General features: G+C 34.6%; 1 non-coding gene across 1 annotated transcript; it reads right to left on the reverse strand.

Moving 5' to 3' along the window:
• Positions 1-33,561: 33,561 nt before the first annotated feature.
• Positions 33,562-33,668, reverse strand: LOC114226154 (U6 spliceosomal RNA). The gene has a single exon (XR_003612688.1). It is a non-coding gene; the product is annotated as a U6 spliceosomal RNA (small nuclear RNA).
• Between the last annotated feature and the right edge of the window lie 110,511 nt (positions 33,669-144,179).

A 144,179-nucleotide genomic window follows, 5' to 3' on the forward strand; every position in this document is an offset into this window, starting at 1 on the left:
AATTCATTAGTTCTATGTCGTATCTCTCCTTAAGCTTGAAATCCTTACCATTAAAGAGCATTCTTTTGTAAGGGATTTTTTATTTTCTCTAAAATTTCTTTCTAGTCCTAATTTCCAATTCTTTCTCTCTCAGATTGTAAATTTTTTGCAAAAATGAATTTTTTTACACAGCTTTTTTTTTAAGTTTTCCCTTTTCTTATTTTTCCCTTCTCTCCACTTCACTTACAACTCAAGACATTCCTTTTAAATAAGTTTTCATTCATTTCCTCTGTGTTCACTTTACCACTTCCAATTATTCTATAAAATACCTTACGCACTCTAGGGTAAAAATTATACATATAGATGAACACTAAAATTATGTAAAAACAGATGAATTCTCTGGTCTTCTTCCAATATATATCTGTGAGAAATATGGGGCTTTGTTATTTTTCGACAATTGTTTAGACGACAACCTGACTTTTCTACACGAAAGTTAAATAAGCCAAATAGAGATCAAGAGACGATAACTTTTTTGTGCATATTTTAATTCCATTTTCTGTTATCTCAATACAATTAACAAAGTACATAGAATCTGTGAATATTACTTTTTATATTGTTTTCAAACAGAAAAATGATAAATTACCCCACATTTTGCTTTATATTTCTTACACCATTTCTGCTTTTTTGTCATTTCCAGCACTCATCTTTGAATGTACTGAAATAAGGCCCACTGCTGCTTTAAGAAAGACAGGGTTTCAACAAGCTGAAACTTACTGCTACTTTACATGATATTCTGGCAAGTTGTCTTGTTCATTTTTATTTATAGATCTTAGAAAAATAACAACTGTGCCTTGAATTTGAGCATATAAAGTGCCAAGCTCTTATGTTATCCTTTTGAAGTTGCTAAATCTATTAGGTCCAAATAAATACTCTTTGAGGTCAATGTCATCAATTTTGGCATAAATTCAAGATGTTTCGTATTTGGACATATTTTAAACTTAAACACTGAATCATGGAACACTACATCAAAAACTAATGATGTAATGTATGGTGATTAACATAACAATAAAAAATTAAAAAAACACCTTTTCTTATTACAAGTATTTGGATAAATACAATATTTTTATTTTTTTATTTTTATTTATTTATTTTTAAAGATTTTATTTATTTATTAGAGACTGAGTGAGAGAGAAACAGCATGAGAGGGGAGAGAGTCAGAGGGAGAAGCAGGCTCTCCACTGAGCTGGGAGCCTGATGTGGGACTTGATCCCAGGACTCCGGGATCATGACCTGAGCCAAAGGCAGTCGCTTAACCAACTGAGCCACTCAGGCGCCTGATAAATATAATATTTTTAAAGAAAATTGACAAAAGATTATTTTTATCTAATTTAAATATATAAATGTCAGAGAGTGATGCAAACATGGGGTCCCTCAAATAAATTAGAATTGATGAGGTTTTTCTTCAGGATACAAAGAAAATGGATATGAAAGATGAACTATGGATGAGGCAACCAATTATATGATAGACTGGAGTGTTCATTTTTTATTTTAAGATTTTATTTATTTATTTGAGAGAGGTAACACAAACGGGGGGAGGGGCAGAGGGAGAGGGAGAAGCTTACCCCCTGCTGAGCAGGAAGCCCAATGCAGGGCTCAATCCCAGGACCCTGAGATCATCACCTGAGCTGAAGGCAGACACTTAACCAACTGAGCCAAACTGGTGCCCCTTCATGTGTTTTTAGGTACAAAAGGTAAAGTGTGGGTGATCCTAGAAAACAAATTCAAACACCAGGCACTCAAAGATGTTCCTTTTATTTTTGCCACAAGCAGTCCTCAAATCATATTCAATCCCAGTGACATTAGGATGCTATCATAATTGTTAGACCAGCTTAATATCACTTTTATTTGTAAGAATATCTCTTTCCAATTTATTGTAAATATTGAAAATTGCCAATTCGATTATTTGTTTTCTGAATGAAATTCAACAGAACAAAAAAGTTTTAAAATTTAATTTCTTGTTGCAATGAGGATCTAGGATTTGAGAGTTGATGCTGAATTGTTCAAACAGGTTACATGCAGGTTATATTTTTTTATTATTCACATATTACTTTTGCATCATATAGTATATAACATAAAAAAGGAAGGTAAAAAAATTGTGAATTAATCTGCTGTGGAAAATTTAGGATATTGGGGACTTCGTTTTTAATGGAGAGAGATGCAAAACTCAGAATGGTCTCTAAAGAGTTACTTTTCTAAAACTCCCACCAATTCAAAAGCGCTTTGACTCTCAACTTCATTTGCTACTCATCATAAATAAAACTTATCAAACATGATAAATGTAAGTTTTAAATGTCAACTCCTAAGGCCTAAAAAAATTAGTTTCATTCATCAGTCCGTGATATGCAAATAACCCCTCTATAAGAGTTTAAAAAATGAGTATGCCATTACAGATGGTCTCTGACTTGTGAGGGTTCAACATACAATTTTTGATTTTTAGGATGTAAAAGCAATATGCATTCAGTAGAAAATGTTCTTTGAGTTTTGAATTTTATCTTTTTCCAGGTCACTGATTTGGTGTGCTACCCTCTAATGATGCTGGTCAGCATCAGCACTGTGGCTCCTAGTTAGTCATATGATCACCAGTGTGAACAATACACCCACAACCATTTTGCTCCCCTACAACCATCCTGTTTTCCACTCTCAGTAGACTATTCAACACATTATATGATATATTCAACACTTTAATATGAAATAGTCTTTCTGTTAGAGGATTTTGTTCAACTGTAAGCTCATATAAGTGTTCTGAGTACTTTTAAGGTAGGTGAGACTAAGCTATGATGTTTGGCAGTTTAAGTATATTAAAAGTATTTTCAATTTTAGATGTTTTCAACTTATAATGGGTTCGTTGGAACACAGCCCCATCGTAAGTCAGGGAAGTCTATACTTTCAAAGGGGAATTTAATTCATTTGAAGTGGCACTTCTAAATACTAAGTCATAAAATATTATTTCTATATTATTAGATATAATTACTTAGAATAAATTATAATTATATAAAAAGTAAACACTTTCAGTGGATACATGTTTTCTTGAGTACTATTTATGAAATTAAAAGTGAAAGGGGGACAGTGTATACATGCCCAGAAGTGCCAGGTTACAAGATGAGAATGGAAAAGGCAGGATAAGACAATTTCCAGGTTGTTCCTATTCAAGAAAGTTAGAATTTGCACATGTGGTGCTGAAAAAACTCCACACTTCCATGGAATATAACTCTGAATTAGAGGCATTAAGAGAATTTTAAAGATACACATTTTTCCTAGGTAAGAAGCATTATAAGGTACATTAGCATAAAGCAAATTACTGTTTCTCAAACAAAAAAAATCTAATTTTTTGGACATGATGAAGCAATTTTATAGCATTTTCCTAGAGAAATTTGTACTACAAACACTAAAGTTCTTCCTGACAGTCACAACCAATTACAAAAATACTTGTTGAACAAAGAAATGATAATGATGTGACATGATAAAGGTGTTAACTATTGCTATAATGGCAATCACATTATAATATATAAATGTAGCAGATCAACAAGTTTGGCAACTTAAATTTACACAATGTTATCTGTCAAATATATTTCAACAAAAATCTAAAGCTAATAAATTATTAAAGCTTGTTGAATAAATGAAATAAACCACAAACATATCTTGTTTTATCTATCATTTTCTACCTAAGGAAACATTCACATGCAATGTTTCACAAAGAAGCCAAGGCTGGTCATTGGTGAGGCCAAGTTCTAACCTGATGCCCTCCTGTTTCTTTAATACTTTTGCCCAATATACTTGAAATAACCAATTTGTTACCCTATCATTGTTTTTATTGGCCATTGTTTATGACACCTACAGTGCTCCTGGTAGTTAAGAATATTTTAATAACATTGAATGAATTATAAAAATATCCAATTTGCATACATACTAAATCTTTTGAGAGTAGACAGAAATCTATCTCCTCTATGGATGTTTGTGCTTGGGAAAATCTTATTTCTCGTGATCCAGCACAGTCAAGAGTATGATCAAGTCTTGTTTCATCAGCACTTATCAATTCTTTATTAGAATGGAACTTAAAAGTAAGATAAACCATGGTGTCTTAGCTGGAGATTTAAATGCTGAAATACACCTTTTCTTCCTTAAGAAAGATCTCACCATGATGTATTATTATTCGGAAGGATAGAGCATTCTAAAAATGGGTCACTCCATTGTCAGCATGTTCCAGATTAGCTGAGAGTAGAGAAAAAAAATAATTTGGAATTTAGCCATGTTCATTTTAACTAATGGGACATATTTGAACAAGTCTTTGACATACAAAGAAAAATAATCTAATTCCCAAGTCAAGTCACTGTGCATTTTACATCTTGTTTAGCTAATGAAATTATCTGACTCTGGAATATATCTTCCTGATTTTTACATGCAAATAATAGTATTAAAATTTTTTGTCTGTGTCACAGCACACTGCTTAGACACTAACACTGAGAATAAGCAGGGAGGATGTTGAAAAAATTTAATGACTTATATTTAATAACTAGAGACTGTATGGGGCATTCCCTTATTAAATATTTACCATCTGCTAGAAAACCAGATGGCCAAATTGTTCTTTGATAATATAGTTCACAATAATGTATTAGTTTTGCTCTGGCATAAACAAAATTTTTTTAAAAAGTAAAGGAACAGAAAAACCATCAAATAAACAGTTTCTACATCAAGATTTTAACCATTAAATTTTAATCTTTTAAAAGTTAAAATTGTTATGGTCTGTTACCAGGATTTATTTTTTTCAAAAAGCTACAAAGTTTTGGAATAAGAATAATTGAGACAAAAATGCCAATGGTCGCAACATTTGGGTGCATTGGAATCATATAAGGATTTTGCTAAATGCCGAATACATAGATGTTATAAATTTGCCAAGAATATAGTAAGCATGAGTTACAAGCTTTAAATAGATTGCTATTCACTTTGCTTGCCTAGAGAGAATTCTTCTTTTGTGAATTTTAGGTAATAAAATATATATTATGCAATATTATGTCTAAGTAATTTTGAATTGTCTACTCAATGCTGAATTTAGGTGGGCCTATGTAAATCAAATACAAATGCAATGAAATTTAGCCAGGTCATAGCAGCATCTGTAATTTGTCGCTGGCATGGATCAATATAAACCTAGAGGGATACAAAAAACACATTTATTTACAGATATAAAATACGTTATAAGCATAGCACACACAAAAAAATGAAAAATAAGTGGTACATGAAAATCATGATTAATTTACAGTCTTGGAAGTAATTTGTTACCTTATGAATTCCTTCCCTTTGTTACACTTCTATAGTCCTTACTTTTCCACTGGTAATTATAGTGAAGTTGTGTAAAATAAATCTATAAAATTTGATGTTGTGCATAACTAATTCAACATATTTAAAATTTAAGTAAAATAAAAACAAAGTAAAATTGGTCTCAAGAGTATCCTTAAAATTTCATTAGGGCTATAGTCTTTTCAATTTTATTCTGGTCATTTTTTCTCTTTTGTGATTGCATTATTATTATTTTTTTAAAGATTTTATTTATTTATTTGACAGAGAGAGACAATGAGAGCAGGAACACAAGCAGGGGGAGTGGGAGAGGGAGAAGCAGGCTTCCCGCTGAGCAGGGAGCCCGATGTGGGACTCGATCCCAGGACCCTGGGATCATGACCTGAGCCAAAGGCAGACACTTAACGACTGAGCCACCCAGGCGCCCCTTGTGATTGCATTATTATAGTATTAGTATTTTACCTATCTTTTGGTAGGACTTAAATATTGTATTATATAAAAACAAGACAGAGACAAAATAATAGTTGGAGTAAATTGTATGTATCTTTTTCTAGGTCCACACAGAGGAGGAATAAGCTACTCACTACCTGGTGTGGCTTAAAGACAAATATTACCAAAAGTTATTTTCTCCTCCAGGACAATATTTTGCCTGAAATTCCCAGGATTTACCTAAGTGACTTTAAGTTAAGGTAAAAATATGCCATTAATTTTGGACAGAAGACCTTTTATGAAACTAACTATTTCTTGGTAAGATGTAGAAATAGAGGTACACAGTTTACTAATTTTGTGAGAGGAACTGGGACTAACATGGCAGTCTGGAAGAGGAGGAGGCTGTGATATTTGTGTTTTCAGCATTATGGGTGTCCCAGTAGATTTGTGGATTCCTTATGTTATGGACTGAATGTTTGTGTACCCCCAAAATTCATAGTTGAACCTTAATCCCCATTGTGGCTGTAAATGGAAATGGGACCTCAAAAGAAGTATTTAAGGTTAAAGGAAGTCATATCGGTGGGACCCTGATCCAATAGGATTAGTGTCCTTATAAAACAAATATTCCAGACAGAGCTCTGTCTCTGCAAGCATGCAGGGACCATGTGAGGAAGCATATAAAAGGTGGTCATCCACAGGCCATGAAGAGTCCTCACCAGAAACTAAATCCTGGGGCACAGGCTCACCAAAAGACTGAAACCGAATCTTACAATTGTAGAGTGTGTCCCTCTCCCCACACTTTACCACTACATTACTAAAGGCTTATTTACCACAGTTCCTCTTACTCAGTACCTCACGTCTACTTTTCAGCAAGAATATGCAGGATATACTAAAAAGCAAGAAACACAGTTTGAAGAGACTGAAGAAGTATCAAAACCACTAGAATTGAATATCATAGGGATGTTGGAATTATCAGACCAAGAATTTAAAAAAAAATTGAATAATACATTATGGGCTTTAATCGAAAAAAACATACAACATGCAAGAGTAGATGGATAATGAAAGCAGAGAGACAGAAATACTAAGAAAAGATTAAAAAAATGCTAGAGATCAAAAGCACTGAAACAGAATTAAAGAATGTCCTTTTTTCCGCCTAAGATTTTATTTATTTATTTGAGAGAGAAAGAGATAGCGGGAGATAGAGCACCAGCAGGGGCAGAAGCAGAAGGAGAAGCAGACTCCCCGCTGAGCAGGGAGCCCGATGCGGGGGCGGGGGGGGGATCCCAGGATCCTGGGATCATGAGCTGAGCTGAAGGCAGACACTTAACCAACTGAGCCATCCAGGCGCCCCTGAAGAATGTCCCTGATGCCTCATTAGTAAACAGTATGTGGCTGAGGAAAGAAATCCTGAACTTAAGAATATTATAGAACCTTCCACAATTGAACAGAAAAAAGAAAAAAAAAAAAAGACTGAAAATACAGAACAGAATATTCAAGAACTGTGAGACAACAATAAAAGTGTCAGTTGTTAGCCTTGAAAATTGTATATCCTAATATAAATAAAAATATAAAATTAAAAAATGGGTACAATAAAAAATATAGCATATACGTAGTGGGGATACCAAAAGGAGGAAAGAGAGAAAGGAACAGAAGTACTATTTAAAACAGTAATGACAGAGAATTCCTCCAAATTGATGTCAGACACCAAACCATAGGTCCAGAAAGCTCAGAGAACACTAAGCCAGATAAATACGTGTGCCCCCCAACAATTGTACCTAGACATGTCATATTTGCACTTCATAAAATTAAAGATAAAGAGAACATCTTTAAAGAGAAAAAAAAAAAACATCTACCACTGACGAGCAAAGATAGGAATTATATTTTACTTTTCTTTAGAACCCATGCAAGAGAATGGAATGAAGATTTTAAAGTACTGAGGAAAAAAAAAAAACCTACCGCCTAGAATTCTGAATCCCTGTAAATTTATCCTTCATAAGTGAAGAAAAAATGAAGACTTCCTCAGAAAATGGAAATTGAAGGAATTTGTTACCAGTAAATCTGCCTTGCAAGAAATGTTAAAAGAAATTCTTTAGCAAGAAGACAGATGCTATAGGTCAGAATTCTGCATAAAGAAAGGAAGAGTATCAGAAAAGGATTAAGTGAAGGTTAAAGGAAAACTTATTTTCTCTTTCTTAACTGATCTAACATAATAATTTGTTCAAGATACAATAATAACAATGTATTCACATATATATGTACACTTATGTATGCCTAAAAAGAAGTAAAATGAATGATAGCAATGATCTAAGTTAACGGGAAGGAAGAATTAGGAATATTTTGTCATTATAAGGCACTTGCACTCTTTCTCACCTAGTTTCCAAGGAAATCATATCTCTATGTAATTCAGAGCTGTAATATCTATCCTATCTCAATGTGTAATGATATTCGATGTCTTTAATTAAGAATTTCTAAGACTCTGTGTATAATTTTAGATACCAATGCACATAAATAACATACATTCATATCAACCATAGTCTACTAGAAGAGGCAGCTATTGCATAAATAACTATATAGTAGGATATAATCATTTTTCATTTAAAAATAGTCAAAATAGTGGCTTGGCATCACAGAAGGAAAACATACCTTCTAACTGAAAGTTTTGAAAAGAGATTGCTGAATTTTGTACCATTCTTATAACTTCAAAGGATACGTATAATTTTGACATTTTGGCTGATAGGTAAGGGAAATCCAGGTAATAGTAAAAGTGAGGATTGTTTGGTCCTTCTTCTTGAATGGACCAATGTTATAACATAAATAGGGTAAATGTTTTTATTTTTTTTACTATTAAATGTTTAACTTACATATTCATGCCTTTAATATGGATTGAATTTTGAAAACTATATCAATATATTTTTGCAAATAAACATGTTGATACATAAACATATGCAATATACTAATTGTTTTTGGAAGTTTAAAAAATGTGAGGAGGGTTCTATTTAATGATTTGAGAACGATTTTGGAAAAATAAATAAAAATAAATACAGTAATTACTTAGATAACTATTGGAAAAGATAGCATATTTCAGGTTCTTACTGAAATGTAGTGGAGAATGAATAGGGAAAAGAAAGTATATTCTACTGAGGTAAAATTTAAGTATTTTGGGAAACTAAAAAATAGTATAGAACTGATATAACAAACTAAAGTCACCAATGGGTTCTTTTTTGTGGTTCTTTTTCATAAAATTGAGGGTGGGAGAGAAACATACTCAGCTATGCTTGTTTATTCGGGTTTATTTGGGGACAATTTTTATCATAAGGTCTTTTATATCTTAGATATGTGTGATTTCATTATATTTTCTACCTTTATGAGCCCTGTTCCCCAAGTAAAGAATTAGACACTGGGTTAGTAAACCATAGTGAACTTTTTTTTTTTTACAAAAATTAACAATTATTTTTGAGGCATACAGTGGTTTAAAAAAAAGATTCATTTTCTGATCTTCTACCTATATGAGAAATATTTCCTAATTTGGGGTTAAACACAATATCACAGCTGTAATTCCATACCTGACTACTTATATCCTCCAGAATAGGTCTATATAGTATGACATGACAACAGTAAACCAACATCAAAGCACTTTTATGTTTTCTGCAGTGGTCATGTGTTCAAAAATCAATTCAGGAAAAGAAAGTAGATAAAAGTGTCCTCGATCATACTGCCTGGTTTCACATCCTAGTTTCACTTCTCATTACCTCTGTGTCCTTGGCAGGTTAATTAAAATCTATCTCAGTTCCTTTATGCACATATGAATGCTCAGAAGATGAAATTATAGAATGCGTATAAAGAAAGTTCTTGGAATAGTTCTCTTAGAACATAGTAACCCCATCAATAAATGTAAGTTAATGTATATTCTACAATTAATACTCTTTACTGTCCTTGTCATGTTCAAGTTTTAAAGGAAAAGGAAAAATGGGTAAAATCTGAATGTACCCTAGATGACATAAGATGATGATGATGATGATGTGACGATGATGATAAATGGAAAGTAATTAATTTCTTATTCTATTTATCTATCATTCATAGCCTACTTTCTATGGAAGGCAATTGAGATTGGGGAAGATTAACCTCATATGGGAGCAGGGTAGCAAAAGGAAGGTAGGTGAAATGTTAGCAGGATCAATGGAATTCCATTTTAACTTCTTTTCTATGATTATTGGGATGGAAAAAATTTGAAGCTTAGTATACTATATTCCCTCAACGTGTCATCTGGATTTACAGAAATTTCAATTGACAATATAGGTGAAAATAACTATTAATATTTATTAAGAGAATTACTTATGAAACAAAACCAAAACCTTCAAAAAACAAAATTCTTATATATGCCTTAAAGGCAGGTGTCCATAAATATACTCAGACCCTTTGTGGCAGAAAAGCAAATGGGCAGATGTGAATTCAATCTAGTCCAGGCAAATAATTGTAAAAATACTACTATATTATCTAATATTGTACTAGGCAAACACTTTTAAAAATACTACTATATTATCTAATATTGTGCTAAGCATGAGGGAAAATAAAAGATTGACCATATTTTAACTTAAAAATAGCATGTACTTTCATAGTTCTCATCATAAATATCTTCAATTCCTGTCTTTTTTGATGAAATATAAGCTACACAAGGAAAAAATATTGATCTGTTTTTTTACTGAAAAACAGGCACACTATACAATTTATGCACACAGCATATTCCAATAAATATTTATTGAATAATTGAAATGATTCATGTATGTATTAATTAATGAATAAAATACAAGATATATTAAGGCTGGAGAGAGATTTGGTTATCACACTTTTAATAAGTCTTAATTACAAATTTTTCTTCTTTGCAGTTAAAAAGCTCAGGATCTAAAAATATACTCATTTTACAAGACTATATAGTTATAGACACATTAAAAAAATTGGAAATGAAAATTTTGCTTTAACTTTGAGATATTTTAAAATTGTAGTTCCTCAAGGAAATCTTTTATCTTAAATTTATAAATTGTATTTCTCTTTTTGGCCACAAAAAATGTTAGATATTGGAATTATCCAATTTCCTCATTATAAACAACTGAAAAGTTGACAAATTATGTAAAGCAATAGTTTTCAGTGATTAGACAATTGACAATGTAGAGCTGTGATTCCTGAAAGGTATGTACATAAAGTAAGTTCCATATTCACCCACACTTTTCTTTATAAAGGCATTCTCCAAACTACAGCACAGAGGATTTGAACCCAGATATAAAGAAGTGGTCTTGCTGGGTGGAGGGAAAAAGATAACAGCTGCTAAAATGAGTTTAATTTGTGAGGCAAGTGAACAGAGAGCAGGTTGCCAGGTAGAGAAGAAGCCTGAGAAATATGCAAGAAGTCAAGTAGAACCTTTGATCAAATACTAATCTGTGCATGTGTCTGAGAGAATTTGCAGGGCCAGGCAGAAAAGATCTGTATGTAAACAAAGATTCTGCTGGTTTCATAAGACTAGGTGGTTTTGGAGTTACAGATCACCAGAATAGAAAGGTGTCATTGGATACCATAGGACTTCTGCTGAGAGACCAGAAGTGTCATCCCTTAAAAAATAAAGAACATATTCTAAAGTAAAGGCTACCCTAGATCCATAATAAAGAAGCCTAAATCCAAGCATAGGATAGATCAAGGTTAGGAGGCAAGTAAGGCCATGGTTTTATAGAAGAAAACTCAATAACACTCTTTAAAGAACAAAAACATATTTCAGACTCTACAATATAGCATCCACAGCATAAAGTTATGATTTAAAAATGTACTAGACTTAAGAAGGAACAGGACCTTAGAACTAATAGTGAGGAGAAAAATGAGTCAAAAGAAATTGAGAAATGAACACGGATATGGGAATAAGCAGAGATGAACTTTAAAATAGTTACTAAAAATCTATATATGCTAAAAATAATACAGTACCTTCAGTTGGATCCTGGAACACAAAAAGAACATTCATGGAGAAGAACTAGTATTCTCTGTATATTATCTGGTGTTTTAGTTGATAATAACATACCAGTGTTAATTTATTCATTTGATAAACATAACCTGGTTTTGTGAGATGTTAACCCTAGGAGAAACTGGGAAAAAGGACATGTGGAAACTATATGACCTTTGCAACTTTTCTAGAAGTCTTAAATCTTTCTAAATTAAAAAAAATATATTATATTTCTATGTGAATTTAAAGTAGAAGTAGTACATAGTGAGTAAACAGAAGATGGGTAATTTTAGTAGTTAAATGATTTTAAATTTAAAAATAACAAAATAAAAATAAAAAACAAAATAAAAATTTGAAAGAAAAAAGTGTGCAGAAACCCACACAAAAAGCCTAAAACAAAGAGACAATAACAGACTCAGTAATTAGTTTTCAGACACGAACCTTAAAATAATTATGATTAACATGTTTAAAACAACTGATAAACAGATGGAGAATAAAATTAAAATTTTGGGATAAATTACTCCATTTCTGGTCAGTATATACTAGTAAGGACTGGATTTGTGATCCTGCTTGAAAAAAAAGGAAAAAGTATGTGTGTGTGTATAATGATCTTCAAGACATTGCATATAAGGCAGTATATTTCTTTCTTAGCACTACTGTACCAAAGCACCACAAACTGAGAACCTAGATGGCTTTAAACAGAGAATTTTATTGTCTCATAGTTCCTGAGACTAAAAGTTCAAGATCAAGGTATCATCAAAGGATTTCCTTCAGAGGGTTTCAAGGTAAAGATTTATTCCCTCCCTCTCTCCTAGCTTCTTGTTGTGTCAGATGTTCCTTGCCTTAAAGACAACATGCTCTCTGTGTCTTCATGTGGCCCCTCTGTACATGTTTGTCTATGCCCATAGACATAGGGGCCTTTCTTCCTATTATATGGACACCAGTCATATTAGGGCCCATCCCAACGACCTCATCTTAACTTGATTCTTTGACACTATTGCCAAATAAGGTCACTTTCACAGGTACTGGAGGTTAGGACTTCCACATCTTCTATGGGAAGGGGACACAATTCAACCCATACAGGCAACTAAGGAGAGTAATCCTGAGAGACCAGAAACAAACACGAAAGCTGTGTGAATGCCACAGTTGTTTTACCATACAGCTTTGAGGTCATTTCCAAGAAAGTACACGAGGGGGTAACTCTGATGGAGTCCAGTGAACTCCTGAGTTAAGGTGATGGAACAGAAGAACCAAGATGAGTAGATTCACAGAACAGAGTATCAGTAGAGAGAACAGCACCAGAGCAAAAGCACTGGCCATTTGAAGGCCCTTTGGGTTTTCAGCAGAATGCTTATAAGCAGAAACATGACAGGAAACTAACTGAAACTGGGGGAAAAAAGCCACACAGAAGAATTAGTTATAATAGTACCGAACACTCCCACAGGGCCAGAGAGAGTTCCTATCCCACAAATCAGAGAGATTCAGAATTCCTGGATCCTTGCATAGAGTATGGTAGACAGAAGGTTCTTGTCTGAGGAATAAGGAAGAATTAGCCTTAGACTGAGCACTACTAAAGCCCCACTAAAAAGAAAAGAAAGGAAAAATTACTACTTGACATAAACTATTTCTAAGTAACAAGTAACTTAACTGTGGACAAGAAGAGAGATAAGAATATTTATAGGAATACAAAAATGTCCAGAGCCAAACAAGGTAAATTTGTTTACAATGTCTGGCATCTAATAAAAAAATAATCCAGGGGCACTTGGGTAGCTCAGTCATTAAGTGTCTGCCTTCGGCTCAAGTCATGATCCCAGGGTCCTGGGATCGAACCCCACATCAGGCTCCCTGCTCCGCGGGAAGCCTGCTTCTCCCTCTCCCACTCCCCTGCTTGTGTTCCCTCTCTTGCTGTGTCTCTATCTGTCAAATAAATAAATAAATAAAATCTTAAAAAAAAAATCCAGCATGCGAAGAAGGAAAATGTGACCCATAATGAGGATAAATATCAATCTTAAACCAACCCCAAACTGACACAGATGTTAGCATTCACAGAGAAAGACATGAAAACAGTTATTATAACTGTACTCCATATGTTAAAAAATTAAGTGGAGACATGGATATATAGAAAAGGCCTAAATCAAATACCTAGAAATAAAGATTGAACTGTATGAGATGAAGAATTTACTGCATGGGATTAATAGCAGATTTGTTATTGCAAAAGAAAGATTAGTGGATTTGGAAACATACCTTAGAAACTATCCAATATAAAACAGAGAATAAAAACTAAAAATGAAATGAACATGGCATTAGTGAGATGAGTGACAATATCAAACAGAACTTTTACAAATCAATGAGAAAAAAGACAACCGGACATAAAAATAGGAAATGACTTTAGCAGGTGCTATATAAAAGAAGATATTCAAATGCCATAAGGCATAAAATTTATGTTTATCAAATATCAGGAAAATGCAGACTAAAACCATAATGAAAAAGGAAGATTAGTGAGTTGACAAGGATTTGAACAACTCCCACCTCTTGGTGGGAGCGCAAATTGATACAATTATTTTGGCAAATTGCTTAGGAATGTCTAATAAAGCTGAATATATGCATACCTTGTAATCCAGCATTACTAATCCTAGGAAGACACTCAACAGAAAAAAACACATGGACTCATATACACACAAACTTCCCAAAAGACATTGTGCAAGGATTTTCATGGATACATTATTCTGAATAGCCCCAAAATTAAAACTAAATATTTTTCAACATTAGAATGGATGGATAGTTTATCATATATTCACACAATGTAATACTATATAACAATAATAATTAGTGAACTACTTACAACTTGCAACACTATCAATACAGTTCACAAAATAGACACAAAGTATTTGTACTATATGATTCCATTTATATAAAGCTTATTAAAAATATGACTTACGCGAGCACCTGGGTGGCTCAGTTGGTTAAGCGTTGAGCTCTTGATTTTTACTCAGGTCATGATCTCAAGGTGGTGAGATTGAGCCCTGAGATGGCCTCCATGCATGGAGCCTGCTTAAGATTCTCTCTCTCTCTCCCTCTCCCTCTGCCCCTCTTACCCCTGCATGCACTCTCTCTCTCTCTCAAAAAAAAAAAAAAAAAAAATATATATATATGGTTTATGATGTCAGAAGTGAATCTGGCTGGGAGATGACTGCCAGGGTACACATTTTTACCCTTTTACTTTGAGGAAAGTTCAACTCAATCAGTTCCAGAGATTGGAACACGCCCCATCCTAAGCCAATCATCTGTTCTTGCTCTCTAGCTTTGACCAGAAAAGGGCACATGACCCTATTTGGGCCAATAAGACTGAGCCTAGGATATATACTGAAACCTTTGGAAAGAGGGAATATCTCTTAGAAATAACCAAGTAGAGTCATCTAAGAAAGAAGGTGAAATAGGGTAATGCAGAACTGAGAGATGGAGGGAGATTGTCAATTGTTAAATAAAGTTTTTGAATCCAGCTTGCATAAAAGTTTGATTGACTCGGATATCTTGGTTATTGAATAAAGTAATTTCTTTTGTTTTCTTTTAAAAACAATACAAATAAAAACAGATACATCTATCAACATAAAGGGTTTTTTTTAAGATTTTATTTATTTATTTGAGAGAGAGAGAGAGAGAGAATGAGAGATAGAGAGCACGAGAGGGAAGGGGGTCAGAGGGAGAAGCAGACTCCCCATTGAGCGGGGAGCCCGATGCGGGACTCGATCCCGGGACTCCAGGATCATGACCTGAGCCGAAGGCAGTCGCTTAACCAACTGAGCCACCCAGGCGCCCATAAAGGGGTTTTTTAATATTTTAATAATATACAGTAATTGATAAAATAAAAACACACTAAGGACATAAAAAATTGAATTAAACTTGTTGGTTTAGACTTTAAGTTTTCAAATAAGCAAAAGGAAGGGAATTAGATTCCCTTATCAAAACATATACAAAATTAATTCCATGTAAATTAAATACCTAACATTGACAGGTAAAAGTAAAATACTTTAAATATACAATATGGGAGAATATCTTTATGAGCTAGAGATAGAGAAGCATATCATAAGCAAGAAACAGATCACAAAAGAAAAGATTGGTAAATTTTAATCCAATATTTAAGTTAAGAACTTATGTTCATCAAATCTGTGTAAAATATTGAAAAGGCAAACCACAGATGGGGTCATCTGTATATTGGCAATAATTATGTAATTATAACTGAAAATGGATTGCTATATGTATATATTAAAATTTTTAAATAAATAAGAACAAAGGCAAAAAAAAACCAGACAAAATAAAGCAAAATAACTTGAGTAAACACTTGGGGTCCCTGGGTGGCTCAGTCGGTTAAGAATCTGACTCCTGATTTTTGCTCAAGTAATTCCCTCAGAGGCAGGAGATCATGCCCTGCATTGGCTCTGAGCTAATTGGGATCTCTTTCTCTCCAACTGCCTCTGCGCCTTTTCTCTCTCTCTCTCTCTCTCTCTCTCTCTCTCAAATAAATAACTAAATTTTAAAGAACCGAGTAAGCACTTAATAAAAGGGAAAACCCTATAGCAAATACAAACCTAAAGGTTATTAGCCACACTGGTAATCAGAGAAATGCAAAATAACAAAAACAAAATGAGATCCTATTTTTAACCATTAAATGGTTACTAAATACACAAAAATAAAACTCTGATAAGATCAAGTCTTAACAATAATATGGAAAACTGGAAGCCTTACACACTGCTACGAGCACGAATGTAAATTACTACAACCACTTTGGGAAAGAAATTCACTTTATACAGTAAGTTTTATGGTGTTCATACTTAAAACTAGCAATCCACTTCTAGGTTTGTACCTTGGAGAAAATCTGGCACATATCCAGGAAAAGATACGTGTAAGACTATTTATAGCAGAACTTTTCATTACAGCAAAATACAGAAATTTATTCAAATGTCCATCAATACCTGAATAGATGAATAAACTGTTTATTCATGGAATACCAGCAGCAGAAATGTGTAAACTACAACCACATACAATAATATAAATATATACATAAATATACATAAATATATATCAGACACATGATACATATAAATATACACATGTAAATATACATATATACACATAAATATATCTCAGATACATGATGTTAAGTGCAAAAACCAAGATCTAAAATTATACATTTAGTGGGGTGTTTGGGTGTCACAGACACGGTTAAGCATCCCACTTGGTTTTGGCTCAGGTCGTGATCTCAAGGTTGTGAGATCAAGTCCCATGTCCGGCCCCACGCTCAGCGTGGAGTCTGCTTAAGACTCTTTCTGTCTGGGGCGCCTGGGTGGCTCAGTTGGTTGGGCCACTGCCTTCGGCTCAGGTCATGATCCCGGGGTCCCGGGATCGAGTCCCGCATCGGGCTCCCCCTTCTCTGTGGGGAGCCTGCTTCTCCCTCTGCCTCTGCCTGCCACTCCCCCTGCTTGTGCTCACTCTGTCTCTCTCTCTATGTCAAATAAATAAATAAAATATTAAAAAAAAAAAAAGACTCTTTCTGTCTCTCCCCACCATGGTCTCTCTCTCTCTCTCTCTAAAATAAGTAAATAAATGAAAATCTTTAAAAAATATACACATGTAGTATGGTTCAAAAAATTTACAGAGAACAAAATCCTAGAATATGTCTGCATATGAAATACATAATAGAAATATGAGGAAAATATTAAATATTAAGAATTCAGATATTGCTCATCTCTTAGGCAAGAGAGGAAATGAGATCAGGGAAGGGCTCACAAGAGCCAATAGATTTGAAGGGGATACTTAAAAAACCCTCATATATGTACTCAAATATATGTATCAAACTCAAATATATATCAAACAGATACTGCTTGTTTTTAATTCTTTTAACCTACACATATACACATCTTAAACATTCTACTGCAGCTAGTAAATATTTAATATAAAGAATTCTAAGTGTTATAGTACTGAAACAAAAGAATGTCTCATATTAAAATATGTACAGGGACTTCTAATTCTATTTTCTGTACATCTGTATTTCACAGGGGGAGCATCCAATATGCATTTACATAGCAAGTTACCACATTTTAATTAGTAAATATAGACAAACTGAAGCATTAATTTCAGGATATAATTATAGCAGGCAGAATTAGACTTTAGAGTCCATGTGCTAAGCTTGGATCCTGGCACACCATGAAGAGTTCTCTGTGATCCCACTCCACCTGATGATCCTCATGGGGTCATCTGTACAAGCCACAGGACCCCCATACCACACTTAAAGATGACTGGACATCAGGAAACCAGGTGACCCATGCTGCATTAGGGTGTTTAGACATTGTGATATTGTATTCTGTGGAAAAACAGCTGGAATATCATGGCTTTTCATTCTCAGGTAGATGCACTTGATCTTAGCCAAAATGCCGAGAAGCGATTATTCTCAGGTAGATGAATAGAGAAATACAAAGTTAATCAGGCATTAGCCAGAGTTGAAACTGAAAACACACACGAGCTTAGAAGATACCATCATGTGGGGATTTTAAGCTGAAGTTACGAAAAAGTAGAAACTGAGAGTAATATAATCAGCACCTATGAGAAATGAGAAGAAATAAAAGTAGAGAGAATAAATTACCTGCCAGGAAGATCAAAGGAAAGGACACGGAAAGAGTAAATCATTCATAGTAGTGATGGAAAACTAAAGCTTAAATCCGTGGACTCATTCTTCTGAAACCTTTAAAATGCTTTACATTCAGGTCATCTCTTCTGTTCTTAAAGCTCTGAGGTTCTCCGACCTTCCCTGCCTTCTTGTACCTAGGTGGATTTTTAATATCGATTGCTTTTCTTGTGTTAATATTCATTAAATTTGGCAGTGCTGAGAGCTTATGGTAAGACCACTAAGAATCGTGTTTGTAACATTTCTACCCAAACAATAATCTTAAATATGAGGCAAAAGGTATCAGTCATATAAATATATGTGGACACGTATGCCTGTGTGTGTGCACACACAGGCACCCACATACGTCTATATGCACACATGGATACATAAAATTAGCTTTAATCTGAAATTTGTGTATTAAATAATTAATCCTATCATTTGGGCTTGTTGCCAAATAAATAAAAGGACATCTACAGTGTGGTATATGCTGCTGATGGTACCTATCCATTTCTGGACTTTCAAATGGTGCAGCATAATGCAAAGGATAGTTCATTTTATACTATTCATCAAGAAGCTGTTGTCTAGAATGTAAGCCCTGAACCCCCTCTTCTTTCAACAAAAAAATCTACCTGTGCCAAGTCCTGCATTAAGAATATGAATTATGTGACAGCAGCTGTAGTTATGTTCGAGTGGATGCATATTCTGGCAAGCACTTTACATCAACCTGGATCTGCCTGACACAAGAGTAGGCATATTTATATTCTCTTTGTTGAATACTGATAATGTAATATTTATAGTAAAAGGCATGCCTTTATTCTGGTGCACATTACATTTATTAATTACATTTGCATGCATAGAAGGGTGAAAAGATTGATGAATGTGGTTGATCCCTGTCTGAACACACTGCTCCACACACTTCTCTTATTGCTTTATACCGTAAAACCTCATCTACATTTACTACTAACATCCTAAATCCTATCTAAAGCATTTTGAATTCTTGGAAAAAAACCCTCATTTTCAACTTGTGTATAATAAATTCTTCCCAGATTTAAACCCTGTAATACCAATACAAGGTGTATGTATTTTCTCTATTCTTTTTTTTTTTCAATAGATTTATTTGTTTGAGAGAGAGAGAGAGAGAGAGCACAAGTTGGAGGAGGAAAGGAGAGGGAGAGAAAATATCAAGCAGACTCCAAGCTGAGTGCAGAGCCCAATGTGGAGCCAAACCAAGCCCAAACCAAGAGTCCAGTGCTTAACCAACTGTGCCACCAGGGTGCCCCTCTCTATTCTTAGCACTATTTTTACCATACTTTTATTGTGGTTTTTTCTTTTTTTTTAAAGTTTTTATTTAAATTCCAGGTAGTTAACAGACAGTGTAATATTAGTTTCAGGTGTACAATACAGTGACTCAGCATTTCCATACAACATCCCGAGCTTGTCACAAGTGCCCTCTTTCATCCCCATCACCCATTTAGCCCATCGCCCCATCTGCCTCCCCTCTGGTAACCATCCGTTTGTTCTCTACAGTTGAGTCTGATTCTTGGTTTGCCTCTCTCTCTTTTTCCCCTCTGCTCATTTGTTTTGTTTCTTAAATTCCACATACAAGTGAAATCATATGGTATTAAACCAAAAAACCGAGGAATAGAATAAGAGCAACTACTTTAAATTAGGCTTTGAGAAAATATGTCCTCCATGCTATACTTGCTCAGTGTGTCAACTTACTCAAGGAAATCTTGGATGTTTTGAGCTTTTCGTTTTGTAAAGAGTGTTCTGAATAGTGTATGGCCCCTTTCAAATCATTACTTCAGTAACACATTTCATTTAGAGATGGTGTGTGTAATCCACAGTGATGTGGATGAATCTTACATGGACTATTATAACCCGTAGGTGCATACAGAAGGCATTTATTTATAGTTTAGCATTTCTAGAACTATGGTTCACAGTTGCTAGATCTTGGGGTATTTATTACTAGGTAAAATTAAGAACTGTGGTCAAAGGTTATGGGGAATGCTGAGTTATAAACAAAATTAAACATAAAAAATTACACATTCTTGGATTTTTCTTAAGTCATGATATCATAAATCATAATTTTTTTTCCATTGGAAAAGATTACCACTTTTTTTGTCTTTATATTCTCAAGGACACTTTACCCTATTATGTAATTTCAAATCCAAATGCAATAGGTATAAACAGGTTGTGAATAAAAATAGACTGGGATTTTTGGTAAACATACATTTCAGTTGGTAGGTGTACTTGTTGCTGCTGCTGCTGATGGTACCTATCCATTTCTGGACTTTTAAATGGTGCACCATAATGCGAGGGGTAGTTCATTTTATACTATTCATCAAAAAACTGTTGTCTAGAATGTAAGCCCTGACCCCCCTCTTCCTTCAACGAAAAATCTACCTGTGCCAAGTCCTGCCTTAGGAATATGAATTATAGACACAGTCTATAATGAGAATTTCCTTAACTTTCTATTTTCACCTGGTTTTAAATACATTCTTTAGACTGTACTTCTCCATCTCTTTTAACATTCAGTGATGATAAAACAAACTGAATACCACACTTAGGTGAAGCAGCAGAATTAGAAGGTGAAGTGGTTGCCTAGCAACATCACCTGTGAGTAATTAAGCATCTCTTGAGAATTGCTGAATTTGGCTTTAAATTCTTGGCCCTTTTACGAATAGCTACTCAGACTAGTTGGACTCTACCTAACGGTTGCATTAAAGATTATAATGCCCAAGATGGGCAACCAAGAAGGTGTTATCACCAAAGTTTGTTTTTTGACAAGACTCACGTCTCAAGTTTCCTCACAGTCACCTATGGCACAGACAGGTTAAGTGCAGATGACTGTGACCCTCAAAGTGGAAACCTACATCCCCTCTTAGTTATTCATGATACAACACTGTTTTCTGATTCATAGCCATATTTTGTCTTGTTCTACCTTAGGTCAGTGCTAAAAATATGTGGAAGTAGCCAGTTCATGTGCTCTGACCCTAGGGCCGGGCATCTACACGTGAATAAAGTAGGTTTGAATACCTAAAGCATACTGGAAGCTAAATCAGTTTTCATCGAAATTTGAAGACTTACAAATCATTTCAAGCATTTGATATGGAATGACATCACGTTTTATGATCCTTGAATCATCATGCGCTCAGGCAACTTCTTCGGAACACCTCTTCCCCCAAAAAGAATATTTTTATCAAAGAGCATGCTCTGAAACACATCCTGAGAACAAAGGCTTTAGAATGCTCTAGATTTTAATCCAGATACAGAGAATATCTTTACAGAATTATATATGACTTGTGAGACTTCATTTATATTAAAACACTCAGGACTGTGGTGTTTAAATGAGGTCAACATAAAAAGTAATAATAACAAACTTTGTTTCATTTATAATACCAGTAAGTTTATAGTTAATAATGACAAAAAGGTAAAATGATCCCACAGCTTAATGAAATAAAAAGCAAGAAAAGGTAAGGTAATGGTAGAGCTGCAAACCTAATAAGGAAGCTTGTAAGGTAGGAGTTTTAAATGTCTTTATTTTTAATTGAAAAAAAGATGCCATACCATCAATGATAAGGACATTTCAATCTACAATGAACAACTGCTCCATTATTAGTTTTTTAGAAAAGATAAAATACTTAAAAAAGAAATTTCCAATTTTAATAAATGAAAATACACTCCTTTATAAAGAGAAGCACAGTGATCTCATAGAGGGAAATCGATGGATAAGGTGAAGTGTATACTTCAGAGAGATGCAATAGTATGAATGTCAGTATCTCATAGGTCTTGGAAAGCTTTGCCACCAAGGGAGCCACAAAAGTTTTGAAAACGATGAAATATATCATCATTTTTAGAAGCAGCGGCCTGTCCTTAGGTTGTCAGTGTCAGCAATAGGTATGTTCCTAAGGAAATCAGTATAGCTTAATGGTAACTTGGTTATTTACAAGGGATTCTAGGTGGTTTGGTGAGAGGCATCTTTTGGCAAATCTGGAGAACTCACACATTTTAAATTTTGAACACAGTTAAGAAACATGGAATCAAGCACCGACAATATTGTGAAATACATTTTTGGATATGTTTGCTCAATTTTCTACTAATTTTGGCATAAATACAGTCCCATACATTTCCTTGAAAAGGAAAATTTTGGCTTCAGAGGATGACAGAAAAAGAGAAAAGACACAGAATTTGGAGTTCTTGGTTTCAACCTGTACCTAAACCTTCTTAATTTTATGATTTGGGGGTCATTTTTAAGATCTTAATCTGAATTTTACAATTTATAGATGCCACTAGAATAGATAATTCATAGAATTGTGGTCTTTATCTATATCTATCTGTATATTGGGCTGATTGTGTATTCCATATTAAGTAATCAGGAAATTACTGTTCTTAGCAATATGTTATTTAATACTTCTTGAACAAATCTTTATTGAACACTTACTCTATGGTGAGTACCATGTTAGGTTCTGGGATCAAAAGGGTAAGCAAAATAGATGCATCCTCAAGACACAAATATTTTAGTGTGGAATTACCAAGCTAAGCTAAGCATGGAGTTACCAGCTTTTTCTTTTTTTTTAATAAGTGAAAGACTGAACTAATGTTGATAACTTATGAATTTTATTAACACAGAAGATAGATGTTCATTATTTGCAGTGCTCACTCTAATATTCACCTAGCTAGCTATCTTGAGGGAAGAAATTTAGAGGTGGATTCAAGTACAGTTATCAACTAGTGGAACAAATACAGTATTTTTGGAACTAAGTCATTTCATCCGCAACATATTTTAGTAAGTGGCTAGGTTATGTGTGTCTTAAAGGTATAAATGCATTCCCTAGCCTTTAGTGTTACTTCCTATGTATATATGTAATACGCTTGGTTGTACTTCCTCCAGTGATAGATACTTCCAAGGCTTGCCACCCTCTGAGGAAGGGTCAGACAGCCTATCACTCTCTCCTAGCATCTCTGTGTGAGAATTATCAGTTACTTCAAGTCACAGCCTGTTCTATGGAGTTGGCAAACTTAATTGCGAGTGAAAGGCTACTGGAGGTTCCTGTTAGGCATTTTCGACTGAGCTATGAATTCCATCAAAATCTATTAAAGTGCTACCCAGCCATTAATAAAGTAACACTTCTTTCCGTTTGTTTTTTGTCCCCTGTGTTTATATTTTATTTCTAAACCTCAGAAGTGAAAAGAGCAGAGCGGTAAGATATTAGTACCCAATCCCAACCTCAAACCTAGCTTTCATGATTACAAATTACTTACAAGGGAACATTTTTCCTTTTTAGGCCCAAGAATTTATCCCTGTATTATAATAACATGGGAATAAAATAAAATCACTTCTATACTAAAAAAAAGAAAATTGGTAGTATGAAATGTTTTCATCATAGACAAATTAAGCCAGGGGTACATTACCATAATAATAATAATGAAGAATGACTTAGCCTGAAATAAGTAACTGGTAAGTAATTCTAAGGGATAAGAAATTATTTTGAAAGAAAAACGTTTTTATAATAGCAACATCAGAATACACATTGAATATTTCAAATTGTAATACACCATTGTATGAGTTAAATATTTTTGAAAAACACAACAGAAAGAAATATTAAAACAAAAATATTTCAAATACATTTGTTTTAATAAAACTCTTCTTTTATCATATTATTTTATAGTCTTCTATAAGGCTATTTGCCTAGTTATGCTAATAGAGTAACTTCATATTTTAGATGTTTTGGAGATTGTGTTTCCTTTCACAATGGGTGGTAATTGGTTAGCAGCTACACATGCTTTTTTTTAAGATTTTATTATTTATTTATTTATTTATTTATTTATTTATTTATTTATTTATATTTGAGAGAGAGAGAGAGAGCATGTAAGTGGGGAGAGGCAAAGGGGAAGGGGCATGGGGGAGGGAGAGGGACAAACAGACTCTGAGTGGAGCCTGATACAGGGTTCTTCGAGGGGCTCATTGAGGGGTTTGACCCCAGGACCCTGAGATCATGACCTGAACTGAAACCAAGACTGGATGCCTAACTGACTGAATTACCCAGGTGCCCCAGCAGCTACACATGTTAACAGATTTTCTTTTTGCTGGAAAACTCAGCAGTTGAAATAGATGACTCTCACACATCTAAAAAGGTTTTTTACATGTTTACATTGAAGGAGTAAATCTAAGGAATTTTTGTGTTCATTAATGTAAATATTCTTCTTTCAAATGGAATAGAATATGCATTTATTTTTATTCTGTTATGGATATTTTCAAAAATATACAGAAGTCAAACGAATAACACAGTGAACTCCCAGATACCTATCACCGAGCTTCAAAATATCAATATTTTGGTCAATATTGTTTCATGTATCTCTTCCCCATATATTCGTGTGTTTGTCATTCACTGGAGTACTACAAAGTGATACCCCCAAAATCATATCTTTTGACCATAAATAGCTCAGAATGTATCTCTAACACAGAAGGATTTATTTTTAAAAAATAATCATCATACCATTATCATACCTTACACCATTCATGAAATGTTTTTATCATGTAAGACACAGTTCATGCTAAAATTTGCCCAGTGTCCCCCAAGGTTCTTATAGAGAATTTATTTGATTCGAACTAATGTATTCCATTGTGTCATCTCACAAGGGAACTGCAGCAGAGGACTGCGCCGGATTCTCAGGCACTACCTCCAATCTTTAAAGATTAATTAGACTTGCATCTCACTTCTTGGGGAAGAAGTAAGATTACTTTGTTCTTATATGACATGTGGATATCATTACCAGGTACAACATCTTTGAGGCTATACTAGATTTGTTTAGGTATCACTCCACATTTCACAGCCATGTCTGTGATGACTTGACCTGCTTCCTAGCCTGTGTAGCTTCACTGAGAGTCCATACCATTCTAATGGTTCCACAGCTAGGTTGTTGCAACTGCCACAACCTTCTTTGCAGATCTAGAAGTCTCTCTAGAAGCCGAAGAGGCTCCAGGCTATCAGGAGCTCCCTAAAAAATGTCAGGACAAAATTCAGAAGAGCAAAGGAGGAAATATCCAATGGGACATTTTAAAAATAAACTTAGAGGACTTAGGCTACCAGATATAAAGATGAACTGAAACAAGTTTGGTGTAAACCTGTGCAGATTAAGGCAGAGATAGACAAGGAGATCCATAAAACATAATGAAAAGTCTAGAAGTAGTCCTACACATATATAGTCACTTAATTAGCCACAAAAATGATGGTGAAACTTGATAGGGAAAAAGCTTTTATCAAACTATTGGTTATCTACAGGTGAAACAACTATCCTTAACTTTGTGGCATACACAAAATTAATTAAAAAAATGAATAATGATGGTGAATTGGAAAGATAAAACAGTAAAGCTTCCAGGAGGAAAAAAAAAGGAATATGTCTTCATAACCTTAAGATAGGAACATATTTTTCTTTTTGCAAACAAGACACAGAATTCACAAACAGGAAAGGAAAAGATTGTTGAATTAGACTACACCAAGATTAGGAAATATTGTATACCACTTATAGAGTGAAAAATAAAGTCATAAATTGGGGGAAGATATTTAACAAAGTACTGATAAATAACTTACATCTAGAATTTATTAAGAACTTCTGAACATTAATAATAAAAAACAGCATATGAAAGAAAAATGTGTAAACAGACTTTAATAAGCATATCACAAAAGAGTATATTATACTGTCTAAAAATAAGGAAATATGTTCAGACTTATTATTCACCATGGAGATGCAAATTAGAACTACAATGTGATCCTTTTATGTCCACATAAGTGGGTAAATTTTTTAAAAATCCATAATACAAAGTGTTAACAAAGATTTGAAGTAGCTCAAATTCTCAGTCACTGCTAGTGAAATATAAATTAGTATATCCATTTTGGAAAACATTTTGGTGTCATCTATAAAAGGGAGATATATATATATAACCCAGAAATTTCACTCTTAGGTGTGTATCCAAAATATTCATAAATCTATATCTCTATCAGTTATCTTTTTATCTATCTACCTACCTACTACTAAAGATATGAAAACTTTCAAGGCAGCATTTTTTTTTTAAAGATTTTATTTATTTATTTGACAGAGAGAGACACAACGAGAGCAGGAACACAAGCAGGGGGAGTGGGAGAGGGAGAAGCAGGTTTCCTGCTGAGCAGGGAGCCCGATGCGGGGCTCGATGCGGGGCTCGATGCGGGGCTCGATCCCAGGACCCTGGGATCATGACCTGAGCCAAAGGCAGACGCTTAACAACTGAGCCACCCAGGCGCCCTAATGGCTTAACTTCTTTTTAGGGTCTGGTTATTCTTTGTTGGTCACAGGTGACTATCATAAAAAAGACACACACACACACCCTCCCCCCAACACACACAAGCCTAGGGCAGGATGGTCTGGTTTGTTCCCTTATCTCTGGTTTCCTTACACTTCAGCAATTTGGGATTTCTGTGAGCCTGATCACATAGTCCCCTATCTATTTCTCCCTACCTAGCCCCACCTGTCCCTTACTCAGAGGCTGAGAAGGCTATTTATACTTAACAAAATTAAGTCTCTGGTAAGAAACAAAACACATCTATGAATCCTCAAGTCACCAGTATTTATTTCAAAGGAATGTTTCTGGGAAAATCTGTAGTCATTTCCTTAAAGGTTATCTTTCAAAATTCTTCAGTCATTTGAAAATATCTTTTAAAAAGTTCAAATTTCCCATATATTCATATGATTTCTCTCGAAGGAGAAAGAACACTCGTTTTCCTGGAATGCTAATTCCACTCAAAGATTATTATGTAAGCAGAATTTAAAACAATTCAACTAGTAAATTCTAAAAAATGTTTTATAAACTTTTAACTGCTTTATAACATAAACATGAAACAGTTGAAAAGTCTTCAGTATAAATTTTATTTATGACCACAAAGTAAACACAACAGTATAACACCAACAGGCTTCATAAATAGAATAATATCAGAAAACCGCTTTATTTCTCGATCCCAATCACTAGCCTCCCCAAAGGTAACTGATATTCTTACTTCTAAAACCATTATTTAATTTTACCTGCTTTAAAGCTTTCTATATATAGATTGAAGCACTATGTATTATTTTGCGCCTATCATTTCACAATCAACATTTTGAGTTTTTATCCATTAGGTAGTAATTTTTTTTATTATAGTATAGAATTCCATTGTTTGAATAATCCACATATCATTCTACTGTTGATAGACATCTAGTTTCCTTGAAAGCTTTGGTTGCAAAAATATGTGGCCTTGATGCTTCTCCCTCTTCCACTCCCCCTGCTTGTGTTCCTGCTCTCGCTGTGTCTCTCTCTGTCAAATAAATAAATAAAATCTTAAAAAAAAAAAAAGAAGTTAAGCCATTAAAGATGTTATCACCAGTCCTTACTCAAGCCAAGACATCACAAGAATGATAAGGCCATAAGCTCCTTGGTCAGTTCTAAATAAAAGACTGTAGGTGAAGGCTCTCATTGGAAACCTCTCTCACTCCCAGAGAGCTTTTTCTGTATCCTTGCTTAATAAACTTCTGTCCTTTAACTCACTCTCCTTTGTCTGGGAGATTCATTCTTCGACTCCGTGAAAGAAGAATCTAGCTCCCCTCTTCACCTCTGTCATCTTAGTAATCTTCTCAGATGACATTCCAATCTTGTTGTGCCCTTTCTGGTTGGGGTATAATCACACTATTCCATTCCCCTGAACTTATCAACTGCCTCATCCAGTGATAAAACTGTGAGTTACACTGGGAACTATGTATATATTTTTCACAAAATTAGGCCTGATATATTTCCAGCCTTAGGATTTTTAATAATGAATCTACTTAGAAAAACCATCTCTGGTTTCAACATGTGACTATCAACTCAAATATTCCTACTCAGTTAAGGAAACCAATGACAGCTTTGGTTCCTCAAGTTAAGTATCAGCTCCGTAACTATTATTAGATGGTATAACTGAGTGGTGAAATTGGTTGTTAATTCCAAACCAGATTCACATACTTAAAAGCAAAATTTATTGGGGCGCCTGGGTGGCTCAGTCGTTAAGCATCTGCCTTCGGCTCAGGTCATGATCCCAGAGTCCTGGGATTGAGTCCTGCATCCCGTGCCCTGCTCTGCGGGAAGCCTGCTTTCCCTCTCTCACTCCCCCTGCTTGTGTTCCCTCTCTCGCTGTGTCTCTCTCTGTCAAATAAATAAAGCTTAAAAAAAAGCAAAATTTATTTATTCATTTATTCATTTATTTATTTTATTTAAATTCAATTAGCCACCATATAGTACATCATTAGTTCTTGATGCAGTGCTCAGTGATTCATTAGTTGCGTATAACACCAGTGCTCATCACATCAGCAAAGTTTATATAAAAATTTAATTTATAGTTGTCTAAAGATGTTTAAGGCAAAAAATGCCTATGTAAACAGATGTATATTTTCAATTAAATAGGTAATTCAAGTACTCATAGTGTCTTCACCAGGTTTTTGGAAAAGCATTCTTAATTGATTTCTCAGCTTTACCCTTCCCATATTGTAAAACTGTCCTAGAGTATAGATTTAACGTGATAAATTCTATCCATATTTGAAATATTCTTCTTTAAATGTGAAAAACTTATGTAATTATTGTAAGATATCAAACTCCTAAATCTATTACTTATTTCTCTAACATGAAAGGGAGTGCTAAAAAAAGATTTTATGTAAGTGTCAAATATGCTAGGTATGCTACTGAAGCATATAGCACATTTAAATTACATTAAATATACTAATTAAGTCCAAGAATATATATTAAAGGTATATAAAAATATATGAGCGGAGATAAACAGTATTCACTAGAACCAGAACATTTTTGCTTGTGAATGCAAAGACTACATGTCTTTAAGATGTTAAATATCCCCAAAGTACACTTTTTAACATGATTCCAATTAAAAGGCATAATTCCAATTAAAAGACTGGCTTGGCCCACATAGTTTGATTTGCTATGACACTGGAAATAAGCCATCCTTATTCTCTTGGGTTAGATCTAGATTCTTTAGTATTCAATGGGGAGCTCCTTGGGAATTATTGATTGCAATATAAACCACCATCAGAGAGTTATTTTTAATCATTTCTTCCTCTAACAATGTAGCATTTGCTTTATCATAGTTGAATATCATCGACGAATGACTTGTGAAGAGAATTTAAAATGTATAACAGAGACCTGTGGCATTTTAGTTGTTAGTAGTCCAAGTTTCTCTGACTTTAGCAATGCAGAATATTCTACTTCATTTGGCCATTAAAAAAAAATCGGTTGGGTTAGATATAATTCATAAGCCACAACTTTCTGGCCTTTGTCTTGTTTCTGTTTTTTTTCTTTTTTCTTTTCCTTCTTTCAATATCATTTCTGGATTATATTTGATAACATTCCCTGATTCTTACTTACGGCATAAGTTCTTTATAGAATGCTTGGAAATGCACTCAGCCAAATTCACACCCAAATTCCCCAGGAAAGCTCAAATTTGTGAAATTATTATAGTTTCAAGAAAAGTACAAAAGTTTCTAAAAGGTATATATTGATATCTATCTATAACTCAGCCCCCATTTAGGTAGACTTTAATTCATGTAAGTTATTGTGCTAGGCACTATAAGCAACACAAAGGTGGAAAAAAGACATTCATATTGCTTGTATGTATCTTAAGAGTCTTACTGATGCCTTAGGAATGAGGCAAAGCAGTTTCCCTTAGTTGTGAGAGCAAGTCATTTTACCCACCATATGTTATTTTTACATATATTTGTGTAATTTTAACTTGAAATACATGAGAGAAGAATTTATAATTCGGGGCACATTTTTTTTGCCAGAAACAACTTGGAGGCATTTCAAGATATCTTGTGAAAATCTTATACATACTTTCTATGCTGAAAATTTGACAGTCTTTGTAAGTGAGGCCTTCTGGGTCATATATATATATATATAAATAAGGAAACAGAATAGTTCAAGAAACTATTATGACAATAATTTAATAGATGTATTTTGTTCATTGCACTGTTAGAAAAAAATGCTACTTTGAGTCTTTGCTGACAGCTGCCTGTAGGCAAACTATTAGTGCAACCAGTTAAGCCAAAGCATTAATCATAACTGCTTTTTAAGACAATCATTTTGGATCTTTTACAAATGCTCTTAGGTTATGCCAATTTACTATTTAGGGATTCTCCTACTCTATTGGGCCCCAGTTCCATATTCAATGATAGAGAATCAATATTGTTCATCTTTAGGAATTAAATATGATGCATGTTTCTCAGAACTTCATTTCCCATGCATACAAATTGAGTATGTGTACAATTTGAGTATTCAATTAACATGAAGTTCTCTGTCTTCAGCCCAAACATTGGATGTAAAATATCCAGCCTCTACAATGTCCACCACAACTGACCGCAACCAAAAGGAAAATCGAATCAAATCTGGGAATGCTCAGCTGAACTTAGGCTCACGTACACAAAAATGTATCTTCTATTGAGCATTTCTGCTATTTTGCTTTGTAACTGCGATGCACTGTTGAGGGCTCCTGATCTGTTATCTCCTACTGGGCGTGTGGCTCTCAGCATAGGTACAGTTCCTCCTGGCGGGTACAACAGTCTCTTTCTAAAGAGCACCGCTATTCTTTTCTAGAAGATTATGCTTGTTCTTCCTCCCCTTCCTCTCCTTATCCTCCCCTCCCCCAATCCTCTTTCCTCTCTCTCTTGCCTACCTGTTAGTACGTTCTTCCCTCAGGAGTAGAAACTCCACTGCTATCTACTGATAAATAGTTCGGTCTTCCATTGGTCTCTACAGCTATATTGCGGCTCATTGACAATAGTGGCATCATGGCACCCAGCTTGTTTGCTATCTGTCAGCGAAGTAAGAGAGTACATCTTTCCTTTTTGTTCTTTTTCTTTGGCAGTTCCAATATGATGTTCTTTGTGGCTCAGGGTTAAGGATTTGGGTTTTTAAAAAATATTTTAAAGTTTTGTTTACATACCTCTTTCCACAGTCTTTGCTGCTAAATTGCTGATTTCCTCATAGGGTCTAAATCCTTATTTCCTGCCATGGGTCCTCTCCTGGGAGATGTCACATTTGCAGTCACAACAACTTTCTTGGACCAGTATATCAGTTTGACAATCAAGCCTACATTATTGGACATAACTGAGTCAATTTTTAATCTCTATCCACATATGTCTTTTGAAGGGGGAAAATATTAGAGTAGATCAATGTTAAATAGAGTCTATGGATAGATATATTTCTTTATCAATAAACTGTAATACACCAAACTGGTCCTTATTGTTCCCAAACAGTTTTCAATGCTTACGTTATTTACTGCAGCTTTTCTTGGTGGCATAATAAAACATCATTGGTTCATAATATAATCAGCAGCAAATTTGTTTTAACATTTTTATTATCACCTCAATAATAATATTCTGCTTGAATTTGAATTGTGACTATTAAAAGGTAACGTTGGGGATATTCACAGAAAAGGAGATTTTTGCTGTTGTCTTAGTTATAGGAATTCTGATATAAATATTGCAGCATATAATTCACCAGAAAATGATAAAGAAGATTCAGAAGGTAAAGAAAAAAAACTTCAAGTTCCTTAAACATAAATCATAATAACTGAGGGATGGTGTATATGAAATACATTAGTTTGAACAAGGACATTTCAATATTTATTTTCCACATTTAACATTTGTTAGCCTGCTTTCATCTCAGTATGGAAAGAAATCATTCTAAGCTGCCTATTTTTTCTCCACAATGGGATACCATATTACAGAGTGTTATATTTTTTTCAAAGTGTTTTATTTTTTTAATTGAATACCTTGCTACTGAATTTTATAACGCAATCCTTTTATTTGAAGTGTTTTCTTTTTACTAGTGAATATTATAGCCATCTCAAGTGTTTCCTTCAGTCTCCCCTTGAATCTTTAATAGCAACAAAAACAAAAAAGGCAAATGCAACAACAAAGAAAAATTTCAGTTAGAAAAATGTGATTCACACAAACTCTCAGGGAAAATAATAATAAAAATTCTACTCTGTAAAAATCATTGGTTTTGTAAATGCTTATGGTACTTGTTACCCAAGAGTCTATAAATAACAGTCATGTGCCTTAATATAAAAGAATATGGTTGTTCATGTTGATGTTTTTATCATTTCTCTCTTTTTAATTGTCTTATATTGATGGTCATATACAGAATGGTCAAGGGCAACAACTGTAAACAAATAGAAACCAAAATAAAAATATAGATGTAATAAAACCCTAGATATATAAGTGCATTAATGAGCTATATAAGTGTAGGGCTAAAGGGGACATTTATCATGAGGGAGAAGCCACAGCATTGCACGTTTATGCTTTGCTAAATTGCATGGGAAGTGTCATGTTGAAAGGGGTTTTGGAAAAAAAATTCTTGTATCAACTTTGAATTAATATTTATGTTCTTATTTTTGCAGGGCACTTGGAAAATGAATTTTTCATTAACATTAATCCAGACTGTTTAGAATAATTGCTAACCTGACAGGTGCTATATTTTGTCTTTTAAAAAGTGTCTTTCCTAGAACACTTATTTTGCTTAGTACATTTACACTATGCTATTCTTTCTATTTGCCATTTGCCAACCTGGTTTAATAAACTAAGTTTGTCCTAACTGTGTTTGAATGTTCCAAGACTATATCACTTTCCTTTAACCCGGCATATGCTTATAACGAGGAGCTCCTTCCATTCAGGTTCAAAAGAAAACATTTACTGTACCAGACTTACAGTAAAAATACTGGTCAAATTGTTTGGGTGTAAAACATCAGTTTTTTAAATCTTTTTTTTTTTTTAAATAGTGTATACCAAATCTCTCAATTCCATAATAAGTAGGTGGTTATTGCTCTTGAGTTTTCTCCTCACAACAGTTTAAAAGAGCATTTGAGCAAAGATCCACATACATCTAGTTTAAACATGATTGCTTGAAAATGTTTCATTCTTTCTTCACATCTCTGGTTATACATGATGATGTGGATCCTGCCGTCTCATCGTGAAGATTTGACTTGATTCTTGAAAAGATACAATGTGGTGAAAATTTTAAGAAAGGGATAATTTAAATAATATGCTTCCATCAAGGCAAACATGGTGTGTGTGTGTGTGTGTATGCACATATATATGAGTTTATAATGTATTGATAAATGATTATTCAAATTGATTTTTATGTGTCATCCTTGCACAAAGGCCATGCTAATCTGCTCTGTACTGTTTCAATTTCCGTATGTGTGCTGCCAGAGCAAGCACAATTCAAATTAATTTTTAAATTATGAAGGATACTTAAATATAAGTTGGAAAATAAATGAATGTGAAATTCACCAAAAACATTGTAGAAATAGAACAGAAAGACTTAAGGCTTGAATTGACATCTATCTGTCAGTGATTTAAGAATCTGTAGCTTCACTGCAGGGCTTTCTTCTGAGTTCCAACAATATATCCACTGTTGCTGGATATATCATGTAAGGCTCAAAATAAATTTGTAAGAAACTACCGTATGTAGTGGCATCTTTCATATTTTATTACACCTATCCCCACCTTACTCTTCATAATCGCCTTTAAGAACTTTAGTTCTCGAGGGATCGTCTCATTATTTTGCACACCTCAAGTCAGTCATTGCTCAGTCCACAGTAATTAGTCCAAGAGACAGACACCTGGCCCAAAGAAACCCAATAAGATCCTTTTCGGTAAGTTTTTTTTTTTTAATTTGGTTTTTCTTCCTCTGTGATCATCGCCTCCAAATTACAGGCAGCCGTATTGTCACCTATTATTGGGAACTGTTTGGGAATTAACCTATGCAAATAAATCAGATCCAAGATATGTAGAAGGAAAAACAGCGACTTGAAGATATTGGTTCCAGCAGTGACTGTAGTCTGATGAATTCTTTGAAAATATGAGAGACATGGATCAATTAATCATGTTTAAAGTGAGGTCTATCTCTTACAACTGAGAAAATCTTATCTTTACCATTCATTGTTATCCACAAACTTATTCCTCCTTCTTCATCGATAATGAAGCATGAGGTTACCATCGTTGTTTTCCTACTAACCTCTGGTTTGTTGTGGGACCGACTTTGAGAGTATAAGGTCCTTTGTTGGGTAACATGAAGATACAATGTTGACATCCCAGCACAGCATTGGTGTTGAGGATAAAATGAGTCCAACGCCTGCACTTTACTGGTAGTTATCCACCCAAGTGACTAAGAATTGCCTTTGATTTTTCTTGGCTATTCATTACTTTTTATCATCCTGCTTATATCCCTTTTAATCTTCTCTTTCTTCATTCTTACTTATTCCATTTTAAGTATACCTTGTCAATATACCATAGATCTAACAAGAAACTCAAAATCTTGGTGGCCTCCAGCAATAAATGTTTCCTTTTCTCTCACGGGAGAGGTCAGCAGTTGCTGGTAGACCACTATAGCTTCTGCCGCACGAACTCTCACGTTCTGACTCCTGGGCTGAAGAAGCATCCCCTCTTGGGACATACTGTTCTTGTTGCAGAAGGAAATGAGTGAGTGAAGGTAAGATATGCCCACTGACTCTTAAAGCATTTCCCTGGAACTCACACTCTGTTACTTCACTCACAGTTCCTGGGTGCAAATCACCAGACCAAGCCAGTCAGTGGGCCAGGGAAGTATACTTTACCTATAGGGAATCACTGAAAGCCACATGAGGACTAGGGATATGTTATTTTCCTTGAACACAGAATAAAACAATCTACCACAATCAGTCTCCATTCAGGTCTCATCTGATTTATGGTAATAACCTTTTACAGGCCTTCATTCTATACTGTCAAAATATATATATATATATATATATATATACACACACACACACAGACCATATATATATATGTATGTATATGTGTATATCTCTATGTATGTGTGTATATATGTCTGTGTGTGTGTGTGTGTGTGTGTGTGTTTCTAAAGAACAAATACTTTCATACCAATCTCTTATTCCCTTATTTAACATCTTACTCTGGTTTCCATCATCTTAAGAATAAAATTCAAACTTCTTTGTGGACAATAAATCCCCAGCTTGCTTGCTTACTTTTACCTCTTGACACTGCCACATATGTTAGATTCTACTTCTTAAATACTTTTCATTCATCTCCATACCTTTGCATATGATTTTCCCCTTGCATGAAATACCATCTTCTCATCTCAACTCATTCTGTTTCTTTTCAAGGGATGTAGAGGGAGAAAACAAAGCTCAGAAACAAAACAATTTCACTTCATGTAGTTTTGGTGATCACCCTCTCACCACTCAACGGTTGTGCCAGGCGCTATTGTAATTAAATGTCTCCCTTAGCAAGCAAATCAACAATCTCTATCAATAATACTGTTGAATGAATATTTACATTGATGAATATTTAGCACTAAGCTTAACAAATACCACAATAGAATCCTATTTGGATCCCAGCAGACAAGCTTGTCATTTTCATGGTGTCATGTTGTCAGCTTGCATTGAACATCTATTTATAGTCCTTCCCCATTTAACTCGTCACCTTCCCTATAAACAGCTTGGGAAATGAAGTAGAGAATAGCTTTTGATTTTTGATATGCCATTTCAAGAATTATCTCCCAGTTGGGTCCAAAAATTCCATGGACTAATTAAGATTTTCTAAATATGTACTCTCTTCCTCTTTCTAAATATACTCTCTTCCTCTTTTTCCAACCATTCCCTGTGCTCTTGTTTTTCTACCCTTGATCATTGGTTTCTTTTAATAGAGACATATTGAAATGAAGAGGTCACAATGTAAAGCATGTACTAACTTGCAAGCATACTTTTAATCATTATTATAAATGTTTAAAACTACGCCACAAGATCAGTTCTTTTATTATCCATATTTAATTGATGTGGAAATTGATTTAAAGGTATATTAATTAATTTGCCCAATTCTACACAACTAGTAATCTCTAGGAAGATATCGCTAGTCTCTAAGGAGACCGGTTAAATATCTTCTTTGTTCCTTGCTCCTGCTCTAGGCCAAGTGATGAAAAAGACAAGGGGGTCATAGAGAGAAGCTACATGATCGATTTTGTTAATGATGAAGTCTAAGTTGGAGGATATGGCTCATGTTTATAGGTAAGTAGATCTACTCATAATAAACTCCAGTGTAGGGTAGTGATGGACCAGGACAGATCTCAACTTTGGAGAATTCAAGTTAACTTTGGAGAAATAAGTTAATGTCATGGCAAGGAGGAGGAAAAGAGTTTGCTCACCCCAAAGAGATTACACCAAGAGTAAACTTAGATGAAACCAAGCTATACATTATTGGTGTGTTATTTCAAAGTTTATCAGTAAGATATGGTTTTCTACGTCTTCAGAGGCAGAATGCATAAAGTACCAAGAAAGGCCAAAGTCACACAATAAAATCCTTTACACACTGAGGGGGGTTCCAAGGGTGGGGCTCCAGAAGTAATGTAGTATTTTTTTCCTAACAATGATTATTTCACATTTTTTCTTACACTTTTCTGCCTACCCCATTATGTTCAGCTGATGACTTTGCTTCGTACTTCATCGAGAAATATTAATAGCTAACACTTATACTTGCTTGGGGCCAGGCACTGTTCTGAGAGCTTTACATATATTAAGTCTTTTAATGAAATGGGAGCGATCAGGCAGAAACTCCCTCTGTTACATAATGCCAAATCTACAAAACTACTTCCCTTCTTACTTGTATAATCTTTCTTTAATGTTACAGTGGATAAACTTCTCTGCATCTATAATGGGCCAAACAGAGGACTCCAAACCCATGCTCATGGCTTTGGATTCAACCTGCCTTTACTTTCTCAAGAACTTTGCTCTTGAAATTAATTTATTTTTATGACTGAATCTATAATAATTTCCTTCCCCCTCAAGTACAACTATCACTTCTCCATTTATAAAAATAATTTTCCACATATTATATGTTTTGAAGGGCTGATGAAACTCCTGTTGCCATTTCTTCAACTCTTCTTTGGTATTAATCTGTCCTCAATTTACTTCCCTGTCAACCACTCCAATGACACTGATCTTATCAGATTCAACACCTTCCATAATGTAAAATCCTGTGAGTATTTTTCTCTTGGCATAGTTCTTAATCTTAGCATCATTTTTCTTTCTTTAGAACTTCATTTCTCTAAAAATACGATATGGTATGCTGACATGATAGTATTTTCTCTTATTTATTTATTTATTTTATTTTTTACTCACTTCATCCTTTTTGCCACACCCTCTATCTTCTAACAAAATCTAAATGTTGGGATGTCCCAGAACATACTTCTAGGCCTGCCTAGAGACCTAGATGTTTTTAGAGTCATCTAGATTCATGTGTCCTCAAAATATGTATCTGTATGTAGGCTTTCCATTATAAGTTGCAAAATAGCTTTTCTAACTATTTTCTTAATATCTCCCATTATTTTTTTTTGTAAGCATGTATCATATCTAAAATTTGATCGCCCTTCCCTCAAACCTGCTTCTCCCAAATTCTTTCTATCTTAACAAATGGCTCCACCATCGACACAGATGCTGAAGCAAAAACTTGTTAGGTCTTGATTCCTCTTTTTCACTACCCTGTCACATCCAGTGCGAACACAAGTCCTTTCAGTTCTATCAAAAAATAACTCAAACCTATCTTTTTTCCATTTTCACTGCCACTTATTTAGTCTAAGTCACAGAGATTACTGCAATAGCCACCTAACTGGATTCTCTGCTGTCCTTTCTGTACTTCTGCAATAAGTCAGCTTCACATGGTTTTAAGAACGACCATTTCAAAATGTATTTTGTTACTTCTCTGAAAAACAAGACTACTAATTAGAGAAAAATATGAACAAATTTTTATGAGCTACATGATTCCAATTATTTAGCCATTGAGTAAGTGTGAGCTTTCTTATGACCTTGTATTTTTTGGCTCACATATATTATGTTCAGAGAGGCCTTCTCTGGCCACATTCCATAGTATTCCACTGTTACACCATCAGATTCCTTCATAGCACTTATTTACTCTCTGAAGTTAGTGTGTTGATGTATTTGGTTTTGTTTACATATTTTGTTGTGTCCTCCTACTAGAAGATAAGATCTAAAATGGCAAGGACATTATCTGTTTTCTACATTACCATATCTCCGGTGATAAAATAGAGCTTGGCATATGGTAGGCGATAAATAATATTTGATTAGGCAAAGGGATGAATATGCATGTATAGTAATTGGAAGAGCACATGCAAAAATAGCTTCACTTTTGCTAGTGTCCAAGGAAAAGAATTATTCATCTTTTGGCAATGCATTAATGTTTTTACTTATTTTTTTAAAGATTTTATTTATTTATTTAAGAGAGAGTGAAAGAGCACAAGCAGGGGGAGCAGCAGAGAGGGAAGGAGAAGCAGGCTCCACGCCGAGCAGAGAGCCTGATGCAGGACTCGATCCCAGGACCCGGGGATCATGACCTGAGCCGAAGGCAGACGTCCAACCATCCGAGCTATCCAGGCGTCATTGGCAATGCATTAATGTTTTTAGAATGAAGGTGTTACCACTGTAGTCATGTGCAGTCAGAAGACATATAATATATATGTTTGTAATATTAGTTTCAAAAAGAGCATTTTAACTAAGATGAGAGATTGTGTAAAACAATATATTAAAAAGAATTTGAAAATCAAACAAGATAAATAAAGGTTATTATGTGCTTGAAGGAAATACTTAAAGCACTGAATCATAAGCTAATTACTTAATTAGATATATGCTTTGAGCCTTCTGAAAAGATCTTATAAGTTATTCATTATCAACACAACAATGGACAATGAGTAATGTTAAGCTCACATCTGCAACTTGTAGGTGTTCTTAGTGCTGATGATTCTTAAAGACAATGTAAACAATATCTAATATATTTATATTTATGACATGCAATCTGATTTCTAATTGGAATTACATATAAAGCCAATATGTGATTCTCTGAAAACATATTTCAACAAAACTGAACATATCTAATATTTTAAGATTAAAAATTAAATTTGGATTTTTTTCATTACTTCTCTCTAGTTTCTTACACATATAAGAAAATACTGATTACATCATTAGCTTTGTTTATACAACTTTTTATGATAAACATCTATATTTATCTAAGTGTCTATCATCATTTATTATCATCTATTTGTCTATCTATCATCTATCTATCCTCTATCATCTATCTCTATCATCTATCTATCATCTGTCATCTATCATCTTATTTTTCATCCCCATTCCTGTTTTTTATAAAATGTAATGTTGTATTAACAAATGGTATTGCCAAAGAGAGAAAAATGATGATTTATGATTGATTATAATTCTCAATTTTTATTTGTTTTCCTTTTTTTAGAAATAAATTGGCATTTCCTACTGGAGAACTACCAGCCTTATGCACACTCATGCCATGTACCTTTAAGCAGAGATGACTCTAGGAGTAGATTCAATTGGCTTATTTCATCATTACTTCCTACTGTCAAACTAAAATGATTAGGGATAAATTACAATCTGATCAGAAGCAAATGGATCCTCTATGAAGAAAATAGTCTTTCCTTGGGAAAGGGGGCTAAAAATTGGAAATATATAAAAGTTTCACTTCCTTTGCTTCTAAGATATAAGGGGGAAAAAAAGTCAAGCAGAGAGGAGCCTCTGAGGACTCTGAAGATAAATCACCAAAGAAATGATGGATAGAAACTTGTTGCAAAAATAATTTTCACTGACAAACTGACAAAATTGAAACTTGGGGAAGTAACAGTAATTTAGGCATCTTTGAAGTTCCATGTTGTAATGGAGTTCAATAAACATGTATCTGCTGCATACTCTATAACATTTTCATCAATATTTCCTCTACTCAGTTAATAGTGCAAAAATAAGTGGGATTAGGTAAAGGCTTATGAGAAGGAAGGCAGGAATAAAAGAATAAATAATCTTATCACAGAGATAGCTATCAAAAATAATATTTTTTTCTGAAGTATCACTCTCTTCTTCAGTAAGAGTATCACATATTCCAACCCACAGTTGTGTTACTTGAAGTTCCATCCCAAATTACATTGGATCTATCCATGTCTGAGAGCAGATATAACACAGACCACATCTGAACAGATGTTTTAAGAGTCATTGCATGTTTCCATCAGTTTTCTTACTCTTTTTCTTCAGGACTAAAAATATAACATGGAAAGCAGGAGCTCCTAGATTCTAGATAAAAGACACAAGGAGAAGACCCACAGTTGATCCAGGGTAACCTTTAGTTGATATGTAACATTTGTCAGTCTATGTTGTTGATATGTTAATGTTATGTGTTAACATAGTAGAGATTACTAAATCTAGACTGTTTCTGAGAATTTGATATGTGTATTTGGATTTTGCCATTGCTTTGCAGGGTAGTAGCTGAGGTAGATGATTATGATAGATGAGAGATAGATAGATGATAGATAAACATATAGATAGATGGTGAGGGATAAAGCTAAATATATTTGTGAGTGGAATAAATTTTAACATATGTCAATTTTTTTTAATTAGAAATGCTTGATTTATCCTGGATGACCATCATTTATATTTTCTTAAATACCCCAATGGGTTTCTTACCTTGGTAATTTTGAAAATTAAATTAAATGCAAGTCGTGTTCCTGACCGTAGGGGATAAGCTCTCCGTTTTCCCCCATTGAGAATGATATTTGCTGTGGCCTTTTCATAGATGGCTTTTATGATATTGAGGTACGTTCCCTCTATCCCTACACTGAAGAAAGTTTTAACCAAGAAAGGATGCTGTATTTTGTCAAACGCTTTTTCTGCATCAATTGAGAGGATCATATTGTTCTTGTCCTTTCTTTTATTAATGTGATGTATTATATTGATTGATTTGCAGATGTTGAACCACCCTTGCAGCCCAGGGATAAATTCCACTTGGTCGTGGTGGATAATCCTTTCAATGTACTGTTGGATCATATTGGCTAGGATCTTGGTGAGAATTTTGGCGTCCAGGTCTATCAGGGATATTGGCCTATAATTTTCCTTTTTGGTGGGATCTTTGTCTGGTTTGGGGATCAAGGTAATGTTGGCTTCATAGAATGAGTTTGGAAGTTTTCCTTCCATTTCTATTTTTTGAAACAGCTTCAGAAGAATAGGTTTCAATTCTTCTTTAAATGTTTGGTACAATTCCCCTGGCCATCTGGCCATGGGCTTTTGTTTGTTGGGAGACTTCCTGATGACTGCTTTAATTTCCTTGATGGCTATGGGTCTGTTCAGGTTTTCTATTTCTTCTTGTTTCAGTTTCGGTAGCTTCTATCTTTCTAGGAATGCATCCATTTCTTCCAGATTGCCCAATTTGATGGCATATAATTTTTCATACTATTATCTTATACTTGTTTGTATTTCTGTGGTATTGGTTGTGATCTCTCCTCTTTCATTCATGATTTTATTTATCTGGGTCCTTTCTCTTTTCTTTTGATAAGTCTCACTCTTCCCAGATGACATGATACTCTACGTAGAAAATCCAAAAGACTCCACCCAAAACTTGCTAGATCTCATATGGGGATTCAGCAAAATGGCAGAATATAAAATTAGTGCATAGAAATTAGTTGCATTTCTATACACTAACAATGAGACAGAAGAAAGAAAAACTAAGGAATCGATCCCATTTACAATCGCATCAAAAACCATAAGACACCTAGGAATAAACCTAGCCAAAGAGGTAAAGGATCTGTACTCTGAAAACTGTAAAACACTTATGAAAGCAATTGAGGAAGACACAAAGAAATAGATAAACATTCCATGTTCATGGATTGGAAGAACAGATACCCATTGACAGAGGAGTGGATAAAGAAGATGTGAGAGATAGATAGATAGATGATAGATGACAGATAGATAGATTACAGATAGATGATAGAGAGATAGATGATAGATAGAGATAGATATAGATATTGTAATGGAATATTACTCCACCATCAACAAAAAAAATGAAATCTTACCGTTTACAGTGACATGGATGGAACTAGAAGGTATTATTATGCTAAGAGAAATCAGTCAATCAGAGAAAGAAAATTATCATATGATTTCACTCACATGTGGAATTTAAAAACAAAACAGGATCCTGGGTGAAGGGAAGGAAAAATGAAATAAGATGAAGCCAGAGAGAGAGACAAACCATAAAAGACTCTTAACCCTAGGAAACAAACTGAGGGTTGCAGGAGCGGAGGAGGGTGGGGTAACTGGGTGATGGGCATTAAGGAGGGCACCTGATGTAATGAGCACTGAGTGTTGTATGCAACTGATGAATCCCTGAACTCTACCTCTGAAGCTAATAGCACACTATATGTTAATTACTTGAATTTAAATAAAATAATTTTTTTTTTAAAAAGGAAAAACATTAAAAGCAAATCATAAGTCAGCCTTGTGGATGGATCTTATTTTGTACATACTTGTATTAGTGAGACAGCATATTTAAAATAAGGAGACTTTAATACATTGGCCTTAAAATGTATCTCTGATGTTTTTTGCTTTAGCATGTTATTAACCTGCTCTGAGGCAATCTTCTCATTTCTGAAATGAGAATAATGTTTGCACAGCATAGTGTTGTGAGGCTTCAAGGCTATAGGAGGGCTCCTGCCCTAGAGTTTAGGGATCTAGGAGTTTCTTTTGGATTAAGTGATGATTAGATTAAGGGAGGAGAGTAGGTAGAAGTTGGCTGGATGATTTTGGAGTGGGGAAAGGAGAGGCATAATTTAGGGAACAGGAAATGGATACAGGCTTGGGATATGAGAGAATAAAATCCTGTCATGTGGCTGTAGAGGCAGCAGGGATAGTCTGGTAAGCTAAGTTCAAGAGTTTAGCTACTAATCTAAGTAAATGTCACTGAAGGATTTTAAGCTTCTGACAAGGTCAAAATTTTGCAAAATGTTTCCTCTATTCACAATGAAAAAGAAATTGATTCTGGGGAAGAAAGACAAGAAGCTGATAAACTAATTAGAAGGTGCTGCAATATAAAATTTTCCCCAGTGGCTTTTAATGGTAGCACCAGTGTCACCATAGGGGAGAAGTAGATGAATTTAAAAGTGATTTAAAAGGTAAACACTGTAGGGTTTGGTGATGGGTTGGATTTGTTGAATGATCCGTGAAGAAGAGGACTGTATGCATAGCACCCTGGTTTCTGGCTCGAGCAGTAGACTATCTCATTGATATTATACACTAGGGGAGTGACCAAGTTTGGAAGGGAAGTTAAAAACTTCAGTTGTTTCCCATTTAAATTTGAGATTCTGGCAAAACACTCCAGTGGAATTGACTGGTCAGAATGGAAGTTCAGAAGAGAAATCTGGTGAGCACTTTATTGAAGCCAACAGAATGGATGATATCATCCACGAAAAAGTAAGCAAGGGCAGAAGGAAAAACAGTTTACAATAAAACTGCTCAGAAAAGTTCTATAATCACTAAAAAGAGGGGCAATGACACTGCAAAGAAACTGTGGGAAAAAATTCAGAATTAGAAAAAAATCACTCCTGTTTGGTTTGAAACTTCAGCATGACTTGTAATCATAGAACTTATGTTTTTATTTATTATCTGCCTACCCACCTACCTACCTATCAATCATCTATCATCTCTAATGTAATTATATATATTAAATTTGAGGTACTAAATTATTTTTAAAAGTTAACATGAAAAATTCCCGAAGTCCATTTGGTCACAAATAAATAAAAAGTGTTTTGATAGCTTCGGCCTAATATTTGTTATGTTTTTGAACATTCTGTGATTTATTGCTATCACTGTTTTACTACAATTTTCAAATGACACCTCAAGTTCAAAGCCGGACTAATAAGAATAAAATATTAACAGATAATATGGATTTAAGCAATATGTACAATATATTAACACATATAAATACTTTTAAAACAGTCACTATTTTGGTCAATATGAAATAAAAATGTGTAATTGTCATCTCAGCGCAGGTGCCGTGCCCAATTAATGAAAGAGAATCAGCCCCATCATTTTTAATTGATCTATTATGTTAAAATTGTCTTAATGTTGTAGGGGAGGCAAAACATTACCTCTGCCCTCTTAGGGTCTCCGACTGGGCCTGAGGGGTAAATTGACGTACGATCGATGAAAAGGAAAAAAAAAAACATACAGATTTTTACATGTATATGAGAACCCCCACCCCATAAAAAAATGAAGACCCAAAGAAGTGGCTTTGCCTAACCATTATACTAGGTTGAACAAAGACAGGCAACTGTGGAAAAGTAACTAACATGCATGAAGAGAATAAAGGAAGAGTTATTTTAATAAGGCCTATTTGTATAGTTCTTTTTTCTTCTTTCTTTTTTTAAGATTTTATTTATTTATTTGAGAGAGAGAATGGGGTAGAGAGAGCATGGGGGAAAGGGTCAAAGGGAGAAGCAGACTCCCCGCTGAGCAGGGAGCCCGATGCGGGACTCGATCCCAGGACTCCAGGATCATGACCTGAGCTGAAGGCAGTCGCTTAACCAACTGAGTATAGTTCTTTTGGTCTCTGCTACTCCTCTCTGTTGGTAAGAATGTTTCTTCCTTCCTGAAATAGGGAAGGGACCGTTCACATGGGATTTTTGTCTCCTGCTTTCAGGAAGAAAAGGGGAGGTTAGCATGCTCTTCTTGTACCTACTGTTTTTCAAATGCCTTTAGCTCAAAATAATCCTTATACCAAAGTACCCTATAGTGGAGTCCCATCCTTCAATATTTCAAGCATTAATTTCAGAGAAGAAATACTTTGTAGGTTAAATGTTGCTCTTTATTTTTAATTTATACCTTTCAAGGAATAACATTTCCCCCAGGGGTATTCTTTTTTTTTAAATATAACCATGTTAAATCTCCTACCCTCTCTCTCATTCTGTCCAACTCTCTTAGGAGGAATCTCATTAAGAAAATGAAATTGCCCCTGATTTTATCACTATAGATAGCTCTGGATGACATAAAATTAATGCTGTCCCAGTACACATCTGAAATGCAAACCAATCAAGATCTTATGCTGGTGAGGCACATTTAATTGATAACATTTAGCTAAAGATAGAATGAATGATCTTCGACAATTCTAATGTGATACCTGACATCTTTAAAGCAAGAGAAGTAATTCTGATGGTTTCTTTTCAATGTGAACCATATTTCAGTTATCAACATATGTAACTATGCATCCTTCATGAAGTGTTTTATAGATTATTATTTCATTATTATTTTTTTGTTGCATGCCCATAGATTTAACTGCTAATAAGGATTCTCTTTTTTTTAGAAAAATTTTAGAAAAATTCTAAAATGTTACACTTTGCTAATTACACAGGAGAGAGTGATGGGAAGGTGTTTTTGATTACCCATTCCACAATTCTCCCAAGACTTAGAGAAGAAATGAGAAAGGTTTGCCAAGTTTCACAGGTTATATTTGGAAAATAGATATTTGAAAAAAAAATATATATATACATATAATATCTGAATATATGTGGGTGTGCAAAATATGTAGTTTTAGTTTAGATAATTATACAAAAAATTCACACGAACATTTTCTGAATCATTTGCATAAGCAATTTAAATCAAGTGTTACAAAGCAATGTGTGTTGGTGTGTTTTTTCTCATTTATAGTCATATTAGTCTTACAGTTGTATGGGTTCACTTTAGTGTACATGGTAAAATATATATGGCAATACAAATGGAAAAAGGACAGAGGAAATTTTTAATGTAAATAATATATTCTAAATGAGTAAGGCTAAAGGAAATCATGGTTTCCTAATTATTTTGGTTCTGCAATGCTTTGAGTAGAGAAAAGTAGTGGAAAAATGAAATCATCACCATAGTATAGATATAGAAAACTCAGAAGAAATTGCATTGTTAGAGATCAGTGTCTTATACTGTACAAAGAAATGTGATTACAGCTGAAAAACACCCTCAACCATATTATATTTATACTACTTTGATTTTTTTTGGTTTATTATTTCATATGTTAATACTAAGTAAATTCATTATAGTTATATATTTCTACATAATTGAGAAATATTACAATGAAAATAATTTAAAGCAATACTGGACAAGTAGGGGCGCCTGGGTGGCTCAGTCATTAAACGTCTGCATTTGGCTCAGGTCATGATCCCAGGGTCCTAGGATTGAGCCCCGCCTCCGGTTCCCTGCTCTGTGGGAAGCCTGCTTCTCCCTCTCCTGCTCCCCCTGCTTGTGTTCCCTCTCTCGCTGTGCCCCTCTCTGTCAAATAAATAAATAAAATCTTTTAAAAAAATATTGGCTAAGTAATAAAATACTTCTCCCTTTAAAATATGCTTTATACATTATTCAGAGAAGGAACAGTTTAGTGATTGACCCATAAACTTGACCTTTCCATTGAGCATTTTATAGTAAAAACAAACAAAATAGGCTAACAAATGGTAGAAAAGGGGATGTTTTTCACCTGATCCTCATCCTTTGTATTATATATATGCATGTTTGTTGAAATTAACATTAATGGGCATTCCTACACCATCCACCCCAAAGTTCTCACCTTTGTGGAAAGGTTCTTTGTATGTTCAAGCTTTGCTTGAACAGAACCTTCTCAATGAATAGAACAGCACAATGACTTTCATACTTTCATTTTATTGATATACATTTATTATGGCATTATTTTTCTATTCATATAACTTCAAACTGTAATGCTCCGGTTAAGGTAAAAATATTTGTTTTTGTTTTGTTGCAAGCGCTACCAATTAGTTTTAGAAACAGATTCTGTTCCTCAGCAAATCAGATTGGCAGCACCCACTCTAAATCAAATTTATTGAAACTTTATGTAGAGATGATATTGTGATAGACAGAAGGAAATGATATTTCAAGCAATTTCAGAAGTGATTCTCATAGAGGTTTCTTACTTAAAACTTGACCAAACCATGTATACCCGACTTCCCTCTAAGAATTCTAATTGAATGCAGAAAGAAAATTATAAAATAACACGACAGCACCGAAAAACAGAAGTAAGTATGCCACTGATAGATGAAAACACTTAAGGAACCTCTGGAAAATAGCAAACAGATTACACTTGTTTGGAAAAAAAATAAGACAAAAAACTGTAATCAAAATCAGCCAGGACATAAGGGAAAATACTTCTTGCCAGGAGAGCCCCAAGGAAACTCATTGCTAAGAATCTCATAAACAACCGGGTTTAAAGGTATCATCAAGAGGTAATAGATAAACAGATTGCTTGCCTTTGTGTACCTTCAGACCCAGATCTCCAATTAAAGCAGGAAAAATACAGGAAGAAAAAAAAGGGAGGAGTTGGTGAGAAGTAGGATTTATAAGGTTGTGAAAAAGAACTATAACCAAGTCTGAGGTAAGTTCGTTTTTCAAAATTGATATGGGATAAAGAAGAATACATTTTGTCCATAAGTAAAAGCATAAAGTTTGTCTCCTCATGAAATTAAAGTTTTTTGGATCACTCATTTTCCTGCTATCTGCATACGCTTTCTAAAGAGAAGTGTACTCATTAGAATACTCTGCTCACTCCAATGCCAAATCTTACATTTGATTTTCCATTTTGGATGGATCAGGGTCATAGAATGAGACTTGTACAGTTGTTAAGAAATTCTCTCCTCCATCACCATGTTGTGCAACTTTATTTGATCCACACAAAATAGCATACCAACAATGATTGCCAGACTTTTGAGGCAAATAAGAACATTAAAAAATAATCGCACAATAATAAACCAAAATGTCAGCGACACAGTAGGGTTTGAAAAGCAGTTATAATATGGAAACTTAAAGTTTTTAAATTTTAGAACCATTCTAGGTTTATAGAATAAACATTTTCCCTATGGTCCAGACTGTTTCCCTATTATAAATGTCTTACATAAATATGGTACATTTGCCAAAATTAATGAGTTATTTTAGTAACTAAAGTTCATACTTTATTATAATTTCCTCAGTTCTTTTTTCGAATTTATTTTTTCTGTTCTAGGATCCAGTTCAGATCACCACACTACAGTCAGAGGTCTTGCCTCCTTAGACTCTTTCATATTGTGAGAGTTTTTCAGACTTTCCTTGTTTTTGATAACTTTGACAGTTTTGAACTTTACTAGCCAGATATTTTATAGAATTTCTCTCAGTTGGGATTTCTATGATGTTTTTCTCATGATTAGACCAGAGTATTTGGGGAGAAAGGCTAGATGTATAGTGTATTTTATTACATCCTATTTAAGTGTATATTCTATCAAAATGACTTATCACTGTGATGTTCACTTAAATCACCTGGCTTGAGATAGTCTTTGTCAGGTTTCTTTACGATAAAGTTACTCTTCTTATTTCTTCTTCCCGTTCTGTACTTTTGGAAAGAAAGTCCCTATATGCAGCCCGCACTTAAGAAGTAGGGAGTTAGGAATTAAACTTCTTAAGGGCAGAGTATCAAAAAAATATTTGGAATTCTTCTGCACAAATTTATTTATACTCCCTCATTTGTTTATTGTGCTATCATTGATTTATATCAGTACAGACTCATGGACATTTATTTTGTACATTGAGATATAATCCAATACTAATACATTTTTGTTCAAATTATTCCCTATTTGGTCATTGGGGAGACTTTCAGCGCTCCTATATCCCTTTGATATGATCTTTCTTTCTTTCTTTCTTCTTCCTTTCTTTCCTTATTTACTTACTTATTTTTATGAACACTCTTATTTTCTGGCATGACAAGTTTTCCAGGCTTATCTTGTATGTTTCCTGCTCTAGTCCTAGAAGTAGCCATTTTCTCTAAGCAGAATAAGATTGTAAACTTACTCTCATATAAAAATGCTTATAAACATTTCTCTATGTAACCAACTATATCCATATTAAATTAAACATGAGTTCATACTGATGACTGCAACTCTGAGCCATTTCCACATGAATTGTTCTAGCTTCTCCTTGCTTATCCACAGGCTCCCTGTTCCAACAGTGAGAAACTTCTCTACTAACACTTGCTCCCATTTAGTTAATCATTCAATTCCATTGTACATATACAGTGATTTCAGAATTGTTAGCCCATACGCCTGTGGGGAGATGGGTTGAGGGAACACCTTGTCAGAATGCAGGGTCTATGTTCAGTTCCTTTTGCCTTTGTTGCCACCTATTTCCAAAGTTGCTTAGGTTAATACCTTATATCCTCCCTGCCTTCAGTTAAGATATTTCATATACTTGCAATACCTTTAAATTCTGTTGCCACAACTTGCATTGCATCCTGGGATACTCTGACCTCTTAATATATATGTGTGTGTGTGTGTGTGTGTGTGTGTGTGTGTGTGTGTGTGTGTGTGTGTGTATACACACACGTAGATTAAGTTTTACTGGTTACTATAAAGTTCAACATGTTTTGATAAATGAATTTTATGTATCTATAATTACAGTATCACCCGTAGTCTTACCACCTCAAAAAAATCTCTTTTTTTGGCTATTCATCCCTCTTCTCTATCTCTGAGCCCTTGGTATCCGCTGATTTGTTTACTGTCTACACAGTTTTGCCTTTTTCAGAATATCATATAATTGAAATCACAGGCTATGTAGATTTTTCAGACTGCCTCCTTTCACTAGTGATATGAATTTAAGGTTTCTCCATGTCTTTTCATGGCCTGATACCTTGTTGCTTCTTATTGCTGAAGAGTATTCCAAACTACGAACGTACCAGTTTGCTTACCCATTAACCTCTTAAAGGATACTGCAGATACTTCTTTTTTTTTTTTTTTTTGGTGATTGTAAATAAAGCTTCTTTATATATTCATATACAGATTTCTGTGCGGACATAAATTTTGAACTGAAGTGAGTAAACACCAAGCATATGTAATTGCTGGATTATATGGTAAGAGTAAGCATAAGCAACTGTCAAACTATCTTCTGTGTCTAGAGCATTTTCATAAAATAAGCAAAAGTTGCTTTACAAATTCTCAATTCAATCTGCTTGAATGTATAGACCAGGCTGATGTTTATATTTTTCCTTTATTATTTATTTAACATCTAAACAAGATCATTTGCTATATAAACATTATTCTTAACATAGTTTGTTATGCCAACCATCATTACTTACTCAGAGTAGAGAAAAAATGTTAAGATGTTTCAATTTTTGATATCTTTACCTATTAATGCTAAGCTTAGGCTTAGGTTCAGAAAATATAAAAAGTACTTCCTACACTATCTGGATAATTTCTCCTTTTCATTATTGATATAAACTAGGATTACATCTATATTCAACCAAGTTATGTCTAAATAGTTTATAAATCATTTCAGATAACATGCTGCTTTAATGATCAGCATTTATCACTTCTTAGATATTAAGGCACACCTGACGATATAATAAAAATGGTTCGTGATGCAGTTTTTGAGTTACTGAGATTCAGTTTTTCTTTATGGCTGGTGTTCTGGCTATCCTCATGTTCACATCCAGATTCAAGCGCCACCCTGTGAATCTTGATAGGTTGATCTACTTGGGCTACATCAAAATTTTCTTTCCTTTTGGCTCCTGGTGGCTTGCCCCCTGGAAAATACTAGCATGACATCATGGGCAAGGTGAGAGTTTGATTATATATTGCCCAGCATTCCTCACTACAGACTCGGTTGGCTGGCTGTGCCCCCACTTCCAAAAATCACAGGCTGTGTCAGATAATCCTCTTTACTTGTTCAAACCTGTCTTCTGCTCCCTCGCCTTGTCTTGTATTCTCTCTCTCTTTTTCTTTCTCTAAGAAAGTGATCTTATTTACTAGCTAGATAAAACCTATTGTGCAAGTTTTTAAAAATACCAAACACTTTTTGTACATTTACACAAAAAAGAGAAAATCAATCAAATTTTACTCAGAGAATAAACAGTGTAAAAACTTCACCTGTATCATGAATGTTTTTGTTTATTATTTGTGATAGTAAAAGATCTGTTCACCTTGCCAAAATTATCAGGAAACTGATATATTTATAGGAAAAAATACGTAAAATATATATTTAATAATCCACTCCCAATTCTAATTATCTTTCAGTTACTTTGATATATTTTGTATTATACTAGAAAATAGAATATTCTATGTTACATGTGTTTCAGTCTCTTTTTACCAGATATATCTCTAAACTAATAAATGTTGACATTCATTATGGTAGAAAATTTTTTCGTTTAGATTCTAAGGACACAATGAACTTAATATAAATGGTATATTCAAACAGTGTACAGTTGTTTGGTGGATACTTTCAAATTAATTAAAAACATAGATAAAAACAAAGGTAAAAATGAAAAACATCATTGAAAACTTGATTAGATAAACAAACAAGAATTATACCTCAATTTAAATCAAATCCTGTTCAAGGTATAAAAATTTCAAATTTTCTTTTTTGGCTGAGTTTCTTTTTTGCATTTCAATAGTACTCATATTAATGCAGATGCTAAAAGTTATGACTCATGCCTTTTATTAACTACTGAAAATGTTGATTTATATGTAGAATAATGTCTGGATCGAATTCTAACATCCAAATAATTTTTAGTGCTATATAAGCACAGCTTTAGAAAAAAACTGAAGGGGTTTTAGAAATCAGAAAAAACAAAGTCTCTATTAAGATTAGCACTTTAGGGGCGCCGCCTGGGTGGCTCAGTCAAGCGTCTGCCTTTCGGCTCAGGTCATGATCCCAGGGTCCTGGGATTGAGCCGCACATCAGGCTCCCTGCTCCACGGGAAGCCCGCTCCTCCCTCTCTCACTCCCCCTGCTTGTGTTCCCTCTTTGGCTGTCTCTCTCTCTCTCAAATAAATAAATAAAATCTTAAAAAAAAAAAGATTAGCAATCTAACTTTAACTACAAACTAAATTTTTACTAACCATTGTTAAACTTTGCCCCTACTATCATTATTACTTTAAGTCTCTCTTAATTATGATGAACTGGAAATCGGTTGCTGACTAGTGTCTTATCCTAATCCTTTTCTTTTTGCCATAAAAATAGTTTTAAATCAATTATTGACATGACTTAATCCTTCAGACTTAATTAAATTCTGAAGCACCATTATCTGACTTGTATTGTGTTATAACTGGGCTATCCCATGGGTTGCGTTGCTGCTGGCTGTTTTTCCAAAAGCTATTTTTATGGATACTTTGAGCTTACTTGCATTGTTAGAAATTGGTTATAACTTATTTTAACAAAAGTTTGACAATTGCCATTTTTCTTCACCAATAATGCAACAAAGTAAAGAGCTGGAAATACCCTTCATGGCCACAGCAACATTGTCCAGTGGGTATATAACAGTAGAATTTCAAAGACACAGAAATGCAAAGTGTGAATGGGGGAATTGTTTCATTCTCAACTAAATAACTGGCATACAGAATTAAAATTTATTGTTCTAATTATATTGTTTACACTGGAGATTTTTCATATTTTGCATGATCCATATTTAGTATCAAGAACACTTTATGCTCTTCCCTTTCTTCTAAAGCTGTTTTATTTCCAATTTCAAAAGCTGTTATACATCTAATTTGGCAGGAGTAAACTGTCTAATTCTCTTCTGTTCACAGCCATGGTGAAACAATTTAAATTTACATTTTATATGAAGTCTTGCAAATTTTTATTAAATATGCATATAGTCTTTTATTTAAGTAGTCCTTCTATTTAGTATTTAGATTGTATTCTCCTCAAGTTAACTCTGGCTATGTTGCAGTGGTTTATAAATTTGTGTAATCAGCATAAAAATATACTGAAATATTCTTGAGTCATTTGCCATGGAAGAAAGCAAAAATGAAGAAATTGCACAAAAATCTAAGTAAGAAATACAATATACATGCATTAAACAGAAACCATAAACTCTAAAATGATTCATATAGCACACGAACATGTTCAAAGTAGAAATACTAGAATGCATTTACGAAACGTATGAATTGATATGCATCCTCCACCTTCATCTTGAATTGGCCTGGCTACAGATATTCAGTTTCCTTTCTTTAATGGATATAGTGAAGTAATATTTTTATTTAATTTCAAAAGCAATCACATTTCTTATTCAAGGGTGCTCTGGGAGGTTTGATATGTAACACCATACTTTTTTTTTAATGGATGCTTTCCAAGCTCAGTGGTATTAAACACAATACCAATAAAAATGACAAATTGGAGGTGTAGAAGACAGGAATTTAGTGCTGGAAGCAGTTGTAGTGATTTTGTAGTTCATTCCCCTCATCTTATAGTCTGATGGACTGAAGGATAGCAAGAGCACTTGATGTTGACTGGTTCACGAGAACAATTGATTGTAGAGCTAGGATGTGAACCCAAATCTCCCAGGGCATAACTCCCAGGACAAGTACTCCTGTTACACTAGTCGACAGCATTAGTATTAGTATTTGTAGCTATGTGCCATCAAATTAATTCTCACTGTCTTGGAATTGGGTTTTTAATTAGATTCCTTACACACATTATTTTGACTTAAATTTGTAATCTAAATTTAACTTTAAAAAGCATGAAAGATAGGTTGTGTGTTAAGGCAAAGGCATATCAATTTTCCAGAAATTCATTAAATTTTGAAAATACAAATTTGAGTCAGTCATATCTAATACATGTTAAGTATGGGACATGCTACTATTGTAAAATTCCCTAGCACATCTCCTTAGTATCTGTGAAACGGAGAGTGGAAATTTGGGAACTGTCAAGTCATTCTATTTGTCATTCTCTGCTGAATTAATCAAGGATTCCTATAGACAAAATGATTTCTATAAATTATAAGTAAAATTGAGTTTCATTAATTATATATAACATTTTCATTGTGATACATTTAGGATAACATCATATTAAATTTCTTGACATATTATACTTTCCCTGTATTTGTACTCCAAAATATTCTAATCTAACATCACGGTTTTTTAAATGACTTTTCAATATGTAAGTTCTAAATGTTCTTTTTTTCTCTATTCAAAACATCACAGCTTTATTAAGTTTAATTTGCATGCTATACAATTTGTCCTATTAAAGTATACATTAGTCACTTTTAGATATTCACATAGTTAAGTAACTCTTGCTACTATCTAATTTTAGAATATTTTATTCAACCCCTAAAGAAACCCCATAGGCCCTCTCCCTCAGTCCCTGGCAACCAGTTATCTACCTTCTGTCTCTAAAGATTTTCCTATTCTTGAAATTTCATATAATGAAATCATACAATATGTGCTCATTTGAGACTCACTTATTTTACTTAGCATAATGTTTTAAAGGTTCACCCATGTTGTAGCAATGTATTAGCACACCATTCCTTTTTATTGCCAAATAATATTCTATTTTATGGACATATCATATTTTGTTGATCTGCTCATCAGTTTCTTACTTGCCTTTTATCAGGTTGAAAAAGTTTTCTATTACTAGTATGTTGAGTATTCTTGTCATGAATAGGTATTGCTTTTTCTGCATCTATTAAAATGATTATATTTGGGGGCACCTGGGTGGCTTAGATGGCTAAGCATCTGCCTTCAGCTCAGGTCATGGTCTCCAGGTCCTGGGATGGAGCCCCACATCGGACTCCCTGCTCAGCGGGGAGTCTGCTTCTCCCTTTGCCTTTGCCTCCCCCTCCACCCGCTTGTGCTTGTTTGCTGTCTCTCTCTCTCTCTCTCTCTCTCTCAAGTGAATAAACAAAATGTTTAAAAAATGATTATATTCTTTTTTCCTTAATCTATTAGTATCTTGCATTAAATCGAGTGATTTTTAGCTATTGAACAAACCTTATGTACCTGGGATAAAGGCCACTCCATCAAGGCACATAGTCCTTTTTATATGTACTATATTCAATTTGCTATTATTTTTTAAAAATATTTTATTTATTGAGAAAGAGAGAGAGAGAGTAGGGGAGGGGCAGAAGGAGAGAGAGAGAATCTCTCCTGAGATTCTCTGAGCAGGTTTCATGCTCAGCGTTGAGCCCAGTTCGGGGCTCAATCCCACGACCCCTGATACCGTGAACTGAGCCAAAACCAAGAGTTAGACGCTTAACCACTTAAACAACTGAGCCACCCGGGAGCCCTTGCTATTATTTTGATAAAGATTTTTATGTCTACATTCATAAGGAATATTAGTCTATGATATTTTCTAATGCCCTCAACTTTGGCATCAGGCTAATACTGCTGCAGAGAATGAGTTAGGAGGTATTTTCTCTTCTGTTTTTTGGAAGAGTTTCTAAAGAATTAGATTAATTTTTCTTTACATGTTTGGTATAATTTACCAGTGTGGTGATCTGGGCTTGGGTTTTTCTTTATGGTAAGTTTTAAATGTACTGATTCCATTTATTTATCTGGTATAGGTCTGTTGACATATTCTGTTTCTTCCTGAGTCATTTTCAGTAGTTTATATCTTTCTAAGAATGTGTCCTTTTCATCTAAGTTATCTGATTGGCCTGTAGATGTTCAGAATATGCAACTTGTAATTCTCTTGAGACAGGGCTCCTGTGGAACTCCAAAATCAGTCTGTCTCTTCCAGGTTCTGCTAGGTCCCTGGTTTCCACAGCCGCCATAGTCGTGAAGCTGCTCGTTGACGGCTTACAAGGAGCTGGGAAGAAGGAGATTGAGACAAATCAAGTGAAAACTTCCTGAAATTAAAAAATTTCACTCAATGTCATTTTCATTAAAATTTTCTCTTGGTAATCCATTATGATAAAAGAAAACTCTCCAAAATGGTAGGTGTTAAAAAACTTAATACACGTGTGTGAAACACACCAGATTAAAGATCAGGGGTGGCTTTGTAAAATCTGCCTTTTTAGATCATCTGATCTAAAAAGACAGATTTTTAAAGCTATCATTTTTAAATCTATCAATTTCATTTATTTTGATATTTAAGTAATGAAAGTTACCTTGCCAGCTGACATTACTTCATTCTTAAACTTATGGCTATAATAAAATAAGACTTCACCTCAGCTTAAAAAAGAAGGAAAAATACCTTGAAGATCTTACATTAAAATTATTCTAATAATATTTTATTTTCCAAGATTTTATTATCTTTAAATTTTTTCCCTGATGTGCTCAGACTTGTGCATGAGTAACAGTTTGCAGTCGGAAGAAGCTGATTTATCCTTGGCTTCTGAACCTAAACTTGTAGTTAATCTTGTCAGGAGTATTATTAAAATCCTGTAACCTCCAATGGAGCCAGTTGGCTTTTGGTAAAAAGTACTATTTTGTTTTCTTAGGGGTTGTTTCATGTTTCGAAAAATTTTTTAAAGATTTTATTTATTTATTTCACAGAGAGAGAGACAGAGACAGAGAGAGAGTACAAGCAGAAGGACAGAGAGAAGGGAGCCCAATGCGGGGCTTGATCCCAGGGTCCTAAAATCATGACCTGAGCCAAAGGCAGAAGCTTAACCGACTGAGCCCCCCAGGCACCCCTGTGTTTCAAATTTTTATTTAAATTCTAAGTAGTTAACATATAATTAAGAGTCTCTCTTATGGTTTACCTTCCTCTCTTTTTTTTTTTCCCCGTATGTTCATCTGTTTGTTTCTTAAATTTCACGTATGAGGGAAATCATATGGCATTTATCTTTCTCTGACTTATTTCACTGAGCATAATACTTAGCATAATACTGTAGCTCCATCCTATTTTTAAGGAGATCTGGATTGCTGGAAATTTATATGTTGCCTTATTTCTACTTTTTTACATAATTTTGTAGTCAATGATGCTGTGCTGGATAATGACTGTAGAGCAAACCCACTGGTTTTAAGTACTATGCAGTGTGTACTTAAGGTGACTGTCTGATTGCAGTCATTTCTTCTGCTGACCAAGGAAATTTCATACTACGTGGGAGTTACTAATCCTTGTGTAACAGATCACACTGGTCTTTCTGTGCATTCATGATCACCCACAACCTTAGCACCCAGAGTTCATTACATTCAATCTACTAAAAATCTCTGACCCAAAACAACCTTGGTACTTGTGTACTCCAGGACAAGAGCAGATACAATATTGCATGTGTTCATTTCTACATGTTTTTGAAAGTTTTGTGTATAACAAAATACTATTTATTTATTTATTTATTTATTTATTTTACTAAATCTTCAGACAATAAATGAAATCTGTGGTGTGTGATGTTTGGCAAATTCAGAGTGAAAGAGGTCTGTTTAAAACAATATTACTTAATGGAGTCTATATACCCAGATTTGCTACATATGGTCATTAATGTTTATTTATTGAATGATGGTTTAAAAACAAAGACAAATGTGCTACTTAGAAAAAATACAGGGAGGAAAACAAAAAATTACAACCACTTATAATTACAACCACATGGAGACTGCTAGTATATATGTTTTAATGTTTTCCTTTACAGCAGTTAGTGGATGAAATTTAACATACAAATTAATAGATGTTCCCAACATAGGGGTGCCCAGGTGCTCAATGTTCAAAACCTGAGGTAAGCCACATAAACCCATCCCAAATCTGAGTATAGTGACCCATGGCTCCAGCAGTGGTATTTTCAGGACCCTCTGGTCAGCAGTTTGACAGGCTGCCCATGTAGTTTGACAAAATGAGAACAGCCATACCTAGTGTCATGGAGAGTGTGTGCCATAGGCCAGTTCTCTGGGTCGATATGGGTAATGTCAGGTAAATTGAGTATACTAATTCTAGCTCGTTCTTCCTTAGTCTGCTGCTTTTGAACCTTTAATTGTCTTTCTGGAGTAGTGATGCCCACCATGGCAATCCTGAAAATCTAGAGAGAATAGCTTGGATTTATTTCTTCATCAGGCAAACAAATGACACCACCGTAGAGAGGTATTTCCATTAGGTGCTGATCCCATGACTGGATGCCACAGGGGCAGCAGAAATCTAAGGATGAAAGACAGATATTTTGTAAGATCTTTATGGGGAAGTATTCTCCTCTGTAAGAATTACACTTGTGTCCTGATCCTTAGATGGTGATGTGGCTGCAGCTTTAGGAATTTGACCAGGTTGTATATAACACACATGTTGGCTATGGGAGGCAGCCCTGGCAAGTGTAAGAGGGACTGGGGTTGGGATATTCTAGACCGAGACCCCTACCATCTCCCCTCTTTCAAGGGTGCATATTCCATTCCAGATTTAATGCATTTCAACAAGTAAGCTTGCAGCAGGACAAGTTCCCAGTGGAGACTGGGTTGTTTCCTCTAACCTAGGGGTACAAAGTAACTTGCCCACCCTGACAAGACAACCCATTATAGATTCCAGTAGACAATCTCCCAAGCGTGATGAGGCTTGACATTCTCATCAGCATAGCCTGTTGATCCATGGTGAGAGTCAGGGCAATGGTTGTTTCCTGAAATTTCCATACTTTTACAGTATTGTGTTCCTCTGTAGGGGCCCCTAGTCTGGCATATGCGGCAAAGGACCTACCAGTTGATCATTTAAAGGTATTAAAGCCTGGGACAGTACTTTAGTCCACCCAACAAAGGTCATTTTACTTATTAGTAATGTAATCTCCTGCTTTAATATTCCTTTTGTTTTTAACCCTGCTGCTCACGGGAAGATGGAATCTCCATTCAATGTCATGTCCTTTTGTCCAATCTTGTACATCATGGCCTTTGAAATGTGACCCCTGATCACTATCTATTTAATGAAGCATCCATACATGGTACTCAGCTTCTTGAATTCCCTGGTAGTGGCAACTTTATTTGCATAGTGACATGGGAAACTTTGGGTTAAAGCAGATGCTATGTCCACACAAAGCAGGGCATATTTAGAACCTTCACTTGCAAGGAGGGGGGCAGTATAATCAATTTGCCAATCCCTTACTAGTTAGGAACTCAGGTAGATGGACCCAACTCCTTTGACAGCTGCCTTGGATATTGTTTAGAAGACATGTTGTTACTGCATTAATGAAATCATTGTATTTCAAGGGTAATCCAGCATCCTTGACAATAAGCCATCCCCCCTCTCCCACCAGAAGCTGTAGTGTCAATTCTTTCTAGTATCCAATATGCTATATCTACTGAAGGGCAAGTTGCTAAGGCTCATAGCTGATCTAGGGCATCAGCTTCCTGATGCCAGGAAGTGTCAGTGCCTTATGAGCCAGGATGTGGAAGAGTGAGGACTGCCTCAATCTCTTGCAAGTCAACCCAAATGTCTTTCCACATATCCTGACCCTACAAGGTCCTCTTCATAACCCATCCCTTGGCTTCCCATTTTCCAAGCCATAGAGCCGTCACCCGAAAAACCACTCTGAGTTCCACCCATTAGCTACTGTGGCTTGTTCCTGTTTCCATCCAGGCAGTGTCAGTGTTGGGCTGATTGGCAATTGCAGTCCATGCAAATGGAATTGCCTTGACTAGATCCATCTGAATACTAGGCATCAGCAGGAATTTCCCCCATTCTCTGGCTAGAGGCCACAGAGGCACCACAGAAATAGTTCCCATGGGGAATCTACATACTCTACAGGGCCTAATAGCACTCACATTCCAGTGACAGGGGGCTGGTGAACAAGATGTTCCTCTGTTGAAAATAGGCATGCCCCTTGGTCAAAGTTGGGGTTTGAGCCACGGCGGAGAGATGTTCTTATCATGACGTATTGTGCCTTTGTAAGAGGCTGTACCTGGAAGAGCGCTTCATACACTGCTAGGAGCTGTTGTTCTGTGGGCGTATTTCAGGTTTCTGCCCCCTTCCAGAGCTGGCACCCAAATCCTAGGGATATTCTCTCCTTCTGTTGTTTCTGCTACAGCGTCCAACCCATGATTTCTGGAATCAGACACATCTAATGCAAATGGTAGCCCTGCTTGGGAGATGCCTAGAGATTTACTCTGTCTTATTAGTATTTTTGCTGTAGTGAAGGCAGCCTGCTGCTCTGATCCCCAGTCCCATGCATACTCTTCCTTTACCAAGAGGCATAAGAGACAAAGGCATTGTGCCAGATGGGATATAAATGTCCTCCAAAACCCTAACATCCCTAAAAAGGCTTGCATCTTTTTCACATTTGTAAGGGTTGGATAGGTTTGTACCTTACCAATCACACTTTCTGGGACAGTGCTTGTGTGTTCTACCTGACCAAATGACTCACAAAAACTTTGCTGCAGTGCCTGGCCCTTGAATTTTCTGTGGATTCACTACTCATCCTTTCCCTTGCAGATGTTCCAGCAAAAACTGTTCTCCTGCAGTAGAGACAAGTTTTCACATGTTAATATTATATCCTTTCTCCTGCACTTTTGGATTATTGCTGATTTGAGTAATTATAAGGAAGGGTTGAATATCTTTGACTTCACACTGAGGGCAGCATTTTGCATTGCTTTGTTTGAAGAAATTTCCAGAAGTAGAGGTTTGGGGTCAAAGAAATGATTAATACTGTTGCTAAATGATGGGAAATAATTATCTCATGCGATTACTTCGCTTGCTTTGAAAATTGATCTATATTAAGAGGTTAACATTTTTATTTAAATAGAAGATAATATCAATAATTAAGTTTTGCAGAACGCCTGGGTGGCTCAGTCCGTTAGGCATCTGCCTTCAGCTCAGGTCGTGATCCCATCCTGGGATCGAGTCCCGCATTGGGCTCCTTGCTCAACAGGGTGCCTGGCCACTCCCCTTGCTTGTGTTCTCTCTCTCTATCTCTCTGACAAATAAATGAATAAAATCTTTAAAAAAAAAGAATTAAGTTTTGCATATTTTAGTTACTTGTAAAGCTGACAGTTTATAAGCGGTGTTTATTTAGTCACATTTTTATTTTTTTTCCTTAAAGATTTTATTTATTTATTCATGACAGACAGAGAGAGAGGCAGAAGCAGAGGGAGAAGAAGGTTCCCTGCGGGACTCGATCCCAGAACTCTGGGATCATGACCCGAGCCGAAGGCAGACGCTTAATCAACTGAGTCACCCAGGCGCCCTTACTCCCATTTTTAAAAAGATACTGAACCCTCTCAAAGATCAAATTTTGTATATGTGTAAGATACTGCTTTTTCTTTTCATGCTGTTTGATAACTCCGATTTTTATATCAATATGATTTTATGATCTTTATAATGTCTGTGAGTTTTACAATGGTAATTATTTTAAATTTCTAATATTATTTATTTGTGCTTTATTTTTTTGAACAATCTCTCCAGAAGTATAACACTTCATTGAGCTTTAAAATAACCTACTATAAAAATTTTAAATTATTGGATAGAATTTTAAAAATGTTTTTAAAAATTTGACTCTTAAAGCTTATATTTTTTCCTGTTTTCTTTAGATCAAATTTCCTGTTCTGACTTTACATTTTTGAGATAGTTGCATAGATCACTAATTTTCAGACATTTTCCTTTTTTTTAACTTTTTCCTTTTCTAATACATAAATGTGTAACTATAAAATTCCCTTCAAGTACTGATTTCATTACAGCTCATAAGTTTTGATATATTGTATTTTCATTATCTTTTTATATTTAAAAACTATTTTTCCAGCTTTATTGAGATCGAATTGACATACAACATTGTGTGGTTTAAAGTGTACATGTTGATCTGATACTTAGATATTGCAAAACAATGACCATAATAGTGTTAGCTAACACCTCCATTAATTCAAAAGTTTTTCCAATTTTTTGTTATCTTCTTTTATTTTCATTTTTCTTGGAGGCATATGCCTTAATTTTCAACATATAAGATTTTCTAGTTATCTTTTAAGTAGATTCTTTTACATTATACGGAGGTTAGAGAACTATATAATTTCAAATCTTTGAAATTTGTTGTGATTCAGCATATGACCAACTGCTTATATAACCCATGTGCTCTTGGAAAGAATGTGTATTTTGCATGAGAGAAGTGTTCTATTGAGTATGTTATTTTAAAAATGCACATAAATTCAAATCTGTTATATATATTGGTCAAATATTCATTCTACTTGTTCATTATTTGTGGTCATTTATCAATTAATGAGAGACTTATTTGTTCTTGTAGTTTTGTCCATTTTGACTTTATAATTTTGGACTTTTGATATTAGGCACAAAAATTTTGAATTTTCATATCTTCCTGATGAAATGAAAGTAAAAGTGAGATGAGAAGAAGAAAGAAAAAAATATAAACAAGAAAATGAGAGAGGATTTAGAGAATTTACCATAGCTGATAATATCTTGCATTGCATATCTACAAAAGTTTACATATATTGATATGGGCACCAAATTGTTTAAGAGAGAAATGGATCAGAATATGAAGTAAAAAAACATGGTTTTTTAAAAATGGCACAGAATATAAGTACGTAAAGAGTATTTGGTACCTTGGGTGTTGTAGTCATGCCAATAAGTGATAAGGTTGAAAACACTGACTAGACTATAAAGTAAACAAACAACTTAAATATTCATGAATTATTCCCTAGAATGGATTAAATATTTGATTGTAAAAAACAAAATCATAAAAATTGGAAAATATATTTTAAAACTCTTAAAAGGCATGAGGTCTTCCAGCAAGCAAAATATACTTTTAAAAAGTGATTTCTAAGATAAAATTTCTCAACATTGGACTATCAAAGAAATAACAGATAACTCACAATAATAACTCAAGTTTATTTTATATCAATAAACATATTTTATTTTTTAATTTTATTATGTTATGTTAATCACCATAGATTACATCCTTAGTCTTTGATGTAGTGTTCCATGATTCATTGTTGGCATGTAACACCCAATGCTCCATTCAATACGTGCCCTCTTTAATACCCATCACCAGGCTAACCCATCCCCCCACCTCCCTCCCCTCTAGAACCCTCAGTTTGTTTCTCAGAGTCCATAGTTTCTCAATAAACATATTTTAAATGAGCAAAATTTTCCTTGTGAAATAATACAGGTAGAATGTATCAAACAGATAATGAAACCCTAAGCTAAACTCAGTATAAAATAAAACAGAATATTATTTGAATTTCTATCATATAAACACAGTAATTTTCAATATTTGATATGCATTTTTTCAAACTCTGTCTATGCATAATGATATATTAATTCATTGCAAAAATACATATTAAATGTATTGAATGCCAGTGGGTGGGTGTTGGCGATATAATATTGAATAATTAAATCACTAATATATCATATTCTGGATACTATTCAAAGTCTTTACAAGTACTAACTCATTTAATGTTCACTGTAACTTCCAAAGGTAGGTTTTTACATCATAACTTGCAAATTATAAATGAAGGTTACAGTAACTCAGAGGTGTTTGATAACAGGCCCAAGCTTACCCAGTTCGAGAATGAATTTAGGCAGTATGGATAGAATCAGTGTTCTACACAAGCATCAAGAGTATAAGGTAGACTAGTAAAAAGACATTTATAATTTAGTGTTATAAATGCTTTGATGTGGTAATTACAGTAAGGGCATGGATTAACATTGGAATAACATTAATATGTTTGCCTTAAAGAATACCAGATAAAGTGACACATAAACTTCAAGAAGGACTCAAGGAAGAATAAATCAGGAAGTGGTTATCTTATATTAAGGACTAGAGATGAGGGAAAATATAGGGCTTTTGAAGAGCTGTTGTGGTATAAACTTTGAATGAAAAACCAATGTGAAAATGATGGTAATATATACATACAGCATACATATGGATGTTATCTTGAATATACCCATTATAATTTACTTATTCATTTTACTTTTTTAAAGATTTTATTTATTTGAGAGAGCAAGAGCATGAGCAGGGGGGGGAGGAGCAGAAGGAGAGGGAGAAGCAAACTCCCCGCTGAGCAGGGAACCCAATGCAAGACTCTATCCTGGGACGCCGGGATCATGACCTGAGCCTAAGGCAGACGCTTAACCGACTGAGCCACCCAGGTGCCTACTGATTCATTTTATATATTCTATGTATGTTTTATCATTTAAATTTTTCTGCAAGCTGATTATTATCCTATTATATATGTAAAACAAATACTCTTTCCTCTTCTCAATGAATATCTCTTTCTTTTTTCTCCTTATTCTCAGCCTTTTAAAAATCTGCCTTTTAAATAAAAATTTGGAGAAAAAAACTGAATGAAACTACACTATGAGAAAAAAATCAGTCTTTTATTATAGATGTTTATTTATCATGCAGCAAATTGTGAGCTCTTGGGTCCCAGATTTGATATAGGTTGAACCCTTCATAATATTGCATATTCTGCTCAACATAAATATATTTTTCCTTGAATTGAATCATAAAGAGTATATAGTTTGGTAATAGTATAATGTGGGATTATAAATGAGTACTTTGTGAGCAAAACATCACCTTGTAGAGTCTATGTCAGATTCTCATATTATCAGAAAAACTCAAAATTGTTTTCTAGTTTTAATTTACCACTTTTTTTGAGTGGACTGCAGCATATCCTCTAATGTCTATAAATCTTGCATGCTGGGAAGGAAACAAAGAAGATCTCAAGTATTTACTATTATTTCCACTGGACTAGATGGACATTTCATTGCCTTCATTTTACATAGACAAATGATCCTATCAGTCTGATAATTCACAAGGAATCAAAAGTTCCAAACTAATGTATGGAATTAGGGCTATATATTTATGTTTTTAGGTCTTAGCAGGATATTTCTTTGTAAGTTAGAAATTCTTTTCCTGAAAATTTGTTGAAAATTTCCCCAGTAACAAATATTAACTGTATCATGAACTTGAAGTAACTCAAGGTCTGAGATTAATCGTATTCTTATGAGTTTTCCTCATACAAATTGGGATATTAGCTTTTTCATAGCATGCACTAAAAAATTATCAAATAAAAATTATAACTCTTTCATGTTTTTAATAATAAGAAAAGGAAATATATAAGCACAGCTACCATTTATTAAAAACCTTAGTATTTATCTATTTGTGTTATAGGGTGTTACAGGCATTGGAACTCCTCTTCATTTAATTTTTACAAAAACACTGAGTTATAGGAGGTACTAACTTTATTTTATAGATAATTATGTTGAGACTTAGAGGGTTCTAGTGTCAGGCACAATGCTAATTAATGTGTGGTAGGCCATAGTTGTTTATTTTTTTTCATTTTGCAACCTAATAATTTCACAGAGAAGACAATGTTTACTTTCTCATTAATTATGAAAGATCCTGAGAAACAGCACTCATTTTTTACCATAGAGGAATCACCAAACTTCACACATATCATTGAAGATAGTCAACATTTTACAACTTGAATGGCTTGTATAGGATCAGAGGAATAACACAAAGTATCTCTGAAAGATAATTTTTTTAAAATTCTAAAATTATATTAGTCCAAATTAGCACTTTGCACGTGACAAATACTGGAGTGAGACTAGGGTGGGGGCTCCTTACCCCTTGGTTTAGGGTTCCATATGGAGGATTATCTTTAAAAGAACCATGCCTGACTTTGGGTTATACCTTCTCACTACTCTCCAAGGAAAGAATGATTTACTTGTTTGTTGAATTTTAGAGAAAACATTTAAAATGCCCAACTCAGTTCCTTCTCTTTTCTACTTTTACACTTCTCCTGCCTGCAGATAACACACATTGTCAGCTCACTGGTATCAGAAAGTTAGGGATGGACTGCTTTGAAGAGCCCTGTCATTATCAAGCTATTCCTATATGCATAGGCCTCCCTGTAAGAGGGATAAATTATTTGTAAGCCCATGTGCCTGTATATAAAAACCACATTCTCCAGTCAATCTTTAGTAATAATAAAGCTGAGATTCTGACCCCACCTGTCTGGATTCAGGGAGGAAAAATGGATATTATTTATTAGTCCTTAACAATCACAGCATATAATGCATTGGCCATGAATATTAAAAAAAAATAGTGGATAGAATTACAGAAATAAAACGTGGAGAATGGATTGAGACTCAGGTTTAGAAAACATATATTACGTGGAATTGTGACATTTTTCAGGTCACTGTAAATTACAGAAGTTTTATGCAAAATTGAGTGATTATTTTGGTATAAGAATATCAGCTTTGTGGGTTGTTAGTATTGGATGCTGCAGTGAATACTAAATTTTGTAAGCACATTTTTTTACCTAAGCACACATGGATACGGAAAAAAAATGAGGCTCTAAGCAAAAATTAGTTTTCAATTTTCAGTGCAGGCATGTAACAGAAAAATTCAATAGCAAAGATTTTCTGTTGGACTGTAATTCTCATTCAAGTGTGTGAAATAGAGTCTGTGAATTATGTATTTTTAAATTTTACTATGTTTTCAGTCACTATTTTATTAATCTAATTACATAACCCATTTAGCCCCATCATACATGAGAAACTACCTTAACCACAATAAAGGGTGTGATGCCAGGAACCTGTTTTAGGACCCTCACCTATGTCTGACTTCTCACTGGCTGAGGCTAAGCAGAATAAGAAATTGGAGAGAAAGAATTTTGAACTGGTTATGCCATGAGCAATTAACACAAAGGATAATTTACTTTTCATAAGAATTCCCTAGGACTTTAGTTTGGAATTTAACTTTCAAAGAAATTTTTATTTCATCTTTATTATTTCCTTAAGAACTTCATAATGGGAGACAGTGCTGTTAAAACTCGGTGTATTCTAATGCCATTCATTCAATCTCACTCCAGCCCGTATGATGAATTTTATTTTACATATATGTTTGAATCAAACTTGAGACAAGAAATGAAACAGACTTGAGCATAAAATAACTTTGAAGTTATGTCTTTACTGATTGGTGGTGATATCATTTGAAATCAAAATTCATATTGCCAATAGCAGTTCCAGAAGTAGCCATAGAAGAGAAGAGAAGAGCTTTTATTTTCTTATTTTTTCCTACAAATAGAGGTCAAATCTACTTAATTCAGGTGGAAATATTGTTAAACAAATACAGCCACTTGATTGGGATTTTCCCTAAAAGTTATTTTTCATAAATAATAAAGTTGATATCCTGTTTCTGTCAATTAGATTCTTTTATCTTTTTCAGAAATTAGATTGGGAAAATGGGAGCCATGTAGTTTTTTTTTTTCTGCTTGAGGCATGAACATTTGCCTCCTAACTATAAGAAGTCATTGAACCACAAATTAAACATTTCAACATAGGCTGAACATTTCCAGACAAAATGTAGTTAATGAGAAGATCATGAAAATGACTTGGAATGGCACTCATATTTTTGATGTTTGGAGTTTGGAAATAGTTGTCTTTTCTATCCCTGCAAATCTCCAAATTACTGAACCCCTCATCAATTCTGATTGCAGGCTATATCTAGAGAAAACCCCTATTAGCACAGCTGTATTCCATCTTATCTCTAGTCTCAAATTGATTAATTCCTTCCTATCGTTCTTCTTTGCTCTCTGTCTCCTTTGTGATAAAAAAACATATGTTCTGACTTCTATTCTCTTTTGTTAGATCATCAGTTTTTTCTTAAGCATATGATCTACCTTTCAATCTACTGAATATAAGAAATTTATCACTTTTGCCATAGCATAACAAGTGTCTTCAGATTTCCAACTTCAATATTTATATCACAGTGCACGGAGTCCTGTTTGTAAGACACAGATTTTACCTCCAATATTAGTACTTGCAATCTTAGGTTATTGTTACATGAAGGCAACACAAAAGAGATCTTAAATATGACTTAAATAAAATAGAGATTTTTTCTTTTGCATAAAATCCAGAGTAGAGAAATTCAGAGATGACCCTAACATCTTTAGCATGTAGTGCTCATCTCTGTGTGTTAAGCATAAGCTCTAGGACACGTCACAGTATGTACAAAATGAGGGGGGGATATTATCTTATAGCTTTCTTTTAGAGACTGTGAAGAGACTTGGTGTTATTTCCAGTCATCAGCCTTTGGCCAGAACTTGGTCACATGGCCAAAACTAGCTATGAGCAATGTTTAGGCACCCTTTATAGATAGCCTGCCAACTTCCCAGTGAAAACTTGGGAAAAGACAGGTAAAATAGATGTTGATTGAACAATTGGCTATCTCTTCACATGCTGAAATAATTTATTTTGAGTCTTACTTTACAATTAATTCTTTATAAAGATGATTTTATGGCATCTTAAAATCATAAAAGAGAATTTAAATATGAATTAGAACTATTTATTATAAATACCAATTCAGAGAAAACCACTTAGAGTTGATAATTTTAAGTATTTCTTAGAGCATGCTGATAATGTTAGCCTTTTCATAATTAACACAAGTTTATATTACAAATTCTAATGATTAAAAAACTCAGCTAACAAAGGTATTTAAAAATTTTCCTCTAGATCAAGATTCTGGCCTCTTCACAGAACTTCAATATTTTGTTTTCCCTGGACAAATAGTCACACACCTTTTATTTTTCTCAATACCTTAGTTGACAAATATTGTGACCACTTTTATTATTAGTATCCCTTTCCAACAGGCTTTTTGAAGTTAGCTAGCTCTTGACTATAAGATATGTATACCTTCTACTCTAACAATTTCTAATGTGACACCGCTTACCTGGGTCTTCTTCAGGGGTTTTTCAGAAGGTTGTGATCAAGATGTCAGCCAAAGTGTCTGTCATCTCAAGGCCTTTACAAAGAAGGATTCACAACCCAGCTAACTCACATGGTTGTTGGTAGAATTCAGTTCCTTGTGAGTAATTAAAGTCCTCAATTCCTATCTGACTGATGGCTACAGGCCTCCCAGTTTTTTCTACAATAGCTTCTCCAATATGGTAGTCTGCATCATCAAAGCATTCAAGCCAAGAAGGTAGTGAAAACAGTCTACAGACATGATGGAAGTCAATGGCTTTTGTAACCTAATCACAGGAGTGACATCCTATCACTTGTGTTGTTTTCTATTTAAAAGTGAGTCACTAGGGATGCTTTGGTGGCTCAGTCAGTTAAGCTTAGGTCTTGATCTCAGGGTCATGAGTTCAAGCCCTGTGTTGGGTTCCACTCTGGTCATGGAGCCTACTTAAAAATAAAAAAAAATAAAAAATAAAAATAAAAGTGAGTCTCTAGGTCCAACTCATATCCAGGCAGAAGGAATTACACAGGGTGTGAATATTAGAAGGCAGGATTACTGCGGTCCATCTTAAAAGTCTGTCTACTATACAAACTATGCTTAAATCATGTGGACTGAAGAAATGTGGCCTAGTGCATCAAATCATTTGTTACAGTTAACTGTAAAATCTTTAAAATGCCTTAAGAAGTTATATTATTCCACATGAACATTTAAGTGAAAAATATGAGCATAATGCATGTTACTTTTTCAAAGACTTTATTTATTTACTTGAGAGAGAGAGAGAGAGAGCATGAGCAAGGGGGAGGGGTAGAGGGAGAGGGAGAAGCATCATGGGATTCCATCCTAAAGATCCTGGGATCATGACCTGAGCCAAAGGCAAATGCTTAACCGACTGAGCCACCCAAGCATGAGAGCATAATGCATACTGAAGAAGGCTCTATATTCATTCATACTTTCTCTCCTCAAAAATAAAAGAAATAAGATAAAGGAAGTAAATTATTATCTGTTTACATCGGAGACACTCAAAAAGGATTGCCTATAGTTTTAAAGTTGAGTGGTTAACAGAACAACATAGGCAAGAGCATTCAAATAGCCAAACTAAAAAAATAATAAAGCAATTTTTCAATATCATTACTTGATTATAACCAAATTAATCATGACTAGCAAAAACACTAATCAAGCCATGTAAAATAAATTATATGCTTCAAAGATTTACAAATGAGTCAAGCTTAACCTAGCTTTTCTGAATTGAAATCCTCATTAAAAATTCTTTATCCCACTGGATTTAAGTAAAAGGCAAGAAGGACAATAAGTTCTTCCTTTCTCTTAGAAAGAGTTGAAGGCCAATGGAGGAAGGGAGCTATAATTTATTCATTTTAACAATGTAGGCAAATTAAAGTGCTGACTCTTACTTTTGGGTAATAAACTGTTTTTTATAATTACAAATTATTTTAACAAGTGATATATTGTTTTTTAAACCTTTCTGAAAATTTGTACTTTTAAAGAGAAAAAGTAGGAAGAACTTACCCAAATATTTTTAGGTTATTGCTTAGGAGGTTATAAATTATGTTAAGAACATATAGTTTATATTATATATTGTATCTGTGTCTAAGTGTGCACATATTTGTATATACATATGAATATATATGTATATATGTATACACATACACACTCCACATTTAAAGGGATAAATATGTATTTTATAGGACAGATACGTGAAAAAGTTATAACTCAATTATGACAACAAATACGTTTACATTTTAATCCCATGTCTTTGCATTTTTCAAGTATAGATTTTCATGCTCAGGTAAACACGAAATTAATTTTGTAAACAATGATATGAAAACAAATTCATAAATTTGTGACATGCCTTTTTATTCACAAACAATAGCCAAATAAAAAAATTACCCACACTCTTGCCCCAAAACAAGAATTTACCACATGTATACGGTGATTAAACATTTGATGATTTATAACAGATTACAAGAAAAGTATTAAATTAGGGATTTAAACTGGATATTAGATAAAATTTTACATGAATTTTATGTGCTTCTTTCAATTTGGAGTGAACTAAGCAAAAACTTTATTTGTGTGTGCATGTGTGTATATTTCTTTTTTGTCATGATTGTAACTTTGACTCAGTTCTGACTCTTAGTCAATATTTAATTTTGACTATATTAAACTTGGAAAAAATATTAAGAAACACAAAGAGTGCAAAAAATAGTCTACCACATTTGAGTATTAAAAAAAGCCTAACTTCTTACTGTCACAAAACTGAAGCTACCTTTTAATGCTACTCTTACTTTATGAAAAGATTTTATTTAATGACCTTAAATTAACTAAATGACTTTTGATATTTATTTAAATAATCACATTTTATCTTTCATTTATTATAATTCATTAAATTACACTAACAGAGTTCATTTTATAGAACCAAACAAATAACACATACGTGATCTGAGGATATAACTAAAATAAAATATTTCTAGATTTAGTATTCTTATATTTTATTAATTAATTTGAAAAGCTACAATAAGACTATTCTTCAGTCTCTTCCTACCACCTCATGCTCTGTACTCCCTGCTTCATTCCAGGTTCTTTTTTTTTTTTTTTAAGATTTTATTTTTCAGTAATCTGCACCAACGTGAGACTTGAACTCACAACCCCGAAATCAAGAGTCGCATGCTTTACTGACTGAGCCAGCCAGGTGCCCCCAGATTCTTTATCATAATTTGCTTTCAGTACTTTAATTTGTCATTGTCTCTATAGGAAGCAGATAGCACTCTCAAATTAGAATAATTCAAGGAAACTTTAAAAAAAACTATTTAGAAAATTGTGGAGAGGGTATATAAGAACCACAAGTTGTTAACACTTGAGAACTGAAGATATTAAAGGAAAAAGGAGTTATCAGAAACCAAAGAGGCTCACCCATTTTTAAATGACATAGCCAATCAAGAATACTGTAGGGAGAAATTCAGGGGATTAAATATCCTGATTTTACTCGCATCCCTCCCTTCAATCCCATTCTGGGGCTACTACCTATTTTTTTTAAGATTTTATTTATTTATTTGAGAGAGAGAGCATATGAGAGGGGGGAGGGTCAGAGAGAGAAGCAGACTCCCTGCCGAGCAGGGAGCCCGATGCGGAACTCGATCCCGGGACTCCAGGATCATGACCTGAGCCGAAGGCAGTCGCTTAACCACTGAGCCACCCAGGCACCCCTGGGGCTACTACCTATTGACTGAAATCAACCACAAGCCAGGAGACAAGGAGCCAGATGATACAGTCCATAGGAAACAGTCATGAAGGCGAGAGGATGAATCTAGAGGAGTAAATAGGAGACATTTGGCAGAACATCAAATTAGATTTATAGAAATAATTGGAAGATTTGCCCCTGTGAGCAGGAGATATTTTTTAAGGGCTGGAGTGGGTGAGATCACAGGCTATCTGTGTTTATGAATTGGCCTTATCCAAAAGAAGAGTAAACTTTCTCCAGTCTTCAAGACAGGGTGAGAGAGAGGTCAGGGGCCTAGTGGCAGGAGGGGGGTCTGTCTAATGTTTAGTCAAACTGAGGGAAGGTTAAGGCCATTTTAGTCAATGGTCTCAATTTCTCCATGGTTACTTTTATTTAAGTTTAAGGAATTTGTAATTCTGGCCTATTTATTTACTTTCTGTATTCAACCAGGTATGAACAAGTCACTGGGGGTGTTTCTGATTTTTCCTGAGCAAGCTTGGCCTTGTGCTTGTGCACAATCTTCCACACCACCAGAGATAAGTGGGATTTCAGCAAGGCCTCTGGCTGCCTCTTCTGCTAGATCTCCCTGTTAAAATTCTGGTTGGTCTGCCTTTGTGATGCTTGCCCCAACCAGTACTATGACTTCAAGCTAGCCCATATTAGCCTTCTCTAATTATTTGCCAAAGAGATCTCTATTGTTTTTGACAGTGCCCTGGGCATGGATTTTTCCAGACTCCATTCCAAATAGAATTAGCCTATCTGACAGTACAGCAGGGCTGCTGATGTTTAAGTTCTGCCCTACATGTTGGGGGGATGGAATTGAGTCCCTAGCTGAAATGCCATAGCCTCCTAATCTTACCAAGATTTAGTGGGTTTTCTTGAGTAAACAGTGCTTCTCACTTTGCTGAATCTTCAAGTGGTTGTTCTGACACCTGTATTCAGTCCTATCACTGCTTTGGGGAAATAGGATTATGATTAACCAAACTGCTCATTCTGCCATTCTGGAAGTCTTATCCCCTCTACCTTCTATACTTTTTTATCCAGAATTTTCTTGCCTCTAGATACATAGGATATTCCCTATCTTTGAGGTTAGAAAGGCCATTCCTGAAAGTGCTTAAATAAAAGATCTTTCATTTTTTTTCCCTTTTCACACCATTTATATCAAATAAAAAATTGTCACCAATCTTACTGCTAAACATTCTTTAATTAGGATTATAATATTGAGATTTATAATAAATGTATATTTGATCTTCTTCCAAGTTTCTGGCACAGAGCTACTAAAACACTTGAATTTCCTAAGTGATGAGAGCTATAAAAGTGTCTTTTGTTATGTTAAGGAGGTGACTTTTGTGTTAATGAGCCCCCTAAGGTTGGGAGCTGGTTGATAGAGAACTAACCAGGAATAGAGGGTTGGAATTTTCAGTACCATCCTCTGACCCCAGGGGAGGGGAGAAGGGCTGCAGATTGAATCAATCATCAATGGCCAATGACTTAATCAATTGAGCTTATGTAATAAAGCCTCCATAAAATCCCCCAAAGATGGGATTCAGACAGCTATTTTCTCTCTTCCTCTAGCTATCGATTTGTATCCTTTGAAATCCTTTGTAATAAATTGGTAATCTAGTGAATTCTGTGAGCCATTCTAGAAAATTAATCTAACCTGAGGAAAGGCACTGGGTCATGGGAACCTCTGATTTATAGCCAATTGGTCAGAAGCACAGGCAACAACCTAGCTTGAGGCTGGCATCTGATGAGGAGATCTGTCTTGTGCAACTAAGCCCTCAATCTGTGGAATCTATGCTATTTCCAGGTAGATAGTGTCAGAATTGAATTGAATTATAGGACACTCAACTGACATCCAGAGAATTGATTGCTTGGTGATGGTATGGAAGAAGCCCACCTCCACACATTAGGACAGGGTACAGAATCCAAAATAAATGTATTCCATTCCATTCCATTCCATTCCATTCCATACTGCCTTATTTTAGAAAAAAAAAAATCTCTCCTACCTGGTCTCCCACTTGGCTACCTTAAAACCAATGTTCCTATGCTACCATCATAGAATCTGACTATAAAATCTGACCATGACATACATGTACTTGCTTAAATATTTGACAGGAATGCTAACACTTCTCCAAAATTATAATTTTCCACCTTATCTAAACCCTTCCTACCTCTGTGCTCCATCTTTACTACTCTACACTTGTACTTTATCTTTTAGTAAATGGATATGAGTGTAGTTCCTTGGTACCTTCACTTCTCAGCCACTTGGAATGTTTAAATTTACAATGTATGGATTACCTTTCCCTAATATTTGTTTAATTACCATTTACTTATCCTTCAAGAGTATACAAATAGATATTCTCAGAACCCTCACCCTCAAGGCTGGGTTGGTTAACTCTTTACATCTCTCTCATAGCTCTTTGTGCCTACCTGTAATATTTTGCCATAGTCTTGAAACCATTATCTATTTCTGAGACTTCCTCATCCACTTATATATTTGCTACTCAAAGATACATAATCTTTCTTATTTTCAGTACTTAGCAGAGTGCCTGGCAAAGGGAATGGGTTTTATAAATATTTGTGAACGAAATCCAACTGGTCTGGCTGACAAAAATGCAAATTATAGCTTATTTTTCTCTATACAAATTTGCATATATTCTTTTACATCAGTCCAATATTTTCACATCGAATTCTATGAACATAAGCCCAATGACTATGAACTTTGTTTGTAAATGGCAGGATGGACAGATGTAAAGCTCCGTGAGCCCAATTATCTTTTGCCTCTGAGGGGAAAGCAAGCTGTCAAAAAAGGGCAATGGATGCCCCACTGTTATTTTCACCGGGTTAAAGAAAATTACTAATTTCTTCATATGCAAGATCAAAACTGCACTATGTCACTGTGTCACCATGTCACTGTACTCATGTGCTTCTCTTGGCTTTTATGATTTTCCCCCCAAATTCATTGCCTGGAGGCACTAAGACAATGCACAGATGGTGCCTACTATGCACACTGTAACCTGACCTATGACATATGTTCCTTTTGTTATGGTCATTTTGAAGAGGACTGATGACATTCTTATGAAGACAGAGCTGCTTTTTCTTTTTAATTTATTTTTGATGTAGTGTTCCATGATTCATTGTTTGCATATAACACCCAGTGCTCCATTCAATATGTGCCCTCTTTGGGGTGCCTGGGTGGCTCAGTCATTAAGCGACTGACTTCAGCTCAGGTCATGACCCCAGGGTCTTGGGATCAAGCCCCACATCAGGCTCCCTGCTTGGCAGGAAGCCTGCTTCTCCCTCTCCCACTCCCCCTGCTTGCGTTCCCTCTCTCGCTATGTCTCTTTCTGTCAAATAAATAAATAAATAAATAAATAAATAAATCTTAAAAAAAATTCGTGCCCTCTTTAATACCCTTCACCAAGCTAACCCATCCCCCCAGCCCCCTCCCCTCTAGAACCCTCAGTTTGTTTCTCAGAGTCTATAGTCTCTCATGGTTCGTCTCCCCCTCCAATTTCCCCCCTTCATTTCCCTTCCTAATATCTTCTTCTTCTTCTTCTTCTTCTTCTTCTTCTTCTTCTTCTTCTTCTTCTTTTTAACATATAATGTATTATTTGTTTCAGAGGTACAGGTCTGTGATACATCAGTCTTACACAATTCACACCGCTCACCATAGCACATACCCTCCCCAATGTCTATCACCCAGCCACCCCATCCCTCCCACCCCCCACCACTCCAGCAACCCTCAGTTTGTTTCCTGAGATCAAGAATTCCTCATATCAGTGAGGTCATATGATACATGTCTATCTCTGATGACTTATTTCGCTATACTAACAAATTAAAACTAAAAAGTTTTGGGAAATCAACGTCAACTTTATTTATGATATCATAGTGATACAACTTTTCAGTTTCTGTATCATTTTGTATTAGTGATAAAAGAAGAAATGAGCATCACTACAAGATGTACTTCAAGTCAGCTCTATATCACTTAGATTTGGAATCCGTGTTTCTGACTTCTTAAAAATCAAGAACCTGGATGAAGCATAACAGAATAGATAAAATTATCAATTAATAAAAATCTTTAAGATTAGAAAACCAGGTAAACTAATTCCACACAGAGAACATCACAGACAACATTCCTCAAATATATTTTCATTAGGAATATTTAGTTCACACTTCCCTTGATTTATTTAATCATTCAATACACACATGCTTGAGTACTCAAATATGGAACTAATATAGGCACTGAAAATATACTGATTTTTCAAAATAAAAATCTTCATAAATTTGGTAATTACCTGTATCATGGTGAGCATTTGGTAATGTATATAACTGTTGAATCATTTTGTTGTACATCAGAAACTAACATAATATTGTATAATATAATATTATATCAATTATGCTTCAATTAAAAAATTCATAAATACAAAAAGATGAAGGAAAAGTAGGCATCTTCAGAGAAAAGATATTTCTATTTGAGTGAATATAAGATAGTTTTTTAATTTACTTCAATAACTTAGAACAATATCTTGGTAAAGGGCGGATCCAGGAAAGTGAACAAGAAAATCATGCCAAATAGAACACATTACCTTTATGTATTTCAGAGACAACCAGCTTACGCAATGGAAAGCTAAGACATCTGAGACCATAAAGTGAAAATTTGAGACAGAATTGTCAGTAAATAGGAGTAAAAAATTAGAAGAATGGGAAAATTAGAGATACATTAGGTGTTTTCAGTTTCCATTTGCAATTGATACATTTTCAATTTTTTTAGAGTATGTTTATTCAATTAAAGAGATTTATAGTATTTTATATTCGAGTGCAAGGAAGGGTGTGGATATTTCCCCATCGCATGAATTCTAGCGGGCACCAGTTAGAAGGGACCAGTAAGAGAAAAAAGTTTTTTCAGAATCCTCTTCCTTATCTAGCCCATATTAGCTGATCAGTGGAACATTCTAAACACCAGATTCTACACACTTTGTTTTTCTTTTAAAGACCTACTACATTGTTGCAGTAGGCAAAGGCGTAAATAATAATACAAAATTGCCATTTTCCCCAAATTCCCACATTTTGTCTGGAAGCAGGTCATTTTCTTGGTTTGTATGTTCAACATGATGATGGGGACACCTCTGATGGCTAGTATTATAGGACTCCTCTTAGTTCATAAAGTGATCATTACTTGGCAAATCTCTTCATTTCCTTTTTCAAGGGAGAAAACAGTGTTGAGTCTGAATATGACATGTCATTTTAACAAGCAGGATGTTCAGACTGACAGAACATGTGAGAGATGAAGAAAATCAGCTAAGATACTAATGGAATTAATACGGGAGCCCAGCAAGACAGCATGCTATACAATCAATATACAAAATCAAGAGTGGTCCATTCATCAGAAATGACATAGCTTGTCTCTCGGGTAAATATTTTGTTCATAGACAGCAGAAAACAATACTGCACCAGGAAAAAAGTTACTAAGTTATACACAAAATCTGTATGAAGGAAGTGGTGACAGTTCTTTTAAGAAAAAAAAGCAAGCTCTAGAAATATGCCCAGAAATGCCATGCTAATGAATGGAAAGACTCAATATCTGATAATAGAATTATAAGTAATCACAATAATATTATTGGTATAGTACAACAAAAAATAATAATATAGTATCACAAAAAAGATTTATACATATTGTACCTTACTTAATACATAATGATGTTATTTTAAGTTAGCTGATACAAGGTACATTTTAATGGTATTATGAAGAATAAATATCTATAAAAGTACATATGTTTATCTGTATCTATCTATCCATATACTTAATGAAGAAATAAGAGAGGAAATATCAAAACATTTTTGCCTTAGATTTTTAAATTTTCATACATAAAATTACAATATGAGGGGTGCCTGCCTGAATCAGTCAGTAGAACATGAGACTCTTGATCTCGGGGTTATGAGTTTAAGCCCCACATTGGGTGCAGAGATTACTTAAAAATAAAATCTTTTTAAAAAAAGATTACAACATGAAAAGAAAAGCAATATACTAGAAAACAATTGCCTTATGTATACCTACATATGTATATAAATATGCATATAGGTATCATGAGTTAAAGTACACCAAAATTTAAGAAGATAAGGGCCATCACATAGGTTGGTTAGGTTGTACTTTGTATTAGGGTGCTTACTGAGTGGGAAAGGGGACTGAATTCCAATCTGCACTGTACACACCAAACAGCATGGGGTTGTATCTACTTGGAGGAAGACTATTTTCTATCTTCAGTAAAGGTGCCCAGTGGCTTATGGTGGCCCTGATTAACGCAAAGAATATAAACAGGCAATTCACACACACACACAAATACAAAATAATAGAACAATTTAAGTGAATTTAAATGATTTAAAATAGCTAACGTTGGTATGGGGAAAAAGAAGTGAGTACCCTCCTTGCAATGTTAAAGTATGAATAAGTATAGAATTTTTGGAAGATAGCCATCAATATACAAAATATATATAAGTATTAACTCAGCAATTCCACTTCTAAAGAACTATTACACAGATGCAGATACATACAAAGACTCATGAACAAAGACTTTACTTGCAGCCTGGTTTCTAAAATTAAAATAGTAAAACAGCCAAGTTTTCATCAATGTAATATTGGATAATCAATTATTTTAAATTCATTTCATACAATTGTATGCAATAAAATTATAAATAAGTGTAAATGAAGGTATTATGTAAATAAATGTCCATAAATCTTTGTTTATGGATATCAAAAAGTCTCCATGCATTTTGCTATGTAAAAACAAAAAGCAAGTCTCACCAAGAAATAAAATTACCGAGTTACCAAAATAAGTAAAACCTGTGAAGTTACAGGGGCGAGTGTACTGGTGCATTTGGTTGCAATTTAAATAGGGAGCCCCGGGTAGACTTCATTGAGAAGTTGGAATTTGAACAAATACTTGAAGAACAATGGAGTTGGCCATATAGATATCTGGTAAAGGATTTTTCTGCTGCTGGAAAGAAAAAGTGCATAAGCAATGAAGCACGCACTAGCCCAGCTGTGCAGAGGATGGCAAAAGGATGTGGCTAGAGCAGAGTGAGTAAAAGAAAGGAGGTTTAGGAAGAGATAAGATCAGAATGGAAATAGAAATAAGAGTCTCTAGGTTCACAAGAGTAGGGTGACAGCATAATTTATTGTCCAAAACTAGGTATTTGTGAAATGAAAGATGACCCCAAAAGAATGAAATTTTGAAATGTGTGAAATATTTCTATATTGATAAATTGGTCTGATTATAAAATGGTTTATTAAAAAATTAAAGGAATATGTTATATCTTTAAATATCAGACACTTTTAAATTATAAGTATTTTACATGAAAATGTAAATATACATTAAATGGACAGTAATAATTGGAGCATTTTGATAAGAGGAATGTCATGATATAATTAACTTTGATACACTGTATGGCTGGTGTATTGAGAATAGATACTAGAACCAAGAACAGAAAGTAGGAGATCAAGTAGGAGACCATGGCAGTTTTCTAGGAGAGAGAAGATGGGGGCTTGTACTAAGATTTAGAATGATTATACTTTAGTAAAATTTTTTAGAAATGAAAATAAAATAAATCAAATGTAAGTAGTGATATATATGCTGAGGTAGGGTTGAAAATTCTTAAAGGTCCAAAAGTAGACCTGCAAAACTATTAACAGACTTTGCCTCTGGAGAAAAGAACAAAACATCAACTCAACACTTAGAATTTAAGTTTTCATTTGGATTTTATATTGAGGTTATTTTTAAAGATTTCATTTTTTAGAGCAGTTTTAGGTTCACAGCAAAATTGAGAAGAAGGTAAAAAGATTTCTCCTATGCCCCCTGTCCACATACATGCATAGTCTACCCCATTATCAACATCTCTCAGTAAAGTGGTACATTTGTTACAATTCTTGAACCTAAGTCAACACATCACAATCACCCGAAGTCCCTGGTTTACCTTGGGGTTCACTGTTGGTATTGCACTTTCTTTTTTGGGATAAATGTATAATGACACGTATCCATCATTATAGTATCATCCAGAGTATTTTCACTTCCCTAAAAATCCTCTGTGCTCCAACTATTCATGCCTTACCCCCAACTTCTGACAACCACTGATCTTTTTATTGTCTCATATTTTTATATGTTATATAGTTACATAGTTAGAATGTTATATAGTTAGAATCATGCAGTATGTAGCCTTTTCAGATTGCTTCTTTCACTTAGCAATATGCATTTACGTTTCCTTGATGTCTTTTCAAGTCTTGATAGCTCATTTCTTTTCAGTGCAGAATAATATTTCATTGTCTGGGTGTATCACAGTTTATCCAAACCCCTACTAAAAGACATCTTGATTGGGTCCAAGTTTTAGCAATTATACATAAACATACATATGCAGATTCCTCTGTGGACATAAGTTTTCAACTCCTTTGGATAAATTCCAAGGGACATGATAGCTGGATAATATGGCAAGAGTGTATTTAATTTCATAAGAAACTCTCAAATTGTCTTCCAAAGTGGCTGTACCATTTTGCATTCCCACCAGCAATGTATGAGAGTTCCTATTGCCCCACATCCTTTTCAGCATTTGGTGTTTTCAGTGTTCTGGATTTTGGCCATTCTAATAGGTATATGATTGTACCTCATTGTTGTTTTATTCTGCACTTCACTGAAAACATACGATGTGGAGTGTCATTTTTTTTATGTTATGTTAATTACCATACATTACATCATTAGTTTTTGATGTAGTGTTCCATGATTCATTGTTTGCGTATTAACACCCACTGCTCCATTCAGTGTGTGCCCTCTTTAATACCCATCACCAGGCTAACCCATCCCCCTGAACCCCCTCCCCTCTAGAAGCCTCAGTTTGTTTCTTAGAGTTCATAGTCTCTCATGGTTCGTCTCCCCTTCTGATTTCCCCCCTTCATTTTACCCTTCCTACTATCTTCTTTTTTTTTTTTTTTAACATATAATGTATTATTTGTCTCAGAGGTACAGGTCTGTGATTCAACGTCTTATACAATTCACAGCGCTCACCATAGCACATACCCTCCCCACTGTCTATCACCCAGCCACCCATCCTTCTCACTCCCCACCACTCCAGCAACCCTCGGTTTGTTTCCTGAGATTAAGAACTCCTCATATCAGTGAGATCATCATATGATAAATGTCCTTCTCTGATCGACTTATTTAATATGCTTATTTGTCATCTGTATTTCTTCGTTGGTGAGGTGTCTCTCAAGGTCTCTGGACCATTTTTAAATTGAATTGTTTGTTTTCTTACTGTTGAGTTTTTTTTTTTAACTTTTTATTTATTTATTCATGAGAGACAGAGACAGAGAGAGAGAGAGAGGCAGAGGGAGAAGCAGGCTCCCAAGGAGCAGGGAGCCTGATGCAGGACTCGATCCCAGGACCCTGGGATCATGACCTGAGCCGAAGGCAGACGCTTAACCATCTGAGCCACCCAGGCACCCCTTACTGTTGAGTTTTAAAGGTTCTTTGTATATTTTGGATAATAGTCCTTTATCAGATGTTTTATTCACAAATATTTTCTCCCAGTCTATGGCTTGTCTTCTCATCCTCTTGATATTATATTTTGCAGAGCAGAAGTTTTTAATTTTAATGAAGTTCAGCTTATCAATTATTTTTACATGGATCATGTCATTGCTGTTAAATCTAAAAAGTCATCTCCATACTGAAGGTCATCTAGGTTTTTTCTTGTAATGTTCTAGAAGTTTTATAGTCTGTGTTTTACACCTAGTTCTACAATCCATTTTGAGTCACTTTTTGTGAAGAGTGTAAGCTCTATTGCTAGAATCTTTTTTTTTTTTTTTTTAATGTGGATATCCAGCTATTCCAGCACCATTTGTTGAGGAGACTTTGTGTTTCATTGTATTGCTTTTGCTCCTTTGTCAAAGATCAATTGATTTTATTTATGGGAGTCTATGTCTGGACTCTATATTCTGTTCTATTAATCAATATATTTATTCTGTTTCCAATGCTATGCTGTCTTGCTTACTATATCTTTATAGTGAGTCTTGAATAAGGTAGTGTCAGTCCTCCAACTTTTTCTTCTCCAACATCGTGTTGGTTATTCTAGGCCTTTTGCATCTACATATAAATTTTATAACCAGTTTGTCATTATCACAATTGATATCCTAGATAAAATTTTGGAATGCATGGACTAGATTTTGGCTGGGATTTCACTGAATCTATAGATCAAGATGGGAAGAACTGATATTTGATAGTATTGAGTTTTCCTTTCCATGATCAAAATATCTGTCCATTTATTCAGTTTTTCTTTGATTTTGTTTATCAGAGTTTTATAGTTTTCCTCATATGCATCTTGTACAAATTTCATTAGATTTCTACCTAAGTATTTCCTTTTCTTGAGTGCTAATGTAAATGGCATTATATTTTTATTTTCAAATTCCATTCATTCATTATTGGTATATAGGAAAGCCATCAACTTTGTATATTACCCTCTATATTTTTTAACATTCCTGTGATTGCTTTTTAGTTCCAGGAGATGTTTTGTTAATTTTTTTGAATTTTCTGTGCAGATAATGATGCTATCTATGAACAAAGATAGTCTTTCTTTCTTTCTTTCTTTTCTTTCTTTCTTTCTTTCTTTCTTTCTTTCTTTCTTTCTTTCTTTCTTTCTTTCTCTCTCTCTCTCTCTCTCTCTCTCTCTCTCTTTCTTTCTTTCTTTCTTTCTTTGTCTTTCTTTCTTCTTTCTTTTCTTTCTTTCCAATTTGTATACTTTTCATTCCTTTTCTTGTATTATTGCATTAACAAGGACTTCCAATAGTGTTGAGGGGCACCTGGGTGGCTCAGTCAGTTAAGCATCTGCCTTCGGCTCAGGTCATGAACGCAGGGTCCTGGGATCTAACCCCGTGTCAGGGTCCCCGCTTGGTGGGGAGTCTGCTTCTCCCTCTACCACTCCCCCTGCTTGTGCTCCCTCTCTTTCTCTCTCAATCTGTGTCAAATAAATAAATAAAATCTTTAAAAAAAAAGGAGAAAAAAAGGAGTGTTGAGAGAGGACATTCTTGCCTTGTAATTGATCTTGGGGGAAAGCTTTGGGTTTCTCTATCAAGTGTTAAATTCCCATCTATTCCTATTTACTAACAGTTTTTATCATGAATAGATTCTATTATTATGTATTATGAGTATTATGAAGGAGAAACCAATATATGTAATCAAGATAGAGGTCTGTGGTGATTATATTTGATCCCAGCTATTTGCTTCTCCACCCACTGCTATGTCTTTTATAGAATGAATACACTTTCTCATCCTATTTTGGTCTGAACCAATTGTCTAATGGAATGTGAATGGGCATTACATATGCCATCACCAAGCACAGGTGTTAAAAGTGCATGATTTGGCTCCTACTCTTATTCCTTATATTTCTTTCATGTCCAGAAATGGAAGCCAATCCTTCACCCTCAGTTGTAGATAAGAACCTTACATGGTGAGGAAACCCATAACACCACCTAAAATCTGAAGCAAAGTCTTATCTTAGAAGAGAATCTACTGAGTTATTGCTCTTGCTCCTGAACCTCTTGGCAAAGAGCTAATAGCATATCCTAAAATTCTTAAATTGAGAAAAAAAATGAGGTAAGGCAGAGATTACTGATGATTCTGATGACCTGTCTATATTAGGAAGTGTTAGAATCATCTCCCCTCTTATGGAGAAAACCTGATACTTAATTTGACAACATACAATTTATCCTTGTTGCATGTATAGAAAATCCAGGAACATGGAAATGTTCCTCTCAATTTTATTAAAAAAATACTAATGGTCTTTACAGGAACATGAAAAGACAATTAGCTTTGTTATGCCTTAGGACATTTGAGAGATCCATTTCTCAAATATGGAAGATTAAAAAGCAAATAAAGGATATGAAAATGTTAGCTCTTAGATTACTTTCAAAATGTACATATTTTGCCAAATTCAATTCACTTCTAAGAGGTCATCTATCCCAGTTCTTAAATAAATTGACTCTATTTGCTTTTGTCTATTTTAGATAATAAAAATACCTAGCTATTTAGATAATAAAATACCTAGCTAATTAGCGTATGTCAGCTACTATTAAGGGAGAAAGACATAGATTAATTTCTTTTACCTTAGAAAGCAAATAGAAGACAGTATTTCTCTTACCAAAGTGCATAAATATATAAATTATTTTATTGATTTATTGATTTCCTCCACTTATTATTTTTAGAGAATGTTATTAAATGAGTCTGCTATTGGAAACATAAAAGAAATTTTTCCAGAACTTAAATATCAGAAAAGCAGAGATCAATAGGAGAAATAAATTCATTTTAAAAATTAGACATGAATGTGAGATACAAGCTCTAAAGCAAATTAAATTCCCTAGAGCTGCCCATCAACCAGCCACGACAGGTTTGAAGGTCATTGCTGCTGGCTATTTGGCTAAATTTCAACTCAATTTGGGCTCTGATCAGTGATTCAAAACTGACCCACACAGATGGGCAACCATGTGGTGCCCTAGTGCATATTAATCAGAAGATTCCCCTACTCCAAAAAGGAAGAGATCAGATGTTTAAAAATAAACTGTGTGAGGACAAAATGTAGAAGACTTGAATGATGTGCCAAACAATTCTGAAACACTCTGCATATTGACTCTTCACTCCTTGGTGCCGTTTTGCCTGTAGGGAATCTAGAGCCTACGTAAGTCATTTTTCCATGTCTGAAAGGAAGCAGTCAAGGAATAAACATTTGTTTCAAATGATTAATGGACACTTTAGATTTATAGAATACAAGACATCCTAACTTTGTATTTTATTGGTTCTCTATAGTAAAATATAGTTAGTTTTAATTACACATTTATTTTGTGCCTGAATTTTGGTTCTTGATACCTTGGGATATGATGAACTGGAAGTGTGAAGTAACCAAAGTATGAATGTACATGGCTTTGAGAATTCTATTTCATTTTTAATCCAAATCTAAATAATGTCTACACTGGTTTAAAGAACTAAGGCCTTTTCTATTATCTAATTACAGATATGTGAAAATAGTTTCTATTTTCTCAATATGCTTTGGTAAAAAAAAACTATATGTAGGCCAAAGAAATGATAGAGATGATGAAATACACAATAAAGTAAATGTTATTTGAATATTTTTCTATTCTCATACATTCTTTATTTCCTTAATAGATGCATTTTTAAGAAAAGATATAACTGGAATAATTTTATGACAAACCCAAATTCCCCAATAAAGCAAAAAAAAAAATGATTGTCATGTTTTCACAGTATGAATAGCAAATATAATAAGGGAAATGTTGAGTTATTGATGTGAAAAACTTAACAATGGTTATCTGATTCTTAGATTCTTACAATCCTTTGTATTTAATCAAAACTTCCATTAAAAGTGTCTTATGTTGATAATTTAAATGAACTTTACAGACTGACTTCACTCTTCATTATATAACCAAATGAATCTTATCAAATCTTTGCCTCCTTTTTAATCGTTGCTTTGCAACAACAACAAAAAGATACCAAAGCATTCTTTTATGGCTATTTTTAATTTTTTTACTATTGGTACATAATGGACTGTGATTTATATCTCTGTTAAATATCATGATTTTCTATCTCTCTGGTTTTGTATTCCTCATTTTATAAAGTGAGATTTTAAAAATTATGTTCTCAGATTAAATATAAATAATCAGAGCTTCCTTTATCCTTTGAGAGCTTTCCCTTGTGGATCATTTGAATTGGTATCCTGTGGTTTCATCCAAGTAGGAACTGCTCAAACATTTTTTTCAGACACAATCCTGTCATATTTATCTCCAAAGCACAAACAATAACAATAACCACTGACAGTTCTGAACGGGCCTGGAATTGTACTGTAAACTTTACTTATGTTACCTTTTATGTTATACTCACAAGGATCCTGTTGTATGCTATGATGGCATCCTCTATTTCCCTGTTCTTATCTTCATTACACTTGAAAGTATATATTCAGGGTTTTTTTTTCCACTTAATTGTAAGCTCCATGTTAAAACCCTCTTGACATGTATATGCCTTTTTTTATAGGAAAATCCATAAAAATATGCTTGTCACATACCATTTGGTCAATAAGCATTTGTTGGAGAAACAAATTAACGATTGGAAGAGGAAGATATTGTAATTATTAAAAATGCAGAATCTGTGGCTAAGTTTAGTAACTCGCTTGCCATCACATAGCTAATGAGAAGCACAGTTAGGAATCTACAAAGGTCCATGTATATCTCTATTCTATATGAATCTCAATAAAAAAAACCTTTGTCTTACCATCATAGTAGCATATGCAGATACAGACCTTCTTTCTTAACTAACGACTTATCTTTGTCATAACTATCTTCTCAATTATCAAGCTTCTTTTTTTCTTTTTTGTTTTTGCAATTGTTTTTCATCTTAATCTCTCCTTTTAAATCCCCGTTTTTACAATAGTCACTTTATCTCAAAAGTCAGGTAATTGATTTTTTGCATTATTTTTCTCTCTGGCAATATAGCCAAACACAAGCACTGGTTTTAATTTACTAAAATATTTTTTATTTTTTTAAATTTCATTTATTCACTTGAGAGAGAGCGAGCACAAGCAGGGCAAGAGACAGAGGGAGAGAGAGAAGCAGACTCCCCACTGAGCGGGGAGCCTGATATGGGGTCCATCCCAGGACCTGGAGATCATGACTTGAGCCGAAGGCAGACCTTTAACGATCTGAGCCACCCAGGCGCCCCTATTTTCTTTTCTAACGCAATTTTAACATAAAGTATCACCATACAGAAGTTCTAAATTGAACTCCATCTATGCCTAATGGTTTTCTTAGGATGTGGGGAAGGGGAAGGCCCGGGGAGACACAGCTATAACACGTGCATCCTCCAATTTAAACAGAATAGATCTGCTTTTGCCAGTTTTATATATTGGTTTTTCCTCTATATTTTAATTTGAAGAAAGGATTCTGTTATTGTCAATAACACCAGTAGTAGTAGTCATAGTAAAAATATTTCACCTTACTTATCCCAGTCCTTAATAATTCAAACTTTGAGGCAAAGACTACAAATTAACATTCTTAATCTCGATTATACTCTTATTTTCAAACACTTTCATTTTTGTCCTGGTTGCCTGTCCTCTAGCCTCTTGTATAAACCATATTGTTATTGAGTTCCAATACCCTCAAAAATAAATAGTTAATTCAAGGATATCCAGGAGCTTGAAAGGTCGGAGGAGGTCAGCATTTAAAACATATACATCCTCGAGATTTTAGGATCACTAAATCTGAGCAGATGTCATAAAAAAACTATCACTTAGCATAGCTGAAAAGGAAGGATTCTAGGCAACTCAACCCGCCCTCTACTCACCTAACTTGTGTTCTTTCTGAACTGAGGGTTTGGATTGAGTTGTTTTGGTGGTGGATGATATTAAAACGGTTTCACCAAGTCCTCAGTGCTCTTTCATGCCCATATGTAAAACTCTGATAAACCTGAAGAATTATGTTGATTGTCCTCCAGCCACCTCTTTTTTCTTTGCCCCTTGAAAAGTAATATAGAGAAGGGTTAATATTTAGATTTTCTATAGGTGATGATAGTTGTTTATGTTGATGGTTAATAATTAAAAAGTCTCCTTAAGAGACTTTAATTTGCATTTATTTCTTTTAATGGATATTAATTATTTAGGTTGTCATTAAATTGTGATGTTTTTCAATTTAATAGTCAATAACAAATTTAAGTAAAGAAAGAAATTGCCAGTAACTTATATTCTTTTTTTCAGTAAGATAAGCATGTCTGGTCTTGTGTTCCCATTTTGTTATCAAATTATTTTATAATATCAAGGTAGAATAGAAGACTATGAACTGAAGTGTTAATCAATTAAAATAATACTGGGAAAATTGCACCACCCTGAGTTTCCCACCATTTTGGGATGAGATGCTCAAAATTAGAAGTTTTCTACCTATGACCAGATCAGGGTGTATAAAATCATTGTTCTTAGTTCATTTATCAGCCTCAAGACCTTTTCCCAAATATACATTAGAAATTTCTAAGAAAAATATTTTATTTCACCTTTTCTCACTTCTTTAGGAATCCCCTCAAAGATAAAGTATTTGAGGACCCATTCTGACAGGAGAGAGCACACTGACTATTTTTGTTTTGAATTAATTTGTCTCCATCCTCTTAGTTATTGAGAATCTAATGTGAGCCTTTGTTATTCTTCTAAAAATAACATGAAGAAAACAAAAACATTGATCTTGGAACTCTGTGACTTTTTCAGTGATCTCTGGAAAATTCCCATCACACTGAGCACCATTCCCTGGTCATTGAGTAGGGTTTAAATTGCTCATCAATTTAAGTCTAAGTCAGAGCCACAGAGGTGTGGTACAAATCAAGCTTCTTGGATCTAGTGAGAGATTCTATAAATTGTTATGCATGTAATATATCAATTTAAGGCTAATTTGTTCTCCATTTTTATGTTATTTCACAAATGTTAGATAAGTGAAATCATGCAGTACATAACCTTTCCAGACTACCCTTAGCGTTATTTCCTTAAGATTCACTGAAGTTCTTATGTGTATATATATATGATTTATTTCTTTTCATAGCTGAGTAGTATTTTATGTCATGGATGCACCATCGTTTTTTGTTTTTTTTTAATTTTTTATTGTTATGTTAATCACCATACATTACATCATTAGTTTTTGATGTAGTGTTCCATGATTCATTGTTTGTGCATAACACCCAGTGCTCCACGCAGAATGTGCCCTCTTTAATACCCATCACCAGGCTAACCCATCCCCCCACCCCCCTCCCCTCTAGGACCCTCAGTTTGTTTTTCAGAGTCCATCATCTCTCATGGTTCGTCTCGCCCTCCGACTTCATTCTTCCCCTCCTGCTATCTACTTCTTTTTCTTTTTTCTTAACATATATTGCATTATTTGTTTCAGAAGTACAGCTCTGTGATTCAACAGTCTTGAACAATTCATAGCGCTCACCATAGCACATACCCTCCCCAATGTCTATCACCCCGCTACCCCATCCCTCCCAACCCCCACCACTCCAGCAACACTCGGTTTGTTTCCTGAGATTAAGAATTCCTCATATCAGTGAGGTCATATGATACATGTCTTTCTCTGATTGATTTATTTTACTCAGCATAACACCCTCCAGTTCCATCCACGTTGTGGCAAATGGCAAGATCTCATTCCTTTTGATGGCTGCATAATATTCCATTGTGTATATATACCACCTCTTCTTTACCCATTCATCTGTTGATGGACATCTTGGCTCTTTCCACAGTTTGGCTATTGTGGACATTGCTGCTATAAACATTGGGGTGCACGTACCCCTTCGGATCCCTACATTGGTATCTTTGGGGTAAATACCCAGTAGTGCACTTGCTGCATCGTATGGTAGCTCTATTTTCAACTGTTTGAAAAACCTCCATACTGTTTTCCAGAGTGGCTGCACCAACTTGCATTCCCACCAATAGTGTAGGAGGGTTCCCCTTTCTCCACATCCCCGCCAATATCTGTCGTTTCCTGACTTGTTAATTTTAGCCATTCTGACTGGTGTGAGGTGGTATCTCATTGAGGTTTTGATTTAGATTTCCCTGATGCCGAGCAATGTGGAGCACTTTTTCATGTGTCTGTTGGCCATTTGGATGTCTTCTTTGCAAAAATGTCTGCTCATGTCTTCTGCCCATTTCTTGATTGGATTATTTGTTCTTTGGGTGTTGAGTTTGATAAGTTCTTTATAGATTTTGGACACTAGCCCTTTATCTGATATGTCATTTGCAAATATTTCCTCCCATTCTGTCGGTTGTCTTTTTGTTTTGTGGACTGTTTCTTTTGCTGTGCAAAAGCTTTTTATCTTGACGAAATCCCAATAGTTCATTTTTGCCCTGGCTTCCCTTGCCTTTGGCGCTGTTTCTAGACAGAAGTTGCTGTGGCTGAGGTCAAAGAGGTTGCTACCTGTGTTCTTTAGGATTTTGATGGACACCTGTCTCACGTTTAGGTCTTTCAACCATTTGGAGTCTATTTTTGTGTGTGGTGTAAGGAGATGGTCCAGTTTCATTCTTCTGCATGTGGCTGTCCAATTTTCCCAACACCATTTGTTGAAGAGACTGTCTTTTTTCCATTGGACATTCTTTCCTGCTTTGTCAAAGATGAGTTGACCACAGAGTTGAGGGTCCATTTCTGGGCTCTCTATTCTGTTCCATTGATCTATGTGTCTGTTTTTGTGCCAGTACCATACTGTCTTGATGATGACAGCTTTGTAATAGAGCTGGAAGTCCAGAATTGTGATGCCGTCAGCTTTGCCTTTCATTTCAATATTCCTCTGGCTATTCGGGGTCTCTTCTGGTTCCATACAAATTTTAGGATTATTTGTTCCATTTCTTTGAATAAATGGATGGTATTTTGATGGGGATTGCATTGAATGTGTAGATTGCTCTAGGTAGCATTGACATCTTCACAATATTTGTTCTTCCAATCCATGAGCATGGAACGTTTTTCCATGTCTTTGTGTCTTCTTCAAATTCTTTCATAAGTATTTTATAGTTTTCTGAGTACAGATCCTTTGCCTCTTTGGTTAAATTTCTTCCTAGGTATCTTACGGTTTTGGGTACAGTTGTAAATGGGATCGACTCCTTGATATGTCTCTGTTCTGTCTTGTTGTTGGTGTATAGGAATGCCACTGATTTCTGTGCATTGATTTTATATCCTGCCACTTGACTGAATTCCTGTATGAGTTCTAGCAGTTTTGGGGTAGAGTCTTTTGGGTTTTCCACATACAGTATCATATCATCTGCAAAGAGTGAGAGTTTCACTTCCTCTTTGCCGATTTGGATGCCTTTGATTTCTTTTTGTTGTCTGATTGCTGTGGCTAGGACTTCTAATACTTTGTTGAATAGCAGTGGTGATAGTGGACATCCCTGCTGCGTTCCTGACCTTAGGGGAAAAGCTCTCAGCTTTTCCCCATTGAGAATGATATTTGCTGTAGGTTTTTCATAGAAGGCTTTTATGATATTGAGGTATGTACCCTGTATGCCTATATTCTGAAGAGTTTTGATCAAGAAAGGATGCTGTACTTTGTCAAATGCCTTTCTGCATCTATTGAGAGGATTATATGATTCTTGTTCTTTCTTTTGTTAATGTAGTGTATCACGTTGATTGATTTGCGAATGTTGAACCAGCCTTGCAGCCCAGGGATAAATCCCACTTGGTCATGGTGAATAATTCTTTTAATGTACTGTTGGATCCTACTGGCTAGTATTTTGGTGAGAATTTTTGCATCCATGTTCATCAAGGATATTGGTCTGTAATTCTTCTTTTTGATGGGGTCTTTGTCTGGTTTGGGGATCAAGGTAATGGTGGCCTCATAAAATGAGTTTGGAAGTTTTCCTTCCATTTCTATTTTTTGGAACAGTTTCAGGAGAGAATTGGTATAATTTCTTCTTTAAATGTCTGATAGAATTCCCCTGGGAGGCCATATGGCCCTGGGCTTTTGTTTGTTGGGAGATTTTTGATGACTGCTTCAATTTCCTTAGTGGTTGTAGGTCTGTTCAGGTTTTCTATTTCTTCCTGGTTCAATTTTGGTAGTTGATACATCTCTAGGAATGCACCCATTTCTTCCAGGTTATCTAATTTGCTGGCATAGAGTTGCTCATAATATGTTCTTAAAATTGTTTGTATTTCTTTGGTGTTGGTTGTGATCTCTCCTCTTTCATTCATGATTTTGTTGATTTGGGTCATTTCTCTTTCCTTTTTGATCAGTCTGGCCAGGGGTTTATCAATCTTGTTAATTCTTTCAAAGAACCAGCTCCTAGTTTCGTTGATTTGTTGTACTGTTCTTTTGGTTTCTATTTCATTGATTTCTGCTCTGATCTTTATTATTTCTCTTTTCCTGCTGGGTTTAGGCTTTATTTGTTGTTCTTTCTCCAGCTCCTTTAGGTGTTGGATTACGTTATGTATTTGAGACCTTTCTTGTTTCTTGAGAAAGGCCTGTATTGCTCTATACTTTCCTCTCAGGACTGCCTTTGCTGCATCCCAAAGATTTTGAACAGTTGTGTTTTCATTTTCATTGGTTTCCATGAATTTTTTTTAACTCTTCTTTAATTTCCTGGTTGACCCATTCATTCTTTAGTAGGATGGTCTTTAGCTTCCATGTATTTGAGTTCTTTCCAACATTCCTCTTGCGATTGAGTTCTAGTTTCAAAGCATTGTGGTCTGAAAATATGCAGGGAATAATCCCAATCTTTTGGTACCGGTTGAGACCTGATTTGTGACCTAGGATGTGATCAATTCTGGAGAATGTTCCATGGGCACTAGAGAAGAATGTGTATTCCATTGCTTTGGGATGGAATGTTCTGAATATGTCTGTGAAGTCCATTTGGTCCAGTGTTTCATTTAAAGTCTTTATTTCCTTGTTGATCTTTTGCTTAGATGATCTGTCCATTTCAGTCAGGGGGCTGTTAAAGTCCCCCAATATTATTGTATTGTTGTCAATGTGTTTCTTTGCTTTTGTTATTAATTGCCTTATATAATTGGCTGCTCCCATGTTAGGGGCATAGATATTTACAATTGTTATATCTTCTTGTTGGATAAACCCTTTAAGTAGGTTATAGTGTCCTTCATCTCTTATTACAGTCTTTCTTTTAAAATCTAATTTGTCTCATATAAGGAATGCCACCCCAGCTTTCTTTTGGTGTCCATTAGCATGGTAAATGGTTTTCCAGCCCCTCACTTTCGATCTGGGGTGTCTTTGGGTCTAAAATGAGTCTCTTGCAGACAGCATATTGATGGGTCTTGTTTTTGAATCCAATCTGATAGCCTGTGTCTTTTGATTGGGGCATTGAGCCCATTTACATTCAGGGTAACTATTGAAAGTTATGAATTTAGTGCCATTGTATTGCCTGTAAGGTGACTGTTACTGTATATTGTCTGTATTCCTTTCTGGTCTCTGCTGCTTTTAGGCTCTTTCTTTGCTTAGAGGACCCCTTTCAATAATTCTTGTAGGGCTGGTTTCGTGTTTGCAAATTCCTTTAGTTTTAGTTTGTCTTGGAAGCTTTTTATCTCTCCTTCTATTTCCAGTGACAGCCTAGCTGGATATAGTATTCTTGGCTGCATATTTTTCTCGTTTAGTGCTCTGAAGATCTCATGCCAGTCCTTTCTGGCCTGCCAGGTCTCTGTGGATAGGTCTGTTGCCAATCTAATGTTTCTACCATTGTAGGTTACATATCTCTTCTCCCGAGCTGCTTTCAGGATTTTCTCTTTGTCTCTGAGACTCGTAAGTTTTATTATTAGATGTCGGGGTGTTGACCTATTTTTATTGATTTTGAGAGGGGTTCTCTGTGCCTCTTGTTTTTTCATGCCTGTTTCCTTCCCCACATTAGGGAAGTTCTCTGTTATTATTTGCTCTAATATAACTTCTGCCCCTCTCTCTCTTTCTTCTTCTTCTGGAATCCCAATTATTCTAATGTTGTTTCATCTTATCGTATCACTTATCTCTCGAATTCTGCCCTCGTGATCCTCTAGTTGTTTCTCTCTCTTTTTCTTAGCCTCTTTATTTTCCATCATTTGGTCTTCTATATCACTGATTCTTTCTTCTGCCTCATTTATCCTAGCAGTTAGTGCCCCCATTTTTTATTGCACCTCATTAATAGCCTTTTTGATTTCGACTTGGTTAGATTTTAGTTCTTTTATTTCTCCAGAAAGGGTTTCTCTAATAACTTCCATGCTTTTTTCAAGCCCAGCTAATATCTTTAAAGTCATTATTCTGAACTCTATGTCCGACATCGTACTAACGTCCGTATTGAGTAGGTCCCTGGCAGACGGTACTACCTCTTGTTCTTTTTGCTGAGGTGATTTTTTTTGTCTTGTCATTTTGTCCAGAGGAGAATAGATGAATGAGAGAACAAAATGCTAACAGGTTAACAACATCCCCAGCAAATATACTCTAAAGAAATCAGAAAAGACCTGAAACCAGGGGAAAAGAAAGGGAAAGAAAGAAAAAAGAGAAAACAAAAACAAAAAGATAAAAACAAAAACAGAACAATACAAAAAAAAAACAGAATATGATCAAATATGATCAGGCTTGTGCATAGGTCAGTGCCACAAACTAGATTTTGGGTGTATTTTGGTCTGTTAGAAAAAAGTACCTCCTAAAATTTTAAAGGAAGAAAGACTTATATATGTACAAAGTAAGAGTTGATACAATTGAAGGGATGGAAAATGACTGTAAAGATGAAAATTATAAAAGATTTTATAAAAGGAATTGATAAGATAAGAAGTTGTTTGAAAAAAGAAAGAAGATTTAAGAAAAAGAAAAGAAAAAAAAGGGAGCGAATGTGATCAGGCAGGAGACAATCACACTAGTGATTTAGGGTATATTTTGATCTGTTAGAAGAAACTGTATATCAAAATTTGAAAGAGAGAACAACTTATATATATATGCCAACAATAAGGGTAACTACTATGAAGGGATAAAATATGACTCTAAAAATGAAAAATAAAAAATGTTTTTTTTTTAAAGGGATTGATAAGATGTTGGTTGAAAAGGGGAAAAAGAAAAATTAAAAAAAAAAGTTAAAAAAATTAACTTTGAAAAACTAAAGAATCATGGTAAAAAAGCCATGAATTCTATGTGCAGTATTCCCCTAGCGCTGGAGTTCTCCCGTTCTCCTTGATCGATAACCTTGGTCTTGGCTTGCTGGCTGTTCCTGGTGATCTTCTGGGGAAGGGGCCTGTTGCCATGGTTCCCAAATGTCTTTGCGGAGGTGGAATTGCCCCGCCCTTGTTGGTCCGGGCTAAGCAAGCTGCTCGGGTTTGCTCTCAGGAGCTTTTGTTTCCTTACAAGCTCTCAGTACAGCTTTGGAGGACCAGGGTGAAAATGGTGGCCTCCCAATCTCCACCCGGAGGAGCCGAGAACTCGGGGCCCCGCTCCTCAGTGCGCCCCCAGAGAAAAACAGTCACTCCTGTGACCCCGGTCTCCGGCCGCACTCCGTGCTCACCCGGCCTGTGACCGAGCATTTCTATCTCTGGCACCCGACCCCGTGTAGAGTCTCCAAACCCAGCAGATCCCTGCAGTGCGCTCCTGCACCACTCCTCCCAGAGGAGGAAGGGGAGTCTGCCTGGATCTGCCGCTTGTTGGGTCCCTGCTGGAGGAGCAGTGGCCCAACTGGGCCGCGGATCAGTTTATGGCAACCCCAAGCTGAGAGCCCGCGCCTCGGCTCCATCTCTGCAGCTGGCTTCCCTGCTCCAATACCTGGGAGCTCTGCTGCACTCAGGCACCCCCGGTTTTTCTGTGACCCCGAGGGTCCTGAGACCACACTGTCCCACGAGTGTTCCGCCCCCCGCTTAGCCACTGGAGCGACGTCCCTCAGTGGAGCCAACTTCTAAAAGGTCCGATTTTGTGCTCCGCGGCTCTATCACTTGCCAGAAGCATCCGACAGAGGCCCCCTCCCCCGCCATCTATTCTCCCGAATATCACCTCAGATTCACTTCTCCGCACATCCTACCTTCCAGTAAGTGGTTGTTTCTCTGTTCAGAGAGTTGTTGCTACTCTCTTCTTCGATCTCCTGTTGAGTTCGTAGGTGTTCAGAATGGTTTGATCCCTATCCAGCTGAATTCCTGAGACCAGACGAAATCCAGGTCTCCTACTCCTCTGCCATCTTCCTCCGTCCCCACCCGGCACCATGGTTTGTTTAACCATATCATTGAAGGATTGGGGGGCATTTACAGTTTTGGGTTATTATAAATAAAGCAATTATAAATATTCATGTACAGTTTTTTGTGTAAAAGATAGATCCTTATTTCTCTGATATATATGCCCAAGAGTGCAACTGATGGGTCATTTGGTAAGTCTGTTTTTACTTTTAGTCCATTTTCTAGAAATCTGTACTTAAATGAAACTTCTAAAAAAAATAGAAAACTTTAGGAATCTAGGATCAGGTGAAGACTCAATACCAAAAAAAGATCAAATAAAAGGAAAAAATATATATATTATACTTCATCACAATTAAAAATCTGGGGGAAAGATGTTTGCTAATAATATGTCTGGTAAAGGACTTATACATAAAATATGTAAAAAAATTCTTAAAACTCAGCATTAAAAATATTTTCTTAACTCCTTGAAGTACACAAGAGCTTTACTTTTAGGACGAATGATAAGAAGCCTAGAGTTTGCCCCAGAGAGTACAGAATAAGAAGAGCACATGATACCATATTACCATAGCATGGGCTACCCTCCATTGAGTTTATCAGTGAACTTATCCCTTTCCTTATGAAGCTGTTATCTGATTGAAGGCAAAAAAATTCTTCTAAAACTTAGTAAATAAAGCAAAGCAGAGTGAAAACAGAATAGATGCAGAATGAGTAAACTTTAAATTTATTGGCTCCTTATTTTGTGCAAGACATAATGAAAAGCATCAGTGGAAGAAAAGTTTATTTTTTGTTTTACATTATGAAAAAGCATATATATATGCATTATATATATATATATATATATATATATATATAAGTTATTAGGCCTAACTTGGATCAATGGTTAAAAGAGATATTATCATAGTGTTATGAGACCATTTGTATGCCCTCTAGTTATAGTCTGTAGGAAACTTACTCCTTTCTGCCCAAGGAAGCTACCTACATACCAAAAACTAAGACACAGACTACTTATGACAATGAAAAGCCTAAGCAGAAATATTATTTGGAAAAGAGAATCTAGTTTCAGGGATGTATAATGGATTAGAGATAAAAAATGATGTGAGAGTCAGGTGCCTAGAGAAGCTGCAAAGACCTAAAGGGAGATTAGATCAAGATAAGAGAAGCATGTCCAAAAATTTAGAGATATTTTAATAAAAATCGAGAAGAACAAAAGTCAGTCATCAAGTCTAAAAAGAATGACATAGAAAGGAGTGAACTATTGTGTATGTGGACAACCAAATAATATTCTTCCACAAAAGGCCAGAATCACAAAGAAATAAGTGATTTTTAAGCCATTATGTCAAATTATCTGACTAAAATAAAATTACTAACACAAATCACTAACAGAGAATGGAACAGCATGAACTAAGACTCTTATAAAAGTTATAAATGGCATGTTTTATTCATCTGTGTATAACTCCCACAAATTGATGTTTCTAAAGTGATTTTCTGTTTTCAATATTTTATTATCCAGTTTTCACTAAATTTTATACAGTAGGCTTACTGTGTAGGGAAGTTCTCTACTTCCCTTTGACTAATTTCTTGGGTTCTAAAAAAAGGTCATAAAAACCATACAATTTCTTACCACATTAAAATAATCCTAAGCAAATATTCCAATCATGTTTTCACTCTAACTTTTTATGTGAATTTGTAGGAGAGTAAAAAAATATCACACAGTGATACAGATATCAGTTTTCTCCCACTCAATGACTTTTTGTGTATTCATCTATAATTTATTTAAAGAATTTCATTCTGGCATAGAAAGGACTCATCTGTTCTCTTCTTAGCAGTGGCTGAAGATACTCAATAAAAGTAACAAAGTGAGATTATTTTCCAAATAATGAATTTTAAAATGTTGTAAAGAAATCTATAACAGAAATAATACTACTTACTCATTTGATGGTAATTTATCTAATTCTTCATAAATGTGCTTATACTTCACAATTATTTCACATTTGGTATTGACTCAATAATAAATCAGTGAATGATTAAATCTTTCCAAAACATTACTGAGGACACTGAAAAAGGATAAATCAATGTATAAGTTTAGTAGTTTTGAAATAAAACCCTTATAAATAAAATACTTTTTAATATTCAGAAAATAATAGATTACTTTCAAATGTATATTGAAGAAAACAGCACAGTTGCCCCTAAAGAAAGGTTGAATCTGTATCCACAGTTGCTACGTATATAAAATGTTCAGTTTTCATCAAAAAACTTCTAAGACATGAAAAGATATAGTGTGACCCATATTCAGGAAAAAGACACTCAACAGAACCCCAGATGTTGGACTTTGTAAACAAATACTTTAAGACAGCTATTATAACAATGTTCAAAGAACAAAAGAACACCATGCTTAAAGAACTCAAGGAAGGTATGTTGACACTGACTCATCAAATACAGAATATCAATACAGAGACAGAAATTACAAAAAGGACAGATTGAAGAAAACACTAACAAAAATGAAAATTTATGATTTGAGCTGTTAGAAGATTTTATTTGAGCTGCCAGAAGAAAGAATCAATGAATGCAAAGACAGTCAATAGTGATCATTCAGCCTGAAAAGCAAAGAGAAAAAATGAAAAACAAAACAAAACAGAAAAACAACACAGCTTCTGAGAAATGTGACACAATTAAGTAAACTGACATGTGAAATCAACCTTCACACATAAAATGAAATAAACATATTCCCAGATCAACAAAATCTAAGAATTCACAATGAGCAGACCCAATTTACAAGAAGGAAAGAATGTTCTTGAGGCTAAAAGTAAGTGATGCCAGAAAATAATTTAATTCCACTTGAAAACACAAAGAATGCTTGTAGTGGGCTGAATTGTGTCTCCCACCAAAAATTCTTGTAAGTATGACAGAGCATAAAAATAAAAAATAAAAAGAGAGAAGGCAATAGTGTAATGGTGCGATATTGAAGAGAAACTCAGGATTCCTGGGAAAGCAATACAACTTTGGCATGTTAGAGGGGGACTCAGGAGATAATACACAGACATTGACATTGATGCAATGAGCACCATATATATCCACAATACCGAAGCCCCCACCTAAAATGACCTCGTAGGCAACCACAAGATGAAGGAGACTAAGGCCATCAACACGATTGAAGTGGAGGAGAAAAAAGGAATATTCTCCTAGGAACTCAAAAATACTAAGCAAGGAAGATTTTAATAGAATCTAAGGTCATATGAAAGCTGATGAATCAAGAGGCAGAAAATCTAGGTTGGAACTATTAATATGACACTGTACACTCTAGAAAAGATCATAGAAATTTGGGTGTTTAGGTTTACTAATTAGCTATTATTATGTAACAAACCATACAAATGCTTATACATTCAAACCACAATTTATATAGCTGACACTTCTGTGGGTTGGTTGTTCAGGCTTCTGTCTCAGCCAACTTAAATGACCTCTGCTGTGCTCTCTCATTACTTTGTATGCAGCTTGTATGCTGGCTAGTGCCTGGATGACCTGACATGTACGTTTGGTGTTTTGCTCGATGACTATTTTATGAAGCACCTCAACTCTCTTCTAATTGGTATTTCTTCAGCTGTCAGGCTAGCTCTGTGTTTTACTTGGTGATTTCTGTTTTCTGAGAGCAGCAAGAAACACCAAAATTTAATGTACAAGCAATTGTCAAGCTTCTCCTTGCATCATGTTTGGTAATGTCTCATTAATCACCCTGCTTTAAAAATTTGAGTTTGCTTACCATGTATCTTGATGCTGTTTTGCCACTGAAACTATGGTTTGCAGACAATAGCAAAGATGCTGCTGTGTATGTTAGAATTGCATTACCTCAGATACCACATAGTTATAATGTCTGAATCTGTATTTTAACAAGATATTGTACATTAGATATTGAAAGGAACTATTTAAACTTACTTAACAGAAAAGTGCTCTTCTACTTAAAGCTCTTTGATTTGAAGTTACTGTAAGGACTGATTGCTATAGCCTTTATTTTATAAGGAGAGATATAAATGTGTAAGACACGAAGTGGCAAAATCGTAGTAACATAAAATTTTACAACATAATCATTAAAAATTTAAAATTGTAATATATAATATGTTTATTTTTAAATGCATATTTAGCACTTAATATATATTGATATTGAGCTAATTAACTTAATATTCAAAATACATAATCAGAAAAACACTCTGCAAAGCTATTTCATTATATAATAAACTTTAAAAGCATTGATTGATTTAACATGTTAAGCACATTTAATTAATGAAGTATTTCTCTATTATTTTTCTTAATCCCATAGCTATCTTTCCACAGCAATTTTTTGTTACTGCTCACATAAACCATTTTGATTATGCCTATTCCATTTTTCCATATCTGGACTCAACTTCAAGACCATAATCTCAGTGCCTTTCTCATTCTCCGTACCCAGTTTCTGAGAGATGGCATGCTTTTTACATTCCTCTAAATGTTTACCCCTCCAAAATTTATAATCCCTATCCAGACTGCTTCCTTGAGCATCAACATCACATCCCACTGCATTTTGCACATTTTTATTCAAAGTCGAATAATTCATTACCAAATCTATTTCCCCGCACTGATCTGCTGGCAATAAATTCTTTCAGTTTTCATTTGCCTGAAAGTCTTTTCTTCTTTTACTTTTCCCAAGATATTTTTGTACAGTGTAGAATTCTGTGTTGATAATTTTTTTTCAGTATTTTGAAGAAGTTACCCATTGTCTTCTGGTTTGCACAGTTTCAAAATGTAAGCCTGCTATGTTTATTATCTATGCTTCCTTGTATGTAATGGGTCCTTTTGTCTAGATACCTCCAATACTTTCTCTATATCTTTGATTTCAGCAATTAATTATGAAATGTCTAGGTGGTATGTGTTTATGGGTATTGTCCGTCTTGTTTGGGGTCCACTGTGATTGTTGGACCTGAATTTTGGGGTCTTTTTTATTATTTTTGGAAAATTTTCAGCCACTATCTCTTTAAATATTTCTTCCCTATTTTCTCTCTTCCTTTGAGACTCCAAAAATGTACATTTTTTTCTTATAATTCTTCTTCTCTATGTAGTATGGTTAATTTCTAATGATCTATTTTCAAATTTCCTGATTTTTTACTCAACTATGATGAGTCCACTTATGAGCCTTTCAAAAAAATTCTTCTTTGTTACCATAGCATTTCTACTTGACTTTTATTATTTCTATTACCTCCTGAAATTCTCCATAATTATGCATATTTTCTCTTTCCCACTAAAAACTTTAAGGTATATGTCACACATTATCTGTTATACAATGTAATAGTTATTTAAAATTTTCTGTATTTTAGTTCCAACATATGGATTCATCTCTGAGTCTGGTTTTACTGCACACTTTGTCTCTTTAAAGTGGGTTGGCATTTTTTTTTTCTCTTTTTGTCTGTTTCTTATAATTTTGAGTGTTGGTCACTGAATTGCAGAGATAGAACAGCAGAGACTGAGGCTAATAATATTCATTCCTGGGAAAGAGCTTACATTTTTCCTGCTTGATGGATGGTGTGTGGAATTATTTATTTATTTATTTATTTATTTATTTTTAAAGATTTTACTTATTTATTCATGAAAGACAGACACAGAGAGAGAGAGAGAGGCAGAGGGAGAAGCAGGCTCCCAAGGAGCAGGGAGCCCAACGGGACTCGATCCCAGGACCCTGGGATCATGACCTGAGCCAAAGGCAGACGCCCAACCATCTGAGCCACCCAGGCACCCGGATGTTGTGTGGGTTTAATCAGTCTAGTCCAGAGTTGAGATTTTTGCTTTGTTTTGTTTTGTTTTACTTTTTTGCTGTGGTTACTGTCAGGGCATCACTGGCATAAAATTCCTCTAGAGTTATCTTGTGCAGTTAGGATTATAAAAGAATTTTTTCAACTTAATATTCTTACTTCAGAGGCGCCTGGGTAGCTCAGTCGGTTAAGCGACTGCCTTCGGCTCAGGTCATGATCCTGGAGTCCCGGGATCGAGTCCCACATCGGGCTCCCTGCTCGGTGGGGAGTCTGCTTCTCCCTCTGACCTTCTTCCCTTTCACGCTCTCTCTCTACCATTCTCTCTCTCTCTCTCTCTCAATAAATAAATAAAAATCTTTAAAAAAAAAGAGTACTCTTATAAAAAAATATATTCTTACTTCACCCTCAGTCTTTAGTCTTCTATTTATACCTTTACCCCAGAGTGGGTCTCTCTTTATGTTTGTGACCCTCTCTCTGGATTAGAGTGCTATTGCTTGTGATTTTTCTTGATAACTTATTGATGAGATGTAGCTGGATTTTCTGTTGTCCATTTTCATCCTCCATTTTAGGCAAGCTTTGTTTCCCTGCCCAAATGATTATCCAAGGTCAAATTCAAATACAATATATTCCTATGAAGATCTTTTTTTTCTGTCTTCAGTGGAATATCTACTTTCCCTTTTTTGAATCCCATAGAACATGATTTATTCCTTTTGCTTGATTTCAATATTTTATTTTGTGATACATAGGTTTCATCTATGAGGTGTTGAGACTTTAAGTCTTTATAATGTTCTTTAAAAAATTTTAAATTCCTAAAGCAGGTAGAACACAGTTTATAATAAAAACTCAAAGAATAAAACCACCCTTTAATATAACCCAATGTATAATGAATATTTGGAGGTTAGACATGTAGAGCTCAGTATCAACAGCTTATAGCTTAAAATAATCATTCAAAAATGAGCATTTTCATGTATAACAATAAGAATGTTAGATGGAAGAGGTATGAAGATTGAATCATAGACTTCCCTCCTAAGTTATTGGCTTTATGTTGTAGGCTAATGATTTCATTAAATTAAAACTTCTGGGTCATTCAAGGTAGGAAAGGGATCTAATTTTTTAAAAGATATAGCCTCACAAAGTTTTGCTGATTTTGCAAAGCTAAGATATTTTATTTCTTTACAACATCCTATTCAATGGAAAAGAAAGATGATATAGTGGGCTATTGGATTGATATTGAAGGTGCACTGGAGCTCCCATAATAGTACAAGTTGAGCACTTTCATTATGGCATATTGCCAGGATTCCACATAATATATTAGAAATTGTGTCTACTCTCAGCTCCTTTCCATTAGCATTCATATACTATTCCATTATTCATCATACAAAAAACTTCATTTTTAATTGACAGTGAGGGAATCTTTAGAATATGCAAAAACTGCTTAAACTTCTTTCACAATCAACTTTACCAGTCTGCATTATTACACTAGGTACATTCCCTATGCTTTGAGATACTATGATGGTTTGAAAAATGCTAAATATACTTTCTGTGTGTGGAAATTGATAGAGAAGTTACCAAACTTAGATTATTTTCACAATCAAAACACAAGATGGTTATAAAATAATACAGGAACCAAACTATTTAAAGTAGCCAGTTAATTTATAGAACATTTTCCCACTTATTTTTTGTGAGCGTAAATGTATTCCTGGGAAAGAAAATGAATGGCTCTAAAAGAAGACTGGTATACATAATATTTGTGATAAAGATAAACTAATTCCTGATTCCTAAGAAGACACAAGAGAGACTAACAATCTTCTGAGTGATTTCATTAGATATCATCAGAAGAATTACAAAATAAATGGTAAATTATACATAAACTATGTTAATTTATATAACTTTTTATCTAACTGAAAACAAATGGAGTGATTTATTTCCAATAAGTTATTGGTATGAAAACCCAAACATTCTATTTTCCTGAAGAAATGCACACACACGTGACACATTTTCTTTTCCTTTACTCATTATTAAAATATTTACTATAATTACTGAAGTTGTCTCATGTGAAAGGTATCACCATTGTATAACAATGACAACCATCACTTTAATGTTATTACATATATAAATTTACTTTTAATGTCTTCTGGACTTGTTTATCTGGATGTATGCTTCACAAATTATTCTTGCCTGTTCCTTTCTGTTGATGATTGATGTGTAAATTATATTAACATCTTAGATAACCTAAAATGTCTCCATCATGCCTCTTTTTGGGGCCCCACATCAGGAAGATTAGACAGCATCAGTATTGGTGACAACAACACAGTAGTGAATGTGAGTTTTCTATAGATGCAGCAGCAGGTGGTGAAATACATAATCTGCTCTTTTGTAGTTATTATTCCTTGGCATTTTTGCCCTGATGAAATGGTCCAACTAATTTATGAATAGGCAGTTTGCCACTCAGACAGATGGCCCTGACTGCAGCCCAGAGACCGTGTATAGTCCAAAAATGCCGATGTTGACAGGATTTTCAGACACAAAAAAAATCAAATGTCTGTCAGTCTCTTCTAAAGATGTGTCATCACTAATTCACTATTTATTGGATTATGCTCTAATACAAAATTTTTTCATTCCCATAAGAAGTAATTATTTAAAAAAGTATTTTAGTGGAAAATTCAGAGTTGGGTTTCCCATTCCAAACAAAAAAGCAACATTTTATCTTCAAAGGGTAATAAATTCAAACATAATTCTATTCCATGACTTATATACCACTGGGTCAAATCTGACTCTGCCAACAAAATGAATAGACTTATTGCCTTAAAGATAAAAAATTGCATCATAACCTCAATAGTTATTTGTTCTGATTTTATCTATATTTTATGAATATAAAATTTGGTAAGCTATATTAGATTCCTTTTTAGTAATATTATTTTTGATATATAATAAATCCCAAATGTAATATACTCAAAAATGAGTATATTTTTGTAGTTATTTGCAACATATATTATAGTAACCAGAGAAAGTAGACATCAACAGAACTACTAATTTTACTTTCTGATAGATGATATTTAGTTGAGACTAAAGCATATATATCACACTTTGATACTATTATCAAAAAGTATTTATAGTAAGTCGTATTGATTTAAATGTCTATTTTGCTGGTGCATATAGATGCTGACCTTATCGACCATGTTTTGACATGAAAGGGGACCATTATGCTAAAAAATTTCTGTTGTGATGTTTGACATGGGCAATAGCATTGGACACAAAACTATTTTGTCAAAAGAGTTTTAAAAAAACTTTTTGTTGTGTGATATTCTGAATAGCTGTTTTATGGTGCAAAGAATAAGTTACTCCATCTAAATACTACCCCATCTAAATCCCAGACTCACCTGCAAAGTCATTTGGGACTTTTAAAGCAGTCACTTCTTTTTGGACTAGAAAAGACACTCTTTTAAAAGCTTGCTTGAAGACTAAAAAGGGTTAAATGAAAAAAGATATAATTTACTTGATGTATATACATGCAAGTAGTTATTCGCAATTTTATTATTAGCTAAACAAAATAATGAAAACTGAATACTAGTGAATTTTGAAGTCACATGGTAGAGTTATCAGCATTTACAGATTTCCATCCTTAGGACAATCACACCATCAGGCAGCAGTTATAAGTCAAGACTCCATTTAAGTAATCACAATTTGCAGTCTTTTCTAAGAAGCCAAATTGCCAACACCAGCAAGCTTGGGGCTTTAGCAAGAGCTGCTAACATAAAGATAGATGGCTAGCTGGTTAATGATCTACAGATATTTTACATCATCACTATGTGCAGAACCCTGTGAGAGAGGAAAATGATAAAAGTGATCTTATTCTTTAGAAGTTCAATATATGATTTGTGAGGCAGAGCACATATCCAAATGAAGTTATACCTAGAATCAAACAAGTAAAAGAGATATAATATGAAGAGTTTTATAAATGACATGTCAAAATAGTAGATTGATTAGTACTAAGATATAAAAAAGGAAATTCAAATATCTGACCAAAAAAAGACATTAAAAGATAATTTTTCAGAGTTGGCAGTTTCCAGGCAGTTATTTAATGTCAGATTGATAAAATTCTTAGTTACAGAAACAAAATTCCTGAAAATGTCCTTGATACTTCCTCTTCATGCCTCATAATATCATGTTACCATTACTTTTTAATTATAAAATATTTCAATCATACAGCAGAGTATCATTATGCAACTTAGACGTACATATTAACTAATATTGCAAAAAGCCTGCCTATCCCAACCAAAAATGCAAGATCAAGAAGGAACTGTGCAATAGTAGGTGGGAAAAAAGTAGCCTCAGAGAGAAGTCTGGATGAAAATGCCATGCAGTGGTGGATCTCAGAAAAGTATCAGCCATCAGGAAACATACTTACTAAATAAAATGTTCATTATCTAAGATAGAAAGATACATACCTTCTTTGCATCAGTTGCTTTTGGAAGTAGGGTGAATAAGGCTGTGCCAGTACTCCACAGACTTGATAGGATTCAAATTAATACAGGAAACAAGGTTACATGAGAATGTAGACCAACTATATTTGCAGAAAGCAGTAAAAATTGTGGCTTCAGATAATTGACACTTTTTTGTATGATACTCCTTTCCTAAACTGGGATATTCTAGCAAATAACTGATTCAGAAAAATTCAGGTAATTCAGTAAAAGGTAGTGATAAAAGGAACTAACAGAGCATAATGACAAGATTCAATTTTAAAAAGTGAGCTAAAGAGTATCAAAGATTATTAATAGGTAAAGAACATTTACCAGAGGAAATACATTTATCTAACAGACAAATATTATGATAAAATGTTTCTTATAAATTCAAAATAATCAATAGAGGCATCTGGGTGGCTCAGTCTGTTAAGAGTCCAACTCTTGATTTTGGCTCAGGTCGTGATCTCAGGGTTGTGAGATCAAGCCCCACACTAGGCTCCACACTGGGCAAGGAGCCTGTTTAAGATTCTCTCTCTCCCTCTCCCTCTGCCCCTTCCTTCCCCCCCCACACACACTCTCTCTCTCTGTGTCTGTAAAAAAATTGTCATCATCATCATTATCAATGGAATTATACTTCCATGTAAGTTGGTGTGTACTAGATACACTTCATTGCATAAAGAACTCCCCTAAAAAAACTTGATAAATTACTAAAACAATAACAACAAATAAAATATAAAACAATAATAACAAAACAAGCACAATTTGAAACAAAACTCCCCACTTATTTGAAGGCATTAGGGAACAACCAAGAAAGTCAAGAGCTGAGAAGTCAAATTAATTAACAAAAGAAAATCACATTGAAATGTGCTGGATCTTTTCACAACCTTCCTCTCCTTTCCCCCAAAGACTGTTCCCCTTCATGAGCCATAGAGGTTACAGAAAATAGATTAGGGCTTTAAGCAGTCTCCCTAGACTACACAGGAAAAAAAAAAAACTGGACTGGAAAGTAATGATGTGTGCACTCTTACCATCTCTACCCTTCCCTCCCTAGATAAGTTCACTGTGATTCTTTATGTTACTTCAGGCAAAGGCTTTTGTTTACTTGTTTCTTTCTCTTTGTTTTCTCAATCTCACATTGATCAAAACCATCAATTCCTGTCTCCTTTTCTTAGGTTTTTGTTCAGTTTTACTTTTAAACTCACTTTGTAACGATTTTCTAACGATTCACTTTCCAAATTGCATACCAGAATGGCGTTTGATACTTTGACCCTAAAGGCTAAAAAAACAATGGAATTGTCAGAAAACCGAGACTGGGACACGTGCCTAGGAAGATTTATCTTCCAGGAATCCTCAGTTTACATCATTACAGTCACTCTGGACTGGTACTATGGTCTTCACTGATATCTATCTTTATTCTCAAAAAAATGTCCCAGAAAATGTGGGGGAAAGTAAGACTTTTCTAATCTTTTTTACAAGATTAGAAGAGTAGGAATAGGCATCCAGGCAGCCTTAACAACTTTCCCATGGCGAAGGCTGCTATACTTTCCCAAATCTGCACTATCAGTAAGGCCTTCTCCAGCCTCTTACCCCATCCTTAATATCTCATGTAGGGTCCTAGTACATCTGAGTGAAATAACTGCAAGAGGGTGATATTGCCCTAGAATATATAAATGCGTCCTTCAAGTCAATTTAAAAAATATAACTCAGTAGGAAAATCAGCAAACAGATGAAAAAATGCTCAGAAAAAAAAAAAAAAGGATATCTAAATATGCACCTGACCAGGTGCTCAATATCATTAGTCGGAGTGAAAATACAAGTTTGAGGTAGCACTATATGTATATAAATATATATCTAAATCTATATTTGACAGAATGGCTAAAAGGAGAAGATAAGTGCATTGTACAAAATACTCATAGCAGTCATTGGAAATCAAATGACTTTTAACATTAGAATGCCTAAAAAAATGTAGTAAAATCATATAATCCATTACTATATAGAAATTACATAATATTTAGCAAAATTGACCTGTGGTACTTTTGGTTTCATAGGGAATGAAGGTATAAAGCAGACTTCTTTGGTGCTAGTAATATGTGTATCTAAATCACGAGTGTTCTTCTCTACAACTTGTCAACATTCCTCAAGCTATAAACTTCAGATTAGTTCACTTTACAGGATGTATGTTTTACTTCAATAAAATTTTATAGAAAATGTTTAATAAATTACCATCTTATATATAAAAAGATCACAAACAGAAATATAAAAACTCAGAATAATTGGTAAATAAATAGAATAAGACGAATACAAAGTCCAGAAGTAAACCTACACATATACAGTTAATTGATCGTCGACAAGGGCACCAAGAACACACAATAGAGAAAGGATAGTCTCTTCAACAAAAGACCTTTGGGAAACTGGATATTCACATGCAAAACAATGAAATTGGACCCCTATCCTATACTATACATAAAACCAACTCAAAGGGCATTAAAGACTTAAGTTTAAGACTTGAAACTATAACACTCTTAAAAGAAAATATAGGAGAACATCTGATGACATTGGCCTTGACAATGATTTCTTGGATATGACACCAAGAGCACAAGAAACAAAAGCAAAAATAAATGGAATTACACCAAACTAAAAAGCTTCTGCACAGCAGAGGAAACAATCAATAGAATGAAAATGTAGCCAGTAGAATGGGAGAAAATGTTTGTAAACCATATATCTGATAAGGGGTTGATTTCCAAACTATATAGGGAAATCTTAAAATTCAATAGCCAAAAAACCCAAATAACCCAACTAAAAAATGAGCAAAGGACCTGAATAGACATTTCTCCAAAGAAGACGTACAAATGGCCAACAGGTATATGAAAAGATGCTCAACATCACGAATCATCAAGGAAATACACATCAATGTATTTCCTAATGACTGTTAGGATATGGAAGCAACCTAAGTGTTCATCAAACTTGAAAAAAATGAATATTATTTACAATTGAGAAAGAAGGAAATCCTGCCATTTGCAACAACATGGACAGATATTATATAAACAAATATTGTATGATATCATTTATATGTGGAATCTAAAAAAGTTGAAGTTATAAAAACAAAAAATAGAATGGTGGGGCTAAGGGGTGAAGAAATTGAGGAGATATTGTTTAAGGGTACAGACTAGTAACTAGTAGATAAGTAAGTCCTGTATATCTAATGCACATCATACAGAGTATATTCAACAACACTGTATTATAAACTTCAAAGTCACTGAGACTAGATCTTAATTGTTCTCCACTACAAAAAGAAGTGATGATAGTCTGACATGATAAAAGTATTAGCCAACATTGTAGTGGTAACCATATTGAAATATATAAATGTATCAAATAACACATTGTACACCTTGCATTTACACAATGTTACATGGCAACTATATCTCAATAAAACAAAAGTATGACTACTACCAAAAAATACAAAAAAAACCACACAAAAAACAAAACATAATAAGCATTGGCAAAGATGTGGAGAAAAGGGAATCTTTGTACATTGTTGATGGGGATGTAAGATGGTGCAGCAGCTATTTATTTATTTATTTATTTAAATTTAATTAGCCAACATATAGTACACCATTAGTTTCAGACGTAGTGTCAATAACTCATCAGTTGTATATAACACCCAGGGCTCATCACATCACGTGCCCTCCTTAATGCCCATCACCCAGTTACCCCATCCCTCCGCCCACCCCCCCTAAGCAACCCCTGGTTTGTTTCTGATAGCTAAGAGCCTCTCATGGTTTTTCTCCCTCTCTGATGACTTTCCACTCAGTTTTCCCTCCCTTTCCCTTATGATCCTCTGTGCTGTTTCTTATAGTTCACATATGAGTGAAACCATATGATAATTGCCTTTCTCTGATGGACTTATCTCACTCAGCATTAGACCCTCCAGTTCCATCCATGTTGACGTAAGTAGTAAGTAGTCATCCTTTCTGAGGGCTGAGTAATATTCCATGGTATACAGATACCACATCTTCCTTATCCATTCAAGTGCTGATGGACATCTTGGCTCTTTCCAGAGTTTGACTATTGTGGGCATTGGGTGCAGCAGCTGTTTAAAAAAGTATAAAGATAAAAATAGAACCACCATATGATCAAGTAATCCTACTTCTGGGTACCCAAAAGAAGTAAAAGCAGGATATTGAAGACATAGCTGCACTCTTGTGTTCATTGTAGTATTATTCACAAGAGCCAAGATACAGAAACAGCATTAAAGTCTATCAACACATGAATAAGAAAACGTAGTATTTACATATAACAGAATATCATTCAGCCTTTAAAAAGAGGGAAATACAAAAGACAACATGAGTAAACCTAGGGGACATTATGCTGAGAGAAGTCAACCATATCTCAGTAAGGTTTTTATTAAGGAAAGAAAACTCATGCACTTACAAAAACAAATATCTTTAAGCTATATTTTAATTAATAGAAAGGAAAAAAGGGCAGTATGTATATCATACCACTATTTACATACCAAAATATGAAAAAAAAATATATGGTTAAACCCTTTGTGAAAAAGACAGAAGAAAGTTAATGGATATTATGGACACAGAGTGAGAGTATTTTTTTTTTTGCATACTGGTTTCATAACAATCTTAAACCATAAAAATATATTACTATGTCCAAACCCAAATAAATATTTTAAAATAAAATTAACTCAAATATTAAGATTAATCATTTGAAATTTTAGTTTTGAGATTTTTCTTGTGGTCCTGTATTTTCATAATGTGAAATATTTCAGTATACTCCACTTAAAAGAAATAAAATAGATGTTAGAGTTGAACTCCTAAAGGACTCTCAGATTTGAAATCCTAAGTTTAGACCAAGAATTTTTATATAGTATGCGTATGCATGCTCATGTTGATAATCCTAAACTGGCAACTGTATGCAGTTTCTCTCTATGTATAAATTCTTCCCCTCTTCACTCCCCTGATGCCCATATGATAAGTCTTCTACGCTTTCTTGCATTATTTCAAGCCAGAGACATTTTTTAAAAACCTCACTTCAATCAAAACCATCAAATCCTGAGTCTTCCAGTTTTGTTTTTTGTTTTTTTGTTTTTTTCCTGGTCTAACCTTTGAAACTTGGTTTGTAACAGTTTTTTCACAATTCTAAAATAGTGAGAATCAATGAAACTCAGAAAATCAAGGTTGGGACATGTTTCTGGGTAGATGTATCGCTTAATTCAAATCACCCTATTTAGCTGGTAGTGCCACCTGCACTAACAGTTATATTAATTCCCAAAATAATGCTCAAGCAATTGTGTGGAAGAAATATGCAACTAGCTTTTAGTTATTGTTCTCTTTGTTTAAAATCTTTTAAAATTCTCCCTAATCAGGAAAGGCAAACTTTGTCCTTGTGAGGTCCAGTTTTGCATTAAGGAATTTAGGCAATTCAATAGTTTAATTCAAACAGTGACATAAAAATGTTGAAGGACAACCGAACACATAATAGTACATTAACTTAGATGTGTTGATAGACAGTAGAAGATATTTTTACAGTTTAGCACTTAATTTTACTGTAATTAATGATGACTTCTTTTGTGTTGCTTTTGAATGTTTTAATTTTTTCAATTATGTCACTCAATTTCTTGTATTCAAAATTGTGTCAAAAATACAAAAAGATTGATTACTACTAGTGGATAATCAGTGTCTTCCTGTTTCAATGTGAAATTTTTTTAAAGATTTTTATTTATTTATTTGAGAGAGAGAGAATGAGAGATAGAGAGCACGAGAGGGAAGAGGGTCAGAGGGAGAATCAGACTCCCTGCTGAGCAGGGAGCCTGATGTGGGAAATAATATTATTTCAGTACACCTGAAACTAATATAATGATTCAACACTTACACAGCACTGGGTGCTCTTGACCAGTGTACTCCTTAGTCCCCATCACCTGTTTAACCCATCCCCACCACACACCTCCCCTCTAGTAGCCATCAGGTTTAAAACTATCATAACTTAACTTTCAATAAAGCTATAAAGGGTTTAAAGTAAACTTTATTTAAACTGTTTTTTTAAATATGGTTTCACATTTTCTCTGAGAAATGGAAATCAAAATAACACATTTCAAATATTTATCAGAGGTAGGCATTTTATCATGATTCTTTAATAAGGTCTTAGTACTATGTTTGACCTAATGTAACATCATGTTAAAGGTAATGCTAAATGTGGATATATATTCAGATTAACTCTCTGTCAACATTAATTATATTTTCAGGATTCTAAAAAGATTACATATTTTTTTGTGCACTGAACTATAACTCAGATTTTAAAAATAAATCTACTATATATGATAATATTCAAATACATTAGGTGAAAACAAAACCCTTCAAATTTATCTAGAGAGGTTATGGGAATTTTGAAATATATGGAAACACCAATTTATTACAATTCAGTAGGTATTTTAGTCAAGGATTTCACGTAACATTTTTTATTTTAAGATTTTATTTCTTTATTTGACAGAGAGATACACAGCGAGAAAGGGAACACAAGCAGGGGGAGTGGGAGAGGGAGAAGCAGGCTTCCCTGGGAGCAGGGAGCCCAATGTGGGGCTTGATCCCAGGACCCTGGCATCATGACCTGAGCTGAAGGCAGATGTTTAATGACTGAGCTACCCAGGCACCCCTCATATAACATATTTGACAAATATTATGAGGGCTAATGTTATTTTACTATCATCCTTGAGCATATGCCATTGTATTATTTTAAAATACAGCTACCTGTTTGCAAACAGACACATATATGCACAGCTCATTAAACTCATACACACAACCCCAAAGTATCATTAGTTTTGTTGAACAAAATGTCATTCATTTATTTTCATGTATTAAAACAACATTGTTTTATATTTTCACCACATTGTAACTAAAGATACATTTTAGAAAATCTAAAAACAACCTGAGATACAAGAAATGATATTGGAAAATAAACTAAAAGTTGTTGAGCCTAACTAATTGATGAAAATTTTTCAAAATGTAATAATTTGGAAATAAAATTCTACATGATCTCAAAATGAAAATGAGTAGAGCAAAGGGAGAAATATATTTCTAAAAAGGTTGATAAGCATTGCACACATACAAACACATACCTATACATATTATTCAAAACCTATTAAGAACTTGAAAAATGACTTAGGTAATGTAAAAAATTAGTCAATGTAAAGCCTACTACCTTAACTGTAAAATATAGTCATTGATACCCACTGAATGCAGAATTATCATGGTTAAAAGGTTAAGCACTAGAATGTTCCACTAAGTGGTATACTTATCAGTAGTTGGTAGATTTTAACTTTTTTCTTTTTTCTTTTTAAGATTTATTTATTTGTTTTAGAGGGAGTGAGAGAGAGCACAAGTGAGAGGGGCAGAGGGAGAGGGAGAGAGAATCTCAAACAGATTCTCCACTGAGGACGGAGCCCACCACATGGCTCAATCTCAAGACCCTGAGATCATGACCTGAGCTGAAACCCAGAGTCCACCAAGAGAAACCAAGAGTGGCTTAACCGACTGAGCCACGCAGGCGCCCCTTATTTCAAATATAAATGCAAATTACATACATTGATTAACTATTATTTAAACCATGATCTATGGCTGAGATAAGAGAGCTTTGTTTCTATGGAAACTGAGTTGAATGTTTTGGAAAGACTAATTCTCTCATTCAGTTTTTAAAAGATGTCGAATAAGGTATGGTCAAAAGTATTGTGGAAATTTTACAGTAAAATTGTAAATATTCAAATTATTCTAAAACCAGGATTGCTTCAAACATATATTCAAGTTTTAACTGAACTGGGGAAGAATATAACTAAAACTTGTAGATAATATATTTGTGATATTTTTATGGAAGGTAAAAAAAGCAAATTATGATCAAGGCCAGGTAAGTACCTGGACCAAAATTAAAATATTGGTGAATGATACATGGTTACCTAATTTCTGTAAAAATAGACATTACAGGTTGTGTATATATTGCAATTCTGTGACTTTCTAGTTTAAATTATTTTTTACTTAACAAACAGTATCATGTTTAATAAGGGTGTTTTTATTATAATACTCATTGCAGAAAACAATGTAAATGGTTCTGAATATTTGTATGATTGCTGATGGGCAACACACAGGTGAAATGTATATGGAAATCAATTTACTAATACATACTCAGAAGGTTTATGTGGTTCTGCCCTTTATTTTAATGTCTATCCTTCTCAGAATATATCCTAGGAAAATATGAAATTTAGATCAAATGTTATGAGTAAAGAGATAAAATATAAAAATTAAAAACAACTTCCATAATTTGGGAAATAACTAAATAAATTATATTTGGTAAAATATGATGCAGCTAAACATATTTATTCATATACACATGACATATTCCATTTAATTAAAAAAAAACAAGAAAGAACTGAATGCATAGCAGGAATTGGCAAGCTTTTTCTGTAAAGGGTGAGATAGTAAATATTTTATGTTTTGTGGGCCATAAAATGTCTTTTACAATTATTCAACTCTGCCGCTGTATGGCAAAAGTAGCCAAAAACAATGAGAGACGATGGACTCTGAAAAACAAACTGAGGGTTCTAGAGGGGAGGGGGGTGGGGGGATGGGTTAGCCTGGTGATGGGTATTAAAGAGGGCACGTTCTGCATGGAGCACTAGGTGTTATACGCAAATAATGAATCATGGAACACTACATCAAAAACTAATGATGTAATGTATGGTGATTAACATAACATAATAATAATAAAAAAAGAAAAAAACAACAACAAATGGTATGCCTCTGTTCCAATAAAACTTACATTAACAGAAAAAAAATCAGTAACTGAATTTGGCTCCAGTCCATAGTTTGCTAGCCTCTGATAAAGATTACTATTTATTCTATAAAACATTCATAGAAAAAATACCAAATATTAATTATGGTAAATGTGACTGCTCTGAGCTGGAAGTTAGTATTGAATGTTTAAACATTTTATTGACATGTAATCCACATTTTAAAATGTGCACTTATCATAAGTACATAGCTTAATAAATTCACAAACTGAATACATTTGTTTAACCATCACTCAAATTAAAAAACAGGATGTATTAATATTTGTTTCTTTATATTTGCAGAACTTTCCAAAATTCATATTTGTGCATGTATTGCATATGCATGATGCAAAATAAAATATGAAAAATAAATATGCCTTAAAATATCCCTACTGAGTTATATAACATTTCTGTTATTCATTCCCTCAACTTTTTTTTTAAGATTGAAAAATAGTCCAATAAGAATTAACAGCAAATTGGTTCAGAAGGTATATTAGTAAAATAGTTTTAATCTCCTAAAATGGATTTGGGTGGCCACAAAATCAAATATTTTCTCTCTTATTTGGCTACCTATTAACCTGCTTATATTAAGCCCATCTTGCCAGCTCCCATAATGGCAATAACTTCATGCTTATTTTCTGTAATTTTTTTCATGGCTTGTCAGAAACTTAAATTAACGCTATCTCTTATTCCTCTTGAATATTCAAGATCTCTTTCAATTGGAGCTTTCTCATCAGCTCTTCAACATGATTATCTCCTGAATTAAATAAAATATTTATCTTGATCCAACCCCTAATCCCAAATTACCTTATGGATATCACAACTTATTTCTTGCTTTCTCAAAGAGGCATAACTAACTAGTTCATTCACTAATTCAGATTTAGAAATTGGGCTATTCTTTATTTTTAGAGCTGATTTTTAATCTTTGACTCTGAGTCCCCAGTCTGTCTAATGACAGATAACAGCTTTCAGTTAAATTTAGTCCAATCCAGTGATTAATGAATCAATTTGTGATGTCTAAATTAGTCACAGTCTAGTTAAAATTTTCCTTGCCTCAGGTTCCAGGCTTGATATTCAGAAGTGAGGGAGGAGTATAGGAAGGGAAGTCATGGACCCAAAGAAGACAGCGGCACAGTGTTTGGGAAACGTTGGCCCTTCTCTTGTTCAATGCTGTGAGCTACTATCCATGTCACCCTCTTCCAAAAATAGAAAAGGCTCTGGGGCAGTCTGGAGAATGTCAAATGAGAGCCATGCCATCTTCTGGCAGAGGCCCTTTCACCGATGTGTGTACCATTGCCTGTCCCCAACCAGCTAACCTTGTTATAAAACCTTTGACCTAGAAGACCTCCTGAGCCCATGAAAACCTATGGTTCTTCTCAATTGCTCTCCTGGCACCAAAACCCTTTTATGACTAAACACATCATGCCAATATCTCTCTTGTAGTCCCTACATCCATTGATGTGTTATGTACATAATAGTTACCATTTTCTAACTGCAACCTGCAAAATGGTGGTGGTCACAGGACTCTTTTTTTTTTTTTTTAGATCTCTTAAACATTGGAAAGCAGGTGTGTGAAAAAAATCAAATGGACTCTCTGTTTATCTTTTTCTAAAATTGTGTTCTGCTCCCCCGAGCCAGAAAGTAGGAAATGGGGATAAAAATGAAATCCATTCTTCTGGCTAAACATAAGATACCCAGTCTCCCCCATCTATCTCTTGATTTATTAACAACTGGCCCTGCATCTCAAAAGTCATCTTTATTTTCTGGTTTTTAGCAACTATACATGCTACCTCATGCACTTGGTGAACACACATATTGCGCTCCGCATGGATATTGGTTGCAGGAATAAAAGCAATTTAAGGCATATTTCTAAAGTGCCATGCTGCCTCATTTATCTACTCCATATTTCTGTTTGTTTTCTTTACCACTCACATCTTATTAACTTTAATGCAGCCATTGCTCTATTATATAACTCCAATAAAGTGACATGAAATACAGTGCATACATTTCAGTCTTCCTAAATATATTTCAGTGGAACGTTCATCACTGTCTCCTCCATATTTTTCAACTTTTATTATGGAAAATTTCCAACATATACAAAGATAGAGTAGTATAATAAATCTTCTTCTTTTAAGTTGTTATTAATCTATAGGTTCTCTCTTCTTATCTTCTTTATTTCCCTGCAGTTTATTTATTTGAAAAAACTGGTCACCTTCCTTCCATCTTTAAGCAATATTTTTCCTTAGATTCTTGATGCATTACTCTTTGGGTTTCCTCCTATTTTCTGGCCACTCCTTCTTTTTGCAATCTTAGTATATTTCCATCTAGGCTTAGAGGGCATTACTCTGAATAGTTAAAGGGACTGCTATCCTATTCAGGATCCAGATAACAAAAACTTAAATATAGATGTAGAGGAGGCAAAAAAAATATATATATATATGTATATAAATGGACTACTTAGCAACCATGAGCCCAGGAAATTGTTTTAAGGGACCAATCAGCAGCATTCACTGTCAAAGAATATCTATACATACACTTCTTACACGCAGATGACAAAATAGAGAAATATGTGCATGCCTCATAACATTTATATTTCTTTTTTCATGAAAAATCTTTTAAAAAAGTAAAAATGTATAGCATGTTGATAAATGCTTTAAAGAAAAAAATCAGGAAAAATATAGAAAGTTAGGGAGGAGGTCTCACTGAGAAGCTGGCATTTGAGTAGAGACCTGGACACAGGTGAGAGACAAGACAGTGTAAATCTCCATAAAGTGTGTCCCAGCCAGAAGGTAAGGATATGCTGGGAATGTTTAAAGAATAGAAACCTGGCCAACCTGATCGAAAAACAATAAATGATAAGGATAGGGTAAGAGAACCAAGAGATAGTGAATAGAGCAGATTTATGGAGGAAAATCAGGTGTTGACTTTGATATTAAGTTCAAGATGCCTATTAAACATCAAAGTGTAGAAATCATATAGGCAGCCAGATTGTTCTTGGGTGAAGATGCAAATGTGAAAGTTGTCAGCATATAGATATTGTTTAGAGCCAAGAAATTGGACAGGTTCACAAATAAGTGGGGGACGGTGGGGGAGACTGGAGAAAAGAGAAGAGCCTAAGAACTTATTCCCAGAGTAGTGCAAAGCTTAAAGGCCTGAAAGATGAAGGAGAACCAGCAAAGAAGACTGAGGAAAACTAAATAAGAAGAGAAATTAGAAATTGCTTTGTTCTGGAGGCAGAGAGAGAAAGAAAGAGAGAGCGAACGAAACTGATCAATCATGTCAAATGCTGTTGTGAGGTATACTGACTAGAGTAATGAGAATTGATTATTGGGTTTAGTGACAGGGAGATTTTTTATGACATTAAGAACAATTTCAGCAGCTTCATGACTGTGAATGGTTATTTGGAGTGGGTTCAGGTGACAATAGAAAAGGAAGTCTTTTCTACAAACAGAATTGAGAAATAGAGGAGCAATTATAGAAGCCCATGGGGTCAAGTGGATTTCCATTTTAAATACGGGAGATTTTTGCATGAAAGCTCTGGAGGAGAGGAAAAGGTTGACAATTCAAGAAAGATCATAAAAATTTTGTTCAAGTCCTTGAGTAAATGATAAAGAATGATCTCTAGTAAGCAAGTGAAAATGCTGGCATTCATTTTAAGCATAGAGACTTCATCCATGATAATAGAAGAGAGAACAGAACGTAATGCAGGTGGCTTGGTACACCTGGTAGATAAATCTATTCAAAGTGCTTTTCTGATTGGTTTTGTTTTCAGAGTGGAATAAATCAAGATGTAAGCAGAGGTTTGAGGAAATTTGGAGAACATATGTAATAGTTATCCAAGAGAATGGGAAAGTAATGGACTAGAGGAATAGAGTGTGATTGTGAGTCATCATGAAAAAATCGCCTGTAATTAGTGATCACAGACTAATGTGTGAGCAGTTCGCATGACTGTATGGTTTTCTTCAGGTTGGTCAGCTTGTGTAGTTCAAATGTAGGTACAAGCAGAGTTGGATAATTGCAATTGTGGTTTTATCAAGCAAATATGGAAAGCAAAGAAGCAATACACAGGTATAAGGAAGTTGAGACCACACTCAATATGTGAGAATAATTGCCATAATGTTTAAACTGGGAAAGAAAGAAAATGATAGCATGGGAGGAGTGGAGATTTATAAAAGCAAGAAGATTAATGAATTGTAGGTCCCAATAAAATGGAAAGATTATTGGATACTACAGCAAGAACTCACTGGGAAAGCTGATTGATATTGAAAATATAGAGCAATTACAAGGTTAAATTTTAGGCCAAAATTGTTGAAAAGGACTTTCTCTGGTGATGGAAATGCTCTACATCTATGCTCCCTAATACATTAACTAGCCATATATGACTATTTAAAACTGAAATATGCACTATTGATTGCTAAAATTAAATCTAGGAATTATATTTGGCCCCTTCTTCAGTGGCTTTACACATGATACACCCTGTTTCTAAAACAGATTTCCTTCCTATCCACATACTTCTAGGGTAATCTTCAAGATTTAGAAGAGACACAATATCTATTTCTCCTGTTTCCCCTTCTGTAACTGAGTTATCTGCCTTTCTGGTGTGCTCGCATGGCATCTGTAAAAGGAACTATATTTTACTGATCATTATGTCTCTTTCCACAAGTGGGCTGAAGTTTTGGGAAAGAGAGGTTATATTTTAATCACCATATCCGTAGCACTTATCACGATGCCTAGTAGCCAGGAAGATTTTGGTATGTATTTGTGGAAGAAAAACAAAAAAGGAGAATTAAAGGAAGAAAGAAGGAAAAGAAGGAGACAGAAAGGAAAGGAGATAGGGAGGGAGGGAGGGAGGGAGGAAGGAAGGAAGGAAGGAAAGAAGGAAGGAAGGAAGATGTTTGTGCTGGGGAGAAAAAGAAAAAACGAGAAGGAAACTATAGAAAGCTCATTCCAAAAAAAAAAAAAAAAAAACTTCCTAAAATCAAAATGTGTCAATACATGGACTAGACTGTCCTGTAAAGGAGTAGGTTTATCATTGATTAAGATTAAAGAGAAAGGGTATGAGTGACTATGATAATATTTTTTGTTTTTTGTTTTTTTAATTTTTATTTTATTTTTTAAAGATTTTATTTATTTATCTGACAGAGAGAGACACAGCGAGAGAGGGAACACAAACAGGGGGAGTGGGAGAGGGAGAAGCAGGCTTCTCACCAAGCAGGGAGCCCAATGCGGGGCTCGATCCCAGGACCCTGGGACCATGACCTGAGCCGAAGGAAGACGCTTAACGACTGAGCCACCCAGGCGCCCCTGACTATGATAGTTTTATACTAGGCGACAGGATTCACTGAATAAATTCCAAGGTCCTGGAAGACTTAATATTTCATAACTGTTTCTTGAAAGTTGCCCCGTTTGAATGAGAGGCTATTATACAAATTAAGAATTTCTTTAAAAATCTTATATTGCTCTTTTTTACTTTCCCACACCTGAAGGTAGCCACGTCGTGTATATTCTTGTTACCAATAACCAAGAATTATTGGTTATTATAACTGTTAGTTGACTAATTAGAATATGAAATTTAAGCTTCACTGGTACACATTTTAATAAATGACATGAAGTATTAGAAAAATAACTGCATGAAAGTTTTCTGGGTATGAAATACTAAAAATATTTTAAAAATATATCTATAAGGTAAATTTTCTACCATTAGAGCTATACTAATTTCTGACATTAAGATTCTTATGACTCACAAATAAGTGGCACTACATAGCTACTGTCAGTCAAATATTGAAGTCATTGGAAATTATTGAATAGAATGCCAAGGAAAAGAAATTTTTTTATAAAGGTTGATGATTACACTAATTTTAACATCAGAATGACAGGCATTGGAACATTTGCACTCATAAAATAACTGAAATATCAGAAAAACATATGTGCATGGCAACAACAGAGGGATTGAGTAGGAAAAACAGCTCTGGATGACACTGAGAACTTCTAAGGAACGAGGTAACCTCTATTCAAATCTTCCTAACTTCATACATTTTTAGTAAAAATATTCTCTTTCGTGCAGTGAGAAGTTGGAAAAGGTACTTACTGAAAACAATTTTAATATTATATTTTTCCATTCTTTATTTAATTTGATGTTATTGACCTAATCGTAATTCCTTTTTGAATGGACGGAATGGAGTTGTCCAAAGCACTCTACACTCCCTTATTCGTTCTTGTTATAATTATTGGAATAAGTTTGTGATAGATTTGGAAAAGGGAAAAGTGCCACACAGTGGAACAGAAAGAGAAGGTCAATTAAACCCATTACTGTGGCATTAACAATGACAATTTCTCACCAGTGTGTGTTCTTTTTTGGGGGGGGAGGGTGTAAGGAATGGAGAGGACAGCCTTCAGTAATCTTGTGATTAAACAATATTTTTTCAAAGATTTTATTTATTTATTTGAGAGAGAGAATGAGAGAGAGAGCATGAGAGGGGGGAGGGTCAGAGGGAGAAGCAGACTCCCCGCTGAGCAGGGAGCCCGATGTGGGACTCGATCCCGGGACTCCAGGATCATGACCTGAGCTGAAGGCAGTCGCTTAACCAACTGAGCCACCCAGGCGCCCGTGATTAAACAATATTTTTAAAATGGGACTGTGTTCCTTGGCAGTGACCTTCACAAGTGTTTCTTAGCTCCCCCCCCCCCTTAGATAGGACAATACGCTGGAGGCTCTGGTGTCAGGAAAATGCTCTTCCTTCAGGTGAGATAAAGCCTTGGTAAAGTTTTTTTTGTTTTGTTTTTTCTCCCCCCCCCCACCCCTGGAGAATTAGCTATTCTATGGAGAATATTCTGTCTCTATTTCAATTACATTTCTTCATCTGCATCACAGCTATGAGAGGATCTTTGGCCCTTTACTGTGAGAACCTGATGTGTTTCCTGAATATAAAACCCATCAAAGTGTGCCACATGACCTATTTCCTCTCTACCCTCACACACCATAAAATTGCAACCTCAGCAGTTTCTCACTCCCATGCCAGTCCACACTCAGCCTCCAGCAATTTGTTATAACTAACATGCAATGTTGTTTTTTATTTTTTTTAATTTTTAAAGATTTATTTATTTATTTTAGAGAGGAGGGGAGGGGCAGAGGGAGAGGGAGAGAATCTCAAGCACACACCCAGCTGAGTGCAGAGCCCGATTTTGGGGGGGGCGGGGCTTGATCCCACAACTCTGAGATTATGACCTGAGCCAAAACCAATAGTCAGACACTTAACCAACTGAGCCACCCAGGTGCCCCACAATGTGGTTTTTCTTTTTCTAACTTTCAAAGATTTTATTTTTTTAAGTAATCTCCATACCCCATGTGGGGCTCAAACTTAAAAACCCCAAGATCAAGAGTCACATGATCTACCGACTGAGCCAGACGGGTGCCCTTAGCATGCAATGTTTTTACCAGGTTATGGCTTAGCAGCTCCAGCTATAGGTAAGTACATAGCAACTGGGACTCTAGAGTTTCATGTATCTACAGATTTCAGAGTGGTGCTCCTCTCTGCAACCTCAGTTCTCTGAGGTATCCAAGAGAAGTTGTTCATTTTCAGTTTGCTCAGCCTATTTTCTTGTTCTGAGATTGGAAGTGATGACTTCCAAGTTCTTTATATGTCAGGGCTGAATCCAGGAGTATGAAAACTATTTCATTCAGCATTTCCAAATCCAAGAATTTATCTTTAGAACACCAATGTAGAGGTACACAAAGGAGCAGGTAAACAATATTTATTGTAGCATTGTTTAAAATAGAGATAGATGGGAAAGCATCTAAAAAACAAGAGATGGTTGTGAAGCAATTGCAGTACAGCCAAATACAGACATACTACATATCAGTTAGCATCAAAAATATGTGATAAGTTTTATTACATATTGTTATTGTTTTAAAAGAGCGCTTAAAAAACAATATGTTTAGTATCATATCATTTTCCTTAAAAATGTGTGAGTGGTCAAAAAAAAAAAACAAAACAAAACAGGAAAGACATTTAAAAGTGTTACCACTGAAGAGAAGATTTTTTTTGCCTTTTACTCCTTTCTATTCCACTAATTTGTTTAGTGTTAAACCTGATTTTCTAATTTTTTTTTAATTAAGAAACTATCATGATTAAATTACATTAGTGTGAATCTCTGGCAAATTGTCTTACATTTAATTTAAGCTATAAATTTATGACTTTCCTTTCCAAAGTCATGCTTCTATAATAACTTAGAGCTCCCAATGTAGGTGTCCTTTTATCTTATTGGATAGAAGTCATAAAACAAATAATTGGTACAAGAATAAACAGAATGTATAATAACTATTTATTATTTCTAAAGATATGAGTTGAAATTTTAAAAATGAATTGTAAAAAAAATTTCAGTTAAGCCGTTTTTGAAACCAAACATCATTAAACTTTCTAATCGATCTTTCTCCATTGATATGGCTTAGAATTTTTAACTTAAGGCTTTACAGATATTTTCATTCTGTATATCACTATAATTTTCACAGCTGTGAAATGGTACATGAATATTTCAATGTCTGAGGGAAATCATTCATGGCCATAATTGTTATTCCTCAAATTATCATCAAGACCATCATCATAAACATTTGTGTTTTATTTTTGAAAATCAAGATATTTAATGAAATAGAACCATTTTCCCCAAATAGTACATATATAGTTTATATCAACAGAATATTAGTAAAAGGACCATTCACCATCGTAACCACTTAATGCATTACAAAGATGTTATTTTTAAAACTGTTAAAATAATTAAGAGTTAGATTTCTTTTTTTAATTGGTAAATATTGAATACCTCAGCTTTTTTGTTTTATTTGTTTCTTGTCTTTTTGTATTTATACATAACACAGATAAAATAGGGTAGTAAAATATTTCAAAGATCAAATTTTTTATAAGATTTCCTTAAATATTTTCAATTCAGAAGGGAAAAACCCTCAAGATAAAAATCAGTGTTTACATATTCTATGGACATATTTATGCAAACATTTGCAAAACACAAGCATTAGAAAATAATTTACTGTTAGCGAACTTTTGGTGAGGCATATTACAAATCAGTTTTCATTTTTAGGCATTATTACAAGAGTGATTTAACTAAGGAAATTTTTTCTAGTGGCCCGAAGGAGTAGAAGGTTAATGGCATAATGAAGTCTTACAAAATAAACAGTAAGATTTTTACCATCTTTCAACAAGTTGGTGGTAAATTAACAGGTAATAATATTTGCATATAAGGCATTCAAATATCAATAAGCTATATGAAAAATTACTTTAACTGACAGCATGCATTAATTAAACTAAATATTTTCTATGCAACCATCCAAGCAAAAGAATGTTGAACATGCAAAACTTGATATAGCTATACAACAACTACATAGCAATTTCATGACACAGGCATGTATTTCATATCACATGAGGTGAAGTTGAGAATATGTGAGGAAGTCCATGGAAGGAGAGGGAACCTGAGGTTAAGAAGGAGAGATCCAGAGATCAATAGGGTGTTAATCCAAGACCCATGTTGATGAGACTGCAAGCTCAAACATCAGCATGCTTGAAGTTGAACTTAATAGCATAAAAACTATAGGATACAGCAAAGACTAGGATCTAAGGTGTTAAGGTTTAGCCAGGGAAACAAGACGTTGAGATATATATATAGAAATTTGTAGCCCTTAAAAAGGTATAGTGGCTGAATTCAGTCTTTTGGAAGGTTTGGGGAAAGATATATTAGTAAAAGTTCTTTTGTACACATTTTTTTAAGGCAGCTCTACCAAGAGTATTGCCATTATTGTATTAATAACAACTTTTGAATCTGAAGGATCCTGAATGACCAAGAATCAATAACCTTTAGAGCCACTGTTAAACTCTGTGTTAAACGGGGAGCATATAGAAAAATTTGGATAAGCTGGAGAAATGTTGGGATTTGGATGGGATAAGGTAGGATGCCTAGGTTAAATCCAAGAGCATTAGTAAGGAACAATACCATATTTGTGTCTGATAAAAGATTTGCTATGGGTTCTTATTGTACGTGGACTTTGGGTCATCAAGGATCAAACCCAAAGGTAAATCTTCATATTGATATACATAGCAAAATTCATCAATTTAACATTAGGTATAATAATTTCTTTTTTTTTTTTTAAGATTTTTATTTTATTTATTTATTTATTTATTTGAGAGAGAGAGGGAGAATGAGAGATAGAGAACACGAGAGGAAAGAGGGTCAGAGGGAGAAGCAGACTCCCTCCTGAGCAGGGAGCCCGATGCGGGACTCGATCCCGGGTCTCCAGGATCATGACCTGAGCCGAAGGCAGTCGCCCAACCAACTGAGCCACCCAGGCGCCCTAGGTATAATAATTTCTATAGAAGAAATTTTTGTTTTGTTTATAATGCTAGCCCACTCTTTTTGACTGTTTATGTGTTAGATTCTTTTTTTTAAGATTTTTTATTTATTCATTTGAGACACAGAGATACAGAGAGAGAGAGAAAGAGAGCATGAGGAGGGGGAGAGGGAGAAACAGGCTCCCCACTGAGCCAGGAGCCCGATGTGGGGCTCGATCCCAGGACCCTGGGATCATGACGCGAGCCGAAGGCAGAAGCTTAACCATCTGAGCCACCCAGGTGCCCCTGTGCTAGATTCTTATACATAGAATGTTACTAATTAATATTTAATGGGAAGATAAAAGTGTAAATCATGAGGATTTTGAAAATATTTAGGAATCTGGAATGCAGAGTTTTCAAAGAAGAAAGTTTTGAAAAGTTTGTACATGAAAAGAAGCAATTTACCTCTTTAATTTGAATATATTAGATTGTGTTTGATGCAAGAAAATCATAGAAATAAACAAAAAACATTCCTCCTATTCATTCTTCTACTTCTAATGAGAAATCTTGACTGTAAGTAAAACCATTAGGAAAGAATGAAGAACCTATATGGAACAGGTCTTAACTTCTCAGGCTATAAGGGAGACCAAACATTATATACAGACTGGTCCATGGTTGCATGATCTGGTGAACCACCCTGCTTACTCGGATGGTGCTTTCAAGACCCAACTTTACTCTATGATTCCTTCTATATTCCAATTTCACAGCGAAGCCCTATTGTAATGTATACATCACTGTCTATATCTATCTAGAGACAGGATATGCAAGCAGGAGGATATTCAACGTTAAGTCAAGGGATGTATGTTAGGTCGAGTACACAGTTGCTGTCTTTACTTTTTCCTGTATGCTACGTACTCTCAATATATTAAACTCTATCTTAATAGCCTATATTTTCACGAGCCCACCCATATGGATGACCAAGAAAGAGTGAAATAAACTTTATTTCCCAAACTTTATATCTAGCCTACCCAGTGGCCATCCATGCATTAATCATATTTAATCTACTCAATGTTCTATAAGGTAGGTACAAGAATTAGTTCCGTTTTGCTAAGGACACTGAGGATTAGAGAACTTTAGGAACTTGTCCACATTCCAGCTAGCTAATGGGAGATCCGGGACTTGCAATCAGTCTGTGCCTCTATGCTCCTAATATCTGGTTTGTTTCCCATATATTAATTCATCCCTCACTTATAAAAATAATCTGAAAGCCTGACAAATAAATATATGACACAAGGCATCATTCAAGACACAAAATTGAACTAGAAATAAGCATATTCTAGAGTCATTGAGGATAAATGCATTACCATCAAATGAAATGAGAAGACAAAAAGAAAAAAAAAACACATGGCAACATTTCTTCCATGTTATTACAAACAAACTGATTTAGAATTAGTTAATGAGATTAATATTCAGAATGCTAATTATTTAAGTAATAAGTTGTCAATTACTCAAAAGATATCAAGATTATTTTCTTGAAAAACAAGGTGGTAATGATATACACTGTCTTTTAGTGCTACAAAATTGAAAAATAAGTAGCCTTCAGAAATACAAAATGATGATATGTTTTTCTAAAATTAAATGAAATTAGTGTACAAAAAAGCCCCTATTAATTAGTATTATTTTCTTACCTTGCTGGAAATGAACAATTGTATTGGTGTCTAATATTTGTGTTTGCAGAAAGAACTATATACTTAAAAGTACCTTCGAAATCATTGTGCCCAGTCTCTGACACAATGCAGGAGTAACTTCTACACCATCCCAGAGGTATGTCTTTGTAAGAATGTGGGGAGGTTTGTGTTGGGGAGAGGAGCTGTCATTCATTCTCTTTCTTAACAATAGAATCTTGAATGCCTCAAATGAAAACCAGTTACAGTCTGTCATAAAATTGCAAAGAAAAAGTTCTTTCTCATAATAATAAAAAAGTGTTTCTATAAAACTTCTAACCATTGGCCCTAATTCTGCCTTTTGGCATTAAAAAACAATCTAATACCTCTTCCATTGGGTTCTAATAAAGGTATTTATAGAAGGGTGGGAAATTTTTATTTTCTTGTACTGTGAGGGAATAGAGAGAAGAGCCCAAGAGAATTCCCTTCTGTTGTTTGCCTGCATGCCAACACAAACTACTTAAAAAAAACAAAAACAAACAAACAAAAAAAACTGTGCTGTAACATGGTCAGGGATCAACGTAATGAATACTGCTGCTATAAAAATAACTGGTCCACAGGAAACACAAAATAAAGTGCAAGGGAAATTATCTGGGGAATTCAAACTAAAAGGAATTCTGGCTGGTGAAGAAAATGTAGGATTTCTTCAGGGGATTCATACAAAATTTCTCTTACCTTTTTCAGATACGGAAAATCAGGGAAAGTTGAGGAGTAAAGTTAATCACAGCACATTTTTTTATTTTAAATCACTGAAACAAAATAATATTGAAAATGTTGCAAAGTTTGAGTGTAGATATATATTACCTGATTGTAAGTAATATTTTAATATTCTATTTGAAGTATCACAAACTTAGAGAAAAAGTATACAAAACCAAAAAATAAGATAATAATATACTAGTATAACGTATCTAGATGTAGTCAGTGTCAACATTTAGTCATGTTTGCTTCGTATCAGTTTGTATTAAAGAGTATAATATTATGAATACAGTTTTACTTCCCATGGCATCTGTCATCAACCTACTTCACTTTCTTCCCCCAAAAGGGATGAAAACTATTTTAAAATTTATTATGTATTATTCTGAAGCATATTATTACAACTGTTCTGTACATATTTATACATACATAAAAGTACATAGTACTTTTGGTATTTGAGTGGTAATAGTCACTAGCTTTCTTTACTCAGTATTCTCTTTGTATGATTTGTGAACATCAATGTATTTTTCTCTAGTCCATCTATGTACACTATTAATAGATAATTATAATAAAGAGATTTCTTTATCTCTCCATTTTCTTATTGGTGGACAGTTGTTTCCAAAATATTGCCATTATAGATAAGGCCACAATAAAACTTTTCTAGATTGTACAGTTATATTAATCAATAAATTTCTTTCTATATAATCTCTTCACAAAATATTTTTGATAGGTTTTCACATGATTTAGGTAGTATTATTATAAAAGCTATACATATAGTTATACATTTACTTGGACAGAAATGGTTATCACTTGATAGTTTTCTGAAATATTCTAAACAGTTATGGAAATTTCTTTTAGGAAAGATCAACCTTTAAAAGCCTTAATTATTCTGGCTTTGTAGTTATGGAATTATCGCAAGTTATTATACTCTCACATGCCTTTTGCGCAGTCTCCTACGTTTCTATGAATACTAGATTATCAGCTTCATTCTATACTGCATATTAATCTAGACCTTGAGCAGAGAACTGAATGGATTTAATGTAACTGAAAACAAAAGCAGCATGATTTGAGAAAAGTGCGTCCCCATTTCTGTGCAGCTTCTGGCCTTGAACCTCTGCATCTGGCACAATCTGGAACACGAACCAGGCAAATCTATTTAGAATAGCTTGCGAGCCAGGGCTCAGTAGGTTCCCTGGATTGATATAAATAGCTTGAAGTGAACTAGAGGGAAGACCAATCTTGTAGTTGGTGGAGCAGATGGTCCAGCATAATCTTTGAAGTTAGTTATTTCCCTGTTCAAATTATGGCCCCAGCAATTACGAGTTGTATGACCTTGGGTAAATTATTTAACTTCAAACCTTTAGTTTCCTTATCTATGAAATGGAGATAATAATTTCAAGTTTAGCCCACTGGCAAATGATAATGATGGATAATTGAATGTTGCTTTGTTCCATTCATTGCAGTATATGCTTCAATGTATATATTTATTTAATGCCCCCATAAAGCAATTGTTTCTAAAGTCCCCACTGAACAGATAAAGTAATGAAAGTACATACAAACAAAATACATTGCAGAAAGTTACAAAGCTGTTATGTGGCAATGGTGCGATCCAACCTAAGTCATTGTGGATCCAGGGCCATCACTATTAATCCATTGAGAAATTGTGCCTCTTAACTTGTACTTATCTTTAATTCCCTCTATCAAAATAGATTGTTTCCAGCTGCACCTGCAGAAACCTTACAAGTAGAGGTCCACAAAATATTTTTTAGTTATTCAAGTAATAACAGGAAAAATATTACTTTGGGAGTCCTAAACCAAGTGTTAGCCTCAGGACTACTCTAAGTCACAGAAGACCTCGAGAATTTTCTTAGCATTTATGTGCTTCAGATATCCTCATTTATAAAAAGCAGAAGTTGAAAGTTCCACTTTCAAGCTAGCTTGAAAATGATATTTGTAAAAACATACTCAATATATGCTTTCTATTGTGTTTTTAAAGATTTTATTGATTTATTTGAGAGAGTGAGAGAGAACGCACACACGTGAGTGAGGGAATGAGTAGAGGGAGAGAGAGATTCTTAAGCAGACACTGCGCTCAGTGCAGAGCCTGGTGTGGGGCTCGATCTCACAACCCTGAGATCATGACCTGAGTTGAACTCAAGAGTCGGAAGCTCAGTCGACTGAACCACCCAGGACCCCCTCTGCTGTGTTTTTTAAAAAACCCATAATTCACAAATATACAGGCAACACAACCCAACATTTTTATATATTTTTTGAAAATTGCCTTACAAGCCTTATATGCCATATATGAAATGTTATTCAATTGCTTTCTCAACACAATCATTTGTCTTATGTGAACAACTTCTGCTTATACCAAGATGTTTTTCAAAAAAGCTTAAAAATATATGTAAATGAAGAATGTGAGATCAGTTGCAGATTTTCCATATTATGCTGCTTATTATGAAGGATGTCATTCACCTCTTTACTGCTCCTGATTTCACAGTCATTGACACTGAGGTGCAGATATTCAAAAGAGATAACAGCCTCAGCATTCTTGGCCTGAAGTTCTACTCTCAGACATACATACTTGATGCTCATCTATGGTCTTTTGGATGCCCACACATGAATACCATCTGTTAAGTTGATAACATATTAAACAGAATGAATTTATATTTTGGCAATTTGCACAGCACCGGGAGTAACATTTTGAAGCCGGATTTAAGTGTTCTGTGGTACCAAAGCCATATTTTCTTTAATTTGATGACATCTGCAGATTCTAAAGAAAATGATGCCTTACAGTTGAGGAAAAAGGAAGATGTAATTTCAGAGATGATTCAGTTGCCAGAAAACAGATTATGCATATGTATAAAATTATTAAAGTTGCATAGGGTGTCAAATGAACAAGAGCATGAGAAATCAAATTTTTAAAAAACTAGAACTTGTGTGGGTCCCTAAAATTGGGACTCCTAACTAAATAATAAAAAACAAAATAAATGCAAATGCAAAATAAAATGAAGTAAAATAATGAAATCTTTTAACAAGAGTCACATATTTTGAAGCAGAGACATTTTGGCATTATAAAAATGTGATCACTTTGGGACACATCACCAAGATGGCAAGATAGGAGGTTCCTGACTTTCCTTCTTCCCATGGATGTACTACGTATATATAGCTACACATGAATCAATCCTGAGAGTAATCCAGAAACTAATAAACTTTGAGGAATGTATCAAAACAGGTAAGAAAGATAGACACACTGTGGCCATAAACAACACCCTCCAGCACAGTGTCTTACAATGGGGGAGAACTCTGAACTCAAGGGCTATATCACACATCTAGCACCCTAAATTTAAGGCTACCACATGAGGGGCAGTTCCCCAAAACACCTAGCTCTGAGAGCCAGCAAAGCTCAGCCATAGGACCATAGTAAACAAAGAAGTAGTTTCTAAACAGATGTATGAGCATTTCTCATAGCTCTCCCCTCCAGGCTCATACTTCCCAATAATCACTTTTAAAATAAATGGACTAAATTTTCTAATCAAAAGACATAAAGTGGCTGCACAGATTAAAATTTTTCAAAAAGAAAAAAGACCCAACTCTATGCTGCCTACAAGAGACTCCTACCAGCTAGCTCTAAGAACACATATAGCCTGAATGTGAAGGGTCATACAAGATATTTCATGATTTCCAAGTAGAAAATCTGAACAGACTAACATGAGTAAGGAGTTTGAAGCAGGAATCAAAAACATGTCAACAAAGAAAATCCCACAAAGAGATGACTGTACTGGTGAATTCTACCAAACATTTAAAAAAATTAATAACAATACTACTCAAATTCTTGCACAAAACTCAAGAATGGGGGTACGCATCCAAACTCATTTTATGAAGCCAGCATCACCCTGATACCAAAACCAGACAAGGACACTGTAAGAAAAGACAACTATAGGCAAGATGCTTGACTAATAAAGAAGCAGAAATCCTCAACAAAATATTATCCACAACAACAAAAAAATCAACAGCACATTAAAAAGGTCATACACCATAGGGGCACCTGGGTGGCTCAGTTAGTTAAGCATCCAACTCTTGATTTCAGCTTAGGTCTTAATCTCAGGGTCATGAATTTAAGCCTTAAGAAAAAAATCATACACCATAATCAAGTGGGATTTAATCTGGGATGCAAGGATAGTTCAACCTACACAAATCAATAAATTTGATATCACGTTAACAGAAGTAATGATAAAAATCATATGATCATCTCGATAAATAGAGAAAAAGCATTTGAAAAAAATTCCAACATCTTTTTATGGAAAAAAATCTTAACAAATTTGGTGTGGGTGGAATGTAACTCAACCATAATAAAGGTCATATATGACAAGCCCATAATAACATCACACTAAACAGTGAAATGCTTTCTCAGATGAGGAAAATCAGGAACAAGTTAAGGATGCCCAGTCTTGCCACTTCAACATATTACTGGAAGATTTAGCCAGAACAATTAGTCAAGGACAAAAAAAAAAAAAAAAAAAAAAAAAGAAGGCATCCAAATCACAAAGGAAGAAGTAATGTGTCTCTGTTAGCAGATGGCATGGTCTTACACATAGAAAACCCTAAAGACTCCATCAAAAAACTATTAGGACTAATAAATGAATTCGGTAAATTTGTATGATACAGAATCAATGCACAAAAATTAGTTGTGTTTCTATATAGTAACAATGACATAATTAAAGAGAAATTAAAACAATACCACTTACAGTAGCATAAGAAAGAGTAATATACTTATAATAACTATAAATAAAAATAAATTTAACCAAGGAGGTGAAAGATCTATGGAGTTAACACTTAAACAACATGCGAATTGGGGGTGCTAACTCCCCACCGCATAGTTGAAAATCTGCATATAACTTTTGACTCCCCCCAAAATTGACTACTAATAGCCTACTGTTGATCAGAAGCTTTACTGATAACATAAATAGTTAATTAACACATATTCTGTGTTATATGTATTATATACTGTATTCTTAATAAAGTAAGCCAGAGGGGAAAAATGTTATTAAGAAAAACACAAGAGTCTTTCTGCACTACCCCAGGAGGAGTCCATACAGTGTTGTTCTGCATTCCTGTCATAACTTAAAGGGAAACTTTCACAAGGTCTAGAACCCTTGATGTCCTGCAAATGAAAGAAGATGGCCCCAAATTCCTTGTAGCAGAAACCCACTTGGGTGGCACTAACCTTGACTTCAATGGAACAGTACGTCCACAGAAGGAAAAGTGATAGCATTTACATCCTAAATCTGAAGAGAACCTGTAAGAAGCTTTGGCTATCAGCTCCTGTCATTATTGCCATTGAAAACCCGGCTGATGTCAGTGTCATATCATCCAGGAATGCTGGACAAACTCATACAAACAGAGAGTAAAATCATGGTTGCCAGGGGCAGTGTGGGGAAAATGGAGATAGCATAAAAAAGATACAAAGTTTCAGTTATAAGATGAATAAATTCTGAAGATCTAATGTATAATGTGATGACCATAGTTACTAATACTGTATTGCATAATTGAAATTTGCTGTGAATTTATATATTAAGTGTTCTCACACACAAAAATGTTAACGATGTGAGGTGATGGATGTATTAATTAACTTGATTGGGGAAATGCTTTTACAATGTATGCATATATGAAATCATCACATTCTACACTTTAAAGATATTATAATTTTATTTGTCAATTTTACCTCGATAAAACTGGAAAAAAATGTAGAAATATTGTCACTTTGATTATATACTTAACTTCATTTACTTCTGGCTTATTTTATTCTGATTAGTCTAGTTATCAATGGGTAAATCATCACCATATTAGGCTACACTGAAGTGTTATTTTTTGAAGTAAGTAGGATGTCCTATTGCTGTAGGAAAAAAATTATCCAATACATCCATCAGCATGCTGAGAACATATTTTTAGTGATATTTGGTGATCAGTCAGAATTCACATGATTCCAGAATTATAACAGGAAACTGTGACAACCAGCTTATTACCATATGCTTATGATCACAAAACTATTAGATATTAGTTTGTAGTTTTATTTACAAATATTTGGCTAAGTAAAGGCATAGTAAGTGTGGTTAACTAATCACTAACAGTTCATAGAAAATTCAGTGTTTCTTTTGATTCAAATATTTGGAAAACTTTAACAGATGTAAATTATTTTTCTTTTTGTTTTATATAGTCAATATTAATTAAGCGTGCTAATATCTTTTCTTCTTAGATAATCATTTTGGAATATATAATTGGCTAATTGTTTTTATTAAAGAGATAACTTTATAATATTTGCTATGATAAAGCCATCATTAAGTAGACACCACCACCTTTCCTTTGCAGATGGCCTTAGTTTTACGATCTCCTCAAATAGCATCACCTCACAAATTTAATTTTGATGCCAGCCTGGCCAGTATGAAGCCATTCAGGAATATTTTTATAACCAGCGTAAAACCTTTAGTATATGTGTGTGAGAGAGAAATTACATCAAAAAGCTAATTTTACTCATATTTCTCCAAATGTTTCAGGACATATTAAGAATGGCCACAAGTTTCTGGGATATGTTAACTCAAACTGGATTTAGAAAATTTATATAGACAAACATTCATATCATTTTGCCTCATTTCTTATTGCTTTTTATAAATCTAAACTTCAACTGCTGGAGTGTTGATAGAAGAATCATTTGTGAAACTTTTTGCACCCTATGCCAGTAGTTCTCAAATTGTTGTTACCATATTAGCAACCTCAGCGTCACCTGGGAACTGGTCGGAAATGCAAATTCTTAGGCCTTCACCCCAGTCCTGCTGAACGAGAATGTCTAGGAGTGGATTCAGCAATCTATATTTTAATAAGCACCCTATTTTTCTCTTATGGGTGTTTAAATTTGAGAACCACTGCCCTATGCTATTCCCAACCCCGGAGGTAACAATTTTTCAAAAGAGGACCTCCCAAGTGATTTTGATGCGCTGTTCTATAAAATGAAATGTTACTCAAAAATCTTAATTGTTCTACTCATTTTCATAGAAAGAGATTAATTTTTCCCTATTTGACATTTATTAAAATGCTTAGGGATCTATGCATAAAAATTTTAACTTTGTGTCTGTGTACTTTTAAAACAGAGTTCTTTCTGCATAGAAGTCCTATTAGATGATACTATAACGATGAATACTAGCACTTAAGAAAGTGAAATATGGCAATTTATGGTCATTTAGGTGACTTCTGAAAACTGTCAGACCAAGACAATTTTAATTAAGAGTTTGAACAGATTTGTCTAAGGAAATGTTTTGTAGACACATGCTGCAAATGGAACATAAACATCATTGCTTGGTTCTCCTTCCCTTCACTCACATTACATCAACTAGAAAAAAAAAATTCCCCCAAAGTAGCCTCACCGGTTAATTTCATACCTGGCTGCACAGAAAATGCTAAATAGAAAGGATCTCTTTAAGTAATAAGGACAACAACTATAACCATACTGGCAATTGGTGTCATATTTTCTTTAGCCAGAGAAATGAGGCATGAATTTGCAAGGGAAATTTGAGTTAATTGTCATTTATCTAATATGCTACCATATCCTGGGCTGTAGCACCAATGATGAGGCAATGGTCACTGCAGAGGAATTGCAAGTATCTATTATCAAGGCATAGGTAAAAACATTATTTTTAAAATAAATCTGAGTGATTAAGCCAAATGTAGTCTATTTCTTATATCACTTGTGTTAATGCTTAAATATTAACTGAAAATACATGTTCATTATTAAAGGAATGGAGGGGGCGCCTGGGTGGCTCAGATGGTTGAGTGTCTGCCTTCAGCTCAGGTCATGATCCTAGGGTCCTGGAATCGAGCCCCACATCAGGCTCCTGGCTCAGCGGGGAATCTGCTTCTCCCTCTCTCTCTGCCCCCCCACCAGCTCATGCTCTCTCTCTGTGCCTCAAATGAATAAATAAAACTTAAATAATAACGATAATAATAAGGTAATGGAGAATAATATTTTAAATACTGAGTCTATTCAGAAATATCTAATAATGCTTTAGAAATCATTTGTTTCAGCCCTGGTCCCTATAGTGAATATATCACTCTGGGTATACACACACAAAATAAGAATGCAAATTCAAGTGGTCATAAAATACTTGCAAGTCATTCACATCTGTGTCAAGATGAGAATGTGCCCTTGAGGAGACATGTAAATTGCATCGCCTTTGTCTCCTGTTCTCATCCCTTGCTTGCTCAGCCATTGAATGTTGCTGCCACAGAAATCCATGGAAACATACTCTTACAAAGTACTTCATTTCACTGCAGGTGATGTGAATGAAAAGCAAGCTCTTAGCAGATGTCACAAAATGATTTTAGGATGATGACGAGGAAGCAAACAAAGTGTAAGAAAGAGAGAAATTTAAAAAATAAAAATGGGCTCAGTTTGGGGCACCTGGAAAGCTCAGTCGGTTAAGCGTCTGTCCAACTCTTGATTTTGGGGGTCATGACCTCAGGGTCTTGCGGGAAGTCTGCTTGATGATTCTCTCCCTCTCCCTCTGCCTGCTCCCCCCTCCTGTGTGCTCTCTCTCTCAAATATATAAATCTTTTTTTAAAAAAGATCAGTTTTTAAGCATATTAAATTAGGGAATAGAAAGACCACAAAGTGAAGAGAAAAATAAAGAAACAGAAGCTGGAGTTTAGTATAGTATTAATTACTTTATTGTCGTTGTCATTGTCAGGGAGGAAAAACTTTAGGATTAGTAATTGTGGCCCGTAAATTAAACTGATAAAAGACAAATTAACAGGAGAAAGGACAAAGTTTATCCACATAGGTTCGTGGAAGCTCACAAGGGAAGTGGCATATGAAAGTGGCTAGAATTTAGAGATCATATACCATTTTAGCAGGAATGGGACAGGGGAAGAAAGGTCACTTAAAGAAAAAGCAAATGACTTTTAGGAAAAGACAAATGAACCCCTAGAACTTCTAGGGGAAGTATGATAGTGTTGTGATCATGGTTTGTTTATGCAATTTCTCACTCAGTTGCTGACTTCTCCTTTCCAGTAATAGGCATAAATTTCCCTTGAAGGGAGATTTATGGCAGTTGAATTTTATTTTTGGAAGGCTCTACTTTTAGGTGGGTAAGGGGGGTGGCGTTCAGAAAAAGCCTTTCTACAGAGAATCTGTTGATTCTCAAGTGTCTTCAGCTCAAAATAATTTTTATGCCACAGTGGTATATTCTGTAACCCTTCATCATGTTATCTTCTCATTAATAGTCCCAACTAGCACCAGGTGAAGAAAGAATAGAGGGGGGAAAAGTGTAATTATACTTCTTGCTGTCATCAATCAGGGATACTTGGCATTCACATTTATTGTATTCCTGAGGGGATTTCTATCATACCTGTTAATTAATCGTCTTTAATTTATTACAATCTTTTTACATTGAATTCTTTTTCTTTCCAGACATTTAGTCAGCAACAAATCTAATAATAGCAAAAACAAGAATCTGTTTCAATTTAGCACTCTTCAGGTTTCTTCTGATAGTGTACGAACCTCTATTTTCCAACAGTTATGTGAAGAAAGAGTCCTATCAATGGAAGAAAGCAATGACAATGATAATGATAGAAGATGATAAAATATGCATATACTTGGAAAAATGGATGATGCTTTAATTTTTCAAGAATTTTATACTGCCTAAGTCACTCATATTGTTCTTTGAAAAATCAATTACTTTATAAGGTATGCATGATTTTTAGTCACTGAAAATCAGTGTAATCATACAGACAAAACAAAATCACTGGCAATGTACTTAAAAAAAATAAATAGCATAGTGGAATGATTTTTAGTTCCCTGCCTTTGGTATAGCAGTCTGCCTATGGAATCAGAATTAATATATCAATGTGTTACTTATTTATTCAAAAAGTTTATGGCATATGGAAAAAAAGCCCGGGTGGAAATCCATTTTAGTCACCTGGAGAGAAATATCTGAGCTAATAGAATATTCTGTTAATTAAAAATTCTAAAATGTCAAGCAAAGCTATTTAGTTCTAAATTACAGTTTCCTGATTTGAACAACATTCTAAATGCAATGTGATTAGAAGCTCTCTTTCTTTTGTGTCTCAGTTGTTTCTCAACACAATCAATTTGACAAGTATCCCAGGAGTTACCCCTCCAGCAGATGCTTCTCTGTACTGTCTCAATCAGCTGTCCAGAGCTCCAGAAAATGAAGATAAAACAATTTCACACTTGTCCTTGAGTCTCAGACACAGTGTCTATTAAATTATTTTCAAATGTAGGTATTATTTTCACAAAGCAGATGTTGTTCTAATGAAAATATAAGTATACAAACATATGAATAATGCCATGGGTTTCCAAAGGCTATATAGTTGCTTTTAAAAAGTCTTAAAATATCTATAATACTGGCTTTTGGTATCTTTTCTCTAACTTTAATAGACAATTTTTTCTAAGCATAATATCATGAAGAATACTAATCAATTGAACAAATTAAATTACTCCAAGAAATAAGTTTCATTTCTTACTCTGAAACAATCCATTAAACAACCCATAATTTGCTAAGGTAAATGCAGGGAAATCGCTACATTTTGCTGGAAATACTGTGATAATTTCGAACATGCACTTTTTAATAATCTAACCTGTAGTCATACTGGTTTAGTTTTACTTTAGCAGACATGATAATGAGAACAAACTGAAAAGATGTCTTGAATTTTTCTTAATCATCATTTAAAACATAGCAACAACTTACATTTTTACCACAGGCAGTAGATTGGGGGGGTAGAATAATTTTCAAAGAAAGTAGACTGGATTTCACGTTTAAGGAAATAAAAATGTTTTATAATGCAATGAAATCTTCAGCGATTTAAAAATGTTTTAGTAAAGGTGCACTTGACCTTAAATCCACATTACTGATTAAAATTGCCAGCTGGAAGATCAAGAATATTATTAGTTATTTGTAAGTTTTTGGAGAAGTCTCTTACTTGGTAACAGAAAATTAACCAATTTTTACTAGTCAGCCAAATCAAAGCACCCATTCCTATGCACTCCTTCTCATTCTACTCTCATGGTCAATTCAATATTTCAGATATTTGAATTCAATATTTCTAGTAAATAGATATGACAGAACCTTATAAGTTGGATTAGCCATGTAAATATGTTAATATGGCATTTACAGTAAAAGTCCTGCTTAGCCATCAACAGTGTCTCTTTCCCTGATAAATATATGCTTCTCAAACTCAGAGCATAGCAGCTCAGAAAATCAATGGTGTTCAGTATATGTACACTCAGATCATTAATCCCGTCATGGAAGGGCAAAGAACAAAGCATGATAATTTTGCATTAAAAATGCATATTGTCCTGATTTAAGATTCTTTCAAAAATTTCCATTTGATATTTCTGAATCTATGAACTACCCGTTTTTCTTAAAGAAAGGTAGCAATGATTAAATATGATGTAAGAAAATTTAAGATAAACATAATATTTTCTCAACTCCCTAAACAGTAATGTAATATATTACTTATTGTCTTTGTTTGCCTTCCCTCAGAGTAAACCTGGAGGCGAGGTTTCCAGCAAAATTAGTTTATTTGGAAGATGACCATAGGAGAAACCAATAGAGGAGTAGGAATTGTCACTAAAGTGTAGACTATCAAACTAGTATAACTGTAGGCAACCGGAACTAAATCCCACTCAGAAACTCTGAGAGCCAGTGTAGGATACAGACCCAGAGTAAGTCCGCTTAAAGGGCTGGAGAACCCAACTTCCCACCAGCACTCATTCATCTTTGGCTGAGGGCTGTTTGGGAGGAGCCAGTTAATCCCCTGGCTCTCCCAGCCTGAACCAGAAGTGGGGAGAGAGAGTGTCCTCTTTCCAGTAGAGAAAGCCCTCTGTTATGACTTTTTTGATATGTCTAACTTGACTATACTCTAGTCCTCACTTAGATGTAATTAAAGTGCCTCTTCATTGACTTTAAATAAAGATGATCTTGGATAATCTGTCTGGTCCTGACTTTACATGTGGACCTGAGGCTTCCCTGAGAGATAGAAGAAATTCTGCTGGTACACAAGGGCTTTGACCCTTGTTCATATGTCCCAGCCTGCTGTATGCTCCCTTTCCTGACTCTGCCTGCCCTATGGATTTCAGACTTGCTTCACCCACTCTTGCAATTGTGTAAGCCATGCCAATGCTTGGAGAGAGAGAGAGAGATATACTGATTCTGCTTCTGCTTCTTGGTTCAAACTTGACTGATATGTCCTCTGCCAAAGATGCAAAGATACAGTTCCTAGCAATTGAAAATTGAGCTGATGTGCATGCAAATGATGTGTGAAGTTGATATAGGCAGGGCACTGATACATTCATAGCCCATGTTAAATTCATTCCATCTTATCAATGATTTCCCAAGGTGACTGCTAGTGACATTCTCTAAAAGACAGATCTACATTAAAAGGTTTAGTCATATACACTATAGTAACTGTGCTGTTTTGGTCCTGAGGATGCAACTGATATTTATCATCTTCCCTCCACCATCTACTTTGGATATCTCTCATCTTTAAGTTAGTTGCCAACTTCACTTGCCTGCCTTATAGGGTGTCCCAGATCCTTTATCACTGAGGGGTGTGAGACCTGGTTGTGGCATCATTGTCATGCTGTAGTTGACTTGGCCCTAATGATTCTTTAGAAGTAATACAATGGAAGTTGAGGTCAGAAATTGAGGAGGACAAGTCGTATGCCTCAGATGTTACTTCTTCATGATCTCCAATCAAAGGTACTTTGACATCCTCTAGCAAGAGCAAGAAAGCTACTTATGCCAGCCTAGAGGGTTCATGGAAATCTAGGGGTTCAAGATTCTCAAGTGCATCCCCTGAGGTGTCCCTATTTCAGGGATCACTCCTTCCTTATCAGTGTCATTACTTTTGCATAAAAATATATTGGGTATACCAATGCAGTTTTTCCTGTTAATTTTGTTGGAAGAGGTCATCAAGAAAATGCTAGTTGATCTACAAACTGGGCCTGAGTGATAGGAGGCTCCTCACACCCTCTGCTATCCTTGGAATGCACATTCTGCTCACCATTTCCACAGTGGGAGCTGTTTTAAAGGACACTGTCTTGAGAGAGCAATGTGTTGTTGAGACCATCTGGACTGAATACATGACTGAACTCAGTTAAAGCATCTACATAAATTTTAAGAATCTGTCAGGTAGGGGAAGGGCTTTATTGGTCTTGTGGCCACCCAAGGCAAGCCTCGTATGTAAGTTTCCTTGCTTACTAAACCTGTCCCTTACCAACCTAGCTCTCGGCCCTCCACATAAGGAGAGGTGTCAGAGTGGTGGTGGTGGTGGTGGCGGCGGGGGTTGGGGGGAGACTTGTAGTTTCAGACTTCACTCGGGAAGTTCCTAAGTGTGCAAACCAACAAATTCTCACAATCAGATTATAGGCTGGGTTTCTGCACAGTCTGTCTTGTGGCTGCAGGAGATAAGGACCTCACTGCTACAGAGAAGCCTTGTGAGTTTCACATTGTGCTCTGAATTCGTAGATGGCTGACTAAAACCTGCTTGCTTGTTTGTTTGTTTGTGGTTTCTTTCAGGGAATCAATAGCAGTCAGTAAAAAACTTCTATCTTTCTTATAATTTAATCTCCACTTGTAGCTTTCAAACGTTAGAGATTCTATATAACACCATGCATCCTCTTTTACCTGCTTTGTTTCAAATCACCATGCCAGAGAATATTATTATCTCCTTACTACTGATAAGTGTCTTTGGTTTTAATCTGGCTGAAAAGGGATCAAATTCCAGAAGCCACTCCTGAGGCTTTGCTTCCTAGGACAATAAATGGTATCATCTGTCTTATATATGGTTCCCCCAGAAAGAGAGCCTGAGACAAAAATGTAAGTGCTAGTAGTTACACAATAAAATATCATAGAAATATTGATAGAGAACAATACATAGATTTGAATATTAGATAAAATTGATATAGAAAGGCAAAAAAATTCAGCAAAGAGTACATTATCAATCAAGTTGTAGTATTTAGGAAGTAATATGGAACAAACACCTCAACATTCTACCAAATGAGTAACGGAGCTGCCAAATTATGTACCAGCTTCTATCATTCACTGGTCGGGCTGATGGGGAAGCGTCTCTATTTCCCCAAGTTCTGACTTATAATTCACATAGCTAGTGCATTCTCCTTTAACAAGAGAAAGCCCTTATGCAAAGAGGCACAGGTGCTGAGACTTGATAGACAAGTAGGCCCACAAAATTCAAAATAAAATAAACACTGTAAGTAACTAGGAGAGAAGGATAGGGCACCGGTATTGGTCATATTTACCTTGAAATATAATGTTGTATGTTCAACATAATATCTGTCAATCTTTGATTACTTGGAAAGGTAAAATATGTATTTGCAATGATCATTAAGAAAGCACAGTAACAACTTTTGGTGGAGTCATTGGGAACCATTATTCATGGTGGATGATGCAGCACCATAAATAATGATATATACAACATCAACATTAAATAAATGCTAAAAGGAACTAAAGGGATAAGAAGATATACATTACAGTTTTAATACAAGTATCATTATGAATATGGGACAGGAAAAACTTTTGAAAAAATTAATATAAACAATTGAATTAGCATATGAGTGATTTTCATTCAACTGGGTCATCACCACATTAATATTATTTTTTAAAAGTCTTTCTTATCTCAGATTCATAAAGGCATTTTTGTGTCCAAAAATATAAAATATATAATTGATGTAAAATAGGCTTTTATGCAGGATGTAAAGTAGAAATTATTTTTCCTTATTTTTAATACAACTGTCTTTCTTAGAACCATTTGGATCCATTCTAGGATGTCCCTAGGCAAATATTTTTGCATGACTCCTGTTTTTCCGAATAATTCTTACAAAAATGTATTACAAGATTTATGCATCCATGTGACGTAGAATGGTTTTATGATGAAAATTTAGAATAATGGATAAAGATATTTAAGTATTTACTTACTGTCCTGCCAATGCTTGTGAAGATTCTTTGTAACATATAGGAACTATCTTTACTATCTTTTACTGCCCAGATCCAGGAAACAACTTTTTGTCTTCTTTATTGTTAAATGTGTGTATGTCCCATTGTGAACAAAAGGGTACCAATGAAGTTATTACTTGTAATGTCATGGTACTTGGGAACTTTTGAAACTAGAACTTTCTTGCCTCTTCAGTTTCTTTTATCATTGATTTCACACACCACCAGGGAGCGTAGGTAAGTAGCTGTAGGCAGAGTACAAAAAGCGGTCCCATTCAGGAAGGAATGTCCATCCTCCTCTAGCAAGGCTTAGGACTAACTAGAGAGAAGATAACCATATCTATTAAAGTCAAGAGAAGCTATTACTTTAATGAGTCTTTTGGCTTTGTGGTGTGGCTCAAAGAGAGACCAGGACATTGTTGATGAGGCCTTTATATCCCTATTGATCGGTCACTGTATGTGGACAGGCTGGGAATGGGTGTGAACTTGGTGAGAGTACCTTTCTTTGGCTGAGGCCATCTCTGAAAGGAGGGGACAACAGGGGCTACATGCAAGCAGACCTCCCATCAGCTGGGTTACTTAGGGAGTGTTTCATTCACGAAGGGAGAATATGGACAGTACATCACAACATCCCCCACAGGCATTTTTTCTAAATGAAATTCTATCGGTTATAGATACATGGTCATGAAATTTGATTTTTAATTTTGATGATATATGCACCATATCCACTAAGCTTTTTTATTAAATCAAATAAATGTGGAAACTTTGATCCAATAACTATGAGTTACTTATTTTATGTTGAACCAACATATTTTTGTTTGAAAAATATCCAACATCATCATAATATATTTATTTTTATGCATTTAAAACTTTATTTTGCTGCTTTTATGTTCATAATTATGATCATCTACAATTTATCCAATATTATGGTTATGCTAGTTTTTTTAATTACTTAGAATATTTCTTATTTAATAGTCTCAGAAAAGATATTATGAAATAGTAGGTTAACTGTCTCTGAATATTTGTTGAAACTAACAAAACAGTAAATGCTGTTTTACTTGGTTCCTTTGTGGCACTATTTGTACTGGTTTAATTTTTTTAGTGGATTCTACAATCTCTTCTGCATGTTTATTAATGTCTTTTTTCATGGTGACATGGGCACCAAGCAAATCTGAAGGAATAATGGCTATCAAAAACCAGTACCGATACAATAGTGAATACTCAATTAAATGATTCCCACTGTAATGTGACTAATTTCCATTTCCCTTTGTCTTTTATTCTATTATTGACTCGCCACTCAATTTTGGCCACTGTAAATTTAATCTCTCTTGTTTGTAGAAATAGCTTTTTGTTTTTCCTTAGTTGACAGGTGTGCCTGAAAAGTTACCTTGAATAATTATTAGTCAGATTATCTTATATATTGAATATTACATCTCAAAATGATGCTATCAAATTGAATCTATCTTTTCTTTAAAAAAAAAGGCAGAAGTTGTGATTAGCACTGTTGTTTGTTTTCCAACCCCAGAAATGCTATTTCTAGTATGCAAGACCTAATTGTAATTAAATGATAGTCTTCCTGGTTTTCACATTTTTAAGTTGGTGAAATTATTTGATGTCCCAATAAAGGTCTAACAGGTGCTTAGATATATGAAACATATTATATATAGTCAATGGATTGAAAACCAAAAAATAAAAATTCTATGAAGTATGAGGTCCTGGTCTAAAGTCTTTATGATAATACGTATCTGTATGTATGGTTGTCTGGCATTC

This window comes from Eumetopias jubatus, unplaced genomic scaffold, assembly GCF_037043125.1.
Source record: "Eumetopias jubatus isolate StellerSeaLion01/CBP00866 unplaced genomic scaffold, mEumJub1_p1.0 scaffold_3, whole genome shotgun sequence".
NCBI lineage: Eukaryota > Metazoa > Chordata > Mammalia > Carnivora > Otariidae > Eumetopias > Eumetopias jubatus.